Below are 144,179 nucleotides of genomic sequence, written 5' to 3' on the forward strand. Positions count from 1 at the left end.
TGAGAGGGAAGAAAGGTTTTTGCTTTACTGGAAACTCTCTTTGGAGGGCTCTTGGAGCGCTCTCTGTCTCTCTCATTCTCTTTTCGGGCCTTTTGGTCATCTGGGATTGTGGTGTGGGGGCTTACCTGTTTCAGGATTGTTTTCTGGGACCAGACCTCATTGGTCACTGAGTGGTGAGCAACTACACTGTGGATCAGTTGTTCGTATATATTATTATAATCAAATATATAAATCCATATATTAGTATTTCTTTTATATTATCATCATCATCATCATCATTAAATTGTTCCTGTCTCAACTCATGAGTTTCCTTCCCTTTTCCTCTTCAATTCTCTTCCCCATCCACTGGGGGTGAGGGAGGGTGAGCGAGCAGCTGTGTGGCGTTTGTTGCCAGGTGGGCTAAACCACAATAGGGTACACAAGAAATTAGGAGGTGACATAGATGGGACAGCTGACCCTAACTGAACAAAGGATGTTCCATATTATATGACATCATGCTTAGCATATGAAATCAGAGGAAGAAGAAAGAAAAGGAGGTTCGACGTGACGATGTTTGTCTTCCCAAATTTCTGTTAAGCGTGATGAAGCTCTGCTTTCCTGAGGTGCCTGAATACCTGCCTGCTCATGGGAAGCAGTGACGGAATTCCTTGCTTTGCCTTGCTTGCATGTGGGGCTTTTGCTTTACCTATTAAACTGTCTTTATCTCAACCCATGAGTTTTCTCACTTTTACTCTTCCAACTTTCTCCCTCATCCTACTTTGGGGGAGTGAGTGAGTAACTGTGTGGGGTTTAGTTGTAGGCTGGGGTAAAACGATGACAACTGATTGGAACTAAAATACAAGGTTAGATCCTGACTGTGTTTATGTATGTATTGGTTTCACACTGTTTTTTGATTATTTTGTATAAAATGAGAAAATAAGATTATTTAAAAAAATCATATAGCTGCTTTAAAACTGAATGAAGTGAAACTATACTTACCAAAATATTCAGTTGCTATAGAATCACGGAACATTTCACTGGAAAAGAACTGGTTTTATTCCTCCAACAGTCATTGGAATTTTCCTAGAATAAATGTGAATAAGATGTGATCCTCAGCATTTTTTTTCTGTAAAATCAGTTATAAATGCCCTTTATGTTTCACAGTGCCAAAGCAGGCATTTCCACTATTGTCTTCTATGCTTTTTGTTACCTTTGCTAAACTCTGAATAGGATACCCTTTCAAGTCAGCAGTTTTCCTGTCGTCTTGGTAGCTTTTGTCACCACAAGCTACTGAGAATATGGTCTCCTCCTGCTCAGCTAAATTTTATTATTATTCCACTGCAAATGATAGGGCAGGAACGATTTCGTTCTGTGTTATTCTGCTCCTCCTGCTCTTTCCGTGGGTATAGGCTGAACAATTCCCAAAAAAAGTGTGACAAGGAGCAGGTAGGAGGTGACTGTCAGGATCTGTTGGTTTGCAGTGCCAAGTGACACAAAAATCAGAGGCATGACTCACTTCCAAGCATCCTGACACTCTCACTGTTCTTCCCTCTATATACTGCTCTCTCTCTCTCTCTCTCTCTCTCTCTCACATTCATGAACAATTGTATCAAAGGTGCTTTTCACAGTGACTCACACAGAAAAAAAGGCTTAGGTACAATGAGGATCACCCTAGACACCATACCACATCTCTTGCAGCACCATGCTTTGACTAACTCAAGTCAAATAAGTCTTTCCACTCAGTGCAGTGTATTTCAAATTGGATCCTAAAAGATTGTGTCCTCAGGTGGCCAAGGTGTTAAAATCTTCACAAAGCTGTCTTCAGGTTGTAAAGGGAGCTACAGCACTAAGATTATTTTTATATGGTGTAATAAAAGGAAAATAAAAGTTAAAATTTGAGTGAAAAAGTAAAGCTTGATACTGAAAAAATTATCTGTAACATAGAGGAATTCCTCTAGTCCCTCACTGTTACTGTTGACCCATGTTTTGTTCTACAGGACTGTAGCTTTTCACTATAAATCCCAGCAATGATTAAAATGAGATCAGTTGGATTATAAATTGCTGTTTTAGCACTAGAATGTAATGACTTTTAGATTGGTGAGATTCTGGGTCTTAAAAAAAATCTGAACCCTAAAGCTGTGATACTACAGATACTACAGATACTAAGAAAGAGTTGATTCTTTCCTCAAAATTTAGTACCATGAACTACCCAGTTTGAACTTTTCCTTGCATTCCATTTTAGAAAACATTAAATCTAGGGTTAGTCTTAAAATGTCTTAAAAATATCATTAAAATATAATAGACTGAAAAAAACCACCACCACCAAAAACTTCAAGAAATAATTGATCCCTGAGAAATTTTGTGGGTGCATGTTTGGGAACAGCAGAAAAGTTAAAAGCTTGTCTAATTTGCAGTGCAAGTTCATTAGATCAAAAACTTCAGTAATACAGACTAGAGTTTTGTACACTTCTTGCACTTTATCTAAAGATGATGACAGTTGCCTGAGCTGTATTCCTTGGCCAAAATGCCATATCTTGTCTTTGCTAGTGATTTCTAAACAGATGTTTAAAATCCTTTCTTGTTGTTTGGAAAAAGTAACAGGCAACAAGCAAAGTGCCCTTGCTTATGTATCCTCTCTCAGCTAATACCACTGCAGATGAACACAGATTGCACTAAAACAAATGATCCTCACTTTAAGCTGCCACTTGCTAAATAGGTGAGTTGGTGCATGTGTCTGCATGTGATCAATTCATAAGCAGGCTAAAAATACCCACACAGAGCTTTGAGATGCGACATACGGACAGCATCATAAGACACCATAAGACAGTGTATTTCAGTCATGAATGACTGAAAGTAGTCTGTTATCCTGTAAACATACAACCTTAACGTCCATTCACTCAGTGTGCCAGGTGTGCAGTCTGTAGGACAAATGCTTCTGTAGCAAAATGGTGAGTAGACTTAAACGAACTGGAAGGTAGTTTCTTCAAGTGTTAGTACTTCAGTAACCATGCAGTTAGTATTTTGAATTACTGAGTTGATGTTTTAAACAATTTGATATTTTAAATGAACTAATAATCACTTCGTTGCTAGTTTAACTTTAAATTTAGTTCAAAGGTTTACTTCAAAAGACTAAGTTTTGAATGAAATACAGTTACGGTTGAAGTTCGCGGCAAACACATGGCATCTCTGGTACAATCAGGGGTCAATGCTACCCTTTGATGAAAAAATAGCACTTTTCTCTTGAACCCACTGATCTCTATAGGCCTGAACCAGGCAGCTTGTGCTAATTATTCTACATTTTACCTAACTAACATCAGTCATTCATCTAAATCACTGAGATAACCTGTATGGGGAAGGAAGACAAAATTGAGCTTTTTTTCTTAAAACTCTTTTGCCAAATGGCTGAAAGAGAAACTATTAAAAATATTAAAATTTGAAAATCTGGTTAAAAACCCAAATTATTTGTTGTGGTTTAACCTCAGCCGTCAACTAAGCACCACACAGCCCCTTGCTTACTCCCCCCAAGCGGGATTGGGAAGAGAATCCGTAGGTTAGAAGTGAGGAAACTTGTGGGTTGAGACAAAGACATTTTAATAGGTAAAGCAAAAGCCCCGCACACAAGCAAAGTTAAACAAAGAATTCCTTCGCTGCTTTCCATGGGCAGGCAGGTGTTCAGTCATCTCAAGGAAAGCAGGGCTTCATCATGTGTAATGGTTACTTGGGAAGACAAACACCATCACTTGGAACGTCCCCTTTGGTCATTTGAGGTCAGCTATCCCAGCTGTGTCCGCTGCCAACTTCTTGTGCAGTCCCAGCCTACTCACTGGCAGGATGGGGTGAGAAGCAGAAGAGTCCTTGACTCTGTGTGAGCACTGCTCAGCAGTAACGAAAATGTCCCTGTATTATCAACACTGTTTTCAACACAAATCCAAAGCATAGACTCATACTGGCTCCTATGAAGAAATTTAACTCTACCCCAGCCGAAATCGGCAGCTGCTTTTATATTTCCTTTTCTGGAAAGATCTAGAAAAACATAGCCAGTGTACTATGATTCCATTGTCTGGCTAACAGTCCATTTTATTGCACAGCAAATAGCCAGAATTTACCTTTCCATACACTCACAGGTTCTTTTTTTCACAATTTATGCCTGATTTATAATCACTCCCATGTGCTTCAATGAAGTTACATTGTTTTTCTAGCTTTAACCAATTTTCAAAACTCTATACTGGTGTATAAACAGTTTCGCACTTTGATAGAGTTTGGTTTTGTGTTGTTTTTTTTTTTTTTTTCTGGAGAACTAAAGTCTACAGCTAATAGCTGTCAATGAGGGTGTACAATTACATCCTTCCTTATAGCTGAAGTGTTTGCAAAACTGGCATCAGATATTTTGAAAATGTGTCTTTTGCTCATTAAAATGGTAAAAGTTTATCTGGGCATAAGAGACATGATTTCTGTGAGAGAAAGCAGAGCCAGTCCTGAATGGCATTACTCATTCAAAAAACCGAACAGGCTTTGGGGGCTATTTGCATGAGAAAGGACTGCTCCTCACATTGGGAAGGATTATAGAAAGAAGTCTACACAGACTCAACTCCTGACACGTCTGACATGTTGATTAAGGCCTTTTATAAGCAGAGAATTTGGTTTCAGCCTCCCACTAACACATCAGGCGTTATTAGCTGCTCTGCAGTTCTACAAGAAATGTGTTGGTAAAAAGGGCGGATATTTGCTTTGCTCAGTGTCTTTTCACAGGGAAAAAGCATGGGGATTGTGTAAAAAACAGTCTGTGAGCATTGCTTCTGATTAAGAGAGTGTTCCAGTAAAGACAGTGTATAAAGGAACTGCAAGACCGCTGCCTGCAGATCTCTTCGGACTGGCACCGGAACCATGCTGTGGTGCTGGTGACTGAGTGGCACTGCACCGAGCATAGCAGGACGTACTGTCCTTTCAGTATTATGAAATATAATGCTCGCTTGGTTGGGAGGTAGGCATGAGAAGCATGAAAGCAAGGCAGGGATGTCTGAGTTCAAGGAAGGACTTCTGTGTCCAAGCTGAAGCTGGCTTAACATTTTGTCTGACAGTCTCCTGCTAATCAAAGTGTGGGCAATGTGGCCCCAGAGACACAAACACAACCGGAACAGGACTTGCTGTAGGCAAGCTGTAGTTAGCAGGTTAGGAGACAGCTGTGATTTCAACAGATGGTTTGACTTGATCTGTCTGAACCACCTCCAACACAGCCATGAAAAAGGACTCGCTTGGCAGACTACTGTAGCTGAGACCGATCCCTCAGGGCTTTTCGGTTGTGCCATGAGCCCTGCAGCAGCAAAGAAAGGGAAGCTGAAGAAGTGGCTGGTATCCATCCTCGCTCATCTTCTCTCCTCAGGCCATGAGTTGTTGTTGTGCGGGTGACAGCTCCAGCACAGAGTTTTACTCTCCTGAGCTGGCGCCTTGAAAAACACAGGCACTCTGCTCTGGGAGACAATGTTAAATAAACTTATCTTATGGCTAGAAAATACACTTGAGCATTTTCTTCGGAACGTTCCATACTAATGAGGAATGGGAGCCCTAAATTTTCAGGAAGGCACTTAGGGAAGAGGAAACAGAATAACAAAGGCTATAAGTTAAAATTCTTCTTCCTCAAGAAGTCTGGTGAAAAGGGAGATGTTGTAATGCTCAAGGACTCTGCTAGAACTAAGCCAGTACCTTGGGGAGATGGACCAGAGCAGCCACATTTAAGCCCATGCACAGCTCACTGGTTAATATACAGCTAACACAGTTGTATACACTGGCTCATGGCATCTTTTCTTATGAAAGCAATTTACAACCTTAATGAAAAATGCCAACTGTAACATATTACACATAGGTAAACTGGATTCTCAGTGGCCCATTAGTCAATGACATCAAAACCATTGTCTATTCAAACAATGAAAAGCATTTCTTGTAAATGAGGGATAATTTCTGGCCTTTGACCTAAAGCCAAGAACTACTCAGCAACCGATTGAAAATATGATGTTCTCTACAGTATTTGCCAGAAGCAGAAATAAAGAGGCGATAGGATGACGAAGTTCCAAGGTTGCCAGTTTTTAAAGAAAAACCTGTTTTGTTGACCTGATTTGAGTTTGTGCTTCTATCAGCAAATATTAAAAATGCACTTAAGTTTAAATTAAAAGTTGCGAATGGCTGAGTCTCACTGCAGCTTAACAGAAAAATTGTATGCTCAAATACCAAAGACTTCTAAATATCGAACTCCACTGTGCATACCATACCCTGTTTTGGAGCACTATTTATTTACAAAAAAAAAAGTGATAGACCAGAGAGACTTGAGGAAGGAGGAGAAAACAGATCAAGAGGTCAGAAGGAAAAAGAAAGGAATTAGAAGAGCTATATACACTGAATGATGAAGTGATGACTGATGACAGTAGGAAGACAGATGTCATGATATACATGCCTTAACCATGAGGCTTTGTTTTCCTCCTTAAGAAGAACATCAACTTCACAACAGGATCAAGGCCTGAAATTCTAGAATAAGGTCTTTGATGGGCAGTAGTGCTACACCCATTACTACACCTCTTCAGATCCTGCTAACAGGCCTTTGCTAACTTGTTTGCCTTTGAAGTTAGTCTGCAATATGATTTAAATTAACAGCGATCGTATTATGAAAAGCGTCGGGGTATCATAATGTAACACTGTTAGCCAATGTCACTGACAGAAGTAACCCTACCTCGTTTCCATCACTGGTTGTTATTACCATCACACTGTCCTCTCCTCCCAAGGGTAAAATGCTTGGGTCAGTCAGGTGGTAGATGAAATGTAAAGGATGATCCAGATCACAGCAAGATGCCAGCAGAGTAACTGGAGTCGTGCCCTATTGTTAGCATTCTTAAGCACCGTTTCTTTCAATCCTTTACAGTATCTAAAGAGCAATGTACCTGTGGTTAATACACCTAGGATCAAATTATGTTGGGAATTTGATTCCCATGCAAACTCAATAGAGTGAAAAGTAGTATGCAAGGAAGCAAGCTGCAGTGGGACAAAAGGATAAAGTGGTGTCGATGCAATGTCTCCAAATAAGAATAGGAGAGTACTATCTTTACTCCAACAGTAAAATAAAGCACACTTTTGGATATGAAAATAAGAAGGTTAACAGCCCTATATAAAAACACATGAAAATATGCCAAGATAAGAAATAACAATATTTTTTTACCCAGAACATGCACACAATAGTTTTGAGCCAGAGAAGACACTGCAAGTTTGCATCATAGATTCTGCTAAATTTGAGCCTGAACTCTGCTTTCACTGAAAAGCGAACATGAGCAGGCCTTCTTTGAGCAGTGACCTCCATCTGCCTGCGGCCACCCAAATGCACGTTGATTTGGACTGAGCAGAATTTAAGAGGAATGTTCACTCAGAAATATTTGAATGTTATCCATTAGGAGGAGAGCATTGCTAAGATGCTTCATATGCTGGAATATTCTTGTTCCAAACAAAATCCAAGCTTGTTCTCAGAAACATTCCAGATGGAGTGAGAGTGCTACGTTCAGGCAGCTCTGTGCTGTGCATGCACATTTCTAGGCCCGAGAAAAAACCTCTCTATTCCTTCAGTTATTCCTTCACAAAGCCCTCTACATTCCTTGTGCTGTTTTCCTGACCTATATGAAAGGACAAGAGCAGGAAAGGGCTGATAATGCTGTTGACTTGAGCATCAGACTGCTATCCTCTAAAGCAGGCTGTGGTGAGAGGGAAGGAGTCATGAATCCACACTCAAGACTGTGCCAAAGACAGAGTTTTCTCCTTAAATGAAGAGTGCGGAGGCCTCAAGTCACTCTCAGCATACAAAAATATTGATCAGATTGGTTTTATAACCCACTAGAATATGTACAATGACTTTGACACAAACCACCGTTCTGAGCCTGTATGTTTAGGTTAAAGACAAGAATAAATCGTAATACTTCAGCTCAAGCTGTGAAATTATTCATAGCTTTGAGACTTGCGGTACTTGTAGCCATGTGAATGAATCAAAGTCTGAGGATCTGATTCTGATCTTCTACTCACCACTACAAACTGTAAGTCATTTATGGAGTTATCTAGGAATACAGCAATCTTGACGGAAGAATTTGGAATCAAATATTTGTAGCTAATGGTCTTGTTTTGAAATTATGAAGTTACGTTAACTTTTTTTGTTAAATTCTCTCACACTTTCCTATTTCTTCTTTCTCATTTGACAAGCTACATGTGTCCCTGAAAAGTGTGATACTGACAACTTCTTTCTTTTTTCAAATTGTTATGATCATTGCTAACTCGCATGAGATATTTAATCAAGTACAAATATGGTAACACTGACATCTTAACAGATATCATTTTATGTTGGAGTAAGATACAGTCTACAGAGATGCGCAGAAACACACAGTGTAAATAAAGCCATGTAAGTGTTGCGATTCTACTTTACCTCTGAGTGAATAAATTGCTTAAAGCAATCTGTAGTAGTCTGTGGTTCGTATAAAGCTGGAGGACAAAGAACAAGGGGCTTAAAGCAAAACTAATAACAAACTTGAATATTTTTGAAAGACTTAGCCCCCTAGCATTTCCTATGGAGACTTAATTTCGACATTCCACTGACATGTTTTTCTCTTAAGCCGCTCCATAGCTAAGTAAAGCTCACATGAACATCTGTTCACCACTATAAAAGTTTATAGTGACCTGTGAATTTGAAATTTAAATCAGGTAACATTTCAGGTTATAACTTTTAGATTAAAAAGAAACAGCTCGGCCTTGTAAATGAACTAACGTTGCCAGAATGATTGCAGCATAACTACCTTTTTTTTTTTACCTTAAAACAAAAAGCATATGGGATTGATGTTAGCCAATGCCATTTTCTCGGGGTACAATTGTATACATCTGTTATTTCAATAACGAAATCAGTTCTTTAGCAAGACGCATCTGCTGGCAGAAAATTTTCCAAAATTGATATTAGCATATAAACCTGCTCTTTTACTGATACTCAGTCTTTTGATTCCAAATCTCCCTCTCGTATTTTTCAGCTGCCTCCTGCTATTTTGCTCCATTCTACTTATGGCTTCTCTGATTGAGAGCCATACGGAACTGAATACTGCTCGCTCACACAACTAGCCCCATCTGTCTTACTACGTAGACTTAGGCTGTGTCTTCCCTGTCAAAAAAGCATTTTTTTTTTACAATCAGATAACTGGATGCATTAGCTAGTTTTCTGTCAAATCCTAACGGAAATAAAATTTTTCACTATGATGTAGGTAGGTGAGGTCAGGCTGTAATGTTAATCTCAACTAGTTACACAGGGGTAGCAAAAAAAATTACTCGTGCCTTGTCTCTGTCAGGATCTTAAATTGAGATAGCTAATATGCATTAGTTATTTGGCTGTAAGATAATCACCTGTTTTTGGAAGAGAATTGAAAGAAGAATGCTTTTTTTTAATATCCTTGCAAATTCATTGGTATCATAGAGTTCTTGATCTTTGCATCTGCCAAATTATGAGATTCAATAAATCAAAAGTGCTTTCCAGCTACTGCTTCCAACCGTGTATTTCAGCTGTGTTCTGACTTTATGTTGGCACAGAACAAATGTATAAGAAAGGAAGTCCTGATAAGTGTAGGATATTAGTACAATGTGGGGCATACTGATGGAGAGAATTACAAAGCATTTTATATTTTTGCATATATAATTTTCTATATCCCTTATTCAGCAACTTTTGCATGCGTTTGAATCTCGAGAAGTTGAGCTGCATGGAGTCTGTCACATGAAAATTACTGTAGGATTAATTACTCTGCAGACATATACGCAAAAATGTTTACAATGATTTTGCAAAGGCTATTGATACCTTGGGAATAATGCCTCTACCAAAACTAGATGGCATGAAGATGACACAACATAATATGGAAAATTATTATATCAATATTTATTATATGCATGTTAGTCTTAAAAAATTTCTTGCTACTGCTCGCCAATTACTTCAGCTCAGGCTAGGCCCTGGTAATGTTTTCAAAAGATAAATTTTTCATCTTTAAATCAGCTGTTGTTAAATTATGTTATACAAAGAAACAGCTAAACAAAAGATAAAATTATTCTGACATTACTTTAATCAACATGCCTAACATGCCAATTTTTAGCCAACTCTCTAATTTATCAAAACTCCCACAAATCTTTCCAAAATACTTTCGATATGTTACAGTAATATAAATGAAAATTCTGTGTGACTTCTGCCTTTTGAAAATACATGATCATATTAAAAAAAGATCTTTTTTTTTTTTTTTCCATTCCAGTGTCTACCTTTTTTTCTGGAAAGTCATGCAATATAGCCAGAAGTTGCAATGTGAGTTGCATTCTCTTTCTGATCACTATGTTCTCTGGAAAGTGAGATGTCCTAAGAAGTATGTAAATTTATCCCTCTACCTTGCTCTCTGTTTCTCAACCGGAATTTGCCCAAATCAAGCTTCCAACTTCACTTTCAGATTTTCTTCATCCCTTTTTCAAGCTCTTTCTTATCTTTCATTTCCACACATATTCAAAAAGGAGGAACAAAACTGTAGATTTCATCTACTTTCAAGCTTTTCCAAAGCCGAACAGCCAGGGCTCAGGCGAGGAACAGCAGCTTATTGCTCTAGCAGAGAAGTCTGATGAGCAGGTCTGAACAGGAGGTTCAGTGCACCCGCGGATGGAGACAGAGGACTGCTCTTCAATACCTGTGTGCCCCCAGCACACTCCAAGAATACAGTATGAAGAATTTCAGGGCAAAAACATTAATCTTTCATAATTTTTGCAGATGAACTGCTTGAAATGATAGGTAGTATTGATGGAGTATAAGACGAATGGATGTGTTTTTATAGGCTTAACACACACAACACACTGCATGCTAACCTGAATGACCCAAAATTCTTGCTGTAGCTGGAATAATAAAAAAGCAACTGCCATGATAAACTGTACAATAATAACACAAATTTAGCCCAGTTGAAAGATGAAAGTGAATTCCAAAACTAGACAGTATGTTTGCACAGGCATGAGCTCCATAAAACTTGAATTCACGTGCATCAACTGCCATATTCTTTACATGGACAAAATTTGAATCAGTATCAAGGCTGGCGCTGTGGAAAAAGGTGTGCTTAAGTAACAGAACAGCCTGTGAAAAACTGGTGCCAGTTGCAAGAGCTGACAACTGTTCTCAGTGCTTTAAATGCTAAAAAGAGAAATCCATGCAACGAGAGGAATCCTGGAAAGCCAGAAGCATGGGCAACATGCAGGCTTCGTCTGGACTGCAGAAAGCATGAAGGCGTACAAGTTCAGCATGGCAGCTTGGCAAGCATCCAAGAGCTGGGGGCAGGGGAAGCTGAGCAGGGTTGTGTTAACCATACATCATATATTATTTTTTATGATGATAAGCTACTTATGTAAGCTATATGTCTGTAAAGACTTTAATTCCCTTTAATTTGCATACAGAAGGGCATTAAGTTTATACAACGTGTACTTGAAGAACAGGATTTCATTCTGCTTGGCCTCTCACATTACCACTATGCAAGCATGCTGCAATTAGTCTTGAATGACTGAAAGTACCTTTCAAGAGCTCTAGATTTCAGTAACAAAGTGGGAAATACCCTGCAATAACTAATAATTAGTTTTTCTAACACTCATTCTGCTAACTCTAATTTCCTAGTCCCTGAACAGAAATCAAAAGAAAATTGCAGCACAGCTCTCTTATATCACAAAAATGTATACAGGATAGCTCAGTATTTTTCATTTGCTAATTCTGTCATACCACAAGAACTCTGCAGGTTATGTATCCCTAATTATATGTTTCTCAAACCTATATAATGTGAAGAAAATGAGTAAGTGATACTGCCTTTCGATAATTAAAGCATTTGATCTAAGAGTTGGGTTTGACTCAGAGGTCTTAAGAAAATGCGGGCTGGCATTTTCAAATACAAGAGATATAAAATGTTCCTATATTTATCTTACTCCTAAGATCCTTCTAATTCCTTATCAGAAGAGAAAACATTATATCACTTGCAGCTGGGAGGAGAGAAGAAAAGGGAGGTCGATGTATACGATTGGACAGACCTAATATGTAATTACCACAGGAGAAATTTCAAGTTATCTAATCTTGTTTGAAGATTTACTTTTTTTGACCTTGCTTAGTCTCTGCATTAATTCTATTTATGTTTACTTCTAGCATTAGCAGTCTAATCCTCCACTTACACCTGCATGCAGCACTGAAAGGCATTAAGTTGTACCTTGACAACATGTTGGAATAAGAGCTTCCTACTGTGCTATGTCTTGACAAAGAAAAATATTATGACTGTTGTCCTCAGTCTAGTGTTAGGGCCTGATAAAAAATAATTGCAATGAAGGAGTGGGATGGATGATAGAAAAATCAACACTTTTCAAACTGTAATTTTAATGTAGATGGAGAAGTTTAGTGTGAAATTAAAGAACATATGAAATAAAGTTTAGTGACAACTGGCATGCAGGCATGAGACAAAACGATTTAAAAAAACAAGTAGGAAGTATGGACAACTGTTTTTGACTACATGAGATATTTCCTAGCTTAAAATAGGAGGGTAATGTATATTCCTGTAAATTTCTGCTAGAAATGGTAATATTTTTGGATGCTTTTCAGAAACAGTAGACTAGTCCAATAATAAAAGGAATGGCCAACACAGTATTCTGTACATCACCAGGTTTTCATCAGAGATAAATTAGGCATCTCATGAAAATTATTCAATTTTATTGTAGACGTAAACAAGATTGTGATTCTGATGAATCCGGTTTTAGTGATCATCAGTGATCCTGTACCAACTCACAAACATGTGCGTGGTCACTTACTCTGTGGTAATTCTGCACACCATAGATATATGTGGATTTGTCACAATTCATTAGTTTCGCAGTATCAAACCATAAATGAATGTATAATTTACTCAAGATATTATGGCAGCTTTCAGAATTTGGTGGACTGTAAAGATTCATGACAGCGAAATATGAACTATGGAAAATGCATTCACAGCCTTAGAGAGAGAACGGTGGTGAAAAACCTTAAATGAAAACTGTATTTGAATCAATGAATACTTGTACATTTCACAGTTGATGCGGCAGACCTACAAAAGGCTTGCTTACTCCCAAGAGCAGGAAATGTCCCTTGCTGATGCTCTGCATGCAACTTCAACCTGATCTACAGGAAACACGGTGCTTCCAGTCATCTTTATTCTCAGCATTTGCCTTGAAAAATCTGTTCTTGCTAAACTGTACAACTCTGTAAGGTGGGCACAGAAAGCACTGTATATAGGCCAGAGACTTCTTGTGTTGAAATCGGTGTACATCCTAAGGGAGCAATTCAGCTACCTACACGCGGTTTCTAGTACTATTTTTTAAGAGTTAGTGTACTCCATTTGGTCTTGTGCTGCTGCTCCAGACAGATGGAGGGCTCCTGGTAGTCCTGTGTTGTACTACATTACCCTGCAGATGCCTTAGATACCTGAAGACATTTAAATTGGCACTAAATGCCTATGTTTTGTCTAGACACATGAAGGACTCTGTAAGTAACTGGAAAGCAGAATATTTCCAAAGAGCTTTTTCCATTTTGAAATGCAGTGCCCCAGGCAAAGAGAAATAGTCAGTCTCATTCCTGGTACAACTTAATCTCTTTCCCCCTTGAATTGTAGAAATTTTGAAAGCGGAAAAACTAAGTAAACTGGGGAGGAAGCTATTGCTATGACAAAATAAGGATACAAAACTATATAGAAATACAGTGTGAGGAAACAGAAATTCTGCGGCTTCAAGTGCTCTTAGTGACGTCTCAGTAAAGCTCTGTAAAAAGGCTATATTATTGCTGTACAAAAAGCATCTTGAATTATGTGAAAGAAATTCAGGAAGTATCTCATACCAAAATATATATCTGAAGTTCATCCATGTTTTACTCCACATTTGAAAGGGAAGAAAACCAACAAAATAAATCGTTAGGTACTCTCATGAAAACAGAGGAAAAAGACTAGATGAAATAAACACTGGAGATGTTTAGCTGATACTATTTATTATTATTCTGGATAGCTGATATTATTTATTATTATTCTGAATAATTTTTTATTATGCTTAATATTCTGAATACTGATAGCTTCAGACTGTCACTTGGGGTATGAAGAAAGTCTAGACATTCATGTCTCATGGTAATATTGGGGGATCAGATGGACAAAACCTTCCACATCACTTTTAATAGCAAGAACCTACTACCTGAGAGTTCTTCCTCATTTATGGGGAACTGTCAAAGAGACGCTGGATGGACATGGAAGGGTATGAGGACACCCTGCTGCATCTTGGGGAGCTCCTGCATATAGCTGAGAGAATTCATCATATTTCATAGATTCATAGATTCATAGATTCATAGATTTCTAGGTTGGAAAAGACCTTAGAGATCATCGAGTCCAACCATCCCTAATCCCCATTAAACCATATCCTCAAGTAGCTCATCCACCCTATTCTTAAACACATCCAGGGATGGGGACTCAACCACTTCCCTGGGCAGCCTATTCCAGTGGCTGACAACCCTTTCAGAGAAGAAATACTTCCTAACATCCAACCTGAATCTCCCCTGACTAAGCTTATGCCCATTTCCTCTTGTTCTATCTCCCATCACTAATGTAAAGAGCCCTTCCCCTACCTCCCCACCATCTTTTCTCAAGTATTTATAGGCCGTAATCAGGTCTCCCCTCAGCCTCCTCTTCTCCAGGCTAAACAGCCCCAACTCCCTCAGCCGCTCCTCATAAGTTTTATTTTCCAGCCCCTTGACCAGTTTAGTTGCCCTTCTTTGGACTCGCTCCAGGAGCTCAATATCTCTCTTAAAGCGAGGGGCCCAAAACTGGACACAATATTCCAGGTGCGGCCTCACCAGTGCCGAGTACAGGGGCAGGATCACTTCCCTGCTCCTGCTGGTCACACTATTCTTGATACATGCCAGTATCCCATTGGCCTTTTTGGCCACCTGGGCACACTGCTGGCTCATATCAAGCCGGTAGTCAACCAACACCCCCAGGTCCTTTTCCGCCAGGCAGCTCTCCAGCCACTCCTCCCCGAGCCTATAGCGATGCTTGGGGTTTTTATACCCCAAGTGAAGGACTCTGCACTTGGCCTTATTAAAGCTCATGCCATTGGCCTCAGCCCAACGATCCAGTCTGTTCAAATCCCTCTGAAGGGCCTCCCTACCCTCGAGCAGATCGACACAGCCTCCCAGCTTGGTGTCGTCCGCAAATTTACTGAGGATACATTCAATCCCCTCATCCAGGTCATTGATAAAGATGTTAAACAGAACTGGACCCAGCACTGAGCCCTGGGGAACCCCACTGGTGACCGGCCTCCAGCCGGATTTAGCCCCATTTACCACCACTCTTTGGGCCCGGCCATCCAGCCAGTTTTTAACCCAAAGGAGGGTGTGCCTATCCAGGCCAGCAGTTACCAGTTTCTCCACCAGAACACTATGAGAAACTGTATCAAAGGCTTTACTGAGGTCCAGGAAAACTACATCCACAGCCCTTCCCTCGTCAACCAGGCGGGTCACCCTGTCATAGAAGGTGATCAGGTTTGATTGGCAAGACCTGCCTTTCATAAACCCATGTTGACTGGGCCTGATCACCCGGTTAACCTGTATGTGCTCATTAATAGCACTCAAGATAACCTGTTCCATGACTTTGCCCGTCACCGAGGTCAGACTGACAGGCCTGTAGTTCCCCGGATCCTCCTTCCGCCCTTTTTTGTAAATGGGGGTAACATCCGCCAGCCTCCAGTCCAGCGGAACTTCCCCAGTGAGCCAAGACTGCCCAAAGATAATGGACAGGGGTTTGGCAATGACATCCGCCAGCTCTCTCAGGACTCTCGGGTGGATACCATCAGGCCCCATAGACTTGTGGGCATCCAGCCGAAGGAGCAGATCCTTGACCCGTTCCTCTTGGATCACAGGAGCTTCGATCTGCTCTCCCTCCCTGCACTCAGACACCGAAGGCCAGCTCACCTGGGAACTGCTGACCTTATTATTAAAGACTGAGGCAAAGAAGGCATTAAGGACCTCAGCCTTGTCCTCATCCCTAGTGACTAACGTACCCCCTGAGTCCAGTAGGGGCTGGAGGTGATCTTTAGCCCTCCTTTTGTTATTAATATATTTATAGAAAGACTTTTTGTTGTCCCTTACGGAGCAGGCTAGTCTAAGTTCCAATTGGGCTTTTGCCTCCCTGATTATCTCCCTACATGCCCTAACTTCCTCCCTGTATTGATTCCTGGATGCCTGCCCATTCTTCCAAGACTTGTAGACATCCCTTTTTCTTTTGAGATGTTCCCAAATCTCCTTTGTTATCCAAGCTGGTTTTCTACCCCGGCGGCTCGACTTCCGGCACACAGGGACAGCTCGCTCCTGTGCCTCCAGAATTTCCTTTTTGAATAGTAACCATCCCTCCTGCGCCCCCTTACCCTTGAGAGCTGTCTCCCATTGGACTTTGTTAACCAGACTTCTAAACAGCCCAAAGTCAGCTCGCCCAAAGTCCAGCTTGGCCGTTTTAGTGTTCCCCCTCCTAACTTCCCCTAGAATTGAGAATTCTATTATCTCGTGGTCACTAAGCCCCAGGCGTCCTCCAACCTTCACATCTCCCACAAGACCTTCTCTGTTCACAAACAGCAGGTCTAGGGGAGCTCCTTCTCTAGTCGGTTCACTAACCAGTTGTGAGAGGAAGTTGTCCTCCACACTCTGCAGGAACCGCCTAGACTGTTTCCTGACTGCCATGTTATACTTCCAACAGACATCAGGCAGGTTAAAGTCACCCATAAGGACAAGGGCTAGTGAGCGCGAGACTTCCCCCAGTTGTTTAAAGAATAGCTCATCAGTCTCACTGTCCTGATAGGGTGGCCTGTAGCAGATACCCACTACAATATCCGCCTTCATAGGCCCCTCTTTGATTTTCACCCACAGACATTCCACTAGGTCATCCCCAACATTTAACTCTAAACAGTTTAGATCTTCCCTTACATACAGGGCAACCCCACCACCCCTTCTACCTCTCCTATCCCTCCTGAAGAGTTTGTAGCCATCCATGGTAGCACTCCAGTTATACGAGTCATCCCACCATGTTTCAGTGATGGCAACTATGTCGTAGTTTCCCCGGATAGCAAGAGCTTCCAGTTCCTCTTGTTTATTGCCCATACTGCGTGCGTTCGTATAGAAGCACGTAAGTTGGGCTTTCGACCCCACGGCACCCCTAGGGGGGGAAGTTTTATTACCTGAGCTGTTATTTTTGGGATTCTCTTTAACCTCTAGGCAACTTGTGTGTTGCTCTTGACTACACATATCACCCCCTAGTATCACTGAGGCAGCAGGCCGAAGGCACCTGCCTACACTCCCTTCATCAGACAATGGAGGGCCGTCCTCGGCTGTTAATCCTCTAAGTCTGATAATACCCCCCACCCCCTTCACATCTAGTTTAAAGCCCTGTTGATGATCCCAGCTAGTTCTGTAGCGAGCAGCCTTTTCCCCCGTGGAGACAAACCCGCCCCGTCCCTAGATAGAAGATCTGGCATTAAGGTCAGCCCGTGGTTAAAGAAGCCTAGGTTGTTTTCCTCACACCACTTTTGTAGCCAATTATTTAAATCCTCGATCTTTGTTTTCCATCCTGTGTCATGTCCTAGAGTCGGTATGATAGAAGAGAATATTACTTGGGCCCCCGATCCCTTCAACATTCTTCCCAAAACCCTGAGATCTTTCTTAATAGTCCGGATGTTTCTTTTCCTAATGTCATCCATACCAACTTGGAAAAGAAGAAGAGGGTAGTAATCAGTGGGCCTGACTATAGATGGGAGTTTTTTTGTTACATCCCTAATTGTTGCCCCAGGAAGGGAGCAGACCTCCCTGTGTAAAGGGTCAGGTCTACAAATCTGGCCCTCCACACCCCTCAAAAGGGAGTCTCCTAAAACAATCACCCGCCTTTCCTTTTTAACTGAGGCTGTCTTGATGATACGTGTGGTCCTAGGGAAGGATACTAGCGTGTGTGTATCATCATCCTCCCTGGGTGTTGGTTCCACTTGCAGAGCTTCAAATCTGTTGTGTAATGGAACCTGGGAGGTAGTTGCAGGAGCAGAGGGGGCAGGCTTGCCGCGCCGGGCAGGGACCTGCTGCCATTGCTCATTCCCACCTGGATTCCTCTTCCCGGCCAGGTGGGGAGAGGTTGGGGGCTCCTCAGTCTGAGAAGCTGTGGTAGCCTGTTGGGTCTGCGGGCGGACTCTCTTGAGTGTGGTCAGTTCAGTGCTGTTTCAACTCTCTTGAGTGTGGTCAGTTCAGTGCTGTTTACTTTAGAAGGGTAAAAAGCTAAAAGATAGAGTAGTAAGTTCAATAGATAAAAATTAGGCAGACGAAGTTATCTCAACCTCCTAAAGAAGAGAACATTGAGAGGCTGCTTAACGTGGGCCTAAGAAGACATCTGGGTTGTAGTCCAAAGAACTCTTGATATAAAATATTTAAATATGCGGTCACATCCTAAAGGTACAGATTTCAGTAGATGTATTTTTAATGCATTTTTAGCCAAACAAGGCCAATAATAGAGTTCTGACACTTAAAAATGTAGAAGCCACGTATATTGATGATTTTAAGAGACAACTCCTTTTAGAGAACAAGACAAAAGCTAGTATTACACTTTTTACAGAAGCATGTGTCTAATACAAAACCTTTAGACAAAAAGCTATGTGGCTGTAGGCAGCTAGACAAAAACATTAAAATGAGTAGTGCATCATTCACAAGATAAGCCCAACACATGGGAAATATTTTACCCTGAAGTATACTGAATAGCTAGATGATACAATTGCAGAATATCATAGGATTGGACATACTAACGAGTGAAAAGGGGAAAAAAGAAAAGGGAAATAAATTTATGCGAAGTACTAAAAAAAAACAGATTTTTTTTTTATGTTATGTAAAAAATAAAGATATTTAAGCTAGAAAGTAAAAAGTATGACTAAAACTGCCAGGAAAGGGATTTCAGAAGAAAACAGTGAATTATCTGTTTCTATCCCGAAGGCTATATTATCAAACAGCACTAGCAGTTTTTACTAAAGATGCAAGAAAGGACCAGCTCATAGTTATGGAACTGATCACAAACACATGAACATCATTCTACCTGAAAACAAACCCCAAAATTTCCATAAAATTAAAAAAAAAAATATGCTTCAAAGTGTGGACGAAAAATTAAAAATCCTGATATGTTCAAAAGTGTCTGAGATTGTTACTGAAATATGTAAATTTATGTCAGCATTATAATGTCATGTGATCTTGTTTTTTTCACTAGCCCCTTAGAGACATTTTCTGTCTTCTGGAGTTCCATTAGAAGAATATTGTATCTGTATAAATGGGCTAGTGCTACTCTTACATTATGGGGGGAAGTCCTGTCCTCAGTGATACCAAAATTTTACACAGAGGTTTGGTAAGAAAATAATCGTAATGCTGACATATGAACAGAAGAGACTTTGCAGGTGCATACCATCTAAATAATATGAGACAGATAAAGACAAAAGTGGAGTGCCGTGATAACATGATTTCAGGATGCAGAGACGACTGTCACAGATAACTGTTAGCAAGTGATGTGCAAGCAGTACATCAAAAGACGATTTTACAGAGGATAATTAAGAAAACTGTCACAGAAAAAAAGCACAAAGGTACTTGCTTCTATGTAACTACCAACTGCTGGTGAAAGTATGAAAAGAAATGATTGAAGGATAACTGGTGATTTCCCATGAAAAGGTTTGAAACCGAAGACCAAACTCCTCATGTGGGACAAAGAGAAAAGCAAAAAATAATGGGCAAGAAAACATCCCCTGTAGCTGCATTCAAGATGGGCACTTACTGGTAAAGACAGCATTTGTCAAGAGTAATGAAAAAGAAGCTGGAATAATTGATCCAGGGCTGCAAGGAGCCTGAGATTTTCACATTCACATACCTACGGAAGTGAGAACTTAGTGATATTTCTAAGAAGAAAATAATTGTTCAGAACAATATGCCTGAGTGATAAATTGCTTTACAGAAGCACCAAGAAAGAAAAAACTAGACAATAGGAATGAGTGTGAGATCTGTTTTTGTCATGCTGAGACTGAGGTGAGTGCAAGTTACCATTGTAGAAACATCAAAAAGACTGTCTGAGCTTTTGGTTTGAAGGCAAAGAACCAGCTTGTGAATGGAGAGAGAGGACAGTTGGTACAGAAAGAGTGGCTGTGTCTGTGCACCAGGTAAGATGAGGAAGGAAAACCAAAGGGTGGCAGTGAAGACTTTTGTGGAAGAAGAAGAAAGTAATAATGAAGACCCGTAAAAGACTCATTGAGTTCATACTACAGAAGTATACAAACACAGACAGAGCAGAAGGAAGGAAGCACAGGACTGGCAGATACCTGACATGTCAAGGAAAGAAGATAAAGCCATTGCATTTAGGATTTAAGTTGAGAAAAATGGTGAAAATTGTACCTAGCAGATAAGGGAAGAACTACAGATGGTAAGGGTTTAGAGACAAGGAGAGGTAGAAAATCAGATAAAGCATCCGTGTTTTCTGGGTGCTTTAAAGATGCTTAACACTGAAGCATCTGTGGTTCATTTTGTAGTGTGAGTTGAAAGAAAGAGCAAAAAGCTGAAAAGGACACCAAAGAAGAGATGAAACAGTAAAAGCATAGCTGATGAAAGATAACAGAACCAGTAGGAAAGAAGGGTAGGCACTAAAATAGGCAAGGCATGGCTTGAAACAAGAAATCTTTAGCAAGCAAGTGGTAAAAACAGAAGCACAATAAGGGCTATATGTTCTATTACTCTGCATTCCTCAGTTATTCAAAACCATGTAGATTGCAAAATAAAGAGAAATAATGGGATTCGGGCTATTCTGGAGACAGGAAGTTAGTCAGAGATGCCTGCTCAACTGGTACAACTCCAAAGTGTCATCATCCATAATAATAAGCATAAATGAAAGACCTTGCCCTTGTATCAAACAGTCAGGTCAGAACTGTTTGTGTGATCCATATGAATAGTGATCCCTTAAAACCTCTGATACTCTTGATATCATCAATTAATCTTTTCATTTTTCATGCATTATTATATCACCAGAAGCACTTGTGTCACAATGAGACTTTGTCATATGGTGCAGGTTTGGCACCAGCTGTTTTTCCAGTTATTAATAGATAAGGATCTGAAAAGTATTCTAGTAAGATGCATATAGATAAGTTAACGGCTGCTGAAGAAGAGTTAACAAACTCAAAATTTGACATAGCTCTAAAATATTTGGATAAGTTTTAAAAGATCATTTAAATGATTTATTTTTAGAAAACTGATGAATATTATTGTTAGATCTGCAAAAATGTAAGCAACCCACTTGTGTCTACTCTCCATGAGGCTTTAAGAAAACCTAAGAAGAATACAGGACAAAAGCCTGAGAGAGGTGGTTCTAACTATGTATTGGGACACAAACAACAGAGTTAAATGATCCAAAGGGAGGACTGGAAAAAGCATTTTATGGATCACTGTCCTGCTACATGTCATAGCTCAATGCTATGCCATTAGTAAGCTTTAAATACAGCGTTCAGGCCAATTTGAGCAGCCTGCAAAATTCCAGACTCTCTTCCCCGCTCTTTTATTAGTGTGTGTGTGTGTATGTGTGTGTGTGTGTGATACAGTCACATAACAAAACCAAAATGCATTTTGACAGTGCAGAAACTAAGAAATGGAGAGGAAGAGGTTAAAAGTTAGAAAAATCAGCAGCTATTTTGGTGCTGCAAGTTGACTTAGATGAAAGCAAACAGTTAAATAGAATCCAATTCAATTCAAACAGACAGTTTTGACATTTAAATGAAATTTCCAAAGCATGTACTGTGGTTAAACAAGAAGTGTGGCTAGCTTCCAGATACATATGGTAATTGTGAGGAAGCAGTTTTATTGATGACAATCAAAGCTGGCAAGAGAATTTTGGGCCCATGAACACAAGAAAAAGCCAGGGCCCTTCACATAATCTATGTCCTTTTCCCTCTTCATGTTATAACTTTTCCTTTTCCCTACTTTTCAACTGTATCTTTCTGTAATACTCCCTAACTTTCCTTCTAAATGCTCCTCTTCTTGATTGCATCCTCTCTTTGATTGATTGTTTCAATCTCCCTGTTCTACATTATTCTTTCCATCTTGCTTCCACCCTAATCTTCATCATTCTCTGATATGCAGATAGACTAGAAAATACTGACATAACAAGCTTGCAAAGATCAGCTGAACTTCTTTATAATCTCTCTACTTGATGGAATTACAAATACACATGTATCAACTGCAATCAATAGGACAGCTGTCAAAAAAAGGGCACAGATTTTTATTTGCACCTGAAGAATTTGATCTATTTTTAAGTATTGACTGTTCACAAAACATATGTGACAAATGCTTAATGATTGCTGGTGTATGAAAGCGTTGTGTCTTTACCAATGTTACAAATAAGTCTCCAAATGAATCATAACTTAACAGAAGCCCTGCAAAATATTTCTTCTCTTCCTGTTTCTTTCTATGATGGCTGCCACCAGTTTCGTATTATATACAGAAATAAAGTTCAGTGTGTGCCCCTATAGCGCGGCAGCTCATTTAAAAAGTGGAACAAAACAAGCAGTGTCTGGAACAGTGTTGCTAGGAGCAGCCTGCAATCCAAGATGGGGAAACGCAGAACAAAGAGATGAGCCTTTTATCCTACCCTGCAGGAGTCAAGACTGGCTTAGATGGATTTCCAGCTGCAGCGAATCCCATGTTCAAGGGCTCCCTCAACGGAATGCATCTTGTCCCTGCTAATTCTGCCCACTAAACTGAAAGCCAAATTCTCTTTTCACTGGGAAGAGAGAGGTATTACCAGAAAAAGCTGTAGGGATGTGGATCAGAAACTGGAATTAAATCCTAAACTGACTTAGCAGCAACTAGAGAGTTGGGCATAAGAAAATAATTCTCTTTGGTCTGCCCTGGTTTTGAAACCTTAGGAGTTTCTAGGCAACTCTACCACATAATAGGTGGAGAGGTTTTTAACTGTCTGCTCTGGAAGGGATTAAATCATGATTCCCACTAGTTAGATCTAGAAGAGAGAATCAAGTCTTAGAATTACCTGGTGATACAGAAAGACCAAAGGAGTAGAAAGAAATCTAGAATGCTTTGAGGTTACTCTCCTACTTCACAGAGAAACCAATACGCCCTCATATAAAAGGAAAGTCAATATCCATGTAATTTCTTCCACTTGCTGGCCAGTATCACCTCATTCAATTTTAGACTGAACACAAGGCAATCAGTTGTGGCCATCCACTCCTCACTGAAATCGACAGTAAATGTTTTGACCTCACTCAAAAAAGATCAAAGTGCAATATGAAAGTTAACTGGAGACACTGTTTTACCAAATTCTGACATTTTCCTATATATTTTATAACCCATAAAGTGATATCAGTTGAATTTCAAGAAAAAGAATCTATTTCTGGAAGTGTTGAATTAGTTTTGATAAGTGGTAGTGTATAATTTCAATGAAATGAAAGGAAATTTAACTAAGAGAACACTTTAGAAATAAAACCAGGCAGAAATAGTTTCCAGTATGTCAGTGAATTTAAGGTATTTTGTATGTCAGACACTGAAGTTGATGCTGGAGGGACGATTTAAGAGAAATATTAACCATAATCGATACTTTGAACAAAATAGCCCAAAAAGGCGTATACTGCTTATTTAAAAAATGATCTTATGTTTCCCTTGGTCTTTTCATTATGACATTCTGGCACTGCTGCTAAGTTTGCATTTTCTCACGAAAGCAGAGAATGATGTCATATTGATGCTGTGCAATGTGCATATAGCTTCTGATGTGAATCTGTTCTCAAGCCTCTCTACTGAAGAACAACTTTTCAAAATTGAAGATACTCTCTTCTGATTAAAATTGGACTTTTGAGACTCCAGCTCAATCTATAATTTTATTCATACACAATAGCTCTCTCTACCAAATTATGTTCAGATATTCATCTCTTTTGCCAATTGCCATTAGAAAATAGTTCCAAAATAAAATTTTCTTCACATTTAATCCACAGACAACTGTAATTTCTAGGTGGGCTGCCAAGGTATAACCAGTAAGTGTTTAACCTGTGATCGACCAAATAATAGCACACAAATTATATGAATACATTGTTGCTGTTTCAGCTAAAATCAGATCCTTTAGTTTGTCCACCATCACCATCAATTTCATAAACTGTTATTTGAGCATGTTCTCATGTTCTGCTTATCAATGTAAAAACTCAAGTGATCCTTTCATGACTATCAAGGCTTCAGGAGATGGGAAATACTGATATACTTAATTAAAATACGCAGAGAAAGCTGGAACATTATTACATAGTTGTCAGTGTATAAGATAACTGGATTAAATATATAATAAATACAAATCATAGAAAATGTGCTACAGTCTAGGGAAACACATTTACACAGGTATACCTATATGACTGATAGAACATACAGAGAAACAACCTAAAGACTGAGTGAGACAGGCCTACATTTAAAATCTGAACATCCATAGGGTAATTTTATGAGAAAATAAAATTATTAAGACTATTAATATGTAAGTATTAATATATGATATTGAATATCGCTGAATACAAAGACATAAATACTGAACTATAAGAATCTTTCTGAAGAATAAGAAAATGCTATGACAGAGAGAGAACAAGATATGCATAAATGCATTTTCTTTTCTCTTCAACTGAAGTTCCAACTATTTAATGATTACTTGAAAAATTTTGATTTACTAAAGGATAGGAATTGCAAGGCAGGTGAACCAGCCAGGCTACTTTCAGCTGGAAAAAGGAAGCTTATTTGCTTCTGACTTGTTCACAATGTTTACCTACCAATGACCCAGCTCAACCAAAAGCTGTTCCCTCCATTGTCCAGGTTGGGCCCTGAATAGTATAAGAACCATAATATACATTTAATAGGTCAAATACACAAGCAAGAAATGCCTAGTTAGCAAGCAAATCTATTCACATTAAAATATTGTAATCTCTAAAATGTGAATTATCTTTCCAATCACATAACATTTGCCTGAGCTGCATGAGGTCGTGACTTCCACCTTCCTTAAACTGGTATGTTTTACCCTGCATATAACCAAACACTGCATCACTACTGCCCAGAAAGTTTCCATTTAGCTTTCAGCCTTCCTTTTTTTGTCTGATTTTCCTTTTTTATTAGCAGCTGCTTGATTCTAACTAATCAATTTTACAGTTACTTTTTTCTAGTTCAATAAATGTTTAGCAAAAATGTATGACTACATTCAAGCCCCAGAGAGCTGATATGGTTAGAATGCACATAATGCGTTGAGAAAAACAAAGCAAGATATTATCTTATTACTGTCTCAAGATGCTGGAAAGATACACACAGAACATAGGTTTTTTTCAGACGTCTATATTTTTGATAGATTGTTTCAGTGTACGTTAACAAAAATTATTATCTTCTCATACAAATTATTTTTATTTCTATCCCTAGATCATCACAACTACAACAGTCTGCCACTGGAGATGGGCAAGTGCTACGTAGACTACCTTTACATTCATACCTGTGTGTTTCACACTTTCGTGCCTCTTATAGCTACTCTACTTTCCTAGACTTTACCAGAATTTAGTATATAATTACTGAATTATTTCATGTGCTTCAATAAAATTTGTAACTGAATTGCCAAGAGTCAATATTAGCACAGATTCTTTTACTTTTTGTTTATTTTAGTTGTATTTCACTACCTTATTATTCATCTCAGTATGTTAAAAAATGGGAAGCAATATATTTTAGTCTTCCTGGTACTAACTATGAAGAACTACATATCCAAGTCAGATCCAACCTGAACATCTTCTATTGCTGGTCTACAAAACCACTGTCCTGTGAGAGCGTACTCAGCTAAAATATTTTTGGTGTTCTGTGGGAATTGAATTCTCTTGACTGGTGGCATATATCACATACTTTCATGAAATAAGTCTATACTCCTAACATCAAGCATCTCTACAACAATATATAGAGATATCATCCTGGGTAAAACACCCTTAGTCATTCTTTCACAGAAATAAACTCTAGAGATACATGATCTGAGTTTGAAGGTAATTTGCCCTCAGCATCACAACATAATTTTTTAAATGAGCCTCTGAAGCATCCCGACACACTAGAATATTGGTTATGACCATCATCTCCAGAGAAATTGGAGCTTTCACTAATTGTCTTCCTCTTTGCTTGAAAGATCACTACAATTTATATGCCAATCTTTAATCGCTATTACCAGATTCTTCCATTATTATGTGACTTTTTTAGTTTTTCAATACTTTGTCTGGTTTATCAACCTTTTTGGAGTAACCTTACCTCAGCATACTGACTGACTTGAAAAAGCACAAATGTGGGGAATAGCATGTGAAAAAGAAGCGGACACGATGTGTTTCCACAGAATCATAGAACCACAGAATCATAGCATGGTTAGGGTTGGAAGACACCTCAAAGGTCATCTAGTTCCAACACCCGTGTCATGGGCAGGGAAACCCTCCACTACACCAGGTTGCCCAAAGCCTCATCCAACCTGGCCTTGAACATTTCCAGCGATGGGGCATCTACAACTTCTCTGGACAACCTGTTCAAGTGCCTCACCACCTTCAGAGTGAATTTTTTTTCTTATATCCAATCTAAATCTATTGTCTTTCAATTTGAAGCCATTACCCCTTGTCCTATCACTACATGCCCTTGCAAAAAGTCCCTCTCCAGCTTTCCTGTAGGCTCCCTTTAAGTACTGGAAGGCTGCAGAAATTAAAATGGAATGAAATAGCTCTCTTCCTCTACAACCATATTTCTTAATATATGTAATTTTTTTCAGAGAATCAGAGGGATATCATGCCCCTAGTAATGATGCTCCTCTTTGCCCCAGAGAGATGAGGGTAGCTCAGATAAGACACATTACTTAAATTGAGATACAACTGAGAGTTAAACAGTGTACCTTTTAACCAAAATAATGTGCCCTGCAATCAGTGCACTTCAGGCAAGAAGAACACAAAAATTCCTCTCTAAATTTTACTTTTATGCAAAATTAAAAAGAAATGTTTTTCTTCTATTTCATTCAGAAAAGTCTGTTGTTCTGTTTTATGCGTAAAGTAGGTAGCTATTTATTCAATGATATTTCTTAAACCACCTGTATTCTCCCATGAGCTTTCCTCAAGATCAGCTAGTTAACAAGTTAGGTAATGCTTTTCATGTGCAACACCAACATACACAGCACTAGGCTGATTTTTGCAGCTGCCACATTAATGAAAAACAGAGACAGAAAAAAATTAATCCTCACAGGGTCTTCTCCACAAACATCAATTTATCAGCTCCTTCAGAAGTACTGTGGAAAAAGGTGACTGCATTTTGTTCACATCTCTGCAGCTATGAAAGTTCACAGTCAAAATAGCATACCTCTGTGGTGCAATATGTGGTAATGTGTACTCCACACCTGAAAAAAAAAAAAAAAGCTTTTTCAAGAAATAGGAGGCGAAGCAAACTAGAATTTTGAGAAGGGAATCCATATAGCCAAAATCATTGTTGAGGTTACAGCGCTGGAACGCCATTTGCAGAGAGACAAAAAGAGAAAACTTCAGTCTAAAGCAGTACATAGAGGCAGCATATGTTAAAACAGCAAAACCAGATGAGCAAGAAAGATGTTCAACATATCCATGGTAGTTTTATTGCTAAAATATGACAATTGGAGACTATAAGAACTAATACCAGGAGGTATTAAAGTGATAGATACAAAGGCATGAAAAATAATGGTAAATCTCTCTAACTTGAAAAATCATTCTATTCAACTCTTTCACTGTAAGACTGAAGTTATCTTTTTTCTTTAAAGCATTTCTGATCCAGTGCTGCACCACTTTCATTTTTTATAGGGAATATGTAAGTGGATTTGAAGCTTTTCAATTGGTAGTGAAAGTTTGCACCTGCCTTCATTTTTATATATGTAAAATAATGATCATATTCATTCCATGGGTGTTATAAGTAAATCGCGTAAAATGTTACCCTTTCTTTGGCAGCTATGCTGAAATCCAAGAGAAATAGCTTTATCTACTTTCCTCCTCTTGTTGCAGCAAAATATCCTAAGAGTGATGCTGATCAGTGTTTTGTAAAATAACTTCCTCCTTTTCTTCTGATGGAGAGGTTCAGTGATGTCACATCTCCAGGTGTTATACTGATACTGTATTGCCTTCTTTTCTTTGAGTTTAAAACTGGTTTTATGAACAGATTATCCTTAATTGCTAACATTTCTCATGAAGATTGCTTTGCAGCATGGTAAAAAAGAAAAACAACTGAAACTGTAAAACGATTTAATCTGAATGGTTGTAGCATAATCTGGCAGCAATACAGAAAAGCAATGCATTAACATCTTTAGCAGAATTTGTTTGTGAGATAGGATGCCCACTTCACAGTTAGTGACTCACATCCTAGCTAACCATTATGATCTTACAGTTGCATTAATTTGGAAATATTCAGGAAATTTTTGAGAAAATAGCTTCTCATCATGCTCTGTTTCTGAAAATAAGTAACTCACAAGCTACTATTTATTCTCTTAAATTTGATATATTCTAAAAAGCAACATATCATTTCTGGTTTGAATTTTCATTGATCAGCAACTACTTAATGCTAACCTGAGCACAAAAGCTGGAAAATTTATTGACACCTGATTGCTGGTAGGGACTTCATAAATAATGAATGATGTAACTTCATAAAATATAACAAATCACACTATTTTGTATACAGCAATTAATGAATTACACTGCTTGAATAACTCTAATAAAAGGGTTGTTGTTACTAGCACAAACAGATCTTTAGTTGTCTTCGTAATAATTATTAAATATATGTTACTTTCATCTGGATCCAAATCAAAGCCATTTATTGGAACATTGCTAAATTTGGAAAGGTTTAGCTCTGAAGCATGATCTGACAATGGATTTTTCTCCTTTGGACCATTTCTACTGTTTACAGAACTGTTGGTTAACAATATGAAAAACAACTTAAAATACAGGACACTGATGTCTTTTCTAGCTAGCCTCCTGTTTCCATTGGGTTGAATTTCAGACAGATGGCAGAGGCAACTGGGAAGTTGGCCAGTGAGTACACTGCAGCTACATTTCCGATAGCTTATGGTCATTTAAGTGGAAAAGGGTGCATGGGAGCTAAGTTTGATGATTAGCTGACAGTCATGGGTTTAAAAAAAGATCTCAGAACATTCTGCTTTGCAAAGTACAGACTGAACTGGCAGAGATGGCAGCCGTATCCCTCCTGCTCACTTTCATTTACACAGGATATTTTGCTGTCCACATTTTGTTAAACCATCTACTGCTCTCTGTAAGGAAGAGATGTTGCTGACCATACCATCAGCGGACCTCAAACATGACGAATTGGAATGATCTTCTCTATGTAGTCTTACAAAGTTCCCATTTTGTATCAATGACATAATCCAGTCATTCAGATTTTGAGTCTCTTTCTCAGGTGAGCTTTACTCCCAGGGTAATCTTATTGAATCACTGTTTGGAAATGGTGAAATTGCTCTTTCCAGGTAAGGGAAATAGAACTTTTCCTTCAGACAAAATTATGGCATTGGTGTTTATAGAGGGTATTTTTAAGAAAAATGTAACACATTAACAAAGCTTACATAAAAATTTCCTATTCAAACAGACACAAAAAACACCCAACTTCCTTCTCCCAAATTCTCAGAAAAGATTGAATAAGATCACACTGCAGTACGTAATAATGTACTTAATCTAACAGACTGTGGATAATTAACTCATAAAGAGATCCGCATGGATACTTGTGTAAACAATAGAAACTAATCATCAAGGCATTTATTCACTCCATTATCCTGATGGAATTTCTGAGAATTGGTATTAATGAAGAAATAAAATAAAGACATTCAGTATAAATAATACCTGAGATCGCAAGAATGAATGTGTGGAGATAAAGAAGTATCTATTAAAAGAGCCTAAATCAGCTTTACGTCTTCGTGAATGGAAAGTGTGTGGGGGTGTGTATAAATATATGAGTATGTATGTATTTGTATGCATGCTTGCATGCATGTGTAGCTAGTAGAGAGTAGCAGGCACTTTGTGTTTTCTTTGAAAGATTTGGAGTTGAGCTTAGACAAATTCTACATAGTTAGCCTAGAACTAGGCTATCACTCAGTCTGAGGATCATAGTACAAACAGGCTTCGGATTGTCTTCCATCAACCACAATTATTGCAATGGAAAATACTTTTATTTTCTGCAGGCTAGGAGGAAGGGGAAGAGGGCTGTTCAAAAGAATTTAAGTCACCTGGACTCATTAACAATCCCAGGGCTAAAAGGACAAAAACTAGCTCTCAAAATAAAATACCAAGCTCTGAGAAACGTCCTGCAGAGCATATAAGTGTGCCAGTAAATAAATAAATAATAAGATAAGCTAGCAACATTTAAAAACCTCCAAACACTTCCCACTTGTAAGGACTCTGGAACATAAAGTAATAAAAAAAAGATAAGTTTCTGTTTCATGTACATAGTTTCTTTCCAAACGCACACATTAAGGGCAAAAATAAACTAATATACCATTCATGTTATAATGCTCACGTTGTAGCCAAGCTCAGCTGTTTTCCTGAAACATCTTGAAAATTATCAAGCCACACAGAATGGTATGTTTGTTTTACCATTTAAATCTTAGACAAGATTTGAACTTTAAGTACCAAATCTTGATTCTGTAAGTAATCAAGGAGAGGCGAAAAGGTTTGCACTCACCATCTCTCTGGGTCACCTACCCAGAAGATAGCTACATACTATGTGCTTCTGAGTTATAATTCATCTCTATTCAGAGCTGGAAATAAAGCCTGTCATACTTCCTTGTTCAGGAATCAAGTTTTTTTGTCCTGTTAAAATAGAGGGGTAGACTAACATAGCTCTGCTGTGTATATACCCTGAAAGCACAGGGACAGACTAGCTGGAATTAGGACTAGGGTGACAGACCCAGTCAGTCTCCTACTTTTGTGCAGAGGTAATACTGCACTAGACATTTTTAAAGGTATTATTCTACTGTGACCAAGATTTTCTATGCCCAATGCCTACTTTTCCCTACTGCTCCCATCTACCTGCTCTACTGCCTTTGCTAAAAGTGTTCCTTGTCAATACTGTCACTAAGTTGTTTCTTCATTCCCCCATCCTCCTTCACACAGTGTTCAGCCATTAAAGCTAACCCTCGGCAGCCAGAATATTGAACTGAAGATAACATTTATCATACATGTTTCACAAGCAAGTACAGTCTGCAGACTGCAAGAAAAATATTCATGGGGTAGGTGAGCAGCATCTAACCCAGCTTTTACATAGCACTGCAGAATATATGCCGACTGGACCAGATCTGCCTACTGCTTCCAGGGCCCATGGGTGCTGGGTCCCTCATGTCATGTGTCAAGATGCCACCTCGGATGGGCAGTTTTACAGTAGAGAAATCTCCCCCATAAATACTTCCTTTAAGTGAAACAACATTTCATCAAGGTCACCAACTAGGTATTGTTTCAGCTTCATAATGTAAGTTAAAGTCAACATTGATCTTGTCCTGGTTTAGGTGAACTGACTTGGATATAAGAGGTTTTGATCTCATTAGCAATTGTTTCCTGAAACACTGAGTGAAACTATCAGCTTGAGAAAACACTACATTATATGTAGCACTAATTTTGTTCAGTTTTTTTGAGAGTACAGGAACGATATTACTAAGGCTTGTTTGTGTGTTTTTTCTTATGCAATTATTTTATCTTGGTGTGCAGAATTTATTTCAACAAGACAGCGCAGAGGAAAAATTCATGTGCAGTTAAAGAAAAGATTTTAGGGTGGGTTTATTTTTTCCTCTATAACAAAGGGAGAACTTAGCAAAAACCAAAATCAAACCAAAACAACAACAAAATGGAGGAGCCACCTCAAAAAAAAAAAATTCATTATAAGGAAATACCTTTTTCTTCTCTGTTACTAGTTGCTCCTTGAGAAAAGTATTAGACCTTGTTTAATTTTTGGAATAAAATAATGTAAAGAATTTGTAGTGCTTTTTCATACAATCTTCAGAATGGAAGATGGATTGTATTCAAAATCACTCAGAGAACAAAGTAAAAAGGAAAACTTAATGTCCTCAACATGGAAGCAGAATATTGATATTAATGTAACCCTTGTTAGATCAAAACCCAATATCAAAACAATGTAATATTAAACAATATTGGAATACGGGAGTGACTGTTGACTAGATGCAGGCTATTACATAGGCAGCAAAGTTCACTATATTCATTATGTTTTCCTGTCGTGTTTTTTGCTGACCTTATAGACAAATATTTTTAGTTTCCTTCAATTTGTTTTGTGAAAAGTTTAGCTCAAGAGAAGCACTACTCCCCTTCATGAAATAAAAGTATTTTATATTTTAGTTGCTATTATATTTTTATTATAAAATAAAGTAACTAATAATTAGACTTTTGGTGCAGGAATTACTTTACCTCTGTCTTTTTCAGGCTGAATGAAAAGACTAAATGTACATAAATAGAGAGTAAGAAAAAAAAAAAAAAGAAGTTGACTTGAGCTTTGGTTGTGTGGTTGTTTTTTTTTTCTGAAAACGTTTTCAAGTGAAAAGTTTCCTAATGATACAGGTTTTCAATTGCTATGGCATTTTAAAAGCACAAACATCACACAACCATTGTACATTTCTAATAACAATGGATCTAATTCCTCACTATGTGTAGATAATTTTGCAATTTCACCAGTAAACATAACTCTTCTACAGCTATTAAGGAACAAGGAACATCTGTTCCTGGCTATAAATCTGTCATGTCACCAGTAAATCCCACCAAGAAGACATTACTAGCATATTACTCCAAAAGCCGCAGTTACATATATAAAAACACTGTGTCCTGCAGAACAGCTGCTGTCACCTCAAGTTTGTCAAAAATAGAACAGTGTGCTAAAGCATACTTACCTTTCTCATTTGGAAGGGCTATATCCTTACACACCTATATGTTTCAGGACAGGAACTCCTATATAGAAGCATTCATCTTCAGACATCATAGGATATTATAAGTAGGTGAACTTGGCTGCCTGTGTAATAGGCTGCACTTAGTCAACAACCACTCCAGTATTCCAATGTTGTTTGATATTACATTGCTTTATTATTGACTTTTGGTCTAACATGGGTTATTTTGATATCAATATTCTGCTTTTATGTTGAGGACATTAAGTTTTCCTTTTTAGTTTGCTCGCTGTGTTATTTTTAATACAATCTGTCTATAAATTCTGAAGGTTGTATGAAAACACACTCTAGGCTCTTCACATTATTTTCTTCCCCAAAAAATAAATACAACGGAACAAAAATCAGATATCCATCGAGGCAAGTCATTATATTTCCTCAAGAAAAATAGACCTAAGAGAAATTTTTGTCTGACAGGAAGAAAAAAACCCAGATAATGTACTACAAAACCTTATTTCCTGAATTATCTTCTGTGTCACACAACATACTACATCTAAATAATTTTTATCTCAATCACTGATTAGCTTGGGGAATCTGCCTGTGATACTTGCTTCATGTGAAATTTTAAAGTGGGTTTTGTTTAATACTATATTTAGAGTGGTATTATTATGATGGTAGGACAGCTAGTAATCAGCTTAATTGGTAGCAAAGAAGATTGAGGCTAGATATCAGAAAAAGCTTTATAACTGTAAGGATAATTAGTTTCACAAAAGACTACCAAAGGCAGCTGTGTAAAAATGCATATTTAATGTTTTCAAAAACAGATTAGGCAAGAGCCTGCGCATGCGTATCTCATTCTACCTGAAAGCACAGAGGAGGGCTATGTGATCTCTTGAAGTTCTCTTCTGTCTTGACGTTTCAGTTTCTTACTGTTGCTGAAAAACAAGAAACATTCATATGCCAACAGAGGATTGTTGTTTACAATAACTTCTGTACACTTGTTTTCCCTTGGATCTATGTTTCTGCATAGCAGCGAATGAACTAAAATGTTTTTCTTTCCTGCACTCTAGTTTGCAGAAATTGTGACTCAAATTCAGGAAACCTATACGTGTCTTGCCCTGCTGAAAAGCGTTTATCTCACTAATTCTAACAGTGATGTTAGTGCATGACTGCTAAATTGCCAGAAGATTATGGAAACATGTTCTAGCGTCTATGGTCTGGACACATCTGTGTCACATTTTAAATTACATTTATTTTCAGCTATGGCAATTAGATCTGTAGCTGGTTGACTACTTCTGAAGATGTTTCTGATGTTAGCAGTCATAGAAGTCTGCAATATTGGAATGGACTGTCTCTGGAAGCTATTTATCCTAGAAACATTATTCATAGTTGAGAATATGTCTTCTGTGTTCCATATCCAAAACCGAAGAACTACACAATGACTCAATGAGATCGCAAATACAGTCCTTAACCTGACTATTTGCATTACAAAATGCTAGAAATGCAGTGTTTTAAACTCACAAACCCACTGTATTTTGATAAATAAGATGGTAGTGAAGCTTCTTTGATCATCCCGTGTCCCTTTTGTTGGTGCTGTGCATTTGTGAAGGACCTCTGTAGATTTGAAGCCTCTCAGAAAAAGAGAAGTGGTAGTATTCAAAAATTTCAGAGAAATAGCCAGGCAATATGCGCTTAGCTGAGGAATTCAAGGTATCTGAAGGCCTGTTGGAGCTCTTGCATGTGCAATGACTCATTTAATCACATGTAGACTGATCATCTATTTAGCACTGGCAAAGTCATTGCAACCTGTTCCTGCTATGAGATCCACCATGCTGTGTGACACATGTGACTGTATGTCTAAACAAGGCGGAATGACAGCTAAAAGCACATGCTCCTGCAACTTGATGATCACAGGTGACACCCATTCATGGTTCAATGTATTGTAAATAGATAATTAAATATTGGTAAAACAATAGCAGTTCCCTGCTATTTTTTTTCTTTTTCATAATCCAAGAAGTTGAACCCATAAAAGGGTCATGTCTTAAAACACAGGAATGCTTAGCCTTTAGGCACTTTGCACACATTTCAGAAACAGATATTGTGCATTCAGATGCCTGTGATTCTTTTATACACCGGAGAAGAGAGCCTGCGTCCAAGCCAGGGTACTGAGTGAGCTCTTGGAGCTATCCACTAGGAATTGCCACCAGGGGGACTAGTCCTTAAATACCACTTCTACGAGGGTTTTGTGCATTAAATTGAAGGCAAGGGAGAAGTTACTCTACTCATGAGGCCTAATTCTCTACCTTTTTTGGAAATTTTTCTTTTTCTTTTGAGACCTAAAGAGCATTTTTCAGAGGCAGCTATAGATAGATGGAAATGAATCTGCCTCTCTGGTTCTTTTCCTACAGACAATCTCTCTGCTGATTTCCTCTATCCTTCCTATACAAACCTTACTCACTGTTTAGAGCATTTAGTCAGAAGATCAGAATCCTGTTACCTCCTCAACTGAAATGATTTCAAAATCATTTCCCCAAAGTCCTAGCCTGACAGAGTGGACTGTCAGTCTCTTGGCTCTATTGAGTTAATTAGTAAGTATTAATTGGATTGTGACCATGACCTTACAGTGCTGGAGCTGTCACTGGAAAGAGGCTGGGGTTCCATTCTCATTGCTGGGAGGTTTCTGACAACTGCTTAAGACATAATTCATTGCCTGTGCTCTCTTTTTCCCCTTCTTGTTGACAAGGTTACATGGAAGAGGAACGGAACCCAGTGCTGTACCAGTTGCAGTGTGTCACAAGACTGGACGACTGAAGGGAAGATGACAACTCTCAACAAGTAGGTTGTTACTAATTCTTCTCAGCTGCCAATACACATCATGATCACAGATCAATTAGGCTTGGACAGAGCTTCAAGATAATAGCCAACAGCTCATTACGAGTTTTTTTTCTCATTTCAAAGGATTGGCATAAAACACACAACAGTTTCAAATGAAATAGGTTACAGCCAGACAATCTGGCGTATAGTATGATCAATGTTAGTACGATCCTTGTAACCACCAAGTGTTCCCCTCCTGGAGCCACTACACATGCCAAAGCAGTAAGTGCCTAACACTGTTGAGAGGGAGATATTAATGTCCCTGATTTAATCAGTCATTGATTTCTTCATCAAATGCTTCGATTCTGATAGTCTTTCCAGATTAATTTTGCTTTTTCAATTTTTGCTTCTCAAAACAGAAACAATCTTTTTTGCAATGCAACATCTACCGTTTGGCAGTGTGTGGAGCATGAGCCTCTGCACCTGCTTGAACAGAGGATTTGCATAGTGAAAAAATAACATTCACACTCTTGTGTCTGGGTCACCAACTGGCATCAGGAACAAAACTGGTTCTGTTCTCTACGATAAATGTAGTAAAAATTGAGCTGCAATATGCTCCTGTTTTAACATATACATTGAAGGTGTGGTAAGTCCCACAGAAGCTTCCTGGGCTCAGTCATGACAGAAGTCCCTTCAAGATCTCCCTTTGCCTCTCTCTCTTTCTCTTTCTTTTTTGAAGGACAGGACTATTCTGACTAAGATCAAGGTTAAAAACACAACACCTTCAAAAAATTTTTGGTGCATTATTCAAAGTTTTTAGTAATTATTACAAATGCTTTAAGCTTTTTCAAGAAATAAGGAAAAATATTAGAGCCAGAGAAGTAAGACAAGTATCTCCAGTGAATTATGACAAATCAGAGCTTCAAAACTGCACTTACATTTTACTTTCTTCAAAATTGATAGTTTGAGAGATTTTGGTTTGACCCTCTCTTTTCTCCTTTAGATGTACATCTTCAGACATGTTTATAGATACATTCTGCAGGAAGGTGTACTAGGCTCCCAAACAACCACTGAGATAAACATGGCCATTTCAACTCAAAGAAGAATGTGCTATTGTACTAGAAAAGGATGAGAAAAATTTCCAGATTCTCTTCAAAGGAGAGTAGATAATGAATTTGGGAAATGGAAAGAAATTATTTCAAAGCTCAGTGCAACAGCTCATTGGAGCAATCTTAAAAATAAAAGTTGACAATAGACTTGACTTACTAGCCACAGAAAGACTGGTAGCACCCCTCTGTTTTCAGCAGATAGAGGAAAAAGTAAACTATTCATCTGCAATTTTTATGCCTGAGTCTGAGATATATCAGAGAGAGATGTCCACTGTCATGAAGAACTTACATAAGCTTAGTAGGTACAGATGAACTTAAAATCAATTATGATAACTGTCAGACTGATTCAAAAACAGAAGAAAGTGAAAAACAATCAAATAAAAATTATCAAGAAAGAAGAATTACCCTGGGAGGAAAAGTTAACAAAATTAAAATGGCTACCTTGCCTAATGATTAGCTAGAGACACCATAATACTCATGTACAAATATTTGAAAAGTAATACATGTAGAGCAATAGTAGAGATTTGGGGAATAGAAGGAATAAATAGAATCTATCAGATAAATATGAAGAACGTATTTGGGCAGAGTATTAGCTTTTTTCATTAAAGCTTAGTCATTTTATGTGTTTTTGTCAGTATCATGCACAGATCTACTAGAGGACAGATGAGGGTGGTTACAAACTTCTAGGGTGAAACATATACTATCTATGAGTGTATTTAAACTCTGTGGAGTAAATCAGCTGTGTTTAGGGAGGGTGGGGGTGAACAGAGAGACCTTGCATCATGGTCTCCGCAATCTGACCCCCTATTGAAGCAGGTTCTGTCAGTTATGTGAACAGCTGGTCATCCTGCTTTATCACAGATCCACAAATAGCAGTCAAAAATGTGTTTTGGGTTAAAGTGCAAAATTCACTTTGTTGCAGGTTTTTATTTTTTAAACTTCTATTTCAAATCTACTTAAGACAGACGAATTTTAAAAAGAAGCTTTGTTTTTCAACCGAGATTATTCCGTTTTATTCTGAAAAGATTGAAATGAAGCATGGAGGGGTTTTCTTAGGCTTCCTTCCCTTGCTGACACAGCCTGGCAAAACCAACATGCGTTCAATGTTTCCATGAACTTGAATCTGCGTTTTTCAGTAAAGATAGTTTTAGCTGAAAAATATTGGGGCTTATGGGGGGCTTACCTGGGGAATATGCTATTTCTCACTGATGTTTTACACTGAGCTTCCTCTCTATCAGTATTTGGCAGTTTTCTGGCTTGTCTTACAGTGCAGACCTTGCTGCTTACCTGCAGTTCTGGCCTGCAGTTCCACAAAGCCCACATGCTTTTTATACACCCTGCCCTTCTTGTGTCAGCAAGAATTACCAGGAGGTGGTGGTTGTTTCACCACAAGGCAAAGTAGACTCTCCCAGGTACTGAAGAAAACAATCCCATTCTAGCAAAATGGAAGGAAAACAATGATCTAATGGGCTTTTCTATCTCTAATTTCTGTCACTTGCTTCCTAACTGATGAAAGTAAATTGTACTGGAAGTTGCTGTGATCAAAGAATCTAAGAGCAAAGATGGCTCCACAGGACGCAGTATTTTCTAAAATGCTGCATGCATGGTGACTCCCTAGTAAAGCTAGCTTAAGTGAATAAATCCAAATCAACAAGGAAAGATCAATAGTATGTCGAACTGCACTTAAGAAATTGCCGTTTCCACATAAATGTCAAGTCATTTCTAATCAAAAAACATCAGGTATTTTAATTAAGATTTTCCAAGTTTCGTATGTTACAATTACTTCAAACTCTTAAACTCTAAAACAGTCTAACTCTTAAAGAGTTTTCTTTTTGGGTGTACAATGAAGGACTTTTGAAGTTACACTGAATTACAGGAGAAGTACTACAAAGATTTCAGTATATTAAGATAGTTGATGATCATCTATCTTTAAAGAACACATACGCATCTCATTGCACTGAATGCATCCTGTTAATAGAAATAAAAAAGTGACTTATACATGACAAATGGAGAACAAACTGTTATGACTGAATAGATGATATAAACCAAGACCAATGCTAAAAAACATATTAGTGCAATTTAACAGGGCATTTGCTCATGACAGGCATAGTGAATGTGCAAGATGTTAGCTCTTCAGTGATACATATTCTATCAGTAGAAATAGAAATAATATTTGCTTACAGAAATGATTAAATGATCATTTAATACTAGAAAACTTAAATTTCAAACTACAGAAACTGGATCTCCAAACAAAAACTTAGTGACTAAGCAGCTATTATTACTTTTCACATGCAATATCCAAGAGGAGAATGTACAAAACTACTGTTTCAGCAGATTTCAAAATGTTAAAAACATTAAAGCATGAAGATGCAATGAGGTAGAATAAATGGATCAATCCTCTTCTCTGTTACTCTTAATTGCTTTCATATTGTCCATCATTTCTATTGTCTTCATTTAACAATGATATAATGTTTAACTTGGGGTGGAGAATATGACTATTGGAAAGTGAGAATAAAAATAAAAAACACATGGAAACTCAAGTTTCAATGAGAAATTAAACACATTTGGAAAGACTGGTGTGCTGGTTTTGGCTGGGATAGAGTTAATTTTCTTCATAGGAGCTAGTATGGGGCTCTGTTTTGGATTTGTGCTGGAAACAGTATTGATAATACAGGGACATTTTTGTTATTGCTGAGTGGTGCTTACACAGAGTCATGGCCTTTTCTGCTCCTCATCCCATCCCATCAGCGAGTAGGTTGGGTGTGCACAAGAAGCTGGGAGAGGACACAGCTGGGATAGCTGACCCCAACTGACCAAAGGAATATTTCATACCATATGATGTCATGCTCAGCATATAAATCTTCAGGAAGAAGAAGGAACAGAGGAACATTTGGAGTGATGGTGTTTGTCTTCCCAAGTAACCATCAGGCATGATGAAGCTCTGCTTTCCTGGACATGACTGAACACCTGCCTGACCATGGGAAGCAGAAGGAATTCCTTGTTTTGCTTTGCTTGCGTGCTTTGCTTTACCTATTAAACTGTCTTTATTTCAGCCCATGAGTTTTCTCACTTTTACCCTTTCTATTCTCTCCTGCATCTCACTTTGGGAGAGTGAGCGAGCGGCTGAGTGGTGTTTAGTTGCCAGCTGGGGTTAAACCACAACAACTGAGCATCTTTCTTCACCTGTAATACCTTGTCCCCAGTGAAAAGGTAAACATACGTTAGCCATCATCCAGAACAAGACTCGATTCACAGCTATGTTCCTTCTCTGCATGCACCACAGTAGTAGCAATTAGCAGGAGGAGAAGAGAAAGGATTGATGAAAATTTGGTGTTAATTAATGAATCCTCAGAAGAACATGTCCCAAAGTGAAAGAAATTTTAGGCCAAACCTGTGGTTGTGGCAACTCGATGTAGATCTACTGAAGTCAGAAACACAATACTAACTGATACCAGTTGAATAGCTGCCTTATGAAGTTAGAGAGAATATCAGTAACAATCATAACTATAAAATCTCTGAGTCTAAAATTAGCAATATAGCAATACCTGTGTGAGGGTAAATTTTAAGTGTGGAGTAACTGCCCCAAAAGTGAGACCTAGAGGGAATATCTGCAGTAAACTGCATCAATTTTAAAGACTGAAAGGAATGAAGCAGGGAATAAATGCATATACCTCATCACCATGTATCCCCAGATGCAAATTAACATCAGTAATCTGGATTTTTTTTGTCCTTTGAATTGTCACTACAACAGCAAGTGCTATGCAATATCTTTATTTCTCTGTGGAAAGGTTCAGTAAAGTGAACCGGGAAGATGGGATGCAGGAATTGCCACGCACATGAGAATAACTGCTTGATAAAGCCATCTGACCTCCTCAAAAGTGTAAATAAAAATTTAAGAAAAACACAAAACCAAAATCAAATAAAATCAAACTAAAAAATCCTGACATACAAGGATGTTTACCTGAGAAAATAACTTCTCAGGAAAGTGAACAGATCATTCTACATGAGTTTGATGAAGGGCAAAAAAGGATGAAAATGGGAACAAGATGCATAAGGAGTGAAAAACATATCATACATCTTTATATCCTTTCTACCAAATTTTAGTTTTCCATCAAAAATAAGTCAAAGTCTGCGAAACCCAATCAAGTCAGAGTATTTCATAAATTTGCATCAGTGTTGTCGTGGTTTTAGGCTGATCCAGCAACTAAAACTCACACAGTCTCTCCTTCTCCAATAAAGTAGAGAGGAGAGAAAAAAAAACCAAAAGGACTGAGGGTTGAGGCAAGAACAGAGGGAGCACCCACCAACCATGGTCCTGGGCAAAACAGGCAGCGCTTTTCTCAAAGCAAAACAGTTTATTAATGATTACTTAGAAGGACAAAGGGAAATAAAAACCGATTACTTGAGAGGACAGAAAGAAACAAAACCAGATCTTAAAACCGACACCTTCCCCCCCCCCCCTTCCTTTTCCTCCCGGCTCTACCTCCTCCCCCCAGCAGCACAGGGGGCAGGGACTGGGGGAGTGCAGGTCAGTTCATTCCGTGCTGTTACTGCTGCTTCTTTCTTAAAGGAGAAGGAGTCCTTACACCCTTTTCCCCTGCTCCAATGGATCCCCTACCCACGAGGAAAAATCCACAAATTTCTCCAACGTGAGTCCAGCCCACTGGAAACAATCCTTCCCCACAGATTGCTCCGGTGTGGGCTATACCACAGTCTCGGGTACTTAGGGAGCTGTAGCCACTCGCTCCGGCGTGGGTCGTCACGAAGACTCCAGATGCCTTTCTGCCTTGCCGTGCCCCCAACATGACCATCCTCGGGCTCAGGCATCTTCTCCCCACGGGCTGCGAGTGGGTCGCTGCTCCACCGAGGCCGTCCTGGTTGCAGGGGGGCAGCCTGCTATCTCACCATCAGCCACAGGGGAAACTCGGCTCCGGCACACCTCCTCCCGCTCCATCCTCACTGACCTGCTGTCGATGCAGCTGTTTCTCTCAGATCTCAGTCCTCTCCAGGTGAACTCAGCCCAGTGGGCACCCTGGGAGTGGGGTGCCCCCGAGTTCCCCAGCTGGCTCCGCCGCCGCCATTCTCCGTGGGCGGCGCTGGCCCGATGCAGGCAGCCGCCCGGCCGGGAGCCAGGGAGCGGGGGCAGTGCCCTCCTCCCTTCTCTGCTCGATCCTGGGCGAAGCACCTTTTCCGGTTCCCTTGTCCTGACTTAAATAGGGCAATTCGCAGAGGCGCCCTATTGGCTCAACCCCGAGGGGGATGGCAGTCTGATCCGGTGGCCAGAACTAAGCCTAACCCGGATCCAAAACCGGGGAGGTCGCAGGGAGCAAAATCCCTCTCCTGCCACCAGAACCACCCCCCCCTCCACATCAAACCATGACAAGTGTACATGCAGCATAGCTCCTTTCAGAGATGTGAGGACACTCAGGATACTTCCTTACAGAAGAAGAAATAATATCACTCAGCTATTTGTGTAAGTTAAATAGTAAAAGGCAATGATAATTCTTTTAGGTGTAAAATATAATGACAACTTTTTACGTATATGGGAAAGAATTCTGGATTGCACCCTTCCTAACATTCAGCAGTCAGATGACAGAAATGACCTTTTTTTCTAAACATAAGATCTACTCAAAATGTAGGCATCAGGTAAGTAACAAGAAAAAAAAGCTATATTTATGCCAACAGCTTTCTCTTAGTGTAAAAACGGATCGTGGAAGAAATCAGAGCTGGAGAGGAAATAGGCTAAGATTGCAGAGCCAGCCCAGCATTCAGGGTCAGAGTGGATGGGACTCTGAGCAACCTGATCTGGTTGAAGATGTCTCTGCTTATTGCAGGGGGTTTGGACTAGATGACCTTTAAAGGACCCTGACAACCCAAACTTTTCTATGTTTCTAATGATTCAGAGAAATGACAGACTGCAGAAAGCTCCTTGCCTGCAGTCTGTTTCCCAGTTAAGCTCAGTCGAGGCTGAGTACCACTTCAGTGTATTTCCACACGGTTGTGTCAATCTGTTTAATTAATAATTTCTGAGGCTGACTGAATATTATTTTAAAGACTATCTTCCCTTCACTATCTCAAAAAAAAAAATCTGTGAAAAAACATATGGAGTATTTAAGATACATATATTAAAAAACAAAGCAAGTATTTGTTGAATTTTGTCAAGGTTTTTAACAATTGCAGTAAGATGATGAATTTGATTACCAGCCAGAGAGCAGGGTAGAATAATTATGAAGTTCACTGAAAAAAAAATTAGAAGCTGAGTACCAAGAGACTAATGAGTTTTGAACTGTAGCTGGCCACCTAAAGTGGAAAAGAAGTATTTCTAGACATTTTGAACTAGACGTTAGGTTGCATATGAATTTGGTTATTTCCATCTGAGAGACTAAAAAGGCAGGAAATTGGTTTTCCTCCCATCCAGGTCTTTACCTGTTTGACCAGCTCCAGAGTAACTCACAACAGACTCAGAACTTGGTAACTGGCATTTTAGTAGAATATTCAGAAGTGTTGTTCTGAATAGTCCTGAGAGAAGGACAGATTTCACAGGTTTGAAATGGCAGAAGAAAGTTAAGCAAGTCTCTACAATGACCATGTGTCTACCTGGGGAGGAAATTGTGAGGACTGTGGGATTGTTGCAGCAATGTTACTGAATAACTCACTCTCCGGTGTGGAAAATTTGCCAACTGTCCCACATCACCAGGCAGCCTTCTGGGAACATGCTTCTTTTCTGGGATATAGGTTTTCTTTTTGTTAAGGAGTGAAAAAAAAAAAAAGAATTTCAGAAAGGTTCATATGACTTACAGCTATTCTTAACTACTGAAAGTATTTTCTTTGGATGATTATAAAAAATATTCATTTGAATATATCCAAACAATTATAAACACATCTGTTGCTCTAGTAAATGGCTGAAAAGTGGTTCATTTCTTCTGAGGCATCATACAATTGTACAGTAAGTAGAAGTCACCACAAAAAATCAGAGCTATGAAAAATTTGCCACTCTTTTGTGATTAGGATTAACTTTGGGCAAAATATTGAATTTTTAGTTAATTTATCAAAATATACCAATACATTATTAGCCTTTCTGTGTTTCAGTGAAATGCAATTTAGCTTAAAGTTTTTTCCATTGAAATTTAACCGACACTACACTGCCTCCTAATTAGATAGTTGAGAATGAGCATATAATCTCAGTCACTTAGTTAAGAAGCAATACCCCACGTTTTGATGATTTAACTTTGTTTGATCTTTTCCTTATACCTCTAGAATTATAAATATTTTGAAACAAAATAGGAATTTTGCAATGAAAAATCTAAATATTTTGTTTTGAAGTGAAGCACTTCACACTCCATCTCGTCTTGGTTTTAAAGAATTTAACATAGATTTGATAGAAAACTTTATGAACTCTTATAATTTTCATGTCTATATCATATTTTAATTGACATTTAAAAACTAAGTTGCAATTTGAGCCAATCAGAGAGTTTTGGATCTCTTGCCTAAGAAATAAGACCAGATGTCTATTGTTTAGAGTCACTTCAATGTCCCATCCTCACAGACATATGTGCTCTGAGAAGACTCTTAAGAAAACTTAAGTCCCACCCCTTTTTTTCCCTATGTCCCTCCCTTCCCTACAATTTTGGGATTTTATGCGTTCACACTGTCCAATCATTTCTTGTTTGTCTTCCAGTTCTTTAAAACGACATCTGTGATGATTTTTGCCAGCTTGTATCTTCATCTTATCCTCATGTTCTTTGAGTCTGAGGGAGGATATGCCTCCCTTAACTTCATCAACACTTTTTTCTAAAAGATGTATCTAATGATATGTCCTAAATTTTATCCTGTCTTCATCAAAGAATTCTACTAAGTCTGCCTTAGGTCCCATTGGTATTTCCACAGGGACTGAATATGACCTGTGATGACTCAGGTTGAGAGGCAGTGTTTACCTGTTTCTCTTCACAATTTTGGAAGTAAGTGAGACATCCTTGAAGAATCACCTGCTTGATTTCCTTTCCTGATTTCCTTTCCAGATTTTCTAAAAGATTGCTATCATACATGACTTCCACAGAGGACATCTCTTCATGAACTTTGTTATACAGAAATCAAAGGTTTTTAAGTTACGAATCTTAAAAAAAAAACCCCAAAACCAAACATCAAGAGCATATGTAACTATTTATTTTTCTTTTAAATGCTTTTAGTATTCAATAAAATGACATCAGTTGTTGTAACACTTTCCAAAGGATGACTCCTCTCTGCAATCACTTATGCTGGTTCTCTCTTTTCAGTATCACCTGCCAAGTTTGTTTATATACGCATTAATTAGATTCCAAGTCAATCAAATTTATCTTCTAGTGTTCAATCCTTTTTATCAACACAGTATCACAATGCCATTTCCCTCATATTTTTAAAAAATGCAATGTTAAAGCCCATTCCTGTTTAACAAATATTATTTACTATTTACTCCTTTTAACTTCTAAAGCTGTGGCATGGTCTCCTTTACTGATTAAGACATTTCTTCTGCTATCAATATCAGCATCTCCTTTTGAATATTTGGTCACCTTTGATCTTCTTTTGAACTTGGTTAAGTTCAGTTTGCCTTTTTGGCCACACAATGCTCCCGTTGATGATCTTATTTTTGCCAATTTCACTTCAATGCTTTGTATGCCCTGCATGTTCTCTAGGTGTCTACAAATCATTGTTACTATTTAACTATTTTTCCCGCATTGGTACCCAGAAGTCAATCAGACTTTTCATCATTTATGCCAGGCACAGTATTAAACAAACAAGAGCTTCATATACGCAACATCTTCTGTAGTTAATATCTATATTAATGGCAACATAAGTTCTTTTGCATTTATGTTAATTACATGCATACACAAGTCACTTTGTATTAAACCGATCTGTGTGCCTGTTTTGCGTACTTATTCATGTGCCAATTTCATGATATATCTGCATTTCATTATTAATACTATGTATTCTATGATAATACGAATATAATTTCCATATGGCATCTGCAATTTCCCAGGCCAAAGTATTTGGCTAACTTCATCTTAAACATTTCTCAGCTGACACAGAATGCTTCTTCATCAAAATATCTAGAAATGCTGAGCAGCTGGCTAGTATGCAGAGAAAAACATTGAGTGCTGGGATTCTCAATGAAAATCTGCCTTGGAAACATGAGAAAGAGATGTGGTTTTAATCCTGTAGCTAATACACAGCTATAGTGGGTGTCAGTGCTAATCTCAGTCCCAAATTTACAATTAGTTTTACAGGAAAACTTTTTTGCACAAGTGCCATTTTCTATCGAGATTCAGAAATGAATTAAATATTCCATGAATTCTTTTAAGCTTTTCAGAAAAAGTTAGAATATTCCATGGCGAAAAATTATGTCGCAGATATGAAGTACCTATCTGACAAAAGCTAGACATCCAGAACTGGTTTCTTCCCTCAGATCTTTACAGACTTCTTGCTAGTTCTTGTATGACTAAGTATGCACCAGGATCACAGGTCAGAACAGCCCTATGATACGGGGAGGCTGACACCCCAAGAATATTTTTTGGTTGTGTTAATGTAAAGGACAAAGCATAGGCTGTTCTGTCTACAAATAGAGCAAAGCCACAATTAATAACTCAGATTTACAGACTTTTAAAGTGTTCTTGAAATTGCTAATAAATTCCAATGGAGTCAATAAGGAGAAAATTACTCTTCACACTACTAGAAATGTCAACAAGTTAATATCAAAGTCTCAAAGCTGGGAGTAATTCAAAATAGTTTAGACTCCTAATATGTTTACATGGCAAAACATACTTCTTAACCTTATCAGGACAACGCACATGTGCTTATATAGTACAAGTCTTGGATTAATCAAAACCACACGATTTCCTAATGCTCCAAGGCAGCATCTAGGAACCACAATGGGCAAGATTAACATTCATATATTCTGTATATCGATATTAAATATTCATATTTTAATACCCTACAGTGTCTTAGTAAGTTTCTGTGCTATTGTATTAGCTTAGCACAATGTTATGTGAGACAGGACTCTTCATCAATACTTTCATTACACTGCTGCACTAGACAGATACAGGAGTAAGCCGCTTATACAGTATGGAGTCATATCAAGCTAATATTTTGGTAGTTAGTTAGTCAAGCATTATGCAAATATGATTCACTGTGTTGAAAACAAATGGTAACACCACCCACTGTGCTTAAGTTAGTGTAGGGGTTGCTCCTGGAAGGGTTGTTGGAAGAAATCTGGGGGAGGTGTGGCTTTATTATTTTGAAACAGGAGCCAGATTTTTCCCATTACAGTTTCCGCTGTTGGAAACTACCACTGCTTGAAGAGTACACACCAGCTATACATTTGTTCTAGGTAAACTACTTAGGAGGTCCAGCCCATTTCTGTCATCACACTTTCTCGTGTCCCAGGAACGTTTGCCAATTTTCAACAATGGGTAGGCTCTCCTAGGTTTCCAGGCTAGGATAGGCACTGACAGTCAGTGAAGAATAACTTACTATACGAAATTGTTCTCTGCCAAGACATTGATACTGATAAGGTGATTTTGAACACAGTACCAGATCTTACCTACAATCATTTCAATTCCACTGAAAGAACAGAGTGAATCCAGGGAGTAATAAATGTAACTTACAAACTACTGCAACACGTTGTGAAAATGTATACACATAAGAATTATTATGTGAGCTAATTGAGTCACTAAATATGTTCTTTTTCTTGCTACAATGGCAGTTTTCATACTGTGCTGATAGATCATTCAATGTACATTCTCTCTTTCACAAATTCGTTTTAGAAAAGCAGAGATTTAGACTTCTTCAAAAATAGTTTTCTTTCCTCTCCTCCCTTTTTCTAAGGTACCTAAAGATGCAGCTGAGTGCTTGAACTAATTATAACTAGAAGTAGTGAGCTCTACTCGAACACCTTTACTAATGCTGCATGCCTAAAATGAGTATAAATAGATAATAAGACTCCTACACTCTTCCCACAGTGATACCATCACAGCAATCCCACAGCAGACAAGCTTTTTCTGTAGCTGCGGAGGAAGTAGAAGGATATGCTTCACAGGAAACAGAGCCAGAGAACACCCATTTGGTCACACTAGATTTTCCACTACAATGCCACCAGCAGATCCCAACAGCCTTGTCTTTTTCCTTAGAGTTTCTAGTTCCCCATCCTCCCCTCTGCCAGCTCTCTTTGCTGCTCAGTTGCCTGGCTTGAATACTTGCAGTCCAAACTTGCATGGCTTGCTCTTCTTTGTTTTGGCCTAAGTGATTTTCTTCTTTTGTTTGTACTATTACTTTGAAGACATTTTATAAGCTATGCTCATGCTATTGCTCATGCCCCTCTTCCCGTCGCCATGAGACTTCTCTTTTCTAGGCTATAAAGTTTTATGTTCTCTCGTCTCATGGCATTCTTCAAGAACTGTAAAATCTCTGTTGTCCTTCTGTATCTTTTTCATGTTGATCATATAAACACAGAGAAGAGTGAGGATTTTTGCCTTAGTGTTTATTCCAGCCGACACTTAGGTGAGAGACAGCAGAAAACAGCACAGATACTCTACACCCTTACTTCAATAATACAGGGAAACATGTCAAATGTTCCCTGGGTGCTGTGCAGCACAATCTCCAGAGAAAAAGTGTGTTCTTAAAACAGTTTGCTGATACACATAAACTGACAGAGTTACATTAAAAAAAAAAAAAATCTACTGGAGAAGCAGGTTTTAGTAATTATTTTAGCTGTTCTTATAGTCACTTATACACTTTACAGTAATAGCATATTCCATTAGACAAACTGATTCAAAGTATATTTACAAACGACTTTTTTTGGACGGTACATCTGCCCACACAAGAATGTCTTTAAGCACTACAGCCATTGGTGGCAGTAGTTTTTCATAGCCACATCATCAAAATGTTAGACTTTCAAAACTACAGGATAAACTTTGAACTTATACTTATCTGCCTTTGCAATTTTAAGAAACTTGTTCTAGAGATGCTGCCTTTCACACTATTGCGACATTTCAGTGAGCATAGGCTTTCTTTTTCCACTACTTTTTCTTCAAATAATTTCACATGCTTCCACCTCTATTAATTGATTCCTTCCCTTATGTTGCTTTCTAAAACATCCATGCAAAACGTGTCAGATTTTCAGCCAGAAAGGCAAAAGAAAGAAACATGACGAAAAACTGTATGTTTGTAATCATATGCACCAAAAAGGAAGGGCGGGTGAAAAATTTTCCCCTGATACACTGACAAAACATAAGAACTTTTTTAGAATAACATTCAGCTTGGATTCCATCCAAAGAGGGAGTTCGTCTGTTTCCTTCCAGTGACTTTGGTTATAATTTCCCGAAGATGAACAGCAACAGCATGGCTTCTAGGCAGAATTTGAAGAGCTGATACTGGGGTGACTCATTAGTTTTGTGGAATTTCACTGCCTTCAATTTTATTCTGTGCACGGAGCTTAGTGAGTAAAAGACTTACTGTGGCAGATACTATTGTCTTTCATTATCTTATTGTTATGAAAGCACTATTTTGCAAATTATTTCCTCATGTTTATTAATAGAAACTCCTATTAAATGTTCTGAGAATGGCACTGACCTTTCTTTGCCTTATCTGTTAAAAACGTACTTTGAACAATGCCTCTATGCCTTAATAACTGTACCTAATAACTGCATACAACATATATAACTGGTACCAGAAGCCTCAAGTCCAGTCCTCTTTATCCCTCCTAAAAGGCTTTATTACATTGCCCAACTTACTGATTTGTGCATGAGGTTTTGAGTTATTCCTTCTTTTAACACCAAAGTACACTTTCTTAGTTTTGGACTTTTCTGTCACCCAGCACCCGAGGCCAGAGCACAGCTCTGGATGGTGAATCGGTGCTGCCAAACAAGCTGATGCAGCTCCATCCTCAGCTTCAGGATGCAGAAAGTCAATTTATTCGCACTGGTATTGTCCTGAACCCTCCATAAGTACCTTCTAAAGACAGCTTGGCAGTGCTAGTAGTATTTTTAAATTGCTAAAAACAGGCTAAGTCTGTCTAAACATATGCTATTCACCAGCTCTCGTCAAAGCAATTCTGCTTTTTCTACATGATGGTCCAGCAGACCATGGAAACCTGCTGCACAGACTATTTATTTTAGTCCAAAGCTAGGCCCTCAAGCTATGATCAAGCCCATCCGAGCAGCGGTCACAATAAATACTGTTCTACTGTCTCATACAGTAATGGGGCCTCTCTTTCAGGGGGAATTTGTGAGCTGTGTCAGCAAATGCAGCTCAGTAAGGAGGCGTATCGCTGGCTATAAAACACCCTGAATCAGATCTCTGGCTGCAGCTGAGGAGCTCCGAGGTATCCACCGAGAGATGGCAGGTGAAAGCTCTCTGCCTTCATCTGCACCCCACCAAAATCTCCGCACAAGGAACGGCATCTGCAAGGAGCTGGTGTTCAACGTAGTGTAAAACAGAAGTAGGTGCAGTACTTACTTTACTCGATCTGCTTAGTGAAGCACAACAAAGAGGCACCAAGGGGAGCAAAAATTGAGCTTACTCATGAAAATAAAACAAAAGCAGCCACAGGAACAGAAGTTGCAAATAAAGCACGACTGTTTTAGTGCTGATCAGCAGGGTCTGACGCAGCCCGCTGGGGAGTGGGGTTGTGATGCTGGTGTATGTGTTCGCACGCTCTGTCTGTAGGGTAACACACCAGCCGTTGCCCAAGGAGCAAATTCAATCACACTGTGCCTTCTGCTTCCTTCCTTGCTGTGTGCGAGTGACACGTGGCGCGCTGCTGCTGCTGCTCTTGCTGGCACCTTCCACGGCTGTGGAAAGAAGCCAATGCTTGTGTGCGTTCGCGTAGGTCCCCCATCTCCCCCACCATGTCAGATCAGGAGCAGTGTCCTTCAGTCCCTCTCTTCCTCTGGGTGACGTGGGCATTTGGCCCGGAAAGGGAAGGAAGAAGCTTGCTGTCCTGCGCGTGGACACACACTGACCGCATAGTGATCCTGCACAAGCACCTGAGCTTGCACCACAGATTGACAGGCAAGTAAGTCTGCCAACAAAGGGCTGTGTGAAATGTTTCTCTTGTCTGACACTATTTTTTTACAAATATCTTTTTCATAGAGCAATGAAAGTTAAGAGCTAAATCTTGGAAATCAGCACGCGTAAATACATCAAGCAGCCAAATTCACTTCTTTCCATTTGAATGGCAAAAACCTTCTTACTGTATATACATCACACACTACACATACACTTTTACTTTATGGAAAAGATCAGACTCCAGGGGTTAAATTCAGTTGCCAGGAACAGGTATTCCAGTGCCATTTTAGAGACTGTATTTAGATAGATCTGCAAGTTTGGCACATATGACACAGGACATCTAGGAGACCTGCATTGCTCTGGAGTGGCTGCTGGAGGACAGAGATGAATTAAGACTTCTCAAAAGATTATAGACTCCTGTGTTTAGCCAACTGGATCCCATCTTAGAGTACTTTGTCAGATGAATGCAGAGGTAATTACCCTATTATTAGGAACAAAAGCAAAACCTTACACTCCAGTTTGCTATTCCTCTCATTAAAAGTTCACACAGATACATATCTGTGTAAATGTATCTGTATACACATAGGTATAGGCATATGTATATGCTCTAACTATCTGAAAACGACTATAAAAGATCCTGCCATAGTGATTGGAGAACAATGTCTTTATTGGTCATTGATTCTTACCATGTGCCAAATGAGTTTATTTATTGAAGGAAAAATCTAGGCAGACGTCCAGCCCTGAATGCCAAGTTGGAAGAAGCTTCATTCTCTTTTCTATAGGTCTATGAGAAAGAGTCAAAGAGACTTAAAGAGTCTCAGAAGTCAGAGAAAACTCTGAAGGATTTTTGGTTCCCTCCTCCCTTTCCATGGAAAACAGAGTCTAAAGGTAAAACATAGGTAGAAACATGGACAAAACAACAGGGACATAACAAATACAGTATACTATAAAATTATTTTCTACAGTATGTACAGAATATGGTATGTATTTTCTATTACTATTATATGATTAGCAAAGAAAAATGGAGGCAGCTTCATTGTTTTAATTATTTCAGTTATTTTTTGTTACAAAGTAGATCTTTAAAATAAGATGAGTCTGCTGGCCGTCTCTACAGAGATCATTTATTTATAACGGTAGTTTGTAATGGTTACTGGTAGATGTAAATGCAGTAGACTCACCTCTTACATCCAAACCAGTGTGGACATTGATAATAACTGAGCATTTCTATATGCAAAAAACTTTAGACTCTTAGGAAAACACTTCTCAGATTCAAATGGAACTGTACTCGCAGTTTTGTTCTTCCTCCAGAAAATCTGTAGTGGCAAAGAGCAATAGGTTACTGGAATGGCAGTTTCACCTACGTGAGTCCAGAGATTGGTAGGCTAATAAGAAGGAATAAGTAATACAAAGCAAAATGTTATTTATAGAGAAAAGCCTAGCTTACAACAATATGGCTTTGTACTTCAAGACCTTAAGACAAATAAGTTCCATAGATTGGGACTTCAAGTGAAATTCTGCATATGTATACATTGAGAAACTGATTTCAGTAGTTATTATGGCAATATTGCGTGTTCAAACAATCCAGACAATTTTAATAAAGAAAGACGGAAATGAAGAATGAAATCTTCCTTGGACTGCTTTGTCAGTGAATTTCTATACCTAACCTGAAGGGTAATCAGATGACATTAACCTTCCATAATAGCTCACTAAAATCAGTTTATTAATCTAAATGGGTGACAATAGGTAGCATAATTTTTCTTTGGCATATTTTAACCTCAGAAAAGCTTTGTGCATCAGTCAGAGAAATATACTTAGATATATGTACATACTTGAATAGAATAGCAAGTGGCCACATATTGCCTAAATGTGTTAAACAATATTCTTTCCATAAAGTAGTGCAAAACATAAAAAATAGTTTTTTGTTCTTTTCCATATTTATATGATCTAAAATCCATAGAATATAGATGGATAGCAAGCATGCTTTGACAAACCTAAAACATTAGTGCACCAGGTATCATTCATTTGATTTAGTAAACGATGTTTCATGATGGGATAGATGCATACTAAGATAAAAGTTGTAAAAGTCTCACATGGAAAAAAACTAAGAAATGGCACAAAACCACAAATATTTCTCTTCTTTGTAAGTAAATAATTTTTTATCTTTTGGGAGATGAGCTATGTCACATTTTGTAATGGCTGACTTTCATTTAAAATTTGATGACTCTTTAGACAATATAGCAAGTGCTTGGATAATTCTTCGTAACTAAACCATTTCAAGTAGTTCAGTATTTTGTTCTAAGTAGGCTTTTGGTCCAAGTAGGCTTTTGTTCCAAGCAGGAACAAAGAAAGGATGTGCAAAGGTTGCTTCCAAACATGTTAGAGTACCTGAAACTTTTGATTCCATTTTTTAAATTAACACTCTGTTACTAGTATAGAAAGGATTAAACAGATAACAGATCATTCCTTTGCGTTTAATTAGAGTTCAACCTGATCATAAAACATAATAATTCGTACTTGACTAAAGTGATGGTCTGAATGAAGTCTTAGTGGTTACCACTGTCCTAATAGTGAAAAGAAAGGTGTAAGTAAGAGGCAGAATCTCTGGTATGAAAGATCGCTTACACCTGAAAAGACAAAGTAGATGGGAAGTCAGAGGATACATGAAATAAGCAAGGTGGCAAGATTAAAAACATCAATAGAGAAATAATGTGTTAATTCTGGATTTTCCAAAGCTTCTGAAGGAATTAAACATCTGCTAGCACTACAAAAAAGGGCAAGTTTAGTGACTAACATTTGTAGACAAGTAAGTTCTACTTAGGTTTCAGACTGGTACATCCTTCAACTTACGTCTAGTGTAATTAGATGTCCAGTGGTGTATAGAAGTGATCGGAGTGTTTTTTACGAAACTGACTACCATGGCTCCTCTTTATTTGTCGGTGGAATTTGAACCAGAACTGATGTGTCTTGATCTGTTAATTCCAAAGGGTACGAAGTCCACTGGAAAAAGTATCCAGTTTGGTAGGAATCAGATTTAACTCAAACGCAGGTCCAAAAATTGAAAGTATAGTAAAAATTTTGGATCACATCCAGCAAGAAAGAGGAAGCTGTCAGCAAAGAAATGAAAGGAGAGAGATGCTAAGACAGCTGAGTAAATGGTAATTTCTTGCTTCACTGAGAAGACAAGTTGTATCCTAATGATAAAAACCCAGTTTCTTTGGAAAGCAAAATACTGTTTTGGGGGGCAAAGGGAGCAAAAGCTCAAACACATTTCATTTGGTCTGAATCTTAAAACATTCTGTTAAGGTAAAGTCAACAAAAGACATTAAGCCTCTAAGCATTCAAAGTTTTAATCCAAATAGCTAGGCTGTCAAAGGAAATGACATTATTTTCAATACCTAAATTAAAAAAAAAAAAATCCTTGTGATAACAAAACATTTCAGTTTCTCAAAATTTTTGAATGTACTTTCCAGAAAACAAATAATTGCTTATGCTGACAAAAAGAAAGTAAAGCTGAACATCACAAAGTAGTTCATAATTTGCTTTGCTGCCATCAGATCTTACCTAAAGGTGACTAATATTTTACAAAATGCTGTCACAAAAGGGTCATTCTCATTATTCGTCTTCCCTCTCCGAAAGGACAAAATCTTGAAGCCATTTCTTAATTTTCATGAGCTCTAAGTTGCAGGCATCTGCCTGACTAAGACTTGAACAAAACCAGAGACAGAGTCTCAGACTCTCTCACAATGCAGTGGGCCTTAATATTTTTAAAAGCCACAGCAATCTATTTATTAGCAGAAACCAGTCACACTTGATCCTTCTAAACTCGTAACAAAGGGACTGATTTTTTAGAAAAGTAATATTTTGTGTTACCATAATACTTTCTCACCTTACATTTGAGTCAGATTTTAATTATATGCATCACGTAGGTTTTCCCAAGTTGTCATAGTTTTGGTGATGACTTTCATCCACCCGTAAGACAAATCAATACTAGCTTTCTGTAGCATCTGGGGAAACAGAATATTTATATTAAAGTGTGTTCATAGTTTAACTACATCAAAGCGATCATACTCCTGTTAAAAATATGCAATATCACATGTATATGCATTAAGTTTAATTCGTAACCCTTCCCACTGCTTTTTTTGCTGGTAATACTAATACTCCCAAATAGGCCATTTTACCCTCACAGAAAAAACTCTGTCAGGAAATAATTTGAGATTAATATTAATTATGTATATTATAAAGAATATTTGATCAACTCCTACATGGATTTACATTTGGGTAAGCAATTGGAATACTGAATTCACTTCTGCTGAACGAAATTAATTAACAAGTTCTTTCTTTTCAGTGTTTTAGATCATGTGTGTGTGTGTGTGTGTGTGCTAAAATATTAATAAAAAATGTCATCCTTTTCTGCTACTGACTTTGAAATCCTTATTCATTTTGAAGCAATGGAAATTAAATGCAAACTGGTAGACTGGTATAACAGAAATTGAACTTCCCCATGCAAGACTGCAAGACCCCTCTGTTGTTCCCTTTTTCAGGAGAGCAGTGGACTGCTTTCATGTTTCACACAGCTTTTGCACATCCCTTTAGTGATGTTTTGCATCACACTGCCCAGGTAGGATGTCTCTTAGGAAGCTCAGAAGACTTTCTCTTCAGCAAAGCAAGGCTCCCTTCTAATACTGGTTCCACTTTACTGCAGCACTGAACGGCTCCACAGCTGTCAAGAGCCAAATTGACTAATGTGATACTGACCAAGACACTGTTCAGGGCTGCTGAGGATAATTTAGATTCATCAACGTGTCAGTTAGCATAAGTGCATGTGGTTTTACCACAGTTTGCTCTCATGGTAAGGTATGTGATCTGTCCTTGTCTGCAGTCTCGCAGACTCATCTCTTCACAGCTAGGCTGCAGCTACATTGTACATTGTATACTGTAATTCATATTGAAAGAAAAGCAACAGAGACTGATTATCTTCCGTGTCCGAGTACCACAGTTTCTAATCCCAGAAACAAGAACTGAGTCTTCAAAAAATCCCTAGGTGTCAAGCATGTTCTCAGAAATTAAATAGCAGTCAAAGCTCTGTTGGGCCTGATTTTTATAATCATTTGAAACTCTTTGAGGACAGCTATTAGATGAACAGAATGAAGCTGAGGGGACTGGTTTTATTTTCTGAGTCTGAAGAGAGAGGATTACTCAAGTAACTGCCTTCTAAAATACTTATGCACCATCTGGATGTCCTAGTGTGTAACTCCTCAAATTTATTAGTTAAATTTGCAAAAAACAGCTATCCAGGTAAGGAAAGTATTGGCAGCTTCTCTAGGACTTACAGAAGCCAACTATATCATGAAGCAGAACCCCAATAATCAAATAGTTCTCAAGGGATACTCAAAAGCTAGCTTGTTGATCAGCTCTCTCAGTTATTTGTCATTGCTCAGAATAAGCAGTTAATGATGCAGGAACTTTACTAAATAAATCTCGGCAGAGTTCCTTTCTGCTCCCAGCTTCCCCGAGATGATTCCTAGCAGGCAATTAGGAAGCTGGTTGATAGCATTTCCCGGTTACCCAGACTTAATATTTTATTCACAGCCCTGGTTCACAAAAAGCCAGATCGTGTTCCCAGCCAAAGGAAGAGCACAGGCCTGCCTGATAAAACAAGAGCGTTTGCTCTGTACTTCTACAACCAAACCGCTAAAATGAAACGTCTGCTTCTGTGTTTGTTGGTAAGAACAGAATACAGTATCAGCTTTCTGCTTCTGCTGTAGCCTTAATTTCTCCATCCCATAATTAACAATTTTAGTACTTCCTGTAAATTCAAACTCCAACATGAACTATTATCAACTACATGTTTACAGAGCCAAATGGATTTGAATCCATTCCCAACAGATGGAAATAGAAATCCTGACAGAATAAAAGCTGTTCCTAAACCAGTTGTTCTTCCTCATACTGCATGCATATATACTACTTGGTCAATCGGGTTGTAGCAGGTTTGGACAAGTTTGGCTTTTGAGGTATTGAAACAAATATTTTTGCGATAAACAATTTGGTACTGTTTGACTATGTTGGTGCATTGGTATAACATGGCTAAATTTCACTTCCATATTTTGAATGAATTAACTTTTTTCTAGGAATTTATTTTGAATTATGCAATTATATTCAGAATAACACCTCCTCCCTCTTGCCTTGGAAAAACTATGACTACAGATTTTCCATCACATATTTAATTTACAGTCTTCAATTTTTCCTCATTTTGGCTAACCAGTCAATATCTGCCATTCCAAGCTACTACCTACTATAAATGGAGCATACATTTAACATCCCATTTCATGTTACAGATGTACAATACACAGTGATGTACTAGTAAGTCATTACACCATAAACTTGAAACAGATGAAATATTTACTGCTTTCTTTAAAATTATATGTTTACTTTCAACAGCAAATTAAGTTTGGGTTTGTCTAATTAGAGATTTAATCTATCTATCACAGGCTTTCAGAACTGTGGGAGTTTCAGGTTACATGAGGATTTGACTGCACAATATGAAACTCATTGCAGGTTTCTTAGTAACACACCCTATACATCTCCTATCTTTTCAAAGACCCATTTATGAATATCAAAACAGAAATCAGTATTTCCATAAGAAATTGTAGAACTCCATTTGGCCTGTATCACAATACCCTTCGCTAAGCCCTTTTCCACAGTTCTCTAAACCCCCCATTCATTTGGTCCACATACCAATTTTTTACCCAACAAGATGATCCATTCTGAAGAATATCCAAAGCAAATCAGCATCTGAATGATAAATCAATGATGTTTCCAACTGTTCAGGCTTATGTGCAAATACCATAAAAGAGACAATACTTTTTCCTTAAAACAACTAATACTTTCCTTTCTAGCACTCTTGTACTACAGTGGGAGAGAAGCTGAACTTGCTTTGTCATCCATTTTAGCTTCTGACTAGGATTTGTATTTACAAAATCATCACAGATGAGATACAATACTCTGGATAGCATTGTAAGTATTTTTGACCTTTCTGAAAGTTGAGGAGTTTGGACTCAAGCCCTTCTATATGAAAAGATCAGTACTAGAACTACTAGAGAAATGTCTGGAGCCACTACATTGCTTATTTTAACTGTAATTAGTTATAATCTTGCATATGTTAAGCATCATAAAATAAGAATCCCCTGGTCCGATCAGCTAATATTTAAAAGTCATGTTAATTCTAGTTCATGAATTTTGATAGGTGTTTATGAAGTAATTCTGGATGTATATGGTGATATCTCTTTATCAGCTCGCAAGTCCCTCAGGCAGAGCAAGACTGACAGCTTACATTTTATTTTCTGTCTCTCCTTCTCATTAGCTTATACTAATAAAGATGAAGTTATATCAGACTTCTGAAGGATTGTTATCCCATATTTACAGTCATCCTATAAAAGTTTAAGTTTTGTAAAACATTCATTTTTGTTAGAGTACATTGTATAGTAGAGTAATTAAAAAAACACCACTTATTTCTTAAATCATAATCTTTGAATTTATATTTAAAGAAAGTTCATTCAGAACAACATTCATATTTACAGACTGCCCTTTCATTCCGTGTCTTTAAAAAAATAGACTTGGAAAACTTATTATTAAAAGTCTGTTATTCAAGAAATACATCTCTATACAAACACTGGTTTTGCAAGTCCAAGAAAATAAATATAAGAATATTTTTAAATAAAAGCCTTTTAACCATCATGATAGAAAGCATTGTAAAATACTTGTCTGAGCCCACAAGAAATTAACAACTCATCAGTTGGTTCACTCCAAACGTATTTGTAGGACAGGAACTGCTGCACTATAATGGTCTAGTGGTGGACTTGGTAGTTTTAGGTTAATGGTTGGACTTGAAGATCGTAAGAGTCTTTTCCACTTAAATAGTTCTATGATTCTATCAGTCTATAATCTAATTTTCAAATCATATTCATATCAAAAATGGTACTCAGTGACATCTCTTTTTGTTGACTTAAAAACTAGAGAACTAAGTGGCAGGTTAACTGAAAAATTAAAGGGTGATCAAGTGGCCAATATTCACGCTACTTAAAAATAGATAGCACCAGTTCATTCGAGTACTACAGTTGTAAGTCTCGACATATGGAGAGGACATGAAATGAGAGTCATAACACTTCCATTATTATTACATCTAGAGCCTTTTTATTGATTTCAAACAACTTTGGGTCCAAAATGAGTTTTCAAGGGATGAAAACATACCTGAATATAAGGTCAGAAAATGTTGCACTTGATCTTTTGACACTACATCTTCCATACTATCTCCTTTCTCAGTGTCAGCACTGGTTCAGGGAATTCGGATACACTTTGCCATGATACACAATGTGTGTGATGACTGTACACTCCCTGTCCCAACATGTTTGAAGTCAACAGAGGTAGATGTTAGAATGAACTTTCTCAATAATAATTTTAATAAATAACAATAATAAAAATAAGGAAGAAAAGAAAGAAAGCAAGAATGAATTTTGACAATAAATAACAATTTTGATAAATCTACAATTCTTTTTGTGTAGTGATATGTTAGAAATGTTCAAAATTACAGTTATCTAAAGATGGCTCAGAGCCATGTAGTTACAGTTTTGTGGAACTCTGTGTGAGCCCTCGGACAGCATTAGGTTTCCCGGACAAGTGGGAAGAGATATTAGTCTCTGGAGTGGGTAATGATCTCACCTTTTCTTATAACAGCTCCATCAGCTCACTAATTGTCAAAGAAAAGTCTTACATTCTGCCTTCTTGAGTGGAGGACACAGTGCCACAATATCGGTCATGAAAACTTACAATCCTGGAGGGAATACAGGTGACTACTGTTTAATTGTTCAGGAGCTTTGTAAGACCTGTAGCAGTTTGACCAGTTTACAGATTTCAAGTGAGAATGTTCTGGCTGGCCACAACATTTGAATGTAATGGATAACTGTATCTGAAAATATGATGCATGGTACCACACAGAAGTTACAGACAAGCTCCAGCCTTCCATACTTCAACAAATAAGGCCTAGATGTTCAGGAAAGACAGATTCTCTCTCTCTGTTTTGAGAAAGGACAGCCAAAAGTGAATGATGAAAGGAATTACCATCTTTAAAACAAAATTACCTGTTTCTAAATCTGAGAGGCATTTCAGGACAGTATAGAAGCATTGAACACCTGCAAAAATCCATACACGTGGAATGAATGCATTTGTTTGCCTTCTGAATGCTGCTGGTCTGTTTTTGCATTTACTTTCAATTGTAACAATTCATATGTCTGTTCTGCCTCCATTAAAACAGATCATAACATTGAACATGAATTGCCAGCTGTTTGGATAGGGGGGATCTTACAAAGGATCCTTTGAAACCTGAGTTAAGTATGACACACTCTGCAGAGCAGGCACATGCAAAGTTGACACCTTAACCTAACAAATATAACTAGCACTAACTGGGCTATCAGGCAGTTTCGCCAGCCCAAATGCAGGGTGCAGTTCTGACAAGGCTTTCTAACTTTTCTCCAGCTGAACTTAACTAAAAAAATGGTGGTTGTCTATGTGGATCCAGATCCACACCATCTCACTCTCCTGCCATGGCCACTGGACTGCTTTCACTGCCTACTGCTGTCATTTCTCCCATGGCATGGGCTCAACAGAGCTTGTCAGACTGCAATTTAACTTTCAGTCTATTCAGTTGAATGAATGAGTCTCAAGGAACTATTTCTGAGTGATGGGTGTTTTACTTTGTGACTTTGTAAAGTGGAGGACATCCCCACAGTGGAGACTTTCTTCAGTTCCTTCCACAGGCTACCTGTCAGGGCATAATATGGGTTACACTCCTCAAAGCGCTCATCACACTGCAGCAGGCCACCTCAACAGAACTTACATGAGTTGAGGTTGTTACATCAGCATGCTGGACTACTTTGACACCTCTAGCAAACATATGTTCCATACCATAGGGATGCCCCTTCTGGGATCAATGCCCCAGGCCCTCACAAGAAACATTTGGTACATGGTGTCCATTGAAAGAAGGACAATAGCTACAATCAGAAGGGATACTATTTCTCTTGCTCCAGGGACTCACAGGTCTTGCAAGGCTGTCAGACAGAGCCTAGGTGTGCAACAACCTGAATCCTTGGAAGACAGGAATGAACAAAACACCTTTCAATTGACATGTACACAGCAAGTAGTGGCAACCGACTGGCAGGGACCACACTGTTGTCTACGTACTGAGAGTACGTAGATTGGCAACACGATGCAGTTAGTGAGAAACTGCATGCCTTGCCTATGCTGCAAAGGAACAGGTGAGGGAGTAGCAGGAGGGAGTGGTGATGCCACTATCTCCAAGAAAAATTTGCTTGTAAATTCAAGGCATGCTAGGCAAGGTATCTCCACAGCACTGCTTCTCCAGCCTGATGGTAAGGGTACTCTGGTTGTTGGGACACAACTGTAGAGCCAAGCACTCCTATATATTCCCCATGGAGCTCTTGCTGGCACTCAAGGCAGTGATTGCAGTGAGGTGGGATGAGGAATCATGGGAATTGCCCTGAAAGACACCACAGACTTTCTGTTATAGGCAATCCTCTAAGACATTACACCCGCCAGCTGAGCTTGCTTATATCTGCCTCGTCCAAGGTTGTTTGAGTTCAAACAAACCACCATGGTACAGTCCTACCAACACAGTACTATCTAGTTCATCATGGCCCTAATCTAGCTCCCCCAAGCACTCAAGTCTTTGCAGAGGTGCTCTGATGACCTTGTTCAGAGTCAGGACTTTCCCTCCCCTGCCTTTTGCTGAAAGACAGACACAGGCTGACAAGGAGATTCTTCAAGCACTCTCATCCCCTGTTACTAAACCTTGGGAATTTTAAAACCCTCCTTCAGGTCGGAAATATGTTACAGATATTGCCAAAATGAGCTAATGGTGATCATTAACACTTCAAGGATCACTCTGTAACACAGTGTAAAGTCATTCAGCACTAAAGCTGAGGGGCAAAATGCAAACTAAGCAGCTAGCTGTAACTTAATGTTCATAGTGAGTGATTCCTCAACAACTTACCTTGCACATAAACAGCCTGACAAAAAGCTGCCAGAAGTTTTCTAATGAGCAGCCAATTTCAGGTACTGAGTCAGTGAGTGAACAACTAGATCAGGAGCATTAAGGAAGCTAATTTACAAAGGATTGTATGGTAACATAGGCAAAAGCCTACATCCCTACGAATTATGTCGTTCTCAGTGTATTATATAGAGTATCAGTCTAATTTAAAGCAAATTGAGTGTTCTTGGCTAGGAAAACGAAAGTCCACAGGAAGAATAATATTCAGTTTGGTAGGAGGACGTAGAAAGCTTCCAACCTTCTGATGCCTAGGAACAGAGTAGATGTTTTTTCCCTTTAGTCAAAACAAGAGAAATGTGCATGTGTAGAGGTGGCATTCTTACATTGTACAGCAGCACTAAAGTTGCATGCTCTGAACAGATGTGTAGATAATAAAGATAAATGGGATCACCGTAACCATCTTTTCTGGCCCTCTGTACTACATAACAAGACTCTGCTGAATTAATGTCTCTTTGAACCACAAGAAGCCTTTTAGAAAAGCTGCCAATCTCCATTTCTATTTTCCACCGACAGAAAATTTGCTACTGCTATGAGAAAGCTCCATTTAGAGCCACTATTGAAACTGTGCTTTCCATTTGGAGCTGATGTTCCCTAGCTTTAGCTTTTAGCCAGTGAATGCTATTTTCTCCTTGTCTGCCTTATTGAAAAGCCTCTATTCTGAAGTTCCTCTTTCCCATATTGATACTTCTAGATTATGAACAAGCCATTTCCTTTTAACTTTCAGTTTCAGCTCAAGGAGTCTTCCATTATAAGGTATACTGTCCAATCCTTTAATTATTTTCATCTCTCAGAACCCACTTACATTTTTTCCACATCTTTCTTCAATTGGAACAGCAAGGAATTCTCTGTTACTGTAAAAATGCATAGTTTATGTAGCAACAGGCAGCAAAACCAATATAGATGACACTCCTAGTATTCAAAACCCCATTTTTCTGCATTCTTAAATTGTCAGTCCTCTTGTCTGCCCATTAGGAGCTCAAGATTAGCACTCTGTACCACAGTCCCAAGTTTTTTTTCAGAATTCCAAACCAAAATCCTTTAAATAAAGATCTGTAGATTTTCCTCTTAGATGACTTAACACTTGCTCACACAGAAACACAACCTACATGGAATTCAATTGGACAATCCAGATCATGCTATGGAAGATACACTTTACTTACTCTCCCCTACACCTTTTCTTCTAGAAATTGAATTAGTGATAGTATTTTATTGCACATTGCTGATGAGAATGTAAGATAATACGAGGCCAAGAAGAAAAACTTATTTTACAGAAAATTCTAACAGTGCTGCTGTCGTTAACAATGGACTAAATACAAACCAACAAAAGAAGTGTCAAGATTGCTTGAAAGGCACAATTTCCATAGTAATTGTTCATTGGAATTAATTATGTATGTAATTCTTTATTAATTGAATCCTATCTAAGTCATTCCATTATTTTGCCTAGATCAATGTCACACTGACAGGCCAGTAATTATCCAGGTCATCCCATTTACCTTTTTAAGTTATTGATAAATTAGCTTTCCTCTAGCCCTTTAGAATTCTCAGTTTTCTGCAAGACATTTTAAAAAATAAAATTAACAATCCACAGAGATACTTGGCCAGCTTTTTAAAAAATTCAAGGTGCAAATTATTAAGGGTGTACTGATTTAAAACACTGAACTTTAGCAATTACTTTTTAATGGCATTCTGAGCCAGCCTTAAAATGGTAAATAATTCTTTCTTCCTTATTTTGCAATGAGAATATATCAACTGAATCTTCCCCAAACTATTTATTGAACATGGCATTAATGCGAAAAAACATAAAAAGGTAATGAGCAGCTTGGAGCTAGGATAAGGGGAACAGCAACTAAGAATAAAAGAATGCTTAAAAAACCAATAACTTGATTCATTCTGGCTCTTCTTTCTAACAACATTGCCAAAGTGAACACGCTGTGAAAGTGAATGATCTTTCGTGCACGTGCATGTTCACATAAGGCATGGAACAGTAGCAGATAAAAAACAACAGGTAATCTTCAATTACAGAAGCCAGCTATTTAGACATGGTGAAAATGACCATCACCTTAATACTGATATAATGCAAAACATCCTTCCAGTGCTGCAAGGACTTTGTCGTGTGGCATACTCTTAATGCATTTAAAATTCTACATACATTCTACTGAACCCGTAATTTTTAAACAAATTTTGTGTTGTTGTTTTGTTTTTTTTTTTTAATTTTATGTTGCAGTTGAAGTTACCAGTCTTAACCTTGATAGTCAACTTTTGCATATCCCAGAACTTAAAAGCAGTCAGGGAGAATGTAATCATCCTTTCAGAATAACTGATGTGTTACTATTGGGAATTTGATTTTGTCATTTAAAGTTATATGGAAAATAGCTGTGACCTGTTATGTCATTCAACAAAATGCAAGTCAGATAATAGGCATTTACTACTCAGTTAAAATTATTAGGAACAAAAATATATAAATTAGTAGTAGATAAGTTGAGCATAAAAGGGAAAAATAAATTTATTTCCAAGTATCTTATGGAAATGATCTTGTTTAATTCTTTCCATTTTAAGGAAAACAAATGACTTCATCAATAAGAGATTCTTTAACAATGAATTGATTTTAAGATTATTATGATATTGTAAAAGTATATGGAATATATTCTTTGTTTTTTTCTGCATCCAGACATCACAAATTCTTCTGCAATGTAACTACACACTAACATGAAACTTTTAATTCCGTAGCTGTACCCATCTGGTCAAAATGGCCCAGCAATTGTTGAAGTGTCTGTCACGGTGTGAGAATACTTGTGGTCCAGAACTAAAGGAGTTTCTTATGTGGCTCCTCAGGAAAGTTTTAAGAACTATAAGGGAAAATATATTGAAAGCCTGAGACAAAGAGAAGACATATCAAACAGAAATGTGCTATAGGCATTGCAAACCACCTACCCCTTCTTCCTTTTGTTATTGATTTGTTAAGAGAAAATAAGTGTGGAAAGAAATTTGGTAAGCTAAGCACCAGAGAGATTTCCAAGGTTCTAAAGAGAAAAAAAATATTTAATTAAGTATGAATCATGTTAAGATTCAGCCATTGTTTGTTATTAACTACAGTCAGAAATAAATTCATGCATATTAACTGGGAAACCTATGCTAATGTTTATACTAATGCTCTTTCTCAAGTAGAATTCAAAATAAATACTTAACTGAAGAAATAATTATGGGAAGAATATATGGGAAAGTATCTAGATTTGAGTGAGAACTTCACAGAAAACTTGAGAGAGGAAATATAAAATTTTATATATCCCTCATTAAAACTGAAATATTTTGTAATATGATGTCTAGTCTCTAAATACAGTTGTCTAAGTACCACTTGCATTATAGTTTTAATGGAAAGAAGACAATTTCTTACAGCAATAGAGTTTAGTGAACAAAGAATGCAAGACCTGATACAACTAGGTTTTGTGATCTATTCTCTGTTATTACCTAGAAACTGGGCCTGAGACTCAATGAATTTGATAATTTAAATATGTAAGAAAACTGTGTGGTGAAAGGAGGGTTTGCTAGTTAGACCACTAGACCATCCCTTCATCTTCCAAAAGTTGCCACTGTTTGTTCAATTAGGATAATATTCTCCCACTTGTATAGGAACTTGAATCAAAATCCAGTCAGGATTAAATAGCACTGTGAACTCCACATGCATAAAACCCTACCACAAATATGATTTCCAACATTGTAGTTTCAAAAAGGTTTTGGCTCATTGTGTAGATGAGAGTTTATTGTGTTTTAAAACAGATATTTTCCTGGACTTCTAAGTCTTGCTCATTCTTTAATTCAGCCAAAAGCATAAAGTTTGAAAGAACTTTGGAAGTTATTCCATCAACTCATGGAAAAAGATAGGTGATCTTAAACACAGGAATCGGTAGAAGTGTTACTAAAAGACACCAATAAGAGACATACAGAACACCAGAATGAACAGATATTTACTACTACCCTTTTATTTATTTGCTATCCTGCTTCCTCAAAACTCCACGCTTTTGAAATACAGAAAATAAAAGAAATGAGAAGCCTCCAAAGAACATGAAATTTAGGAAAGAGGAAATTGAAATCGTAACTGTAGATTACTTCTCTGTAACCACCAGTCTTAAGAATAAAGAAACAGGCGACACACAGAGAAAAAAATGGCTGTGCTCCAAGGAAAGTATTTTCTGCCAGTAGATACAGCTGAAAACATTCAAAACTAAGTAAAATATTTAGCTAATGTTTGTATCATCTCACAGGATGTCTTACGTATCTAAGTATTGTGGTCAATGTTAACTACATTGCAGAATATATTAGGACCCAATTCTTCAATATTCGGTCATGTGGAAAGTGTAACTATATCATAAATCAAGTCAGATCAACAGGACTGCATGCAATTTAGGAGTTGCTGAATGTAAGTAAAAGTAGGAAAATTGGTCTATGAGTGGCCCTGGCTCATACCCATTGCTATTTAATATATGACCTAGATTAAGCTCCCTGCATTTAACAAAGACATTTTTAAAATAAAACCCAGGTTTTGCAAATCAACAAGTCTATAGGAAAGTATATTGTCAAATTGCTTTCTGTTGTGAAAATTATTTTCTCCAATTAAGTCTGTCCACCTCAGTAGATTTCAGTCTGGATGCTTTGAGTACATTTTGCTTTTTCCTAAGCAGCTTTAAAGCCTCATTAAAGTAGGACAGTATGGGTACTTCACACTGCTTCAGCTTGGCTGGACTATATTTCTCATGATATATAACAGCAAGTTTATCCACAGAGGAATACTCCCAGCTAAAGTACATTTCCCTGGCAGTTGAGAAGTTCAATTTTTAAAGCATGAGACAGCTGTGTTGCTTTTCCTGTAAGCCACAGTACTGGCTTAGGTGGATGCAAAATAAGTCTGAGCCTATTCAAAATGAAAAATGTCTTCACTGCTGAATCAACCTTTCCTGAAAATGTTTGTTAACTGGAAAATTTTGCAACTGAGATTTTCCCTGTGAAAGAAACTGAGACATCAAAATATTAGATGTGTCACAGAGCTGAAAATGTAATTTTCAGTTCTACCAGATAAGATATCATTGACTTAAAACAAAATGAATCTTATTAAGGGGGTATCATTGACTTAAGATAAAATGAAATTTATCATGTTTGTTGCATTTGATCCCTTTCTTTGGGATAACTGCCATAGTTCTAGTTTCACCACTAGATACCACAAAGTGTGTGAAGCTCCTTTTCATCACTGTGTAAGTGTGCTGGAATGTATTTTTAATTACTGTATTTGTCTGAAGCAGTACCTATTGCACCCATTGAAAACAATTATTAATTTCCACAGTTTCGAATACCACCTTCCTTTCCTAGTGTATAATAGGCAAGCCAGAATGGCCAAAATTGAAGAAAATAGACAAAAAACTTAAATTCCATTTATCTGCTGAAACTACATGCTTTTGTACTACCTATTTTACATATTGAGGCTTCCAATGGGTAAAAAACAACTTAAATGGCGAGAAGTTAAGTGAAATGGTGTCAATACTCATGGAGGTCCCTGTCATATACAATAAACCTTGTACTGCTGTGATGTTCTGTGCAGAGGCTGGTGATAATCAACATCATCTTTATGTTCAGACCTGGAAAAAAGAGGACATCTGTGTTCTCACCCCATTCAATATCAGCAAACCAACCCTTGCCTGTGGAAAAAAAAAAAACATTAGTAGCCTTTGATATTGCAGCAGTTCACTGAGGGACAATGTCTTCAAAAGTTCCTTATTTGTGAGAACAGCTTCACATTACGAGCTCCCGCTGGCACCATCTGGCCCAAAGTTAAAGGGAAAATCCAAAGAATACACGTAGAATGAGTGCATTTTAAATGAAATTACAATCATTGAGAGTTATGCCTGATTATAGTGGGAAATGCTGTATGTCTTGCAGTGATCTTGGAGGAGCACGTGTGTGTGTGTGTGTGTTTGTGAGGGGGGTTGTTTTTTAGACAAAGATGGCAAATACAAGTCCACAATCCTATCAGGATCTTTAACTACTTTAGGGATAGACAACTTGACAGATCACCTGATAAAATCTGTTAAATATTTTTCTATTACTAATTCACATCACCTATTTTCTTTTTTCAGAGAGAGAATTCAACTCCTTCAGAGTCTAAAAGATCTAAGTCAAATAAAACTGCTGTTCCTATAAATATGTTATTTAACATAAACAATTTACTGATTTCAATATTGTAATGGATATGGTAAAGGACATTATGAAAATGCATTTCTGTTATTTTGTTGTGGTTTTTTTTTCATAAAAATCTACTAAGCTACGAACATTACAAAATATGTTTTAAAAAGTGTCAAAATGCATTTTTCCACTTAAAGTCCATCTTTTGAACCTACATATACACACACAGAGCCCAAATATAAGCTTAAGTAACCCTACTGAGAGAGCAAAATTTAGTCTTGGCCAGAATGTCATCTCAGACTGCAGGCAATATAGCAGATGCTCTGTGTGTATCTCCACAGTTAGCAACTATGACTCGGGATTTTCTGAGTTACAACTCCTGCATTTTTGACTAGTCCTTAAGACTTTTCTTAATTTGTCCAGACCCTTTTTGAGCCTACATAAAGTTTGAGCATATACAACATCCTGAGGAGCTGTGTAAAGCACTGTCTCCTTTTATTTTTTTCAGCTTACTTACCTCTTTTCATGACCCCTAGCACTTCTACGGAAAAAGAGCAGAAATAATAATTTCTTATTCTCTTTTCATTCTACCCATGATTTTAAAGGCTTTTATTCTATCCCTCCTCACTCATCTCTTTCCCAGGCTGAAGACTCCTAGTCTGTTCAGTTATTCCCTATACAGATATTCGTTAACTTTGATCATCCCTGATACCCTTCTCTGCACTTTCCTCAAGTTCTGTTCTCATATCTCAAAAATAATATAACAGAAATGGAAGCACTCAAAATGTAGTGGAATGATGAATTTATGCAGTGCCATAATAATGCTTTCCATTCTGTATTCCTTTTTGAATAATTTCTAGCACTCTATTTGCTTCTTTCACTGCTCCTATCTGGTGTTTTCATAAAACTACATTATAACATCAGCATCTCTATTCTGTGCCTACTCCTTAGCTTGGGCACGGACTGAATTCTTACTTACTATGTATGAAATTATGTTTCGAAGAGAGAAATTCAGAGCCAGGTTTGCTCAAGTGTAGGCTTAGTCTGCAAAAGAGGTTTGTGAACATCTGCAAATCTTAAAGAGAACTTTTCAAATCTTAAAGTTTGAACTTTTCTACCCACAAAAATCTTTAGATCAAATGATAAAGTTTTGTTTTGCTACAGGAAATTTGAGTAAGTCTTGTAAATACCCTGTAGGAGTCTGCTAGTATTGTGATTGAAATGTTAATATTAAGAGTTTGGGATTTTTTCCCCGCATAACAGCAGAGTTTAAGCTTAAAATTCGAAAACTCCTAGGTATGCTTCTGGGAACATCCCACCAATATTTTTCAATTATAATAAAGATAATTTTCAAATTCTGATGCTGAAACCTTGTCTGATCTTTAAACTTTGTAAAGATTCTGCATATTTGGATCTTGAACCTTTTACTCTGCTAAGAACTAAAGGGGAAAAATAATCTTTTGCAATAATGGATCAATAAATTTAAGTAAAAGAAATAGCCACATGCTGTTCATCCCATATTTGAAAAAAAACAGAATAATTTTTACCAAATTTGCCTAGATACTGGAAAGCTCAATAGGAATTCAAAGGCTTAATGTGAGTAGAAATGAGTAAATGATGTTAAAGTCAAAAGTTTATCACAAAATAAAATAAAAGATGAAACCTCAAAGGGAGTTCTGCCTACAAAAAGGTTTCATTGTTGCCTTTTTCTCACTGTTAGGCAGACTGGATGAAAACAGTTTATTCATTTTCATTCATCTTGTCAGTAGGAGCTGCACCTTTTACTCTAATCAGGTGGCCTAACATTCCAAGGTATTTCATCCTTTCAAGAAATGAGACCTAATTGGGCAAGTAATCTTGAAAAATCTTACTGTGTACCTCTATGCACTTCAGCTTTCACTTCAGCTTCTTAAAGGACTTGTCAAACTCTTCTGACACTATTTTATTTACATCTACTAAAGCAGAAGCTTGTGGAACTGAAAACCATGGAAGCCTATGGCTGTTTGGATCTCTGTGATGAAGTCAGAGTCCTGTAACATGAAGCAGTAAATAAATGTCACGGAACATCTAAATGTCTGTTGAGAATGAAGTGCTGGGTCTGGTGACTTATGTCAGTGACAGTACTTTCATTCATCCCTGTCCAAGATTGCTACTTACACTAAACAAATACTAGAAAGACCTTAATTTTTCATGTCAAAGCCTGCTACTGCTGTTTTCAGCAGTAGTGCAGTCTTTCAGCAATTTCAGAAAACTTAAGTAAAACTAATCTCTTTATTCCGTTGCTTAACTTACAGTAGTTTTCAGGATATAATATGAAATATAAATCTGCAAAGTATATATGAAAGATTAAGATATTTTTATGTCTAGAGACATGAGCAATCTCTTTTTAATTTTGCTTTCACAATTTATGGTAGCAGTCAAACCGCTTCCTAGTACTGGATCTTCATGAGGAACTTGTGCAGCTGGGGGCGTGTCAGTAGTCTGTAGATTAATTTTGTGACTTTAGTGTGGTACTCCTCAGATTTTTAGAATATGAAAAACTAAGACAAGCAAGCAATCAAATCTCATCTCTTGCAACTGTGTCTTGTAAAGAAATACACTTGTCAAATATATCTTATCATCAAAGCTCTCCTTCTTAGACATTTAAAACGCTAAGAAGGAAGAAATTAAAGGAGTCACCTGTTTTGTACAAAGAATCTGCTTGCTTGCAAGCCTTGCTATTTTCTGACAGAAAAATCTGTCACTGAAGAGTAGCTCAAAACCTTGAGTTTGGTGAAGCTCTTTTGCACTGTGCTAATAACAGTTCTTGGGAGGCTAGCAGACCAGGTCTGCATGAGGCCTGGATAAAGGAAACCTGGGCTTGGATTTCCTTGTGTGCCCACATTCTCCAGCTCTGCTGGCATGATGGTTGGTGGCTGCAAACAGGAGCAGTTTTAAGGAACCATACTGCGTAATGCCCAGCCACAGTCAAGGGACTGTCAAAGTTCTGATGCCAATCAGCCAATCATGAAAAAAAAAAAAACCACAATAAAGCAACTTTTTTTAAAAAATCTTTGTATAGGTGTTATTTTGTGGTACATTTGTGGCAACTGGGGCCAGTTTTGCCAGCCTGTTATAATGGATGCAGCATTTCTGATCCCACAATAATGGCTCCATCTGAAGATATGTCCTAGTGAAAGCAGCAGAGCAGATGCTAAAACAAATGAATACCAGATAAGATGTGAACTGGAAATGTCTAGAAAATTTTAATTGAACCTAACGGAAAGCACTTTTACTAGTAAAGCTTTGCTGGTAGACATTGTAGGTTTATATGTATTTTAAGCTTCCCAATAGTCAGTCACTTGTTTACAAAAACATTAACCTTGCTGCAATATCCAAGTTCCCTTGGCAGAGACTGTGAAATCATCAGGAGAAATGCTATACAGAAATAGAAAAGATGCTCTGTGACACAAGCATCTTACAGATTAAGTAAAAGATAAAAATAACATATGGACATAGAAAAGATGAGAGAGCACAATGGAAACAGGGAAAATAAAGCTGGTCAGCCTGATTGCCCTTGTAGTAGCACCCTGCAGTCAAATTTTGCGTAAACACCATGGAGAAGAAGAAACTAATTCAGAGGTTGATAATAGTGCAGCTTTGTGAAGGTTTGAGGGGAGCTCCTCCCAAGCAGAATGGAATACAAAACCTCTTCAATTTAACAAGATGTTGATATCATGATGGATCAGACATGGAGTCTGCAGTGAATGAGAAGACTGGCAGGGTACAGAGGACTGAAGAGGTTTATTAGAAGAAAAGATACAGTTTACGTTTCATGAAACAGGAAACAGCTCATAAAAGGACAGATGAAGAAGGATCTCTGTCAAAAACTCCAGCAACATAAACAAACTTTCCAATAGCATTTCAGGTGAAATACTAACTAAATGTGACATTGATTTCTGAATATAGTTTAAGAAACCTCCGAACAAAAGGATGACATCACATTTAGAAATACAAAAGTACAAATTAAAGAAATGTGAGCAAACTTGTCTTTTTCATTCGCAAGAAGCGAGTATGGTTTTACAATATCCCTGATACATATTTGAGGTGATTGAGGCAGTCCAACAGTAGCAAGGTGACCTGTGCTTAGTACAAGAAGTGAATTAATAAAATGACAGTTTGGTTTCTTGTGAGAACATGTCCTGTGGGATCACACTATCTGTCATTTCCACCAAAACTCTAAGTCTGTTGGCCAGTTTCAGACAAAGTAGAAAGAATTCTCAGTGATAAGTTCCTACAAGTTTTATGAAACATCAACAGAAAGGCAGAAGAGAGTCTCGAGTTAGTGTCCCAGAAGGCACTTAGACAAAACACAACCACTATACAGACTGTTTGGGAGCAGCCAGCTGACTACATAACTTGCTCTGCATCACAAATGCACTGACGGGATAGCAAACACATAGGTAGCTCACCAGTCACAAGATCCCTTATGAGTCTCTATGAGAGAAGGGATGAAGAACAGCAATGGGACTTTCCGGAGCATTAAAAGACAAAGAAAGCAAATCCATAACGAAGAAAGCCTCATTAGCACTGATCAGGGAACAAGCTTTTTGAGTGTCTCAAGTTGAAACAACTCAGAATTTGAAAAGATAACCCTATATCTGAAGAGTCGTACCCTGGCATTGTTAAAAGCATCACACTGTCCCACTCCAGTCACGCTATAGTTCAGAGGCTTACTAAAATAATTATTTTGAATATTTTTCAGTATTGCAATTGCAGTGCCCTAAAGTCATTCCTCCACTCATACTGTTATAAGACTGAAGTCAATTGGTCATACATGGTAAATATTCACAATTATTTGGCAAAAATAACAAGATCTCTACGTATATGCAGATATACATAGATGGCAGCTAGTAACGAGGCTCATGTGCGTATGGGGCAGCCTCCATATGCACAATGAATATTGCTTCTTGCCCCCAGCTCACCAGGGCTGCTGTCAGGTTCCCCAGGGTCCTAGGCACTGCTTCTCTTCCTCTCCCTGTTTTCATGAACCCTTGATCTTTGGACAACGGGATGAAAGCAAGGTGGGAAATGTCACAGTGTGCCCTTCTTATTTCACAGTTAGATACCATCAATTTTTCTGATGATAACTGAGACCAAAATAAAGGCTAGATAACTTTATCAGGATGAGGACACCTCTTTAGAGGAGTAAAAACTTGTTTTTGTCACTTAAGTATATCAGTGTTAATTGGAATGTGGATAAGAAAATTTGCTAAGCAGCGAAGTTATTTTGACTCAGCTACTTCTCAGAGTGAAATGACTCTTAAAATCTGTATGAAACTGATTTTAGTAAGGAGATTGAAGAACAGAATGTAGCAGTTTTGTTCCGAATTGGATAACTGGAATAGAATTTCAAGTTACAATTCAGACCCCAGAATAGCAGGATGGGAACCGCAAGTCATAGATCTTAAGATGGCTCAAAGCTGCTTACTGAAAGCATCTTAACGCACGTTTGGTCCAAGCCAAAGAGTATTTTGAAGATTCCAAAGTGATATCTTGGCAATAGCTGCTAATGTCATGCCAATCTTAAGAGTTACACACATTGAGTATCTCTGACTTATATTTTGTTTTCTAGCAGTATAACCAAATGTATTGAGGAAAAAAAGTCACACAAGCTCACAGGACCTAATCCCACCTATGGAGCTATTTAACAGAAAAAAAAACAAACAGAGAATACATACTGCCTTACATAGTAGACTTTTTCATCTTCTTTGCCTGGAAGTAGTTATGAGCATCCCTTCCTCTTTTACAATGCTTAAAAATAGGGTTGTTATTAAAAATTTATCGTTCCCATCATATTCCAGTCTAAAGCTTCCAATTGCAATGGGCATGATACTGCTTTATGCTATGTTTTCCGTGAAGATTATCCTTAACTATACTGATCTGGTGAAGTAAATGTATTATTTCAATCCTCCTTAGGAAATTCAGTATTTTACTATTGTTTTATTCTTGAATTTCAGTTATTCCTGCAAAGTCATCATAAATAAAGGACTCTATATCAGAACTAGTGCCTTAGCCATTGGGAAAGCACACATGGGCTCAGGGCTCAACAGAGTAAAGGAGAGGCTTTCTAGCAATTTGACCCCTTGATACAAGTCCTAGCTTAAAAGATATACCAAGTGAATTATATTAAGTAGTTTGTATTATGGATGAAATTCAGAATTTTTTCTGAATGTGGATTGTTGGATTTCAGCACCAATCTTCTGTAACAAAAAGTCAAAGTTGAGGAAGACGAGATACATTAGTGAGACATCACTCTTGGCAATGTTTTACTGTTAGTATGTCAGAAAGCTGCATTCAGGCAATAAAAAGTCCTCATCTATGAAAGAGAAACAACAAAACCCACAAGTATCTCTGTTGTTGAGAAGATCTTAGAAAGAGGTTAGTAGTGAAGTAGGCACTAGTCTGACAGTTGCTTTTTTAATGTCACTATCCAAGCATTTTTATATCTGCTATCCCTACTGTTATTTTTTTCTAGTGTTCTTAGACCAGAAGTATTTCTATTCCTAACAGCCTCATGGGTTTTGTCATCTCTTTTGTCAAGCTATAGTAATTTTAACTTTTGAATGACTCAAAATGATAAAAAACTTTGACATTAGCCACAGTTTCAGTGGGGAATTGAACTTGATGAAGTCTAGGTGTCCCTTCTGACCTAAATTTTTATTCTATGATTTCAATTCCTTCAGGAATTTTTGAGAAGAGAGGTCAAATTATCATGGAAGTTCTTGTCCTGTATAGTGCTTATACTTTCTGTTGTGATTAGGAAATTATCTAGTTGTTATAATGAATGTAAGATAAAGTTCTCATTTGTTCATGCTTTTTGCTGACTTCTTTTCTACAGATCTGCAGAACCCACCACGTGGTAGTTGCTCACAACTCCTGGGCCTCGTCACCTACTGTGTTAAGAAGAGAGAGCCATTTTACCAACTTACCAACTACTACATACCAGAAGAACCACACAGATAAAAAACCCCCATGTAGCGAGTGGTGTGAATTCTTCAGTGTCGGGTAGAACTGAGTGCTTGGGGATATTTGTGCTGTGGCTTTTGAAGTGCATGCTCTGATAGTTGATGTGAAACTTGATATGTGTTATCTTTGAGATCTCTACCCCAGTATGGGTTGACAAAAAGAGATGAACATACACAGTCGAAAATCATATCAATCACGTTATGTTAACGTAACTTAATGTACCTGTAGTTAGTGCAGATGGGAATAAACGACATAGAGGGCTACTGGAGCAATTTTGCATAAGCTGTGTTGGACTTTAAAGGAGGTTTACAGGTTTAAAACTCTGAAATCTCTGACATTTTTTTAACTTTATAAGATTCTTGAAAAGACCAGAAAAGTCTAAATGCTTAACCACACCTAATAAACGTGAAATTTCCCTGTCTTCTTTAGATAAGACTTAAGCCACAGTTGGTTTTGTTTAATAGGTTGAAATTTAGCCAGACCAATGTTTTAATGGTAAAAGCCCACATTAGTCAAGAGTCTGCTGTGTTCATGAAAGTGACGTACAGCCCAGACAAGACATTTGACAACCATTGCACTTAATGGTTCAACAATACACACAAACTCAATACTGACAGAATTATTATTTAATTTCCATTACAGTCATAGTATATACAAGCACTGGCTGGAGTATTTTAGCTGTTTCTGCAATTAAAACCCAACAAAAATAACTTTTCAGCACCTTGTATCACATGCACAAAACTCCCAAATTTGTAAAGTTAATTATCACTATAAGCAAATATGCCAATAATGTAGAAACCAGTGTCTCAATCTTGATGATACTTAGCTGTCAAGTCTTTGCTTGAATGTTGAGCCAACTTTTTCCTTTCTATAAATGCTTACTTAGGTTTACTGCAGTACCAACTACTGCTTTGATTTGCATTTATGCTTTTTACTGGCATCATTTGACCAATCAAAAGTTAGAATGAAAGACTTTCGTCAGAGTATGATCAACCCAACCAGAATTTAGACTTAAAGGCTTTAAATATAATAAAAGCTTTTTTTTAAAAAAAAAAACCACATTAAAATCTTATTTTCAAAACCCTGTAGGCAAAATAAATTTCCTCCCCCCTCTTTATTTCAATTTTCTCAGATATATTTTGAATCTGTTATTATTTGAAATAACAAGCAACTACTGACAGCAGTAACTTCTCCAAACCTATTTAATACAATTCAAACTGAACACCTATTCAATTCAGGGAGTTTTTACCAACTGAATAAATTTTTGATTAAATGAACAGCACTATACAGCACAAATCCACACTAACTTCATATTTATTTATTAAAACCTCATTATATTAGGTAGCATCTCTTCTACAAAATACATGAGCTTAGAGTATACCTCTTCCAACTGCTCTTCTACAAAAAAAAAATCTACCAACCAGTCAAACAAGGATAATTCAGAACTCTTACAACAGTAAAATAACTGAGAAAAAGAAAGCTAAGATCATAGTCAACAAGTGCTTTTCCTTTTGCCCTTTTGTATAGTTATAGGAAGCTAAACCACATAAGATATGGTTATCTCTTAATAGATTATCTGTCCCACACAAAGAACGCGAAAGTTAACATCTATGCCATCATTACATGCTGATGCGTATTTGCAATGGTTACTAACAGATGGTGTTCATACTGTGGACGAGTTCAGGAGATTCATCATTAACCAATATCCCTTCGTGCATACATACCAAAACAGGTTCTTTTTCTATGTAGTTTTCAAGAACTGGATGGACTAAGGTTAAACAAAAGATTTTGTAACTTTATGACTGTGGAGAAATCTGGTCTGTATTAGCAAAAATCACTCATTTCATTCAACCTATAGCATTAAAAAACAACCGCAAATCTTTTGTTCTTGAGTATCAGCAAAGTAGACTGTGTTTTTTCTAGACACAGGACTTAAGGTTTATCTTCCATGTTGTGAAAGAAACTAAAATAAAAGCGTTCTTTCTCAAACTCCGTGAAGAAAGCAGAGGACAGTGACAAACTCCAACATGCTGTGCACAGTCATACTTGCTGGATAGCAACAGATTTTCCTATAACTTTCCGATTTATTTGAATGAGAAATAGCAGGGATCTCTAACCTGCAATCCACACAATGAACAATACTGTTAATGGCCATTACCATATTTTCATAAGTCTATTAAGTGATGGAACTGATGGTCTCTGTGATATACAGTGAATGTCCTGATGCTGTCCTTAATGTTATTGTGAAATAGCATTGACTTTCTGTTAAAACTATTGTGTAATATCTCAGTTCATTGAGGTGGTACAATCAATCTCATCTTATTCCATCAAGTTCTAATATTATCAATTAATTCAATAGTATAGACAACAACAGGGTTGTCAGATCCATGGACAGTGGAAAAGAAGGATTATCTATTATTGTCTTTTTAGAAGAACCTAAATGTAGAAGACATCCCTTTGGAAACATGTTTGCACTTCTCTTGTGAGCCTTAAGAAAAGCAAGAATTGTATTTCTCTATTGTTCTGTGAAAAAAACCCTCACACTTTATGGAGTATGCTAAACCTTTGAAATCCTTCAGAAAATGTCTGGGACAGAAGGATGAGAAACACTGCAGCTACTGGGAGTAGCTACTACACTCATCCTGTGACTGCAAACTGCTGAAGGGTGAGGTGGAGGAGGAAAAGCAACCTAGCAAAAAGAAGAAAATGTTTTTTGTGTTCGGCGCAGAACTAATATTTATCACATTGTGCCCCTGCAAGTCACTGGTTAGCTGGCTGAGCAACATAGTGCCCTGAGCTCAGAAGAGTGAGGGAAAAAAAGATATAAACAGAAGGGGAAGAATTAGAAAATTTTGCCATTAGAATAAAAAGCACTAGGAAAAAAAATTTTTTATACCCTATTCAATTCAGAGGTGTGCAAGTCAGATACTTAGAAGGAAGAGTAGTCACAGAGAACAAAACAAACAAACAAACTGTCGTGGGTTAGGTCGATCCAGCAACTAAACCCACGCAGCTCTCCCAGTCCAGTAAAATGGAGAGGAGAGAAAAATGTAATAGAAGAGCTGAGGATCGAGACAGGAACAGAGGAGCACCCACCAACCACGGGTCCCGGGCAAAAGAGGCTTTTCTCTTAATGCAAAACTATTTATTAACAGCTACCTACAAAGAGACAAGCAAACAAACACGGTTACTTAAGAGATTAACAAGAAAACAAGGCCAGGTCTTAAAAACACCACCACTCCCCCCCCTTTGCCTCTTCTTCCCGGCTCTACCTCCTCCCCCCAGCGGCGCAGGGGGGCAGGGAATGGGGGAGTGCAGGTCAGTTCATTCCAAGTTGTTACTGCCGTTTCTCTTAAAGGAAAAGGAGTCCTTACACCATTGTCCCTTGATCCAGTGGATCCCCTACTCACGGCGAAAGCGTGAATCCTGCCCGCTGGGAGGCAAATCCTTACCCCATCGGATTTGCCCAAGCGCGGGCTTTACCAGTCCTGGACCTTTAAGGAGCTGTAGCCACTCACTCTGGCGTGGGTCATCATACAGACTTTAAATGCGCTCCGGCGTGGGTCGTCATATCGACCTTAAATGTGCCTCCATACAGACTTAGATGCGTAAATGCAAAATGCGTAAAATGCGCCTCGACCTGTGCCCAGGATTCACAATAGTCTCAGGCTCAGGCATCTCTTTTAACAAAGCACCTCCCCATCGGCGGGGGTCATCCCACGGACTCCAGATGCGTACCGTACTCAGGCTCTGGCATCTCTTCTCGACGTGGGTCCTCCACGGGCTGTGAGTGGGTCTCTGCTTGCTCCACCGAGGACTTGTTTGCAAAGGGGCTGCTGGCAAGGGGGACTCAGCCACGGCACACGTTGTTCCGTTCCATCTTCACTGACCTCTTATCTGTGTGGCCGTTTCTTAGATTTCAGTCCTTTCTGGGTGAACTCGGCCCAGTGGGCACCCCGAGAGTGGGGCTCTCCCCGAGTTCCCCAAGCGCCTCCGCCATCCTCGACGGGGCGGGCATCCGGCACGGAGCGGGTACCGGCCCGGCCTGGCCCAGACCGCCGGCCCGGCCGGGAGCCGGGAGCGGGGGCCGTGCCCCCCTCCCGTCTCCTTGCTCCTGGGCACAGGCACACCTTTCCGGTTCCTTTGTCCGACGTAAATAGGGCAATTCGCAGAGGCGCCGATTGGCTCAAGCCCCGAGGGGGATGGGAGTCCGGTGTGATGGGCAGCTTCTGCCACCCGGACTTCCCCCCCTCCTTCAAACCATAACACAAACCAACCCCAATCAACCAACAAATAAACAACAAACAAACAACAAAAAAAAGAAAACAACAAAATGGAAAGACAGTAAGTAAGTGGGATAAAATGATAGGGAAAAGCAGAAAGATGTTTTAGGTAAAAAAGATAGAAGAATTTGGAGAATAAAGAATAAATGGGTCATGATAGCTGAAGAAATAGTTGAACGAACAACTGAAAGCTTTAAGGTAGACTCATACAACAGCGAGTAGAATATGGAAATTAGATTGAAATAAGAAACACAGATGGACACACAGTGAACAGAGATGTGGTAGGGGAATTATTTTCATATGTTAATATTTACAGATAAAAGTTTATTTTTAATGGAAACGCTTATTTTGTATTTTTATGTTTTGGTCACATTTCAGTGCAGAGAAAAGGAAAAGACACTTCTTTCTTTTTATGTCATTCTCACACCAATAACCATACTCTCATCTATGATATTTTCTAGAATAAAGATTAGTTTATTTCCAGAAATGTTATATTTACTAACTGCATCTAAAAGAGCTGATAATTAGTGATACCATTATGCAAAAGTGGATATTGAGAGCAAACAGAGTCTACCTGACAAGTAAGAGCTAGTCCAACACAGCAACATGCAAAATGAGCATCAATAACAACATTTACTTTCAATAACCTGTTATTTCAGGTGGGAATGTAGAAGAGTAAATGTTTTCCTCTATTTCCAAAAATTAGGCTCCTAGGTAGCAAATATCACAGCATGTCCAAAAGATCGATTTGCTTCCAGCAGTTAAATAGTGGGTATAAGTTGCTTAAGTAGGGAACTGAGGAAATTAATTTAAAATGTATTCATGCTATCTTTTAAAAAATAAGTAATATTGATGGGAAAGATTCTGAAGATTTGAAGCCAAATCTTCTGAATAAATTACAAATATCGAAGCTTGATCCCTAAAATAGATCTGAAGGAGACAATCATAGAATAGTATTTTAGCAGGAAGATACTACAGAAGTAGATTAACCATCATCATCTGTAATCTAGGCAGGTTTTGTCTTCCACAGAAGGAAGAAAAAATTGAACAAATCCTACCAAGACCATGAAAGCTGTTGTGTTTTTTTTTTTTAATTATTATTTATTAACAAATGCTTGTTTTGGTATATGCATGTGCGCATGCATGAACAAACACGTGTGCACATGCAAGTCCTGGATAAATGATTTCTGTGCCCTTTCTATGCCAAAAATGTTGCTTCATAGTTGATTTAATTTTTTTAGGACTTAGAAAATTCAATGTTTTAGTAATCACAAGGTAATTAAATCCATTCGTCTAATTGCTCTCACACTCAGCTATGTAACATGTGAGTCAGTAACTGAAACAACAGCCTACATGGAGATGAGAAAGGTCAACAAAGCAGCACTATATTTAATTTACTAGAAATTACAAATCAGAAATTAAAGAAAAATAAATAAACTTTAAATGAAAATGACAGGTTAGTCTTTCAAGGGAGTGCAATACTTGCACATCAGAAGTTTTTCCTTCCCTAGGGTTTTCTGTAATTGCTGCCTCATATTTTATCCTGAATCTGCCCACACTACATGAAAACTTGAACAAAATAAAGCAGGCAATGGAGAACATGAAGACATGTTCCTCAGGCATCTCCATTATGATTTTCTGGTATCCTTCTTTAAAGACACAACGGAAATTAACAAGATGGGAAGTAAAATGCTGCAAACAAAAGCTGTCACTCAGAAAGCTTTTCAGACATGACCTATCAAAAATTAAGAAAAATATTAGTGTTGAAGTTAATTCTAAGTCTACTTCAAAACTGTATTTGATATATAAGATATTCCCTCTTCTATTAACAGGTTTCTCCTTCTACTGTTTTAATTGTTTAAATTAAATCTGTTAAAAACAGATGCGGGTTTCATTGTTTGTTTTTTCTAATTTTAAAAAAAGCATATAAACAATGAGCCAAATTCTTAGAAGGCCTTGAGATTCAATAGCTTAAATTATTAGGACTTGAATTTTCACCATATTTCTGTAGTTAGAAAACACAGAATTTGACACTTAAATGTTGAAAACAATGAATCAGGTACGTGCCACAATTTCAGCCAATGTGCAATGCAAGGCGGTGTGCATGGTAGGTGAGAACTCTGCCTGTTGTAACAAAGGCCACCACTCTGAAAAGTGTGTGGAGATCTGTTTTTCTGGAATGTAGGTTTATTTTGCAAGTGAATATTGGTCATTTCACTGAGAACAAAAACATCTCATCTAATCCACAGTAGCTTAACCCTGGACTGTAGGCAAGTGTATTTCTGTAAACAAAAGGAAATTGCCTGAAAATAAGTACAGATAACAGAGCAAAAGCTCATTTATTTTCCACACATAAATGGATACCTAGTTATGTTAGGAATGCATCTTCCAGTGATTACTTCTCTGGCTTACTCATTTACTTTTTGAGGTTGGTTTTGTTTTCAGGGCGGTGGGAGCAGAGGAGAAATAAATACACAATAAAGATGAGATAGCTACTATTCTGGCTACAACAAATTCCTGATATTTATACTACTGTTCTGCATTATAATTTTTGTCATAGTATCACACACTGCTTCAGATTGCACTTGGATCACCACATTTTCCACCAGGAAGAGCTAGGAAAAATCAGTCTAAACAAAAGAAGTCAGGTAGAGTGCAACCTAGATTTAAAGTACCCCTAAAAGTAGGATTTTGATCAGAACTATATAAAGACACTCCAAATGGGGTCTGTATTATTCTGATTTGAAGAGGTCTTATCTGTGCCCAGGAACCCAGGAAAAAAAAAAAAAAACACAAATCACATTTGGCAATAACTACACAGATCTTTGTCCGGGAGCTTTCCTTATAGCTGAAAATAAATGGAATTTTCTCTAGAGAGAAAGACAAGAATTAGACAAAAGATCATTGTATCAAAAAGTATTTGTTTAGAAGAAAATTAGGAATGTACAAGATGGTGAAACTGTTCCTAGCATATTACTGGCAGTTTTAGTTACTAAGAAAACACACTGGTCCCCAAGATGGGGTACACTTATGTTGTTGCAGGAGTCACAATTTATACAGTTTTATTTCTGTGGTAAAAAGTAAAAATAGAGGGGAAAATAAATCAATTCCACTTGAATGCAACAGTTTCACATTTAAAAATAAAGTATTTTTAGTTCACTGGACGATTTCTAAGACATATTGAAAAGTTTCAATTTAATTTCAGGTTGCACAACTCTTATAAACTATTTCTTACATTCATTTTAATATTAAGATGTAATTTTCAAGAAAATACACAAAGACTTTGTTCCACATCTGCTGAAATCTAAGTGCCAGCTTTTGCAAAATATTGAGGAAAAAATTAGTTAAAAGCTTTTGATATTTTCAGAATTTTGTCCTTCAAGCGTGCTCTTCTCAGAGGCTGGATCAATTTTCTGAATAGTAATACTGGTCTCTCTGCAACCTTACCTACTATTCATGGAGGTTTTACTTCAATCTTTGTATTTCCAGTGTGATGGCTATTGAAGAAAATCTCTTGAAAATCATTAGCTTTTAGAGCAATATGTTACAGCATAACAAGAATGAGAATGTGATTACTTTTTTTAAGTATTAACCTAAATGTGTCTGAGTAACATTATAGTAATTTAAAATAGAATTCATCTACATTTTGAAACATTTTGCTGGTCTTCTTGATGAATAATAGAAACGGAAAACTAAGTAACATTTTATTCTTCAGTTAGAACTAAATTAGAAGAACACTGGAGAAAGAAAATGCTTTGTTAAAAAAATGGGAAAAGGAAACCAAAATAATTCAGTTATGCAGTCCTAGATTTTCTGGATATTCTCTTGTAAGATCAACTAGGGACATATGGAACTATATAGAGAATTACATTTTATGAATTTATAAATTGTAGGAGGATATGTTTTTTCCCCCGTAGGTACTGACAAAAAGCAGAGCAATATAGTAACAAAAAAATAGGAAGAGAGACATGTGGTCTGCTGCCCATTGATTTGATAAGCATTGCAGTGCCTTATATTTATGGTCTAACTTCTGATTTGCATTTCCTTTTTGCATTTTTCCTTTCCTTCACATAAGGAGATACTGTATCATTCAGCCAAATAAATCAGTGAAGGGAAATACAGTTAAGAGCTGGTCTGACTTACGGACTCGTTCAATTCAATATTCCGCAGAGCATGATTGCTTTAAGGTCTGAAATTGAACAACATCTTAGTAAAAATTAAAAACAAAGAAATGGACTCTGGTAATTGCTTATTAAATTTTCAAACCTCAGTGACAATAACAAGTTTAAATTGATTGCTCAATACATTTGAAATAGATGATACTGTACGTGCAACAAAACCACACTGGCACAGCTTATAACTAGACCTTCTTGAATGGATAAGTACCTCAGTACTTTACTACCTCTGGAGAGTTTAAGGGAATTCAATAAGGCTAACCGGAATAGATCCGATGAAAACGCTCTGCAGCAAACACAACTCTCACAAGATTGTACCAGCTGCTGCCTCGGCTTAGTGCTTCCATGGAGCAAACTGCACTCGCTCCACGTGCACCTTCTGGCTTTCAGCTGTCAGCACCCAGCCCTCTTGCAAAAGCCCTCCACCTCCTTATTTCTGCTTTAGAGCCACAACTTGTTTATTTGCCTGGCACAAACCCTGAGTTTCCTCATGCTCTGTTAAACTTTCAGAGGAAATTTAATTTCAGTATGGTAAGGTCCAGGAGTTCAACACCAGAAACCAACTAAACAAAAAACCCGAAACATATTTTAACACTTTAATACATGAGAGATGGGAGGGAAAGCTTGAACTAAAGGGTCTTGTCAGAATGTATGGAAGGATGAAAGGAAGAAGAGAAAGGAATAGGGTGAAAAAAAGGCCGGAATTAAAAAAGCAGCTTTAGGAGAAAAGCACTGGCTTACAAATCTCACTTCTTATATTCAGAGAGCCTTTCAAAATGCTAAAGGAATTTAAAGATGTGAGTTTAAATGGTTTTCTGAAAGACTTTTGCTGCAAAAGCTGTAAGGTATTCTGAAAAAGCTACATAAACTGGAGACAGGAAACTGAGAATAGGGGAATAAAAGAGAAGACAAAGAGAAAAAACAGTTAAAGCACTTGCACAAAAGGGGCAGGTTAAAGTTCTCAATTTCACTCTGACTTTTCACAGTAGTGTATCAGCATTGGTCAAATATAGTTTTTACATGTTAGTAGGGAAAAGACTGCTTAAACCCATAAAGTTATACATTTTTTGCTTGTCTTCCAGAGGAAATACATTGTGAAAGAGTCTGTCAAATAAATCCTGAGAGATACAGACAAAGAAGCACGAACTCAGCCAACTAAACTGATCGGCAATAAGAAGAGAGCCGATGTGCCTCTGTTGTTACAGCAGCAGCAATTTCACTCTTTGGAGCATGCTGCTGCCCGAATTACTTGGCAAGCCTCGCAAATTTATCTTCTTGCCAGCTGCCGTCTTTAAGACTGCTTTAGATTTGAATGCAGATTTACAGCACTTAAAATTTATAGTTTAAACACAGATTCAAGGATCGCTTCAAAGGTATCCAACCTGTGAAGTTAAGTGGATGAAAACGAAATTACAGGTCATTAGCAACAGCCTGAATGTGCCAAAATGTGTCTTGAACTTGTGACATACACAAACAGTTGTGAGGGTTTACTTCAGAATATAGCTCTTGACAGGCAAAGAATATAAGTGAGGAAGCAGAATGGATTATAAGGATTTTTCTCACTCTTTCTCTCTCTTTTTTAATTATTTTTGTTTAACGCCTTTTCTTCTTTTAGCAAGTGAGGAGTAACACATATTGCGGAATAAAGGTAGAATATCTATTGAATAAAAATAGATAAATAAAAACTGTCTGCAAAGGGAATATGAGGTGATAGGTTTCTATTTCTTTTATTTTCATTTGATAGGTGAGATTGTGCTTATTGATCCCAGCTTTTCACAGGTGACACCAAGTGAACGTTAAGCCTATTTAAGACCAACATATATTTCTTTTGACATCAGTCCTTGAAAAGGGAGGTTATGTGCAACTCAAATCAAACTTTTATGATTTAACATTAAAAAAATGTTAATGTTCTTTTAATGGTTATAATTAAAACAATGCTGGTTTAAACATAAAAGTGAACTCTTGCCATCAGCAGTAAGAATTCACATTTCTGTCTTAAGTAAATTCTGCATTATATTTCATTCTGATCCAAAGAACCCTTCAGTACTTTTCGAAATTTTTCATGTAATTTCTTTTTATCCTCTTACTAAGTATCCCGTAGCTAAGATTTACTACTTAGTTTTAGCTTTTGTGAATCTTGCACGATTCAGATATTTCCTCTTAATTTTAGGATTCTACAACACTACCTCTGATTCTTTCGACATTTACCTAGTCATAATCATCATCAAAAGGCTGGAGATTTTACTTCAAGTCCTGAGTTCCTGAGATCATGCCAAGAAGTGATACTTTCAGCAGTTTTTTGGGGGAAGAGGGGCGGGGCAGGAAGTAAAAAATATCAAAAGAAAAAAAAGCAATTTCTAGCTATTTTGATACCTTCAACATGTGATTTGAAAGTTGCTTTTAAATCCAAAAGAAAAAAAGAAAATAAGAAGTAACTATTAATACAGCTACGACTTAAGTCGCTGTTTAAAGAAAACGCTCGCAACAATGCATGATGCATATGTCTCTTCCTTGTGGTTCAAATCACTGCCATTTTCTGAGTCTGCTCACTCCATTGTTGGGTAAAATATCTGCCTCTCAGCCACATAATTAATCTTCCATTTCTCCTTGTCAAGATGCACTGCTTCCTTCCTTTCATCTTGAGATGAAGTACGAGCCTCAAATCTTTTAATTTTTCCTTTAAGAGGGAAGCGTCCTTCAAAATTCTTAGTTCTAAACCCCTCTCCAAATTCCAGGGAATTTTGGGTATTTTGGACACATGTTTTCCTCTACTTTCTTCAATGGGCAATGGTTTTGATCAATATATCTCTTAAGAACATGAGGAAGTCTCATGTTGCTCCTCACACACACTTGCTAAACACAAGGTTAAGCGAAAGAGTGTTCCTCATCTTTGTAGAAGACAATACGAGATTCAGAAGTAGACAAAGTTCAGAAGAGCTCTTTATCCCACAGATTAGAAAATGTTTTTAGAATTAGAAAAATAAACTAACAAATAAATGAACAAAAATTGTCATGTTACTCTGCTAACACATGGGTGGATGGTGCATTGGAAACAGCAGCTGGCTGCTGGTCATCAGTCAAGTCACTTCAAGGCAGACAAGAACCACAAATTACTAGAATTAAGCAACAATTAATAATCTATCCAAGATCAAAAATATTTATTCTGTTTGCCATTCAAATCAGAGAAAACTAGTACATCTTTAGAAATTACTTTTCTTAGCTAGAGTGCTTTCATGGAGCACTATCATCAGCTACCATTAGGGAGAGTATTATTATGTTATTTCTTCTTTTTATTGCTCAGTTTGTTAAGACATTCCAATATCAGAACCCACTTGGGATTTGCTGAATAAGAGGTGAGGTATGAATTAAAGAACACGACAGTGCAATGCTTCCCAGCTGCTTAACAGGCAAGAGAAAGCGTCCTCTTTTCTTTCCTTGTTTGTGGGTGATATTTCTTTGCAGAATGAGGAGAAAAAGGTATCAAGCAAAGCTAATTATACTTTTAGAAATTTCTCATCTACAATTCAAATAAGGATTTCCCTGAGAGGAATTCAGATTTTACATACTGTATGTGCTAACCTTCATCGTACCAAATGGCTGCAGAAGCTGAAATGTTTTCCATATCCAGTGTAATTCATACAAGAAGTTCAAAACCACCCATGCATTTATGCTGAGATGAATTATCTAATTTAATCATACAAATTCAGACAGATTTACAAATGAGGTTTCATTTTGAATTCATACCTCCTTGTCCCTATTTCAAAAAGGAAAGGAAAGCTTACAAAACAGTGAGAGATGACTAACTGTCATTTAAGGGATCTTAGCACCATCAGGGGAAGTGAGATGATTTTAAAACCTGGGTTGTTGATACAACAGACAGTAACAACTCCAGTCTTTTCTGACTCTAATACTTTCTTAGATGTTTTCCTTAGCAGCTTGTGGATTAGACATGTAAGAGCAACTGTTTCTGCTCACTGGGTCGGTCAGTCTTTACAAAACACAGACTGGAGGCAAATAACTAGACATGAAAAGAAGACAGGGCAACAGCCAGTCAGCGTGGCCCTTCAATGACTGGCAATTTATCCAAAGTGGTTTTTCAGCACGCAGTTAATATAATTCATGCAATAGGCAAAAAAAAAAAAAAAAAAGGGGGCAGGAAAAATAATATTCATTCGAACATTCTCCCAGAACCAAATGTACTCAGAAAATGCAGCATTCTTTATTTTTCTGTCATGCTTCATTGTCTATATTTTCCTAAGTACTTTCCTCTAAATAACAGGGGAAAGAATTAGTTCTGCTCCCCAGTATGGACAATTAAATATTAATTCTTGATTTTTTGGTGATAAACCCATATGCCAGAGTAAAGGGCACATTATAAATGATTCATTAAATATGTAAATAACAAGCAGTATGCAAAATGTCATTGTGAAGCAGAAACATCGATATCTGAAAGTAAATACAGCTTAAAGATGAAAACTTCATCTAAGAGTGCTATCCAGGAGTCAAACCCTGGCTATACCCCTGTGCCACTTGCAACTTAACAGGTGAAAGAAGATGCCTCTGTTTAGTGTTTATTTTGAGTCAGAAGAGAGCTATTGAAGCAAACATACAAATCCTTCCTGCTAATAATACTCGAGCTCTCATCACAGAGTGGTCTCAGAGCGTATAAAGCGGACTCTTTTCAGAGAAACTAGACTTAAGGATGCACCCAACCACTGTGCAGTCCATGCAGCTGGACTTGAGCTGGTCTGAAGTTGCAGCCTCCAAGAGCACATAGGTAGGATCGTGGGTCCTCAATACCCTATATATTCATTGGTATTGCTATTTCAATTGCCTGCTCATGCAGATGTGAAGCAATACATCTTGAGCAAACTTTGCAGTGCATGTAGACCTTTTAGTAGTCATTTACTTTAAGGTGGATGATGATGTAGCCAAAGTTGATTCATGATCTAAAAGTTAACAGTATCTAAGCAGAAGTTTTGTTCTGAAATAGCAGAATCAAAGAAACTCTAACTCATTTTTCAAATCAAATAAATCATTTCATGAAGAAAAAAACTTCAAGTTTTGTTTCTCCTATCACCCTCATTGTGTATGCCAAGAGTATTAAAATACCACTAGCCTCGAACTCTGCTTTTTAACACAGAAAACAGAAGTGACTGTTCCAGATTGCCACAGAAGTGAGTCAAAGGGCTGGGAAAAGAGCCCCAGCTCCTGAGTGGCAGTGCACTGCTCTACTCATGTATTACATGTGTTCATGTGTTGCCTACAATACTTTTTAATCAGTTGGATTTTGGATTGCCTTCCAAAAGGGCTCCAAAACAATTTGTTAACAAATCTTTTATCAGTTTTTGGTAACAAATTAATCTATATTCTAGTCAAGTACATTCAGGGAGTTTTCAAACCTGTCATGTTTAAGAGGCCTTCCTGCTACACATAGCAGTTTTTATCAGTGAAAATATGAATCCTACTTAATATTGTGATCCTCTGTAAATGCTGAATAGCTTTAAATCATGAGGCTTTTTAGAGGAGCTGAAGACATGTAATGTATTTGAAAATACCAATTTCAAAAGACTCGCTTCTTTCCTCTTCTCTGGTATGAAAAGATTGTGAAGTCTAAGTCTGAGGTAAAATAAACAGTGCTGAATTTTTAACCATCTGAATACACCTATGTTGCTTAGCCACTTAACGTCCCTACTTGCCATTTAACTGTGAGATTTCAACTACAACTGTGTCAAAAGCATTTTACCCAAAGCATTTTTCTTCAAAACTGAGTATTTTTGAAACAATTACTTTCTGTGGATATTCAGTTGTTTCTTAAAGAAATGTTAAAAAAAAAACACGATAAAGGTTCATGGTTTATTTTTCTGATACCTTTTCAAGGAGAATCTTCAACAGGAACCCAATTATCTTTTATCAGCTGTATTAGAAATATAAATTTTTTCATTTACAGAATTAAGTTTGAAACTGAATGTCTAGAAAAAACTTTGTTTTAATTGTCAAACAGCAATACAGCCATCTGAATTTTCCACCCATAACTTGCACCTGAGCTGCCCCATTAATAGCCCAGTTTATTGTCCGGTCACTGTTTTACTGAATGTTATATCACCAAACAAATCACATTTCAAATTATACCATCTTCTCAATGTTTTTATTCAGTTTAATGGCTCTGTATATAAGCTCCTTCTATCTCATACAAGAGAGAGGCAGACGATTTCTGCTTTTGCTCTTATTTAATGCTCTTTCTGACTTTAAAGGGCAGTAAAATGAGACTTGCAAGCTGCTGGAAGATCTGACTTGAAGCATATTCATGGATCACTATTCAAGCCAACTTCTACTGTAAAGTTGAGAAATTATGCTGCCAGCATATTACAATGACTTATTGCAAACTAGTAGGCTATAGTTTATTTTCCACTGACCCACCACAAAAGATGCAGGATAGCACTTTATATAGCACATACTGTATCATGTAAAACTTCAGACGCTACATTGCACATTCTCAAATAACTTCATGCTTACCATCGCTTCCCAGCTTGATCCAGTTTCTGTTTTTTTTCCCCCTCTCAAAGCGTATAAAAACCTTCAAAGGTAACCACAACTTCCTGGCATTCACAATCTTTAAAATAAATAATACTGATCTATGTTATAAATTGTGTGTGTGCCCTTATGTCTTGACCACCTTTGGAAAGGGTGACAATTATGTTTGCATCTGAGGTTAAATATGAGGAAGCACATTTCATATTCCATATGGGATTCTATGATGCATACAGTTGGAAGGGGAACAGAGATACATCTGGCTGCAACTACTGATATTCAAATACCCTGAGTGCAACTCTTCAGCTCTTTAACTCTCTAGTAAAGAATGCTCTATTAGAAACAAACAGGAAACAATTAAAAAAACCCAAACCAACCTACTTTCAAGCACAGCTCGATTCATGTCACTTGCTGTTTAAGTAAAAGGAGCTTGAAATTATCAACAGTCATCCTTTCTGTGAAAAGCCCTCTTTCACATAATATGCAAGATTGTACTACAAGCTTTTGATAATCTTGCTATGAACTACATTTACCTCTCTACAAGAAGCAGGCAAAAGTAGATGACTTTTTGAAACAATGAGAGAATAAGACAACATGACAAGAAAGCTATCTCTGCTCATCACCTATCACGCAAGAAGTAACCCTTGGGAGCAAGACGGCTGTCGTTAACAGTGTTAGCTCAGATTCTGGTCTAAAGCATCTTATTTCTGTAGTCCCCTAGGGTTGAAACGTGACACGGCACCTTTCTTTGTTAGCATTGAAGCAATCAAGTCGATTAAGGTCACTATTCTTATGCTAATTTAGCCGGCGGGGGGGTGGGGGGAGTAAGAAAACCAAAGCAGTTACTCAAATTTGGGATCCTTCCGCTAAGATACATAAAATTGCCGTTAAAAAAACAGGGAAGATTGGAAATCCATCTCTTTACTAATGTGATTGTGTTTAACTAGCAATGCTCTTAGCTGCAATTGAGATAATGTCAAAGCGTAAGATAGCTTTGAATGGCAAGCAGGCATAATATGAACATAGTCTGTAAACACTGCAATTTAGGTCTACTTTTCTAAGCAAAATAGTGTATGAACATTTGTTTACAGATTGAATGGAAATATGAGAGGAAAAAGCTTTTAAAATTGTATACATTAATGAATAAGTTGGAATACAGTTTTCCTCTTTGCTTTTCAGGTTGTGAGAAATGTAACAATAATAATGGCCACATTAGTTTGTGTATTGCAACAGAAGCAATATCTAATTCAGCCTTTAAGTGGCTTGTTGAAATTACGGGTTTTACTTAATTACTCTCTCAAAGTAGTGCCTAAACTCTAGAATGAAATGAAAACCACCTTACACCACTGGTGACCCCTCTGACAAATCAATTTCAGGCTTGACATAATAAGTTACGCTGCAGACAGCAAAAAGCCCCATATCCTGTGGGACTGCTCAGATTGTACTTTGAAACTGAAAAGACTCATCTCTGGTTCCTAATGGTGTTATGTAAATACAAAGGAAATGTGCAGCATGCAGGGTGACATCACAGAGTATAGGAAGAAAGGGCGATCACAACATTAAATTAAATCATGGCAAGTATAACAAACAAGCTGCTGAAACCTATAAAAATATCCTTGTTATACTACATAAAACAGATGCTACTTGTACTTTTAAAAAGCAATAAGATGATCTGAAGAGAACATTACAAGGAAAAAATATTATAGTAAATATACTGACCTTTGTGAGATGATTAGATGTAGAATTTTTTTTTTTCTGGTGAGTTATTCCTCAATAATAATTTTATGTCTGTGGTGTGTACTGACTGCAGATCTGACCACAATCCACAAAGGTTGCTGATTTTGAAAGTGGTCATCGTTGAAGAGATTTTCTTTATAATATTCATTAAATTCTATTGCATACAATCACCATACCTCAGCCCAGCAGCACATGATCTTAAAATTTAAATTTTGTTATGTGGGTCTCAAATTTACAGTGCTTTAATAAAAGATTAAAATTCTCATGTTCCCAAGTTGATGAAATGGATGTCCTAACTCAGGAATTTTAATAATCTATTTTCTTTTCTAGAACTGTTAATTACTAAATGTAACAAAATTATTCAGAAGGCCCCGCTCTGTTTACTATAAGGAGGGTTTTTATTGGACGTTCTTTAATAGCCTTCATTTCTGTTTAGTATAGTGATACAGAACAGTCACCTGTCTACTGCTGGTTACAACTTAGGCCATTTTCAAATTAGTGACATTACTTTGACACAGCCACAAGATCATGCTTATTACAGCCTAGGCAACAATACTAAGAGATCCATGTGTGAGCTCCTTCTTCCCCAGATGAAATCAATGTTTTACCGATAGTATGGAATTTAAAAAACCTGGTGTCTTCATAAAATTTTGTGAACCATTAACACTACTATTGAGAATAATGTACCACTCCCTATGCTCTTACTTACTACCATGATAATACAGTGTTAATAACGCTATTGCAAAGTACATTCAAAGATCCTGAATGCAGACAGCAGCTTGTAGAGTAAGAGTTTGTAAAATAACACATCACATCACTATGTGTTTTCCTGCACATCAGCATTTGAGAATAAAATCGCAACATTCTTCAGTTTATTTTGTATTCAACTGGTAAGGATAGGTGCTATCAAACAATTCAAAGACTGCAGATTGTGCATGAAGTAGCTACTGAGAATATTTGCATATCGTGTTTTTCTAATTGCAAGATGCTATCGATTTAATTAACTAGAACTGTGTTAATTATCACTTTCACAAATCAGCTAGACATGTCATAATTGATTTCAGTGAATACAAACTCCAAAGTCCATGGAAGTCACCTGATATCTTTGGAGATCTTTGTGAGCCTTTGAAGCAGTTCTCAGCAAGAGTATTTAATCATATAATTTAACTTACCAAATGTTTCCATTATAGTGAAGTCCAAGTGTTTGAAAGTCCTTGAGAAAGAAATGCTCAAGTTGCAGAAGAAGAAATAAGAAAATTAACTGTAAAGTTTAAAAATGAGCATAAACTGAAGAGATGATTCTCACAATTATTATACAGGTAACTTTAGTACAAACAAAAGCCATATATCTTGAGCTTCCCCTTGCCCTTAATTCAGTCATGTGATAATTACAATAAAAAACAGATTTGAAATTTTCATTATCTTTTTCCAGTTCATTACTGGATCAAATACTGTAACTAATGATGAATGTATTCTCAATGGCAAGATAGAACAGAATTCAACAGAATTTTACTGCAAATTTTTCAGCTGAAAGCTCTGACAGTTGATTGCAAAACAACAAAACATTGAACAGGCCTCAATGAGGAACACTTAAGCTTGGATGTCAAAGATGCAGGCTGGTGACACAGAACAAGCTTCTCTAAGCAGGCCAGATACCAGAAAACAGGTACTCCCCAAACATTGTCTTTCCTGGAAGAATCATTCAGCTGTCATGCATGGTAAGCTGAGAAACAGCATAAAGTATCTCATAGAGTGAGCAGGAGTTATTGGAGGGAAGGAATACTCCCTCACTTAACGGTAATTGCCATGCAAGGGAAACATGCAAGGGAAACAGCTGACACCACCTCATGTATTTTTTCATTTTGAAAGGCTGCTTGGATAGCTCTCTCTCTATGAATCATGCTCTCTCTGCACATCTATTTGAGGAAGGTAAATCGCCTAAATGGGGATGTCCCCAGAATGACAGCAAATCTGGAAAGACAAGACTTGGTCATAACCATCTCTGTGGTGATTCTTAATCAGCTAATTTTGTCTGCTTTCTATCCTGTATACTGGCTTCTCTTGACCTATTTCTTAGCTGTAAGAGTTTCCTCACGGGTAGTACAAAACATGAAGGTGCTTAATACAGGGATGTGGCTTCCACTGGGGAACCAAGTAACCAACTAGAAAAGAACTTGCAAGGCTGAGCACTGTGGCATTTCTGATCATATTTGAATCTAGTCACAAAAGAAGCATTGCGGGATTCTCTAACTCAAAGTTTCTGGTGCCATATGCGTAGCTGTACTGCAAGGATTTTCTGATAACTTTGCAATGTAAATCTTTGCTCCTTATATAACCCTATCAGAAAATCTGGGATTTTTATGACACAAGTGCTCAGATAAGATAGAAAAATTGGACCATCAACTGCCTACCTACCAACCATCCCTCACCAGTTTTCACAAATCACAGACAAATCACTGCTTAAGAAAAGCAAATGCTCACATATCCACTTCATTAATAATTAAAGTGATTATAAAGTCCCTGTAGCTACTTATGGCACGGGACCTAATAGAACAACATTTCTCTTAAACTCTAATGGCAGGCTGTTGCTTTAAACCTTCCTAAAATTCATATTTTGTAGTACTATAAACCAAAGCCTAATCAGTTCAAAGTCTATTGATTCTTGCCTGTTTCATGTCCATGGTACCTCTCTTTTGTTATTGAACTTGCTGGCTGTGACCCAATAGTCATAGAATCATAGAATCAGAGAATGGTTAGGGTTGGAAGAGACCTCAAAGATCATCTAGTTACAACTCCCCTGCCGGGGGAAACCTCCACTACACCAGGTTGCTTAACACCTCATCCAACCTGGCCTTGAACACTTCCAGGGATGGGGCATCTACAACTGCTCTGCGCAACATGTTCCGGTGCCTCACCACCCTCTGAGTGGAAAATTTCTTCCTTATCTCTAATCGAAATCTCCCCTCTTTCAGTTTAAATCCATTACCCCTTGTCCTATCACTACACACCCTTGTAAAAAGTCCCTCTCCAGCTTTCCTGTAGGCCCACTTTAAGTACTGGAAGGCTGCTGTAAGATCACCCCGGAGCCTTCTCTTCTCCAGGCTGAACAGCCCCAACTCTCTCAGCCTGTCTTCACAGGAGAGGTGTTCCAGCCCTTGGATCATCTTTGTGGCCCTTCTCTGGGCCCGCTCCAGCAGCTCCATGTCCTTCTTGTGTTGGGGACTCTAGAGCTGAATGCAATATTCCAGGTGGGGTCTCACAAGAGCAGAGTAGAGGGGCAGAATCACTTCCCTCGACCTGCTGGCCACACCTCTTTTGATGCAGCCCAGGATGTGGTTGGCTTTCTGGGCTGCCAGAGCACATTGCCAGCTCATGTTGAGCTTCTCATCCACCAGCACTCCCAAGTCCTTTTCCTCAGGGCTGCTCTCAATCCATTCTCCACCGAGCCTGTACTTGTGCTTGGGATTGCCCCGACCCACGTGCAGGACCTTGCACTTGGCCTTGTTGAACTTCATGAGGTTCTCACAGGCCCACCTCTCCAGCCTGTCAAGGTCCCTCTGGATGGCATCCCTTCCCTCCAGCGTGTCCACACCACATCACACAGCTTGGTGTCATCTGCAAACTTGCTGAGGGTGCACTCGATCCCACTGTTCATGTTACCAACAAAGATGTTAAATAGCACTGGCCCCAGTACTGACCCCTGAGGAATACCACTCATCACCGGCCTCCACTTGGACATTGAACGGTTGACCATGACTCTTTGAGTGTGACGATCCAGTCAATTCCTTATCCATCGAGTGGTCCATCCATCAAAACCATGTCTTTCCAGTTTAGAGACAAGGTAAGCACGCATGATTGTCTTGGTTTGAGGAATTTTTTATGTATCTGTGTCTGATGGTAACAAAATCTTGTATTTCAAAAGGGCAGGTTTTGGAAAAATGGGTGACTTTTTATACAAACTAAACTTAGCTATACATTTCATAGATGATTGAATCTTTTTTTTTTTTTTTTTAATTTTTATTTTTCAGCCTTTATCAAGGCCAAAAGGGACTTTTACCTCACCTTCCAAGCCATCACCAATTTCATACTTTGCTGTGCTGTACAATCTACAATTTTTATTTAAAACCAAGAAAGCCCAAAACATCAAGCCTATGCTCCACATCCTACACAGTTTATTCAGCTGATGTGCCCTACATTATGAGTGTTGTATGTTTTAAAATCCCTGATCTCCCTTGGACTGTAAAACCGCTCAAGAGATATTCATCTCATCTTTAAAAGATAGTGCATGCATACAGGAAGCACTGTCAGGGGCATCACTTCTCACAATTATATGCAGATTTTCAAATGCAAACAAATCAGGTCAGTCTAAATAAAGCTAAAATAAGATACAAAACAATGGAATAAAAGACAGGATACCTCTTGCCAAAATACAACATTTCCCGACTTAAAAAAATCAGTTGTTTTGTGATGCCTTTTGATATATATTGGGAACGCACAAACAACTACAGAAGCATTACAAAAATTTGGTGTAAATGATTCATTTTGCTTGTGTCTTGCTGTTCTCCTGGGTGGTAATTTGTGATGCTGGAAATCGGTTCTGGCTTTGCAAAACAATCTGATACCATGTTTTGGACTGGACTACATGGTAAAATAGATAGTTTAATGGTATAATGGTACTTAATCCATAAGCCAAGCCAAAACAATACAACGGACATTTCAGACACCAGAAATGAGGTTCCCTGCAAAGCACTGTAACAGCACTAACAAGTCACATAACACAAGTTCGCATACACACACATACATACACACACACACACACAGAAAGCAATTGAATCCTGAACTACACTAACACCTCGTTCAAAACTCAGATGGATTTATTAGTCAACTGCTATTCCTTGAGTACAGCTAGAGCAGCAGCGTGGAAAAAACACTCAAACAGCTCAACCTCTGCCACTTCATTGCAGAGGTTCTGAAAGTCAAGCAATACATTTATCACTTGCTAAGAAAAACAAGTGCATATCAATTAGATCAGTGGTATTTCTCATTTGCAACTTGGCAATATTTTACTAATTTATACTCTTGTGCTATCTGACACTTGTGCCCAAGGACATTATCTTACTGCATGCCATGGGAAGGCAATCGTAAACTTTTTGACTTTGATTACCTATGATAGCCTTTGTTTCTTTCATCTCCCTTTAAGCCAAACATCATGCTCTCCTTCTCTGAAGAATCTGCTCAAACACAGTTAACAGCCACATCTTATTAGCTGAGGTATAAACAAAATTAGAAGACACAGAACAACAACAAAAAAGGACCTTCCCAAGAAAAAGATGACTCTATGTCAACACTGTAAAACACAGTGTTGCAAATGCAGAACAATGTCTGGTATGCAAAGTGTGATTACAATGAGCACGTTTCAACAAAACCTTATCTCTCTTCTAAGGCTATTGGAGCACCATTGAGGCAATCTCAGATTTTGGTCTGCAGTTTAATGAGACTAAAGGTATTTTGCAAGCTGGTAGATGCTTTGTATGTTTTTTTCTCTCTGGGGATAGTCTGTTTAAAATACTTCAGGAATCTGGAGCTAAACTGTCACCACTTCTCATGAGGGGTCAGGTGAAAAGCCCAAGGAGTAATTTTTGCCCAAGCTTGTGGAAAACTTCGTGACTTTGAATACAAAGAAGGTGGGATTTTGCAATGCAGTGTCCTATCAAGGCAGTACATCTCCTAACACTGTTTATCTCAGTCCCAGCTATATAACTCACTGTCCAGTATCTTGTCATAAAAGTAAAATTCAGTATTCATTCACAAAGACTATTTCACTGATGCTTCTCATGTTGACTTCAGATTGTTTTCTACAATATCTTTCTGCTGTCAGACTTTCAATATTGTTTCAAATTGAATAATAATCCACTGTCACCAAGATTATTTTAAAATAAAAGAGAATGTCCAGCAGTTGATTCACATAAAATCTCTTTAGTCTCTTCTGATTGTTTTGACATGTCTTGGAAGAGAACTATTCATTACCATGCAAATGGAGATAACCTCTTTCTCTAGGCTAATTGTCACATAGCAGTTTGCATTTGAAATTCACTTGATGATTTTCAAGCCAAAACAATCACACAAGCCTAAATCGTAGGGAAACCGAAAACGGGACTTCAAATGTAAACTGGTGGAAATGGTGTCTGTGAAATGGCTCTGCTCCTTCTGTAATGCCACAGAGAAGAAGATATTAATACCTTCTGTAATAACTCAGAGAATTGGAAAAAAATTACAGGTCCCTGCCATCAAGGAGATTTTAGCTAAGCCAGATACTGATTGTTTAATGTTGAGTAACGCATACAAGGATTTTTATTGATATGGAAAAGACTTGATGTATATAGAACACTCTGAATAGAGGTGGCAGACTTTAATAAAAAATCAGCAAATACGCAACAAAGTTTTAACAAGCACACCCAGTGAAAAAAAAAAGATAAAAATTATAGATGTAGATCAAGGAAAAGTTTGTGTAATGCTTAAATTCCCTAATTCATAAATCATCATAGAATCATAGAATGGTTTGGGTTGGGAAGGACCTCAAAGATCATCTAGTTCCAACCCCCCTGCCATGGGCACGGACACCCTCGACTGCACCAGGTTGCTTAACACCTCATCCAACCTGGCCTTGAACACTGCCAGGGATGGGGCGTCCACAGCTTCTCTGGGTAAATCCTGTTGAAGCTTATTAAAAATAAACAAAAAAAGTTACACCGAGATAACCCAAGTATGTTACAGTCTGTGGAAAGGGTTTGCAGTAGAAGCTAGGCCAACGCTATCATCTCAAGGAGGTAAGTAGTAAGAAAGTATCTTTTCTTCTTGGAGAAGACATAAGAATGCAATTAACTGAGAGACAGTAAATGTCATAGTCAAGTTTCACGTCCAAAGATGGATAAAAAGCTTCTTTCTTCTTAAGAAAAGGCTCTATAGACTCTGATAAACATCATTCATGGAGTCTTAGTGTATCACCAGCTCCAGCCATCGCTGTGCCCTCCTGCTGGAGGCTGTCACATTTGTAGTCAAAGAAGCCAAGGGAGGAAGCAACCCTTTCAAGAGTGACTGCCCTTCTAGGGCCATGTTTTAAACTACTGCAGCAGGATGTGCCAGAGGATACTGATAAAATCTCTGCTTTTCAGTATAGTTGCATTTTGAATTCTGCTTCCCCAGGCAATCATATATGTTCCCACTTACCCTGACTGCTTTTCAAGCTGGGAAACCATGTCTAAGCGCTTTGACCAATGGCTCAATGGTCTGTGAAATAATGAATCCAATGAAGAACACAACTGTACCTACAGCAACCCACTATCAAATCAAATTTGTATGTGCAAGGGAAAAAAATCTCATTAATGATATTTGGATCTTGAGTAATTTTAAGAAGCTATTGACCTTCATCAAAGAACTCCAAAAGAAACAGAAACACAGCATTCAAAAGGAGTTTGGAAGTACAATACTGAGAAAATACCCTTGACTTCTATCAAAGACAAAAAAAGTTGCAGAATAACCGTTTCATTAGAAGAAGATAAGAGAAAAATAGGAAAAATGACAGCACTGAGAACAGTCCACCTGTGCGGCATCATCTTCCCTGAAGCTTTGTAGATTTGTTCAAGCTCTCCATTATGAAAACAAGTTCTTCCTATGATATGCAAAAGTGTTTTCTTAGCTGAACAAAACTTGTATTGCACTCAACTCTTTCTTACCCCTGATAAAACACTACTCTGTAAGATTTCAAAGCTAGGATGCTGCATTAATAACACACCATATGGTTTTGTGTTTTGCTTGTTGTGATATATTGTTTCTTTTGAATTGAAGAGGTTTTTTACAAGACTTCTCATTGCATTCTAGACCCTGTCTGTCCTCTGTGGAAAAATGACACCTTTTGCAGTTTTTCTCAATACCTACTAGATTTCTAATATAGAAATTTTTCATTATAAGTAAAAAAATTAAGACTTTTGGGAAGAAAAAATACTACTTGGTATGTAGTTTATTGGGGTATTCTACAGCTAGTCTTTTACAGCTGTTCTTGAGAAGCCTGATATTTAGAATTTTAAGATAGGTTCCGTTAAAGCTTAAGGATGCTGTTAAAGAATAGAATTCTTCCATTAAATATTCCTAAAGCATCTTTAAAATACTTGATTCTTCCCAGAGACTCATTTCAAACCATTTTCAGGGCAACTTTCCCACCCAAAAGTGTAGTTATTTGTCCTCTCTTATGTTACTTCTTTTTGCTGTTAGAATCAATATTTTTTTTTTAACACTATTATTAAAAATTCTAGGAAGATGTGTATACAACAGTGATATCACCTGTGTGATATCTTAGAAACACTTATTGATTTACCTGTGAACTCAGTAATAATGTAATTTTCTTGACCTCTTCCTTAACCGATGATATTTTGCCTCTGGTCGTATAAGTAGTGCATTATAATATAATAAAAAAAATATGGCTGTATTGTCATCTTCTCTCTGCTGGATGGCATCACAACTGTGCTACTGCATAGTACCACCAAACTCAGAAGTTATAAAGCAGGCATCTTTCAACTAGTAAGTCGGTTGCCTTTTCCAGCACATCTGGAAAAATGATTTTCATTTTACTTCACATTGTTTGATGTGGATTTCAAGTACTAACCTTATACCTGTCCACAGTGAACACACAATTTTCTTATTAATGTAGTTAAGTAGCAGACTGTGACTACATTTCAGATGCAAAAGAGAAAAACCATCCTGAAGTGCACCCACAATGATTCAAATATCCCCCTCAAATTTAAAACCTACTCCCAGAACAGCATGATGCCAAATATGAAAAGAGTGAAATTAATTGATAACCAAATTACGTGGTAATTTGAACCACGTAAAAGGGATTACAGTCTCATGATGATGCCTATGTAGAACATGAGGAATGATTCAGAAATATTCTGTATGACCACTGGCTTCTCAAGTAACCTTATTTGAGTGTAATAAGAACTTGAGACAGGGGAAGAATGAGAAGTCCTTTCACCAGTCAGATGAGAAGTCAAAACAATGATTCAAGAAGTAAATCAGAGCAGTAACTATATCCTGCTAGAATAGAAAAGTCCTGATTTCACTCAAAAAATATAGCTAAGAAAATGGCAAGGCTAATAAATCAAAGAAATTTGATTTCCAAGATTTCCAAACTGATGAGAACGGAAACTAGTGCAGCTGACAAAGAGCCTCACAATGACTGCACTGTTCAAAGCTCGCATTTCATTCCATTTTAGTGTCATGAAAGGTATAAAAAGTAAGGGTATTTACAACTGTCTTATCTAAAGAAACTAGATCCAGAGACGTGCTCCAATCTTAAAGAACAAACAAAAAAATCATTTTGGGTACTGGGTTCTAGGGAGCAAAGAACGTGCATACACGAAGGTAGAAATGGTGCAGAATAGATTGATACATAGGTCAATATGAGGGTGCAATAAAGCTGTGTACCATATTGTGCCTGCAGCATTTGAAGGATAATCAAAAGTAGAGAGGGGAAGATGGAGAGCATATGGTATAGGCACTGGAGGAGGGATTCATATTTCTGAAACTACTGTGGTACAGCTGGGTTGGCACATGGATACCTTCTTTTGTGTGTGTGCTTTCTTTTTCCCCAATAAACTTAACCACCCACTGAGGTTTAAAAATCTACAGAAAAGAGCATACCAGAGAAAACTTGATCATGTGATCTACAGAAATAGGAGGTAATTATGTTTCAATCAAAACTTTTTTTTTTCCTTACTCTTCCTGCTTTCATTTTCTTTTTCTTTCTTTCTTTCTTTCTTTCTCTTTCTTTCTTTCTTTCTTTCTTTCTTTCTTTCTTTCTTTCTTCTTTCTTTCTTTCTTCTTTCTTTCTTTCTTTCTTTCTTTCTTTCTTTCTTTCTTTCTTTCTTTCTTTCTTTCTTTCTTTCTTTCTTTCTTTCTTCTTTCTTTCTTTCTTTCTTCTTTCTTTCTTTCTTTCTTTCTTATTTTCAAATTCTGGAAAAGTCAGGTTGCATTTTGATTTTGTATCAGGCTTTGAATTGTTCATTACTGCCAAACTTACTGCTAGAGTTGTATGCCACTTCCTCCCCCCTTCTGCCCCCGGTCCCATGCTTCATCCTATTATGTTACTTTTACAATGAGTCCACTGGAGTGTAAAGCCACTTGGGGCCTCTCTAAGGGTGGTCTTCAGGCACAAGCTACTGTACCAGTAAAAAACAAGTTGCTCCTTGTGTAATAATTTTGTGATGTCCAAACACTCTGAAACAGAATAATTACAACACTCAAATGCAAAAGAGGGATCCTACAGAAATTTTTGATAACATGGCACATTTGTCAGTTAATTAATTTCAAAAATCATGTAAACTGAGAGAGAGCAAAAATCGGGAAACACTATTTTGAGTGCATGCTGTAGGGTTCTTGTCAAAATGCTCTAGGAAAGCTAGGAAATTGGAGAAGTACTGGTTTTAAAAGGAGGTATGGAGTGGGGCCAGGTTTTTTTTTCGTTGTTAAAAGGTTTTACAAATACAGGAGAATATATCTCTGGAAAGAGTAAAAATAAAGCAGTTAAATCATGGTTTGGATGCAAAGCTGAGTTTGGCCAGGTTCAAATGATTTACGATACTGGTTCTAAGAGGTTCATATCTGGGTAAGAAAGTGACAAGTGAAGCCCATTTCCTACTCAAAGCCTTAACCAGTTTATGGGATCTTAATTTTTTGCAAACTTCAATGACTAATTGGTCAGTAAAGCTACAGTGCTAAGGCATTGTTTAAGATCTCTCCCTCAAATACTTCAGGATTCAGTTTCAGGATAAATCCAGTAAAATATATGAACAAACAGTACAAACAATGGGAAAAAAATAATCAATACATCAGATATGTTTTATCTTTCCTTGTGAAAACCTTTGATTGGTCTCTTAGCTATGACAACTTAGTTCTTGCTTACTCTGTCTTCAGAGGACATTATCAAGCACTGTCAAGGATATCAGTGAAACGTCACTACTATTGACTAGAAATTGCAAAAGGAAATTGCAAGCACATTAAATATAAAACATTAAAAAACTAGGGTAAATTTTTTATGTTTTCAATAGATTTTAAATCTAATCAACAAAATTTCTGACATAATAATCCAATTAAGAATTTAGTAAACTAATACCAATGCTAAAAGGAATTACCTTTTCAAGGATGATGGCATCTCAAGGCAAATGTGTAAGCTTTTATAAAAACCATGTCTTGTTATGCTTCAGTACAATGGCAGTTGGGTTAAGTCTCTAGATAAGCTCTAATAATGTCTGCTTTCGATTTCAAACCTCTCTTCCATGAATTTCTTCTGTGGTTTTAGGTAAGTCATTGAGGACATGAGCCCCAACTGTCATTTTAGGTCCTTCAATTTAGTTTTCAGGCAACAATGAGTGTAGCATTCTTCTCACATAAATAAGCTCTCTAAAAATTACTCAGACTTGCAACGTCCTTCTAATGACAGAGGAAGGAGGCAGATGTTTCCAGAGTCAGTTGCAGCCTTTGAAGGTAGGTGTCTACTATGGTGTTTACCAGTCATCCCCTGGAGTTGCCTATAGTCCATAAACAGATTTTCTGTATTTATACGACATCTGAACCAGCTGTAGGAAAGTAAAGAAAGGTGTTCAAGTCTAGAAATGAAAGAATCACAACAGACAAAACTCCAATTTCCATTCCACAGGTAATTTCCTCTGCTTATAGAGTGAGCCTGCAGGCCTGCCTGAGGCTAGATGTGTAACATCAAGTGAAATGACCTGTCTGCTTCTTGGTCCTGTAATAAAATGTCCAGAGCAATGAAGCCACTGCATTCCTATGAAAACACATTGAATGTCAACAGCATCTCTAGTATCCTACCAAATCTCAAGACTGGCGTTAATCTTGTTTATGAACCTTTATATGGTAATAGATCACACCCAATTCTTAAGCACTTAAGACTGCTTAGACCTGGAGTTGGCAAATCCCTTAGGTCAGCCTCAGTCAATCACATCTAGAGCAGAAAGAAGTAACTAAGCCTTTCATTCCCAAAGATAGTAAGTTAACTACCAAAGCATTCTCAAGTGAGGCTGCCTTCATCAACTTGTGGCCACAGATTGACAGACAGAGGGGACAGACCGCACAAGAAAAAGATTTTCAAGTATGATCTATTGGAAATTAGATCCAAATTCAAGTCTATCATCTTTGGAGGAGAGATCTGAATCAAAGCCTGAGGCACGTCATAATCATCTATTACATAACACTATAAAATGGATGCAGTTCTATGACTGGAACAGAAAAAGGACACTTTCACTCTTTGTTTCACAGCTTTAGTCACGTTTTACGTGTTCTCTATACATGTAAAAATGGATTACCAGCCTCCAATTCTGGACATACATGATGGCATCAAACCTTCAGCTTTCTTTTCTAAACAATGATTCTGTGCCTTAGAGAAAAAAAAGAAAAAGTGAAATATTACTTGAGAGTCCCAGTCCTCAGATGCTTATCTGAACATGCCAGCAGTCTTAAACAACAAATCTAGATAATAAGAACTGTCCAGCTCTATCTGTTTCTGAAAACACCAGTTTAACTTTCTGTAATTATACAATCCAACACTGACCCTAGCAAAACATGCACCAACATGAGGAACACTTACATCAGCTGACTGCTATTCTTCTTCTGGAATGATGTAACCTGACAAGAAGGCAAGAAACAAACCCCATACTGCAGGCAGAGAGCAGGTGATCCCTGATGCCAGGACACATATTCAGGACAAGAGAGGGTCTCTATCCCTACACTACACCCCTGTGCATAATTTGGTTGTGCCCTGTCCTAACCCTCCAAGGATTTATGGCCACAGTACACAGAATACATCCATGGAGTGCTGCCATGACATGTGGCACATGGGTTTCTTGATAAGGTAGGAGGTCTCCAGGTTATCTTAATAATTCCCAATTTTTCTGTTGAAGAGTCTTAGCATTTCGGCCTCTTCCTTGTCTTCTCTAGATTCAGACTCTTCCTTTGGCTCTTTTGCTTCTTTTGGAGGCACTGTGCACATCACAAAGTAAAAAACACAAAACATCCCCATTAGCCTTGGCTCCGTATCATTCTGTGGATACTTGGATGGCTGATAACTGGTGCATAATGAAGAAGCTGCATTTCACTTGGGCTCAGTATTACATAAATACGTAACAGTATTACAAATACGTAACAGCTCAGTTGTCTTTCTCTGTACAATTATTGTGCATACATGTACACAACAATTAGAAGCATGAGGTTTCTAAGTAACCATTTTGCTAACACAATTTGACACTATTAGAATATGTATAATAAACAAGTCACAGAATGTTTCTTTTATTAAAAAGCAAGCCACAGATATTCTGTTCACTAATATTTTTAATAATGGTATTTAAGTATTATACTAATTATATTGATTTAGTCATAATAAATAATTGTAGTACAGATAGTTTCATAGGAAGAAGGAGAGTCTATCCTTCAACAGTTTACTGATTTTTTTTCCCATGTGCCTCAGTTACCAGTGTTCTGCAGTACAGGTAACTGTCATTTTACATTTCATATAAAATATTGAATGTCATGCAACAGAATCCCTGCATCCTTTCCTGATAGAGGGGTTTATAGAGATCTTTTCTGTGGCAAGTTTCCAACCCAGAAAGGATTCCCAGCCAGCGCACTTCTTCAGTGAAAGTAAAATTCCGCTGGCACATGAAACAGCTCTTCTTTCACGTATTTCTGCATTTGTTCTCTGGAGCGTTAAGCCAGAATAGGCTTAAGTTATGGTAGCTAACATCATTGTAAACTAGCGATTGCAAAGGAGAGATTAAAAACACCGGGGAAGAAAAACCCTTTAAGTAGCAAGGAGCACTGAGTGCAGCCATGCTCCTGTCTCCTCATTTCAGTGATGCTATACGTCTATCTCAGAAAGCACAGAAGTGGAAGTACATGTCCTTTTTCTAAAGGGCTGTTTGCATGTTCACCCAAACTCTCTGCAGGCTCTGAGTACTTGCTGTCTGAGCAGCCATCTTTCAAGGCACTCACGTAGCGAGGCAACCCTTCTTCACTCAGCCTCTTGCAATGTCATTCTGGTGCCTGCAAAAGGATCTTCACTAGAAATTTACATTTTTGCTTAGTCTAAGTGAGGTGCCCTTTGACCGCAATGCACCTTTTTGGGCTTAGGGAAAATGTAACGGTGGCTCCTGCCAACTGTCTTGTGAACTGGAGAGTACATCAATGTACTTATTTCAGTTGCACATTCATCCCTAAAATCCATATGCTCAACCTCTCTCATGAAAAACAGCATTCAGTAAACGGCTGGAATGTGTATCTGCTTTTCATTTTCAGCTTACAAAACATGAAGTTATAGTCTCTCATTTTGCTGACATAATCTACAGAGTATGAAAAGACTAAAGTTAGTAATATCCCATTATATATCAAGATAAGCATTTAAAATTTTCAAGAATTACTATCTTAAATCATTGCTCATAGATGGATTTTTTTTTCTCAGTGACTAATTTACTGTGCTCTGTCTCAATTTGGTATTTTACTGTTATGATTTTAAGTTGTTTCCCAGATGTAGCTTGTTGAGATGTGACTTTTTCCAAATACACAGTGTTTTCCCTATGAAGAGACATTTAACCATTCCAAAACAGAACATACAACATTAAAGCTGTAATAGGATGCATCTTTCCACCCAGGATAGGAGTAGAGAAGGTCCAGGAACACCTAGAGAACCTGAAGGTGCACAAGTCCATGGAACCTGATGAGATACATCCACGGGTCCTGAAGGAACTGGTGGCTGAAGTTGCTAGGCAAATAGCCATCATATTTGAGAGGTCCTGGCAGTCTGGTGAGGTTCCTACAGACTGGAAAAGGGCAAACATAACCCCCATCTTTAAAAAAGAGACCAAGGACAACCCGGGAAACTACAGACCAGTCAGCCTTACCTCTGTGCCAGGTGAAATCATGGAACAGATTCTCCTGGTGGCTGTACTAAGGCACATAAAAAATAACGAAGTGATTGGTGACAGCCAACATGGCTTCACTAGGGGCAAGTCGTGCCTGACTAATTTAGTGGCCTTCTACGACAAAGCTACAGCACTGATTGACGTGGGTAAAGCAACGGATGTCGTTTTCCTGGGCTTGTGCAAGGCGTTTGACACTGTCCCACATGACATCCTTGTCTCTAAAATGGAGAGACATGGATTTGACAGATGGATCACTCAGTGATAAACTGGCTGGATGGTTGCACTCAAAGAGTTGTGGTCAACGGTTCAATGTCTACATGGAGACCAGTGTCAAGCGGTGTCCCTCAGGGGTCTGTTCTGGGTCCAGTGCTGTTCAACATCTTTGTCAGCGACACGGATGACGGCATTGAGTGCACCCTCAGTAAGTTTGCCGATGACACCAAGCTGTGTGGTGCCGTGGACTCACTTGAGGGAAGAGATGCCATCCAGAAGGACCTTGATAGGCTTGAGAAATGGGCCAGTGCAAACTGCATGAGCTTCAACAAGTCAAAATGCAAGGTCCTTCACCTGGGTCGGGCCAATCCTAGGCACAAATACAAACTGGGCACAGAGTGGGTTGAGAGTAGCCCTGAAGAGAAGGATTTGGGGGTGTTTATGGATGAGAAGCTCAACATGAGCCGGCAGTGTGCTCATGCGGCCCAGAAGACCAACCGCATCCTGGGATGTATCAAGAGAAGCGTGGTCAGCAGGTCAAGAGAGGTGATTCTCCCCCTCTACTCTGCTCTTGTGAGACCACACCTTGAATGCTGAGTCCAGTTCTGGTGTCCCCACCATAAGAGAGACATAGATTTGTTGGAGCGTGTTCAGAGGAGGGCCACAAAGATGATCCAGGGGCTGGAGCACCTCTGCTACGAGGACCGGTTGCGGGAACTGGGATTGTTCAGCCTTGAAAAGAGAAGACTTTGGGGTGACCTAATAGCTGCCTTCCAATACCTGAAGGGAACCTACAGGAAGGCTGGGGAGGGGCTTTTTACGAGAGTGTCCACTGATAGGACAAGGGCAAATGAGTTTAAGTTGAAGGAGAACAGATTTAGATTACATTTTAGGAAGAAATTCTTCAGTACAAGGGTGGTAAGACTTTGGAATAAATTGCCCAGAGAAGCTGTGGATGTCCCCTCCCTGGAGGTGTTCAAGACCAGTTTGGATGGAGCCTTGAGTAGCCTGATCTAGTTGAGAGGTGTCCCTGCCCATGACAGGGAGGTTGGATTAGATGATCTCTAAGGTCTCTTCCAGCCTATGCCATTCTATGATTCTATGATCCTCAATCCCGCACAATCAATTTGGCAATATGCAGTGTCTATTCCAATCTGTTCATGCCAGTAAGCGGCATGATCAAGGGCGGATCTCCAGTCCTGAGTCTTCTAGAATTCTCATGTTAGGATTTGAATCCATGCATCTGATCCTAACCATCTTGCTTGTAGAACTACTTGATGTAGTTTCTTCCTAAGAGAGATTTTAATTTATCTCCTCAGTAGCATTTTCTCCATTTTAGATATTATTGCTTAGCTTGGATATACTAAAAAGACAGAAGTCACAAGAGGCAATTACATTCACAGTGCCATGTGTGTTGACATTTGGGATGTAAACCTCAGCCTAACAGTGTTCCATGTTCAAGTGTCCGATATGACCCTAAATTACTTTTCAGTCTTGGCAGAGATTCAGTGATCTATCTGACTTACAAACATTACCCATAAGTGCAAACTTGTTACCTGTGGTTGACAGCTACATGGATAAAAGGAAAATGAAAAGGCATCAGTGGTGCTATGTTTGTCTTAAAAGAGATGCATTGCACCTAACAGTTGTATTTTTCTTAAACTGAGCTGGTAAGAATATTTCTAGAACTGAAATATGAGGTGGAATTCATCTTCTCTAACTTCAGATATATGACTTTTTCCTGCATTAGAAGTTTAGATGTTACAGACACCTATCTCTAGGTTAATAATCTAGATACTATTTGCAGTCAATGGAGAAAAATTGGTATTTCTAGAATGCAATTTATCTTATCCTAAGGTAAGTGTCTAAGATAGGTAAGATGAATCATACTTTAGAAAGTCTATTTCTCTTCATTTGCTGTCAAGAGAATCTAAACAAATAGTTCAAATATGGTTGTCTAAAGTCAAGGGAGACAATCTCATCATAGAGGGTCTCATTAAAATATTTTTAAAACTTCTTTCTCTATATTTCTAGCTAACATGCAATCGTTTAATATTGGAAAAGTAAACCGCTTAGGGGGGGAAACAAAAGGAAAAAAATAATGCCTATTTTCCATTTCTGAAGCCAGGGATTAGTACAATGGATACCTTTCTTTCTCATTGGCAAGTTACTATTGCAAAAATTCCTGCGTATCTTCCATAGTACTTGTAAATTAGAGGGAAACTTCTTAGGTAAAATCCCAAGGCAGAGCTGATATTCTCATGGATATGACATTACAGCTGGAAAATAAACATAACATTTAAGTCCCTATGCAAGAGTTGTTACTTCACAAAAATATTGAGAAGTCTTTTTTAAAAAAAAAAAATTAGAGTAGCACTGTTAGATTAACAGAGAGGAGACAGAATAGATGGAATCTGGATTTTTATCCCAGTGTTCAAATTACTGTCCAAAGAAGTAGCTGTATCTATGATAACTTGTTTTGATATGATACACAAGTGCTAACTTTTTGCCATCGCCTACTCCATGAAAGTTATTAAGTAAAATTTTGATCTGATTTAGGAGAAAACACTCATGGACTGCAAAATGTGTAAGACATTGTTCCTCTCTTTTGGCTGGCTGACGGATTTTGCTTCCCTCTCTCCCCCCTCCTTTGCCCCAGGTCTGGTCCAACAATATCACACTAACTTAGTGAACTGAAATGAAATGCTGTTATCCTCAGAGGAGCTGCTGAAAAGTGCTGTTTTGATAAATACTGTAGGACTAGAACCCAAAGGAATTCAACTAAAGGAAAATACATGATGCTATTTCATTTCTCATCTTTGCCAGTGCTTTGATATGACTAGGCCATCAGGAATAGAAACCCTGGTGCTGTTGCTATGATAACATTTTTAGATGCAGATCTTATTATGGTTTCTTCAATACTTAGTTCCTGTAAATAAAATTTGCACATCAAATTCACTTTGCATGGTGGTCTTTTGTTTTTACTAGCTTTGAGTCTCTAACCTTTAAAGAATTCAAGGAACATATGCAGGTGCCTCTTTGTCAGCTGTTATTAGATACCAGGATATAAGATGTCAGTAAGAATCATGACCATCACCCTCACATTTTCTTATTGCTGCCACAGATGGCAAAGTAACAGCACCATCCAGCTTTTTTCAAAGTGTAACCGGTGCCTGAAAAGATGGGTCAATAAATTCTGTTGTCCAAACAATATAACTCACTGAAATTGTTTTTGCAGCTTAACAGAGCACTCGGCAGCAGGGTACCAAACACAGCATACTGCTGCATATGAAATATATATGTATGTGAAATAAAAGTTGCATCTGAAATAACAGGGTTTACCCAGCTTGCATAATGCTGCCATTAGTGCAAACAAGCACTAATCCACCCCCAGGACTCTGACTGTGGATTACTTACTATGATACATTAAATTTGACTTGTGTGATAAGCATTTCACAAAGCAAAGACTTTTGCAGAGGTTCTCCTTTCCTGTTAAGACTGATGATTTTTCCATATTGGTGATATGAAATTCTTTGACATACACGAGTTACTTATTATTAATTTAACATCTGAAGAGTCAATTACAGTGTATTCATAGGACTAATTAAATGGACAGTGATTGTGCTAGAAGCGTGTGTAGCTACTGAAAAAGGAGCCAGGAAGAAAAGGACAAACAGACAACAGCACACAATGTCATGATACAGTCAGACCAGAATGGGGAAAGAAAGCTAAGACAAAAAAAAAACAGAAAAGCTCCCCAAACTCACAAATAGAAGTGAGGGAATTAATATTTTACCAATGTATATCTCTGGAATACGAGGACAGTGTTGGATACTAGGTACACGTGCTTGTGTGCACCCAGATGAAACAGAGAACGCACTATAGTGTTAAAATCGCATCCTTGACAGCCTAGAGCCCATAAAGTACTGTTCTTCATGGTATAGCTTTACACTTTAAACGGCACTGAATCAAGAGTCAGCCTTCATCATGGAACAGTTGGAGGAGCAGGTTTCAGTATGAAAATTAGACTATTTCTTATACAATTAATGGACTTATCTTTCAGGTCATTGCTGCAAGGCAACAGATACATGCCCAAGCTTGTGATACTGTAGGCTTTGTCTTGAAACCAGAAATCACTACTGATTAGAAAGGACATACCTAAATACCTTCAATTCTTTATCTCAATAGTAATAATTAAGTATTTATATATTAGGTATTATACCATACATTACTCTAGGATGCTGTATTTTTACCTTTATCCCAGAAGAAAGTGTAAAAGTCTGAACTATCAGAAAGAGTAACAGCACAGACGATCTTTACTGGTGAAGGATTTTTTAGCTCAACATTAATACAAGTCAAATAGTGCAGCTATTGCAGGAGTCTTAAAGATGTCCTCTCACACACACCACTTACAGGAGCACCAATGGAAACCAGCTGAAGTCTGCTTATTTATCACTTTTGTTAGTTGGATGTACTTGCGTTCTAGTTTAAGGGCTCCCATTAATCTCAGTAACTATACTGCCATTCACTGTAGTCATGTATCTAGAGTCAGTCTCTAAATAGTTGGGCACTAACTTCGTACTATATTAGTCAAGATCTTCTAAGAGTCCTGTAAAAATTCCATTTACTGTTAAAAATTTTCAATGACATGTCATTGGAAGCTCCACTTTTGAGTGGAAAAAATATTGAATTAGCCAAGTTTAGACATTTCAAGGCCACTCTTAACAATGTATATATATGCAGAATTCTTTTTTTTCAGGAAATCCATTCTCCCTTGCAATACAATCTCTGTTCACAAATGTTACAAAAGCAGGATATTTGATGTTTAGAATCCCTCTTTGCTGCTGCTTCTTCAATCCTTTACGTATGTGGCATGATAAGAAAGAGATAGATAAAAGATAAGATTATTTATGCTCAAATACTAAATAAGAATCAGAACTGTGCTGAGTCCTGCAAACCTTTCCAAAATTTCCCACGAGTGCTTATTGAGTATTTGACTCTAGTCATGTTAACAACTGCCGTAATGGATTAGGTGTATCTACCCTAAAACAGAGCAAGTAGTCTGAATACAAGCAGATGATTTTTAAAGACTATAGAGCATCTAATTGAAGCAGGGAACATATCTTCAACCTTTAAGACGTCTACAGAAACTGAGAATAAGGACAAAATAGCACATTTCTTCTAGTAAGACAGTGGGATAGCCCCATCCCTGAAAGTGTTCAAGGCCAAGTTGGATGAGACTTTGGGCAACCTGGTGTAGTGGCAGTTTTCCCTGCCCATGGCAGGGGGGTTGGAACTAGATGATCTTTGAGGTTCCTTCCAACCCTAACCATTCTATGATTCTATGACTCTGTGATTGTATAATAAAACTTCAGTGAACACTACATGTCTATTTGCCCTAATGTTAAGCACGCCTCTTTCTTACCTATTCATACAATATTTAAGTGAATCTTGACCACTTAAATATTAGCTTCACTAATGATTCTTTCTCAGGTCATGCACAGAATATGGATGATCAAAACCCACAGTATAGTTTGCAGACATTTGGGAAATCTCAAAGACAGGCTCACATATCTTATTGTTGCCTCTTAAAGTCTTATTTCTAACATGCACTTCTACATTTCTACTATAAGTTTACAGAAACTACAGGATAGTCCCTCTTAGAACTGTGCCTGAGATAGAAAGCATGGTTTCTGTTCCCAGAAAAGTGTTTTTATTATTATAAAAGAAAGCATACTAAAGCGAAATCATGAGTCGTGTTACGTATACATTCCCTGTAATATAATCAGACTTTCTATCATGCAGATCTGCAGCACATATGTTGTCTCATTATAGTCTTAATAAAGACTTCAGACATGAAGAAAGGGCTTCTAATCACAAAGCAGACATGTATGTGTCTACAGCACATGTACGTGAGAATGTAGCATGTGCACAAGTTCTACAAAATTCTAGTCCACATGTTCTGAAAGTCCTGAGCTTCTGGAAAGCAAAGGGCTGTAGAAGAGACAGTTACTGTTATTAACATACACATAGATATAAGAGGTTAGTTGCCTTAAAATGCAACCTATAGCTGTAATACTTTGCTTGAGTCATATACCTCCTAATATGTAACTTACCCCATGATCAGATTTAAAAGGTTATCAGAAAGAGGATAAATTAGTGCTTCTGTGCACATCAGTAATTTAACATCCTTCACTACTAAGCGATCATAAATATAACACTATACTTTCTGTATCTTTCACATAAGCTAGTTATTGGAAACAATGATAGGAAAAAGCATGCGAATTTTTTTCCAGTGTTCTGGAAATCTGTATTGCCTCTGATGGTTCTCTGCAGAGAGGAAGAGCTCTACACTGCTTTTACCCAAGGGCATTCACCATCCTCTTTTAAATTGTGATCTTCAGGGCCAATTATTCTGGTTGGATACACTTCTCATCACTCAATTTGCTATTGTGTTTGAAGTGCCTTCTTGATGTATTGTTCGGGGTACAAGTACATGTACCAGTGCCCTCTGGAATTGTTGAATTGTTTCTGAATATAGTAAAATAGTTTTATTACCCAGTTTGTGCTAAAAAAAGGCAAAACACATATGCCATATAAAAACACTGCACAGCACTATTTTCCAGGAACAAGTTATTGCTCCAAATTCCAACACACAGACCTGCTCACATTTCTTTTGCAGTCTATACTCACGGATTTGGTCTCTACACTGGTTGTTCCTCTGCTCCTATGCAGTCATTCAAACCATTCTGTACTTTATATGCCTAATAGCTATCCTTAATACCTATTGGTTATTAAAATACTCCATGCTTGAGATCTGTGCTCTTAAGCATATGAGAAATATTGTTTCAGTCGTTGTATTAGTTTTGTACACACCAGCTGGGAATCATAAAGCTCATAAAAAAGGAATACTCAACATTTCATTCCATAGCCCCCAGTCATTAAGGATGGCTTTTGTCCTTCACCACGTGTAAGATATTACAGAACTGACTGCATTGGCTGTAAGGAGAGACATGCTGTTCCTTTCATTGCAGATGACACTCTGCACGCTAGCAGTGCATTTAGCTGACTTCTCTTAAGACTGAGCAAGATCTTGTTAGACTTTTAATGTAAGAAGGGTGTAAATATGCCTAATGAGAGAGTGTGTCTTTTAAACCTCAACAGTACTTTTAAAATTTTGGCAGTGAAATTCAGTTTTGGCAACACTGGAAGAATTTTAAATCAAAATTAAAATAAATTGGCTGTTTGGAATAGACATAATGATGGAAGATTGTTCCATTTCCTGTATTTTAAAATGAGATTTCATACATTCATTTCAAAATTGTGTTTTCTGATTTATGAAGAGCACAAAAAAGAAAGTATTTTTAAACAGCAAAACAATTCAGTATTGAAAAATAATCATTACATCTCCAAAACCATATTAGTCATATGAACTACTGAAAAATTTTAAGACATTAATTTTGTCTCAGCCAAGCTTATATTTTATTTTCTCTTTTAAAAATGACAAATAACTTCAGAAGATTAGCTCTTTCCATAGTTTCTTCCATATGTCTGTGATCAGATTTCACCTTCTTAATCCAGAAAAAAACAGAAAAACTCATCTCCAGCGGTATTAGAAAGCTATGCCTATTTCTTCCAGGATTTTTCTTTATAAACTCTCTGCCAAAATGAAGAGATGATATAATGTAGTTGGCATCTCAGTCCTTTGTCGCAGGTCCTGTTTCTACCTTATCTGAATATTTTTTTTTTTAATCCCTCTCTTCGTTTCTCCTCTCAGTCACAACACTTCCTGCCTTATCCTGAAGGTGACCTAAGACGGAAAGAAAACCTTGGCTAATTGCTCTGTTTTTCCACTTTAATGATAAATAAATAGTATTTAAAAGGGATTTGTTAAAAACCACTAAACAAAGACATATTCTGCTTTTTCAGAACAAAAATCAAGACATTCTCATGCTTTGGCAACAATTGGCAAAAGTAAAATTATAGCTTTACAAAAAAATAAAAGAACACAAACTCTGAAAAAGGAAAGCATTTTCTTTTTAAACAGAGTTTTAAAAGCTATTTTTGGTGTGTAATTTTCCAGTCTCTAATGCCAATCTGTGAGAATGAGAGCTCAGTATTCAACATTCCATTCCACAGACCAGGTAAGAAATAATACACTAAAAACCTGTCCATATACCTTTCTGCAAACCTGCAGTGAATTTGGTGTATCTTTCTTGACACTATAGACAAAGAAAGTTCAGAAAGAAAATACCCTTTTTAAGATGCAAAGGATAAAATAAGCTTTTTGAATCTTCATGAAAACTATTTTAGGAAAACTACTTGAAATGGAGAGGTCATACTAAGCTCTGAACTCAAATAACCTTGCATTTGAAAGATGTGATATGTTGTTACTCGGATTTACGTCTAGTTAACTTGAAATAATGGACTGATCTCGATGGATTCAGGCCACAATTCAAAATGTCATACAATGGGAAGCATGAGAAAAGCTTTGCTAAACGTAAGTTAGACCACTGATTAATGGAGTTTAGCCATAGCTCTGTTACATGAGACTCAAGAGATAAGACAACGATTGACCTCAGAAGACACTTAAACAATTATATACCACTCCTCTAGCTGTGTGGTATTTCTTTTTATTTTCTAGCTTACATTTAACCCATCAGATAGTCCAAATCACACTTAATGATTATACTGCAATTGTAAGACTGGAGAGCACATTTTTGCCCACAAACATTTTCTCTATAACTTTCAGATCTACAAAAGCAGTTTCTTTTGGGAAAGGAGGAGAACAGATTGCTGAATTGTGCAAATTCGGCAGTGTCTACACACCCAAAACAAAGATAATAGGCTCAAGTACAGGGAGTAAGAATTCCGTTTACAGGAGATCTCTATCCTTGCTATTGTCTTCATAGCCAAAAAGCTCCAAGATCTGCCTCCAAGCCACACACAGCTCCTGGTATTAACTGCAGGAGTCCACTTAGCAGAAGAAGCCTCTTATTGGCATAGACACAGAAACAGCTTCATTCCTTGCTGTCAAGCCTAATAGCTTGACAGTTAATGAATACTGGAATTCACAGAAGAATTTTCAACGGTTTGAGTGTTGTGTCCTACAGAACATTTGATTTTTTCCTAACTTTCCTTCCACTACTGCAGTGAACTTCTATGGGGTTCTGCCACACCCATGTGATTTTTCCTCTCTTTTCAAAGAATAAGGAAAGTTGTGGCTGACTCTTCATTTGAATAAACACATATTGAGATTCAAATAAGTATTCCTAACCCTTTGAAAGTTCTCACAAGTACATGACAGCAACTGCTTTAAAGCATGTAGCTGAGCTTGTATCTGGAGCTCTACACCTCTGCATATTGTTAAAAATTAGTGGAAAATCACATACTGTGCATTTGCATATGTTATTTCAATAGCTTTATTATTTGGCAACCAAATGCCATCAAACACCCAAAGCATTTGCACTCCTCAAGGATAAAGTCCTTGGCAAGCGTGAAGACTTTCAAATGAGTTGAGCTAAAATTATTGTCTATTTTAAAGGTTTTTTAAAATACGATAAGGTTTTCTTTAATGCTTAGATAATTTATTAATATATCAATAATATATTGATAAATTGCAGAATAATAGTCTTGAGAAATGTCATTAAAAACATATCTTTCCACAAAGTTTTAAGATTAAAAGCACTTCAGAAAAATTCCTTCCTCCTTTTTAAGTAACACATAATACCTAGTGTAAATCCAGACATATTCTGCCTCATTGAGATTCTAGCACGATTGCTCATTAGGTGGAGATAAAAAACAAGACTATATTTGTCAGAAGTTCCTAGAAGCTGAAGAGAATACCAGTAGCTCAGACTTACTGCATCCATTCTAGCAATCCTCTGATTATTCATTCATTCACTTACTTGTTCATTCATTACTGTTAAATCAATGGGAGAACTTATTCACATGGTACAACTGCTACACTGACAGATCAGCTAGGAATGATTTTACATCTTACGGAGATGAATACCTATGAGCAAGTGACGTAGTGCAATTAAGATAACAAATTCCAAGCAAATAAGTTACTTCAGAAAATTCAAAAGACTAATCATTTTGATTATTTTTTAATAGTAATGTGAAGTTCTGCATTTGTCGCCTGATGGAACGCCTGAAATGCATTGTGTGCGTTCAAAAGCAGTCTAGGCTTCTGAATAGGACACTATAAACCTGATTTCAACAGATTGAAAACAAGATGTGACAAGCAGTTTGACACTGGCCCTCTACTAATTTCCGCTATTTGTAAAGAGGCACGTCTGAATGGAAATAGCTCAGCAGAATGGGTCAGTATGGTTGAGGCCATGTCAGTCCACACATAAAAAACACAGTACTGGGGAAAATAAGCAGCCATTGATTTCTAGTGAAAGCCCCCAGAGTCTGGGGAAAGCAGCCAAAACGAGACACCAGCTGCTCTCTGCTGGATATCTTTTGTGGAAGAGTGAGGGACGAGAAAGAAAGCTGGTGGGTCTGAAAGGGGAAACAAGGCAGAAGTGGGGAAAGAAGAGATGCTGGTGACTGCCTCAGCAATGCTTCATTCCCCACACTCAGCATTCTCTGAAAAATGGAGGAGGGGAAACACACCCCAAAACTTCTCTATCTTTTATTTATGCAATGTAATGGGAATGGTTCCAAAGGGAATTTCTCATGCTCTTTCACATTCCCTGAATTCAGCTATAAGGCTTTGTGTATGTGTGTGGGTTTTTTAAATTTTTTTTTTAAATACTGCTTCAATCCAGTAAGTATATGTGTCAAAAATGGAACAAATACTCAGTGTGATCACGACTCCTCATTTGCTTAGTTGCATTATGATAAAAATTTTAAGAAGCAATAAATGGAGGATTATTTGTTTGAAGTTTTTTGCCTATAAGAGAAAAATCATCCCTATCTGCTTTTTAAGCACCTCCATAATGATTTCATGCTACAAATCATAGTGAAACTATTTAGCAATGAGTAATAACTCTCTTGCTTCTGTCCCAGACACTGTAGGCAGCACATCGTGCAATGGAATACAATATTCATGAAGGGGTTCCAAGCAAGCAGTTTGAGATGGTCTGAAAGTCTGAAATGGTTCCTACTCTTAATTCACTTCCTAGGCCAGAATGCACGAGAAGTGGGGCAAGGGGAACAGTTCCAGGCCAACACTCTGACTTAATTCTCAGTCCAACATCTGAACCTTGGAAAACTGTGCGAGCCTTATCCAAAAAGGAGCTTTTCTGAGCAAAAACAATTACTTCAAAAGAATTATTAGCACGGTTGGCCAAAGCTAAGCAATATTCAATCAGCAGATAGTCTTTGAAGTCTGTACAGAACTTTAAATGAGAAACTTCATATGTCTTTAGTTGTAAACAGCTTTAGAGAAGAGACATCCCGTCAATGCTGCTGACAAGAAAAATGTGACAACTTCTCAGTTATGGAAAGTCCCCACAACAGTTACAGATGCTTTTTTTTCCAACTTGATTTTCATAACTTTGCTTTTTATTAACGGTGGACGATACTAGAGGGTTGGTGTTACACTACTGGTCACATTTTGTTTTTGTTGTATTGAAATCAGGTTTAGAGGGCGCTACTAGTAAGAAGCTTAGACTGCTTCTGAAGGAATGCATGTGTATAACTGCGTTATTGGGTTATCCCTCAAAGTAACAAAATTCTGGATTGCTCATCTAACCGTACTTCCAGTCAAGTGACAAGGTAAGCAGGTCCTGCCTCTTGTCAGCTCTGCAATTCCAAGTATAGTTTGGTTTTCTCTGAGTCTTTTTGAGTCTTGGCCGCTCTGCTTTGCTATGCTTTTCCAGATCATCGGGTCTGTCTCCAAGAAGAACTTCCTCCTCTGTTCAAACAGACCCTCCCTGACTTTTTCTTATCTAACTACTGCTCATTAGCCCAAACTCTAGTATTCACTTCTAGTCTTTAGTTTATAGAACCCATGTTTGCTCACCTCAGATCTTGCAAAAACCTGCCAGGCTACCAACAAACTCTATGCTGTCTTCTGTTTCAATGAAGATTATGTAAAAAGTAACTAGTATAAATAAGATAACACTTCAAACATGTACATGGCAATTTGTGTTCTGTATTGCCACCTGTACCTTCACGCTGTAATATCCTTCCACTTTCCTTGGAACTGTACCTCATCCTGTCTACATTTCGGGAAAATATTTAACTGCCTGCTGTGTTCTCTCTCTTCTTTACTGTTTCACAGAACTACTACACTTCAGAGAAGGAAACACTGCAAGGGATTGCAGGGACGCTATGCAGAAAAGGTCTGCAGTTATTTATTGTAAGCTGGACTGCCACAGGCAAGGGATATATGTGCATATGTTTGTGATTATAAAATTGGGACCCAATTTTATTTTGGATTCCCATCACCCTAGTATTTTTGGCCCTGATCTTCACAGCTATGGTTATGAACCTCCCAGACCTCTGCGTATTTGCAAAAAGCAGTCTCGGTATGTCAGTGTTGTAAGATCGGAGGCAGTGGAAAACTAAATATCATACAATTGAGCCAGTAATGTGCGCAGGAGCTGGCAATGTGCACTTGCAGCCCAGAAAGCCAGCCCTATCCTGGGCTGCATCCAAAGAAGCGTGGCCGGCAGGTTGAGGGAGGTGATTCTGCCCCTCTACTCTGCTCTCGTGAGACCCCACGTGGAATACTGCATTCACCTCTGGAGTCCTCAACACAAGAAGGACATGGAGCTGCTGGAGCAGGTCCAGAGGAGGGCTATGAAGATGATCCAAGGGCTGGAGCACCTCTGCTATGAAGACAGGCTGAGAGAATTGGGGTTGTTCAGCCTGGAGAATAGAAGGCTCCAGGGTGTTCTTATAGCAGTGGTCTTGTACCTGAATGGGGCCTACAGGAAAGCTGGAGATGGACTTTTTACTAGGGTCTATAGTGATAAGACAAGGGGCAATGGTTTTAAACTGAAAGAGGGTAAATTTCAGTTAGATATAAGGAAGAAATTTTTCACATTGAGGGTGGTGAGACACTGGAACAAATTGTCCAGAGAAGTTGTGTCTGCCCCATCCCTGGAAGTGTTCAAGGCCAGGTAGGATGAGGCTTTGAGCAACGTGGTGTAGTGAAGAGGGTGTCCCTGCCCATGGCAGGAGGGTTGGAACTAGATGATCTCTGAGGTCCCTTCCAACACTAACCGTTCTATGATTCTATGATTCATCAGAAATGCCAGGTAAAAACACAGTAGTCTGTTGCCTGGACCTGTAAGCACCAAAGTTTCGACAAAAAGATTGCTTCCTATTTTCAGCACATAAGTATGTGATGATAATGATACTATGCTTTTGTACCTTTATTCTATGGGGTTCAAAATTTCCTGCCATTCCCAAAGAAGGGATTTACAGACACATTCCAATGAACTTCACAGGAGATGTTCATCACTGTTATGTGCTCCAAGACTCTGTCTTGAAGAGTCCTATTGACCCATCCCAGGTCAGGCTCAGTGACCAGGGCTCCATGCGTTGCTCCCTCTTGGCCACTGCCGAGCGCAGGGGGCTGTGCCACTCACAGGGCACCTGGTCGGTGCGGGGTCACTGAGGACCCCCGACCCTCCTGGAACGTGGCTGCCACTGTCTCGTCGAAGGGACACCAGGCACAGGATGAGGAGGGGGCTGGAGCCTGGGGCTCCTGAAGGGAGGTGGAGGGCAGTCCCTGTGCCCATGGGGCAACCTTACTCTTGGTCAAGCGACATGACATGACAGGCAGGAGCGAGCCCCAGGAAACCTGGACTATTCTAGTAGAAAGTTTAAAAACAGCCAATGTGAAGACGATGTTTAAAAAATCCTTAACTATATATATCTGCAAGAAAGTACATTCTTTCATTATTGGCTGTATCATTGCGTTTTAGATAGACAGGTAAAAGATTGAGCTGAAGAAATTTTGCTTAAATAAACTGAAGCAGAAGAGAAAAAACAGAATACAACAAGAACAAAGTGTTCTGGGAGTATTGTGTGTGCTTATTTGACGGTGCTGAGCTAAATAACAGAACAACAGTAAAAGCATATTATTTTGATTGAAAAAATATGACATTCCCTCTTGCACCTTGTTCAGACAGCCTGGGATATCTTTGTATTATAACATGTCTGAATACTTCCATTTGTGAAATTCATTAAATTCGTCCAGAATAAACTGTTTCCCTACTGCATTGTTATGTAGATTTATTGGAAGATGCATTAGAAAAGTTTGCAGTTGTTTAGCAATTATCATCCACTTTATAAATTTTCCCTATTTCTAAACCTTGGAGTAAAATTTATAATGTGCCCTAGTAATGTCCTGGATACAATTCATCACATTAATTTCTTCATTTCCAGCAAGCACACATTTTATCCATATCATCTACCCAATAATTTATTTTTTTTTTTAAACCCAGTGACTGGTTTAATACACATGGCATCATTAGATCTCTAGCACATCCTCTCATCATACATCATGCCTATCTATGGGATACTCAGCTAGCTACAATGGTTTGCATGCTCAGGTTGTGTAGATATAAAAGGCAATTCAATATGGCCATATCTGCTAGAAGTACAGCCGTATAGCAGTGTCATACATTATTATGTATTAGAAAATATAATTTGATTGGAGGAGGGAAAATTAAGGTCACTTTTTAACACAAGGCTTCCCATATCAGAGAGTGGAAGTGTGCATGTTTGTGTATAAATGGCCACATATTTATAGACACAGAAATACATATTTAGAGGGAAATGGAAATACTGGCAAGTCATGACTCAGGTTGTTTTGGAAAGAATGAAGTTAGAATCTATGTCTCTTAGAAAGGCTATAGTGCAGAGGTCTATACCTCTGTTACTAAAATGTTTATCATTTCATCGCATTTCTAAAAATAAAATATCTAATGTAGTTCAATTGGCCTTCACTTTGAGATTTTTCCCTACACAGAATTTCTAAGGGCATAATCAAGAGCCATAAAGATTAGGTCAGAATAGTTATAACAAGATCAGTTATATCTAATGGGAAAATCTTTTTACCTGAAAATCTTCACATGAAGTTCAGAAGCATTGCTTTTTCAAGGAAATTGAATAAAAAGTTGAACTTATAGTGATGTCGAAAAATTCAGCACCATGCTCCGTAGTCATTCACCAGTGCAGAAGAACATTTGATATTTCAATATTGCTTTAGAGTTCCGTGAGGAAATCAGTAGAAAAGACCATCTTAAATAGCAGCCAGCAGTTGAATGAGAACAGAACATGGGTGAGGGCTATTTCACTGGCTGATGGTCTTACAACTGCTCTTGGCACTAACTTCAGACTGCTGAGTGACACAGTAGCTTTGCTTCTTTCAAAAGCATCTGGCACATAATGATTTTAGGAGAATCAAAGGCTGAAGAGGTCTGAGGGGCCCACTGCGTCACAGCTACAAACACAGAACTCTGTATGTCTGCTGCTATAAGATAAAGTCTGTTTTGAAAGAAAATAAACTTTATTGACATTTTTGTTAGAGCTAAGAGCACCTCTTGAAAGGCAAAATTACACCATGTAATTATCTTGGCCTTAGTCCTAAAAGTCTTTGTGACACATCAGGAGTGCTTTACGTGGTCCAGCTCTACCAAGAGTAGACACTACGGTTACATTTTTGTGCTGTTTTTCTGGGAAGTGCAATACAAAAGGCTCTACTGAAAAAGCAGAGCAGATTTTTCTAGTCACAGTTGAGACTGCTACATAATCTAGTATTTTCAAGTAGACAGGAACTCAGCTAATTTCAAGTGGTTTCTTAGAGTTTTTTATGAGTATCTCCAAAACTCAGAACCCCTCATGACTCTCTGTCCCCACAACTCTCCTCCATACTCAGATTTTAATAAGGATAAGACTTGAGCGCTATGTGAACCTACATGAAAAGAATACTTTCCTGAAAAAAAAAAATCACTACTGATGCAATAATATAGAGAGATGGAGGTTAAAACCTGTTTCTATGGTCAAGAACAAGGTCAATATTGGTAGTGTCAACAAAACTTGAACCACTGGTGTTCCCTGCTCGTTCCACTTCAGAAAGAATAAGTATTATGGTGGGCAAAACCACATGTTTGAGAAAATAACATCCTATACTTCTGTCTACCAGGAACTCAATGATTATCCAGCTCTCTTCACTGTAGACTCAAGTATCCCTATAATTTGCTGCTGGCATATTTTCTGGTACTCCTTGGGCAGACCCTCAATCCCACTCCCTCTTCTTCACAGAGAAAAGCCACTGACATCAAAAGTAGGGTGTCAGCTTGAAATTCTGAAGTGTCTTTTCTAATTCAACAAAAATACTCAAACTGTAGGCATCCTCTTTGGTAGTGGCTGGTGAGAACTCCATGTTAGAGCTTATAGTAATCATAAGCCTACCCTGCAAAGTTAACTAACAAATGTTTTGGGGAAAAAAAAAAGGAAAAAGTAGTATTTTTAAAAGAAAGACAAAATTATTAGGGTGCATAGTGCAGGCTGTTTACAGATGCCTGAATGAATTTTGAGCAAAATGTTTCCAGCATAATCTTATATTTCAGGCAAAGCTTCCATGTCACAACAGTTATTCCTCTCTGGATCAACTCAAGGGGAAAAAAAAGCACCTTTAACTGTAAAGGTACTAGGCCACGTTTTTCGCCCCCTTTCTTACAGGAGTCAATAATGAGAGTTTAGCAGAATTCATGTATGTAGACACAAGGTCTCAGTATTTTCCTGTTTCTTTCTACAAGACAATTGTCATGATAAATGATCAAGAACACAGCATAAAAATTAAGTCAATTCCACCTGTGTGTGCAACTGATGAGCTTTCACTACCTTTTGTCACCAATACAGTCTGCAACCTCTGGCTCTGCCTGTGGGTTTTCTCCCCGTCCCCTTTTCTTTTCCCCTGGTCCTCACTTTACTATCTTATTCCTGTTCTCCAGCCTTTCAGCTACTTAGTCTCACATTTCTCCTAATTTTTTATTACTCAGCTTAAGTTCTTCCTCCTGCTATTGTCTCTTAGCCCTGCAAGGTCACATCCCCCGCAACCAAATGCTACCCTCCAGTAGTCCAAATGAGGCTGAAATTGTTATCTGTATAGTTTAGAATTTGTGAAGAGGGTCAGAATGTGAAGATTTCACATCATTTATTTAAAAGGATAATATATATTGAGTGATCAAGAACAGACTGCCAATTAAAACTTGTTTTAACATTCCATGCAGTCTTTTTATGTCTTCCTTCATCGACAGTGTTTCTCACCAAGACAATTAATAAAAGTAGATGAGGAGAAAGACAAGTCTGCTGAAACTAATGCTATTGGAACTGAGTTAAAGACAGATGTGACAAGAAGACCAGAATGGACAGTAGTGTCACTTGGCATGGAAAGCAAAGATCTGAATCTGACAAGAAACCAGACTTCACTAGTTTTCTCAACTGTGGTTTGACAGAAAATGACTGGCAAAAATAGCTTAGAGAAACACTCTTCTAAATAAGTTTTCCTTCTTTTTAGATACTGTACCTATCACTTTCTAGAATGTTGTCTAATGTGAATTGCTGCCAAATATCTGTAATCTGCTGAACATTCACACCACACAAGAATATGAAAGAGCATTCATCAATGGTGCTCTGTACAAGGCCTTAGAGTGTACTGCGGAGAGTGATCTTTCCATTAGATTATACAGGAGTACTATTTCCATGGAAATCCAACATCCTGCCAGGTCAGACATTGCAAGAGAAACTATTGGGAGAGAAATCCCTTTTTCATACTGGATTTTCAAGCTCCTGGACAGAAACATTTCTCTTTATGGTCTAGATCCTTTTTTTTTTTTTTTTTTTTTTTTACCAGAGTGTAGCCCTTGAACCAATTAAACCTTATTCAGAGAAAGCTTGTAAGAAGGGCATCAGAGTATTGGCCAAACAAGGAAATTTGGGATCAGGTCCGCTTGAATTAGAAATCAAGATGAAACAGACTGCAGAGAAAGCATATGTTTCTCATAGGTATTCTGCTAATATTGAACACCCTGCAGTATATTTTGAAATCTGTCCGAAAATCTCCTAAAGCTGCAAACAGAGGTTCCATGCTATTCAAGCCATTCAGCCTGCAATACACATAATGCCTCTCTTTTCTTTTCAGAGACAGAAACGTCTGTTTGTTTCACCCACAGCTTTGAAAGATGCCAATGCCAAAACACATTCTGCCGTAATTTTTTTCACAATATTAGATCTGAGAACACACAAGATCTTCTGTGTTGCATGGTCAAGAACTAAACCAAGACCCACATCTAGTTTTCACCATGAGCCTGTGCTTCGGGATGTATAGAGCTCTGAAACCTGACACTACCCGTAGCCTAGCTGAAAGCTTTTAATCTCAGCACTATCTCTTCTCTCCCCCTTTGCTCTCCAACATCAAGAAACACACAGGCACCTGCAAGGCTGGAGAGGTGTTTTCTGCTCACCCGTCCCTCTGCCATAAAGGTCATATAGCCCTTCTCCACCTAAAACCCCTAATGTGAGGCACTGGTCTGATAGCTCTGCTTGATGCTGCAGTGGGATGTCCCCGTGCAGCCCCCCAGCTCCGTCACTTCAGGTAGAAGCAAGGTACTCCGTGGGCTGAGCCATGTGCTGCAGCCCAGGCCTTGGGCATCATTGCCTTGGCACTATTAGAGAGGTTATTTGTGGAAAGTGTGATCACCGTGACAGATGGGCCAATCACTTCAAAACTTATAGATCACCTCTAATTTTGAGAGTTGAAAGACAGCACTTCATTCAACAAAATGGTGGCACTTTTTTTTTATTTTTTTACCCCCAATGTGAGACTTGCTCCTCATCAGATATCCTCCTCCTCTATTCTACTCTCTAGCTACAGAATTTATCAGATTATTATTCACGTAACCTAATGCCCTGCTGTACAAAATCACTCTCAAATTCTTCAGTGTAATTTAATTAATACACAGATGGGAATGACCTCCTCCACAGCTCCTTCCCTTCTCATCACATCTACAGTAATAACCGTCAATTTTCCTTTTCTCTGCAACTAGCTTACCAGATCTGCACATGTGTGATGAGGGAGCACAAGGCCTGAGGAAATACCCCGAGTCCAAGAGGCCATCTGCCTCCTGCACCATGTAGAGGTACCACCATTCAGTTCCTCTGTTGAACTACATCGGCTTCCCATTTTCTCCCTGCAATTACCTCTGTTTCAAAGCTTTCTAGACTTCAGTGCTGTGATGGTTCAAAGCCTCCAAGTTCTCAGCCAAAATATGTTCATAATCAGCTTAAACCCATTAGATCTCATTCCAGCTGCATGCTTTGGCTTAAATACAGTTTTTGTTCACATGTTTCTCTGATGGGCCAATATTCATATTCATTTGATCTGTGTTTTACTAGTCTGAAACATACTATACTTGTTTTATGTCAATTTGTAGCACATTCTCTATTTGTATGATTTATCTCCACTTGCATGCAGATGAGGTTGGATTCACCTTTCTTTCTACCGAATTATGTAAAGTTTGATATCTGAAGTCTAACCAGGGCCTTGCACAGTACTTCTAGCAACAAACTGTTAAAGATAATTTTTCACGTTTAAGCGTCATCAGATTGGTGACGAATGTTTATTACCTCTGTATGCAGAGCTTCAATTGATGACAATGTATTTCCGTCTCTAATACAGGGAATTATGCTTTGTTCTCTTCCAAGACACAAGAAGGAGCAAGTTGATCTTGATTTTGAGAAAAAGAGCTGATGGACTGTCCTGCCAGGTCACTGAGTGAGCATACTGAAGCTTACTAGGTCTTAGGATAGTGAGAGGAAATTAATACATGTGGCAAGCAAGACATTGAAATAGTAATGTAACAATTTGAACTATATTACTAAGGAAAGTTCATTGGGAAAGGATATAAATGTCATCATAACTTAGCAACTAACAAATAAAAAGTCTGTTAATAATATCAATTAGAAAGTTCGAAAAAAATTGGCAGAAAAATGAGAGGTTTGCTTTACTCCACAAAGTCCTGTATTAATTGGCTTCAGGAGACATGAATTTTCTGAATGCTGACATAAGAAACAGAAAAGAAACCATGAGGTATTCCCTGAAAACATCTTCACAGTAAAAACTCATGTTATTGTCTTTAAACAACGATTTCTGAGAATGTGCTTCATTATACAGATCCAGGGTATTTGAGTGACTTGTTTCTCACCTTTAATTTGGAGGACAGGTACCAAATTAACACACAAAACAGTTCAGACTCTGGACTAGGTGTTCATGGCTTGTGTGTGATTGCTAAAAATATATCTTTTTCAAGGCAAAGTGCCAATGCTTTTCTTCATACTTTCTGTCTGCTCTGGAAGGCACAAGTCAGATTGAATGATAATGCTTCTTATACCTTTTATACAAAAAAACGTAGCCAGGTATCTACTGTTTAGTTCTCACCACAATCTGTATATTCCATTCATCCATTAATAATCCAATGGGAAAAACCCCTTACAAAAAAATAAATAACCCACTGAAATTTTTGAAGTGTATTAGAAAACTAGTACTGACCACCACCTATAATCTCTTGCATGGGCTCTAAACGTAGTCAAAACATTTATAATTTAAAATGAATAGTTTGATTCATGTGTTGTTTTTTTTTTTTTCAATAATTAGCCTTCAGATAAAAAACAAGGAACGTAATAGTTCAAGAACTTAAATAGCTGCCTAGTGTTTCTGTTAGAAGGAATAAAAATCTTATCATGATGAAAGGAAACTTTGAAAGCCAGGCTGTAACTGGCTTCCAGCTTTGGGCATGATAACAAGAAAAACAGCATAAGAATAGAAAAAAACAAGATAGAGTGCATTGTCACACTCAGCTACATCATTCTGTGCAAGCTTAAAAGTAAAGATGCTATGTATTTTAGATATACAAAATGCCTGTAGCGTCTTCCAGTTTTATTTCCTTTCTTGCATTATTTTTCAGTTTAAAAAAAATGAGAAAAGTAAAGAAGTAATCTGACAGTTCTGCTTCTTAGGCTTCCTACCCTGCTGTACTTCTTGCATTGGTCTTAGGTTATGTGCAATATTGCCATAAATATGACTCAGAGGGAGGTATACATTCTGCCCTTGAAGTGAGCCCAAGATATTTATTTATTGATTGATTTCTAAAATGCACTTATCTAACAAATTCTGAGAGAATGGTTAGAGATAAAAATATAAATAGATACTTGTGATCACATACATCCCACTATCGCTTTGGCAATCACTTGAGTTAGTAGATTAATCCTGCTCTATGCTTTGAAGGTCAACAAATTCAAACTTTGACGATGGATGGTATAGCATAGGCTATACAGCTGCAGACTCCCTTCAGATACAGCTTTCTTAGCACTTGACTACTCAAGGCTTACCCAGTTTGAAGGTTGGTGTTGGTTTCCAGTAAGAATTACCTATGGTTTTGAGAGAAGACAGGTAAAGAAGAAAATTATATGTGGTTCCGTTGTCTCTGTAGCTGCAGAAGCATACATAAACATGCTAGGTATCTTATGCCTTAGTCAGTCATACAAACACAGGGAAGGGAAAACAGGGTTTGTAGAGAAGACAGTATTCTTGAAAGATGTTCCGTGATGCAGTAGGACAGTGAGTAGAGGTGAAGAAACAAAGAGACTCTGAGCTATGAGAAGGTGAATATAATTGACCGCCGCTGAACCAGTGGGGAAAAAACAAAAGGCATTACACCTTTCAGGCCTTTCTTCATCATGGAACATAATGTTTAGAGTTTTGTTTTTAACAGGAAAACTTATCTCAGCTCATACTAACTTGACAATTGATGCAAATCAGAAGTAAGGGCAGCAGTCCAGGCTTGATGCATTCTCCATCTGGTTCAGCTGAATCTGGCCACTACTTTACACAGGCTAAGATTCAGGGGCTTAAACATTTGTGATTTTCAAAACAGCTGGATGAGTTAAGATTTGAGAGTAGCCTTTACCTTAAGCTCCATTTGTTTTCATTAGTTTGTATTAGATGCTCTGCTGCAGATTTACAGATTCTGATGGCTTCCCTCCCATAGTGTGATAAATGAGCCTCACAGCTTATAACTTAGATGTTCAGCCCAGATGGCAGAACATCCACTCAAAAAAAAAACCACCCCACCCAAAAACACCAAACCAAGAAAAACGCAGGGAATCAGTAGGTCATGGGAAAAAAAAGAGTAGGGAATAAACTGAGTTGAGACAACCCTAAACCATGCTCCCCTTGGCTCATTCAGAGCTTGAAACTGCCCTTCTGTGGTGGAGGGTGCCTGCTAGCACTGCCTGTAGGAAACACAGTCCCATATGAAAGTCTCCCTCTGCGTTCCTTGTAGTTTTTGGAGGTTTGAAGTGTATCCTGATGACAACACTGTGCACACAAAATGAATTCATATCACTATTTTTAGGATGTAATTAGGAACATATGCTTGCTTACAAACTAGAGACATAAAGTGTATTCATCAGAAACTTTACACAGTAAAAAAAAAAAAGGAAAAATCTCAGATTGGCACAGAAAATTTTATCTATAAGTAAGACAGCACTGTCTTCCATGGGATTAATAATTCATATATTTTATCTCATTCAGGGCATTTCGGAAAGTCCATTATACTATATTTTCTGTATAGTCAGTAAATTTTGTAGCTCTTAAAACCCGTGAAATGAAAAATAGGCTTGAAAAAACATAACACTATCAATACATTAATATTTATGTAGCTCTTTTCATGACAAACATTCCAAAGTGCTCTCCAGTAAAAGAAAATGATATAAAGCATGAACAGAATGCAGATGACTGTAAGTCAAAAGGTCACTAAAAAAGAGAAATCAAATGAATCTGTTTGGCCGAGGGACTGATAAAGTTCACCCAGTTAACTCTTAGAAATCTTGTGGTATTTCTAAAGCTCTGGCTAGCCAAGTTTTAGGAATAATCTGTCAAGAATCAGCAAAGAATCAAGGCAATATTGACAAATGAGACGGGCAAGTTGAGGCCATTCAGTATAAACAGATAAGAAGGTGTTGTCCCAAGTAAGTACTGAGCGTACAGAATACTTCTTTCCCCTGGCCATTTATGTAACTGATATAGCTGATAAAAATGCAGTTATTGACACTTTTAAAAAATATTAGGGTAAGTATTATTTTATTCACACACCACAGCAGCAAATCATTGATATAAATTATTTTAATTCCTTTATCATGATGAGATCATTCATGAGTGGAAATAAATGCAGAGGACAAACGCTCTCTAATGCATACCAATTCTCTAACATTAGTCTATAGCTAGTTTTCATCCTTCAGTTTTTTAACAAGGATTGTATTTAATTGTAAAAATATCCTTCAGATTTGATGAGTTTCTTCATTGCCTGATAAAGTTTATGATTAAAGAGAAAAACAAATTTAGGCCCATAAGTGAACACTAGAAAATTGAGCATATTTCAGCAGGTGAGATTAGAAGGATGAGCTGGTTTTCCTAGCTTGGCAATACTGAATGACAGAGGATTAAGTGTGTTGCTGAATCTTCTCATCAAATAAAAACTTCCAGAGCAGAATCTGGGATTTCTGTGGCTACTGGAAGGTTGTACATGGCTTTTCAAAGCTAGTTGCAGCAAAGATCATTGAAAAAGAGATACATCTATTAAATGATCCGATGTGTTATTTGTGTTCATTGGAGGCCAAAGAAAGATTGGTTTTCCAATGAAATTAGCAGAGTAGCAAGAGAGAGAAAATCAAGTCAGTGTTTATGGCTTTGTGTAGCTGTTTTTTGAAAAAAAAAAAAAAAAACCAAGAAAACTTATAGAGCTGTCTACTTGTATTCACTTACTGGCAGGTAACCTGTTTTCTGCTTTTAGTTAGAATATAAACATTCCATTTTTCTAAAGGTATCTGTTTTTCATATTCAACTCTTTTAGTAATATAACTCCATTTTGTTTGAGTGATCAGTAGATTTATTCAGTAAATTCACAAAATCCCACTGAAATTCACAGGATAACAGGATTCATTCACTTTAATTGAGAATATTTCAATAGTTTTTTAGTTGCACACGAGCTCACACTAGTTTTCAAGTCTGCATACTACGTCAATATTGACTTTATAGCTATCACAAGACAGTCAGAACTAAATCTAAAAGTAATCTTACTGGAACTACAGACTCATCTTTGACAGCTATAGTCATCTTTTTCCAGCCACCTGTGCCAATGTCTCTTTCCACTTTGCAGAGTTTGTTAAAGCACTCAGAAAGATACTCAGACTATATACCTGCATTTTAGAAACACTTTGATTTAGAGAAAAATAAGAAGTATTTTCACTTTTTTCATTTTCACTTTACAAACAAGATCCACAGAAGATGTGGAATCCAAAGGACTATTTGGTGTACTAGAATTTTAAGATAGGTCCCAGCAGTGCTATAGAACATATGTTGAGTATTTTCTGTACTATACATTGTTTATTGAAGTAACTCTCAGATCTGATGGGATTCAAGAGACCAAATGCTTTGGTTAACCAAGGTGACTCATATAGGAAACAACTAGAGACAGAACCTGCTTCTTTCCATAAACTCAAAAAGTCATTTCTTTTAGAGGTCAGTTATTTAAAAAAAAAAAAAAAGTCTGTATGCATGTAATACAAAAAGCAAGTAATGGTTTCTAAATAAATTTTAAGCATTCAATTTTAAGCACTCTATGCATTCTTTGGGGTTCAAAGCTCTATTTGAGGAGTTTTGTTGTCATGCTTTGCTTAGGAAACACTATGAAAGCTAAGAGTAAAAAAATTAGAAATACTATCGAAAAAATAGGTATCATTTCAGATCTGGATCCTAGTGAACAATAGTTATTGCGCTATACATTGTGCAACAGCAACTACATAGGAGAATAGGTCCCATCAATAATACAGTCTCTGAAGCAGGAAGAGAGCATGGAGATGAGGAAACTACCCTCTTTTAGCACCTCAGAAAGTTCTATATCCTTATTCGGCAACCAGGTTTTTTTTTTTTGTTGTTTTTTGTTTTTTAAGTTGGGAACAAAAAGTATGAGAATTGCACCCACTATAATTAAGAAAAAAACAACCAACCAACCAAATAAAAATCAAACTCCATTGGCACAAGACATTTACCAAGCTTTAGACTTCTCAAGGCTTATTCTCATATGAAACGCATCTACAGATGTGAAAACAGCTGCATCATTAAAAAGGTTTGCTTACGGGTGCCAATTTTAAAACTGCATCATTTTTTTAAAGGTAATATGCCTGAGAACAGAAGAAAAGGTATGTGCAGTGTCTGACCCCAAGAGTGGACTGAGTCAGTGATGTGACCTCTATTAACTCTCCCTGGAAAGCGCAAAATGAGACAGGCACCTCAGATTGTTTCCCCTACATGCTGAATGGGAAAATGCAAGAATTAGCTTACAAAAAATAAACATAAAGATGTGTCTATAATTCCACCAATTTCCCAAGCCCCTGGTACCTGCCAAAAGACTGGAAGTAAATTGTCTGTTCAGGATGGAGAACTTCCATGATTTTTTGCTTGGAAGGAAGAATTTATTTCTTTTAAATAACGATTGCTAGAGGAGATGTGGTTCTCACCTTTCTTCAGGCAGTGACATTGGGGCCAGAGCATGTATCCAGACAGTAGTTTTCATCTCAGGCTGATGGAGGTCAAAGCCACATCCTTTTGAAAGAATCCTTTACCCAACACTTCTAGACCAGGTTGGAAGAAAGGTAGAGAAAGTGTCCTCCAGGCTTGTGCAAGTTTTATAGCAAGGAATATAAAGTTAATTCAGCCAGAATGGAAACACGAGAAAAAATGGCTGTGCAACTAGAGCTTAGAGCCTTTTCTAGAAAAAAAAAAGGAATGTGACTTAACCAATGTCTGCTCCTGAGGTGTTTTGTGGAGGTTTTTACTCAGTGATTATCTAACTTGAAAAAGAAAAACAATCTTCAAGCAGGAACTAAAATGTATTGAAAATTATACCTCAAGTCCTGAAACAAGAGCTACAGTATATAGACAGTCTTTTACTTGTTCCTTATTTACCCAACGAGCTTGCAATTTCTCTTCTGTAAAGGGATTCTTAGAAGTGCTGTACCAGAAGACTGAAAGTAATATGGCAGAGCCTGAAAAGATCTACTTAGCACATGTTTTAATGTAAAATCCATGCTTTGAACCTGAATCATCCTAAATGAGAATATGAATTTACGGGATGGGATGGTTCCACTTGCAAAACACCAGCACATATCATTCACTCAGCAAGCATTTCTTCAGAGTAACTGAGCCTCTCTGCTGTACCATCTTTCTATAGGGACATTGATCTGCCAGTTAGTATGTAGTAGGCGAGTAGGCTAGTATGTTATTCTATACTTCAATGAGTATGTATTCTTTTTCAAGAGCAGACTCTGACACACGCTGGGGGACAAAATGGGTTACCTGCCACATTGTTTAGTCCCATCCTCTAGCGTTGTGACTCACTTGAAAGAGCATCAATTAATGTTTAGCGGAAACAAGTGAAGATTGCTCGCTATGCATTCTGGCGTATTCAAACTGTATACAAGTATTTAAAATATGCAAATAGAAGAAGAGATCATTCATCCCTCTTACTCCTGAGCTTATAAAGGCTGAGCTATCTGACAGTTAAGAATTGCAAGGTCCAGCTCTTCATGAAAGTTTTGCCATATTTGCTGTGGGAGCAGATTCATCCAGGAGGAAACTGAAGGGCTCCAAACCTGGCTCTGCAGAAATTAAATAAAATAAAGAAAGATGGTCTTTCTTTTGGTGAATAGTGCTTCTGGGAATTACTGAAAAAAGTGTGCTTAATTTACCAATAAACAAACTAGGAAGCCCCTCCTTCTTTGGAAATACCTGCAGTTTTACAGCATCATCTGGAATTTATCTTTTACTCATTAAAATTAGGAGTATATTGAGAACATGAACAGCTTTTAGTATTGTATATATCAACCCCATGTGGGAAATAAAAAAGAAAAAGAGATACAACCTATATAATGCACAGAAAAACATCCAGGATATCCACGCAGTGTTCCAAGTGGGGGGGCATGAATTGTAGAACTATTATTAAAAGTTGGCATGGATAGACTTGGTAGAACGATATAAGTTTCAGGATCTGGACACTGCCTGCTTGCTAATTAGTAAGTTACACAGTTAATGATTGATCCACCAGCATCAGACCATACTCAGTGAGCTACTGACCTATTTAACTTGGCTCTTAGCATGAAGCCTAAACACACTTGCAAGCATTAGATGAGGACGGAGCGTGAGTTCTTTCTATTAGTCAGAGCCATTCACTCCTGATTTCATGACTGTATCCTACATTCCTCACTGCAAATCTGAATGTGTAAGGAAAGGATGTCTTCTGCTTCAATAGTCTGCATGTCTGAATGTTAGAGGAAATAATCTGGTAGAAAAGATGTACATTAATAGTGTTACCTGGACAGCTTTCACGTGGATAGGTTTCGAGGAGTTTAGACTATCTGATTTGACCATCTCCAGCTTTTAACTCTGTGAAACAGACATATACTCTTAATGTTCAAAGAATGGGCCTTTTAAGTTCCTCAGCTTATGTCTCTCTGCTCTGACATCAAATTCTAAACTCCATTACATTCAGTGGATGCTGGATTGGGACCTTAAAATTTAATTTTAATGCTTAAACCAACGGCTTCAAAGTGAAGACTTACTTTCTTATCTGCTAAAAATTATAAAGTTCTCCGTAAAGGAAAAGAAATGTGCTCCTTTTATGATTAGGCAGATTCATAAAGATCCTTATGAGAGGAGGATCTTTTTTAATGGGAAAATCAGAGAAGTTCACTCAGCAATGTATATATTTTAGATAAAAACATTTAAACTCATATTTAGGCTAAACATTTTGTGCTGCCCTCCAGCTAACTGCTCTACAGATGAAATGTATCATTATAATCTAGTCCCATTCGCCTTTGAAAGTACAAGTTTCCACCCTCCTTGCTCATAGACTTAAACCAAAACAAATAGAAAACAAAACACAAGGCTGTACAAACAACACATATTTTCAACATGGTGCATCCCTTATGCTGGGTTCCTTTCAATTTTTTTTTGAAAGAAAAGGCCCTTCTCTTGTACTGCAGGTAGCTGTTATGAAATAACACGAGCCCAAAGCTCCAGAGAAACCTTTTTCTAAAGTCCTTGAAAAAGCCTTTGTAATTTCCCTTGACTATTGGTCTACATCCTTCTACTGACTTAAGACTAATACGCATTAGCAGAACATGGAAGAGATTTTTGAAAATGCAGGTGCAAAATATTTAACATAACCTTGAGTTTTATTGCACAAGACTTCTGGTTCTGGGGCAAAACATGTTTTCATGTATAAGTGATCCCAAAGCCCCCCTTTTTACACTTGTCGTATTTTCCTCAGACCCTTTAGTCATAAAAAATGCAGGGGGAAAGAACGCTTTTAAAAATCCCTGTGGCAGAATAAACTAGAGCTGAACCTTCACGTGATTATTCCAGAGTGAGTCATTTAAGCATGGGACTGCTTCGTAAACTTCAGGGACTTCATTTGCATGTGAATATTGATTCCTCTCACACAAACAGTTCATCCTTTTATGTTGCTTTTGCATGAATTTGCCCTCCAGAGAATGGATGTGTTTTTTTTCTTCCAGTGCTTCAGCCTGGTGTTTCTGCTGCCCCAGTCAAAAACACTTCTCCTCGATGAATCAAATGAAGCAACGAGAGTGTGTAGCTTACCCTCAGTTCTTCCTCTCAAGCATAAACAATTCACATTTCCTTCCAAGGAAAGAGTGAACATTTGACCTCTCTTTTAAATCATCAGATAAGCAAAAGTGGTTGTATGTGCGTGGGGGTAGAGATATCCATCAAACAACCTAAATTACCAAAAGTAGTTAAGTGCAGTATTTCCTAAGTAAATTGGATCTCAAAGTACTCCTTGATCATTCAACCAAGGGTTGTATTTTGGTTCTCATAATTCATCCTGAGGCTGTGCTTGCCAGTTGCAAACAAAACTTACATTATATGAGTTTGACCCTTTAACCTCTACTTACACGAGTCACAGAAGTCCCCAGAAGGGAGTTTGAAGAAGAGTTTGTCACAGGCACTGGGATTTCAGTAGCAGATCCCATTTGCATAGGAGTGCTGTGTGCGTAATGTAACAGTTTCATATCCTGAAAAGTCAGGGAGTGAGCAGGCCGCCTGGAATCATCCTGTCAGAAGACAGCACACGTTTTTTTCCCCTTCACTGAAGCTGACATTACAGTATTGCATGTTTGTCATAGAAATACTATGCTTTCACATATCTCCACATCTCCGCTGATGTGATAGTTTCTGTTTTTATATCATAGTAGAACATAAAAATGCCTTCCCCATTCTGTCACACACTTATTTTACTGCAGTGATAGTGCCCATGTTAGATTATAGTGGTATGGGATGCTATGATGACACAATAATAAGGGGCATCATATTACCATGACTAACTCACATATGAAAAAGAAATATGGAAAAGTTCACTTGATTACCAAATAGTTCTCTTAACAGAGGACTAGAATATGCCTGCTGCACATCATAACTGAGCTATATCAATTAAGTTATGTGTAGGATGCAGGGAAAAATAATTATCTCTATTCTAAGTTATACATGTATTGTTAGTTGCTCAGCTGCCATTTTTCATGAAACCTAATATTCACAATGGTTAGAGTAGTGTAGTAGCATTGTTGATACCAGTATCTATAAAATGAATAAGAACCGCCTGGAACAAGACTTGTTCTCAGCTTCTATATCAACTGATAGTGAACAATATTTTGGCATAATAACAAACGCTCTGAGATACAGATTTCTAGAGGAAAATATAGCTAATGTCCTATGGAAAGTTCTCAGACTGTTCATAGTCTATTTATTTTGGAGACCAGATAAAGAGTTGTACAACTGTAAAAAGTATGATGAACCACTGTTAATAGTTATCCATTGACAGGAAAAGACATTTTCTTTCACTGCTTCTGACCTTTAACAAGTACCTAAACAATCTGTGTTTGACTTTATGTTTTGCTAAAGAAATGTTTGTTATGCGTAAGTGAAGACTAGGAAAAAAATACCTCTCTCTGCTCTGTGTAGGATGTGTTTGTAATTAAGTTGTCAATAAATCCAATCATATTAATAAGGATATAGCAAATTACCCTGACTTCTCTATCGTTGAAATTCTTTCTATAACAAGAATATTCATGTTTTCATTTAAGCTCATATGGGCATTTCTCTTGATTGAAAAATATGGTTATGTGTGATATACTTGCTCATCAGTGACACGTGGAACACATATGTGTGTGACTGGATAAGTACAGGCATCAGATTCAGTTCAAGTAGCAACGTTACCTGAATAAATGCTAATACAATAGCATTTAAATGAGTGGATTCAACAGTCCTTTCTGCCTGTCAAACCTGATGTAATCGGTGCATTCTTTTTTTGGCAGATTTAATATTTACAGCATCATAGATTGACATTTACCTGACAACGTCTGTATCTCTTCCAAATTACTTACTTTATTTTCTACTGACATTTCAACTATTGATTTGAAATTCTATCACAATATTAAACAACTAAGTGTCTCAAAACTTCCAGTAAACCTTAAGCTTAACTGAAAGATATAGCCATGCGTTTTTTTAAGAATAGTTTTCAAAAAAATGACTTTCCTAATTAAGCAGACAAGAAGGAGCCCAGTAAAAACCTGTCTTTCTACTGCAATATCCTCCCTTCATAAAAAGAAAGAAAAGAAGATAAACCTCTATGGAGTCCAAAATATCTGGGTTGGAATTTTAATTGTGCTTCTTATTGCCTGGGGATTAAGAAATTTCAGACTAAGCCCTCAAGAGGTTTTGCACAGTTTCACAACTTGAAAACTGCCATCCTGAGTGGTGCATATATTCATTCTATCAGCCAAATGCTTCCTACTTTCTGTAAAGGCTAATTTGGAGTCTATAAGCCTGAGGCTATTATGGACATCAATAAGGTTTAAGAGAAGCGATTCCTACTTGTGTGTACATGAGAAAAGTGAAATCTGGAGGATATTTTGATCTGAACAGCGTGCAATGAGGGACAACAGGTAAGGCTTTATTCCCATGGCATTCATTGTAGACAACGAGAGTCTTCTGAGTAGTTCTTAAAAGTTAGCACTTTCAACAGCTTGTGTTGTGATTTTTGGCGTTTTAAATACCAGAGCCCAAGTCACAGGGATTTAGTTGAGATTAGGTAGTTTTCTGACAACATTGCTAGGTGGAACTCTGACATGAAAGATAATGATTTATTCTGGTGTCTTTCTCAGTACTTTGGTACACATCTGAAAGGAAAGAGAAGGTCATGGTGCAAAAGTTGGGCAGTATGTCATCTTTTCCAAATCACATACCTACAAGTAGAGAGAGACTATTTGAGGAAATAAAGATGCTTCTTCCAGCATCAGACAGCTGGGAAGTCTTGCAGTTTTCAGAGAGTTCGGCATTAGAAATGAGTGCCCTAAAGGCTTTTAATAGCACTGTATTTGTGGGATAAGCAGAAGAATTTCCATGATAAATCAAATAAATGGTCTAACCAGTCTTGCAATACTGGTTGTGGTCAGAAGCAGCTCAACTTTCTGCTTTCTAGACAGGTTATTTGTACAGCAAGAAGTACAGGCATCTTCCACCGCTCACACAGGTCAAAGAAAACCAACCATTTCTATCTACCTGCTCTGATTAATCACGACCTATGTATTATTTGGTTTACTCCATTTTGTATTTCTGGCTGATTGAGCACAAAGCAAGCCATGAGGGTGAGAAGATGAGAAACCAGAGCTGCCGGAGCAGTACCAGCACACTTTTCAGTTTGGCTAACATAGCACCTCCCGTGCCACTGGCAGTTTGGTGGTGAAGGTGAATGAGCACCCTGGTTACGGGAAAGAGCAGACTTTTGTTTGCATACCCTGGGTGTGACTTACACAAACATGAACCTCGGTAATATTCTAGCATGGTTACCCTTACTTTAAATACTCACACACAATTCTTGAAATCCCAGTTTGCCCAGTTTGGAGAAAAGTATTTGACTATGAATCATCTTCTTTTTCCCCCTTTCATTAATGTTAATCTGTAGATTTCAAAGTGTATTTCAGTTACAAAAGAGTCAGCAGACGTGTTACTGGAGATAACATGCCCATTCCTAAAAGCATTATATTAACTCTCCAGGTAATACGACTGCAATTTTCTTCCATTTTTAATAGTTTTATCGCACCAAACGCAAGATGCTTCCTTCTCCTTTACTAGTGCTTTCTCTCCCTTGGCCCATTCAGGACTTGCAGTTTTAAGTCTTCTTTTCCGCGTTTATGATTTTAATGTTATTAGGAAATGAAGATTTTTTTTCAAAGCCTGCATTCTGGCAGAGAATCCAGGCAATAGACATGTTAACAATAAATGCAGAATATAATTGCAAATAGAAAAAATCGTATTAACTTCCTTCCATATTGGCATTCAGGAACTGTTTTTCTTGCATTTACTGAAGAGAATGACATTTACCTGAATTTAATACTCTATTTCTTTTTCCCTAAGTGCACTGCAGCTAGAATTGCCCACAGAGAAAAGAGCACGTCATTGAGAAAAATGCATACAGACACATATATCCATGTTTTAATTGAACCCCAAAACGAATCCTGCTTTACAGTTCACTTTCTGATTGTTTTCACATCAGGATATAAAGCATAAGTTTGTGCTGCTTCTGTCCTGAACTTAAAAAATAACCATTTACACATATCAGTTCTTTTAACTCATTCATGTTTAAATAATTACATTATATATTCTCTGATTTTATGTCTGCCCTCTAACATTCCCAACTTTTTATTTGTTCAAGCTTTTGTATTTCTAAGGAACAATGCTCAAGGCAGACAGATTATAGCATCTCCCTGGCACCACCCTGTACTGTATTCTTCTTCCGCAAAACAGTGTTAAAAGAAGAGTGAGACATGACACCAAAAAGATGAGGAATTCAGATACCATATGTCCCGTCCCTGCAGCAGGTAAGCGCAACAGGATGCTCTGAGGTGACATCAGAGAAACCGTCTTGCTGTGCCTCAGTTCTGGAGGACATAGGTAAAGTTTCACCCTTATCTATAAACTACCTGCTGTTTACACTTTTCTGTCACTGTTTTGCTATTCATTAGTGCACCTTCTCAATGGAATATTGACAGTGCTTTTGAATGAATATCCACAACATTTTTAATGCAAGGGCAAACATTTAAATTCTGAATATAGAAAAGAAACAAATGCTGGCTTGAAATATAGTCTGAATGAGGACAATTAGTTTATTAAATGTTTCAATTCACCAAATTAAAAATAAATGGCTATTGTAGAAAAGATACATGAAGACTGGGCTTTGCACAAATATCCCCTCAATCACCTTTGTCAGTCATCAATCACTGGAGAATGGATACCTTTACTCATTGACAATCACTAATCTTTGTTTCATTATTGCTGTTAGGAAGGCAGAGTTAGGAAGAAATACCTATGCTGCATTTCATTTGGTGCAATCGATTTTGTGTTTTTCTCTAACAACGTTTGACATGATTTGGGTCAGGCCAATCCTAGGCACAAATACAAACCGGGCACAGAGTAAGATGAGAGTAGCCCTGCAGAGAAGGATTTGGGGGTATTTATAGACGAGAAGCTCCACATGAGCCAGCAGTGCGCTCATGCGGCCCAGAAGGCCAACCGCATCCTGGGATGTATCAAGAGAAGCGTGGTCAGCAGGTCAAGAGAGGTGATTCTCCCCCTCTACTCTGCTCTTGTGAGACCCCGCCTCGAATACTGCATCCAGTTCTGGTGTCCTCACCATAAGACAGACATAGATCTGTTGGAGCATATTCAGAGGAGGGCCACAAAGATGATCCAGGGGCTGGAGCACCTCTGCTACGAGGACAGGTTGCAGGAGCTGGGATTGTTCAGACTTGAAAAGAGAAGACTTCGGGGGAACCTAATAGCTGCCTTCCAATACCTGAAAGCAACCTACAGGAAGGCTGGGGAGGGACTTTTTACAAGAGTGCCCACTGACAGGACAAGGGGAAATGGGTTTAAGTTGAAGGAGAACAGATTTAAATTAGATCTTAGGAAGAAATTCTTCAGTACGAGGGTGGTAAGACTTTGGAATAAATTGCCCAGAGAAGTTGTGGATGCCCCCTCCCTGGAGGTGTTCAAGGCCAGGTTGGACGGAGCCTTGAGTAGCCTGATCTAGTTGAGAGGCGTCCCTGCCCATGACAGGGAAGTTGGATTAGATGATCTCTAAGGTCCCTTCCAGCCTATGCCATTCTATGATTCTAAGATCTTTCAAGAGAAGAAAATACTCTTTAATTGTTGCATGCATTCTTCTAATAGTGCTTCATGAAAGGTCACTAGGAGAAATCTTACGCCATATCAAGAATTTGCATGTTAGTACTTACCCTTAGTACTATTATTTGTTACACAATTTTAAAATCCTTTCTATTTATATGTCCTCATGGCCTTCTGAGATCGTTTTGATTGCTTAAACATGCATACACATTTCTTTGTCATGAATGTAAATATAAGGATAGCTTTCTTGTTAGCTACATACAGCAAATGATGCATTCTTTAAAATCCATTTCCATGGCCTCATTAATTTTCCATAAAGGGGCATTATTTCTCAGCAGAACAGTATTTGAGTCTTTTAGGGAAAGCCTACAGATAATAAACTGAAGACATGCAGAAATGTACATCACTGTTTGCATAGCTCTGGAGTCTCCAGCACAAGAAGGACGTGGAGCTGCTAGAGCGAGTCCAGAGGAGGGCCACGAAGATGATCCAAGGGCTGGAGCACCTCTCCTCTGAAGACAGGCTGAGAGAGTTGGGGTTGTTCAGCCTGGAGAAGAGAAGGTTCCAGGGTGATCTTATAGCAGTCTTCCTGTACTTGAATTGGGCCTACAAGGAAGCTGGAGATGGACTTTTTACAAGGGTGTGTAGTGATAAGACAAGGGGAAATGGCTTTAAACTGAAAGAGGGTAGATTTTGATTAGAGATAACAAGAAATTTTTCACTCTGAGGGTGGTGAGGCACTGGAACAGGTTGCCCAGAGAAGTTGTGTCTGCCCCATCCCTGGAAGTGTTCAAGGCCAGGTTGGATGAGGCTTTGAGCAATTTGGTGTAGTGGAGGGTATCCCTGCCCATGGCAGGGGAGTTGGAACTAGATGATCTTTGAGGTCCCTTCCAACCCTAACCATTCTATGATTCTATGATTCTATATTTTGTAGTGTGTAAGGAATATCCTACCTTCGACCCATCAACACAAAATGCTCTTTGGCTTCAGGAATGTAAGATTTTCAAACAATAGAGCTAGAAATCTTCAGAAACAGTTCTTCTCTTCAGGAGAAGAAAGCTCAGTTACCTTGTGCTCCGCACCATGCAGCTGAACCTGGACACAAGTGTCACCATGAAGTCACTCAGCACGATTCCCTGCAATACTCAGGCATTTGGAAGATGTACTTGCGAAAATTGGCATGGACGACAGGTGAGATGCTTTGTGGTGTACCAACATTTCCTTGATTAATGCTAGTAGAATGGACTTCTACTTCAGAGATATAGGTAGGAATACATAAAGCAGTTTAGGCGGTTAGCTCAAAATCACAGTTTCAATCTTACTGTTCAAATTTCACACAAAGACCTCTGGAAAAGGAGGTGAATCGTGGCAGGCTCAGTACCCATGCTGGATGCAGGGTTCATCCTTTTCTTAGTCGTTGGGAAGTGGTGACAATGTTTGCAGATGATACTAAATCTGTCAGAATAATTGGAGGAAGGACCTCCTAAGTGTCACGTTTGAAGGATCAGGTAAAGCAATTAAATGTAGATAAAAGAAGAGGGATGCATGTGGGAAAGGAGGCACACAGAGCTTTGCATACTGGGGCATGGGCACCGAGATGATCGTTCTAATAACTAGTCCCATGAAAATACAGGTCATTGCTCCAGTGGAGTTAAAAAACATATTAGGAACTAGAAATCTAATTTTCACACTGTATTAGCCCATGACATATCTGCAGTTTGAGACTTTGCTCTCTTCAGGGATCTGCTTGATAGAGTACCAGGGGTAAAGCCCTAGAAGGAAGACGAGCCCAAGAAAACTGGCTAATATTCAAGGATCACCTCCTCCAACCTCAAAAGTGGTGTACCCTAACAAAGAGGAGGTTGGGCAAAAACATGGAAAGGCCTGCATGGATAAACAAGGAGCTCCTGGACAATCTCAAACAAAAAAAAAAAGGAAGCCTGCAGAGGGTGGAAGCAAGGACAGGTAGCCTGGGAAGAATACAGTGAAATTGTCCGAGCAACCAGAGATCAGGTTAGGAAAGCAAAATCCCTGAAAGAATTAAACCTGGCCAGGGGGATCAAGGGCAACAAGAAAAGCTTCTCTAGGTATGTCAGTGCTAAAACAAGGACTAGGGAAAATGTAGGCCCTCTCCAGAAGATAGCAGGAAACCTGGTTATCTGAGATAAGGAGAAGGCTGAGATATTCAACGACTTTTTTTGCCTCAGTCTTCACTGGCAAGCTGTACTGCCCAAGTTGCAGAAGGCAAAGGCAGGCGCTGGGATAATGAAGACAGCCCACTGTAGGAGAAGATCAGGTTTAAAACTGTTTAAGGAACCTAAAGGTGCACAAGTCCACTGGACCAGATGAGAATGCATCCATTCGGCTGGCAGATGAAATTGCTACACCTTTATCCATCATATTTGAGAAGTTGTGGCAGTTCACTGAAGTTCCCACTGACTAGAAAAGGGAAAACGTAGCCTCCATCTTTAAAAAGGGGAAAAAAGGAAGACCTGGGGAACTACAGGCCAGCCAGTCTCATCTCTGTGCCTGGCAAGATCATGAAGCATATCCTCCTGGAAACTATGCTAAGACACATCGGAAAAAGGAGGTGATTGGAGACAGCCAGCATGGCTTCACTAAGGGCAAATCATGCCTCACAAATTTGGTGGCCTTCTATGATGAGGTTACAAAATTGGTGAATAAGGGAAGAGCAAATGGTGTCATCTACGTGGACTTGTCCAAAGCAT

This window comes from Tauraco erythrolophus, chromosome Z, assembly GCF_009769465.1.
Source record: "Tauraco erythrolophus isolate bTauEry1 chromosome Z, bTauEry1.pri, whole genome shotgun sequence".
Taxonomy (NCBI): domain Eukaryota; kingdom Metazoa; phylum Chordata; class Aves; order Musophagiformes; family Musophagidae; genus Tauraco; species Tauraco erythrolophus.